Source organism: Bos indicus, chromosome 23, assembly GCF_029378745.1.
Source record: "Bos indicus isolate NIAB-ARS_2022 breed Sahiwal x Tharparkar chromosome 23, NIAB-ARS_B.indTharparkar_mat_pri_1.0, whole genome shotgun sequence".
NCBI classification, from domain to species: domain Eukaryota; kingdom Metazoa; phylum Chordata; class Mammalia; order Artiodactyla; family Bovidae; genus Bos; species Bos indicus.
Genome location: NC_091782.1, coordinates 28,882,706 through 29,004,601, shown reverse-complemented (window position 1 = coordinate 29,004,601; position 121,896 = coordinate 28,882,706). Strand labels below are relative to the sequence as shown.

At 37.8% G+C, this 121,896-nt stretch overlaps 1 protein-coding gene across 1 annotated transcript; it reads right to left on the bottom strand.

The window, feature by feature from the left end:
• Positions 1–618: 618 nt before the first annotated feature.
• On the bottom strand, positions 619–67,603 carry TSBP1 (testis expressed basic protein 1). Its single transcript, XM_070778151.1, has 32 exons — positions 67,395–67,603; positions 65,605–65,691; positions 64,204–64,236; positions 63,761–63,793; positions 62,655–62,687; positions 62,540–62,569; positions 62,426–62,446; positions 61,144–61,164; positions 60,592–60,612; positions 51,557–51,577; positions 48,921–48,959; positions 48,342–48,362; positions 46,377–46,397; positions 45,670–45,690; positions 45,088–45,108; positions 44,463–44,483; positions 42,874–42,894; positions 42,421–42,441; positions 40,462–40,482; positions 36,836–36,859; positions 36,177–36,200; positions 35,841–35,864; positions 35,357–35,377; positions 34,427–34,447; positions 31,297–31,317; positions 30,309–30,326; positions 28,746–28,766; positions 28,042–28,059; positions 20,752–20,772; positions 8,513–8,533; positions 7,706–7,720; positions 619–2,536 (listed from the first exon to the last, which is right to left on the bottom strand). The coding sequence occupies exons 1-32, from the start codon at positions 67,405–67,407 to the stop codon at positions 852–854; spliced, it is 2,454 nt and encodes an 817-aa protein (XP_070634252.1). The 5' UTR covers positions 67,408–67,603; the 3' UTR covers positions 619–851.
• Positions 67,604–121,896: the final 54,293 nt, after the last annotated feature.

Genomic DNA, 121,896 nt, shown 5'->3' with positions numbered 1-121,896 from the left:
TCTAGTTACCTAATGGATAAAGTATAAATTCCGGGTTTATTTTTTAAATCCCTTCAGAATCTTCTTCTAACCCTCCTTTTCAAAATTATACCACCAAATGCTTATGAGCCTGCTGCAACAATAAAATTTCCTACTTCCCCTGTAACATAACATGGCAGTCTTTAATCCCTTTGGTTTTCTTCTACTTGTTCTACTTCACTCAGCATCTCATCTCTCTTTTGAGATACATCATATACTACTTCTTTCTTCCTCATGAGGGTATCCCCTTCATCTTTCATCCAAAGAGGTTGCTAACTTGTATTATATTGTCCACATAAACTTCATTTTGATGCTTAGAGGTTACTTAAAAAAACTGTCACACATATACATACTATGTCATTGTATATGCTACAAGCTACTTGATTTGTAGGGACTCACATTTTTCTGTACACCCCTTATTGCTAGAACAGTGCCTTGCAAACAGATCCACCAGGAGGAATTGCTGGTTGATTGATTGGTCAGGCTATCACAAAGATAAAATATTTGTCAAAGGAAATTATTTTAATTTTTAAAAGAAATGTTTTATTTCAGAAAGTATCCAGTCTTTATTGACTGAGTAAATCTGAGTATCAACTTATAACAGAGGTGGAAGTTGAGGTTTGTGACTGAAGAGGTCTAAAACTGTTGAAACTTCCGAATAGCAGAAACTCTGCAGATGTATAGTTTAAAGGCAATCTACTATGATACAGTTAAGTAATGGCTAGGATATGACTTGTATTTGGAGGACAGAAGTCATAATAATCAGTTGTCTTATGGGCCTTTTATTTACCACTGCTCTTCCTTTTTGTTGTACTTCACAAGCAAGGAAAGCTTTACTTGGTTTTGCGCCTTTGTGAAGTTTCCACTTTCTTATCCTTGATTGTCAAGTTATTCTTTCCTTGAACTTTGTCCTTTTCTCCATGAACATTCTTGTTTTTGGCATCATTTTCTTCTTTATCTTTCCCTGTATCTCTCTTTTCATTGTCTTGCTTTTCTTTGTCTTCTGAACTCTCCTTTTCTTGGGCCGTTTGTCCATTTGATATTCTGGTCTCACTCTTCTCTACTTGGGACCCCTGCCCTATTGGTATTCTGGTTTCACTCTTCTTTACTTGGGACCCCTGCCCTATTGGTATTCTGGTCTCATTCTTCTTTACTTGGGACCCTTGTCCTATTGGTATTCTGGTCTCACTCTTCTTTACTTGGGACCCCTGCCCTATTGGTATTCTGGTCTCATTCTTCTTTACTTGGGACCCTTGTCCTATTGGTATTCTGGTCTCACTCTTCTTTACTTGGGACCCCTGCCCTATTGGTATTCTGGTCTCATTCTTCTTTACTTGGGACCCCTGTCCTATTGGTATTCTGGTCTCACTCTTCTTTACTTGGGACCCCTGTCCTATTGGTATTCTGGTCTCACTCTTCTTTACTTGGGACCCCTGTCCTTTTAGTATTCTGGTCTCATTCTTCTTTACTTGGGACCCCTGTCCTTTTAGTATTCTGGTCTCACTCTTCTTTACTTGGGACCCTTGTCCTATTGGTATTCTGGTCTCACTCTTCTTTACTTTGGGCCCCTGTCCTTTTGGTATCTTGGCTTCACTTTCTTTTGTTTGGGCGTCCTGTCCTTGTGGTATTTCAGCTTTACTTTTCTCTACTTGAGCTTCCTGTCCTTGTGGTACTTCGGCCTCACTCTTTTCTACTTGGGCGTCCTGTCCTTTTGGTATTTTGGATTCACTTTTCTCTACTTGGACTTCCTGTCCTTGTGATGCTTTGGTCTCACTCTTTTCCACTTCGACATCCTGTCCTTTTTGTATTTTGGCTTCACTTTTCTCTGCTTGGGCGTCCTGTCCTTGTGGTATTTCAACTTGACGTTCCTCTACTTGGGCTTCCTGTCCTTGTGGTACTTGGGGCTCACTCTTTTCTACTTGAACATCCTGTCCTTTTGGTATTTTGGCTTCACTTTTCTCTGCTTGGGTGTCCTGTCCTTGTGGTATTTGAACTTTATGTTCCTCTACTTGGGCTTCCTGTCCTTGTGGAACTTGGGCCTCACTCTTTTCTACTTGGGCTTCCTGTCCTTTTGGTATTTTGGCTTCACTTTTCTTTACTTGGGCTTCCTGTCCTTGTGCTGTTGCGGCCTCATTCTTCTCTACTTTGGCTTCCTGTCCTTGCTGTATTTCAGCCTCACTCTTCTCTACCTGGGCTGCTGCTTCTCTTGGCATTTTCATGTCTCTCACTTTTTCTTGGGATTCCTGTCTTTTCATTATCTCAGCATTACTGTCTTTTACCTTGACTTCCATTTCTATCTTACCTTTCTGCAACTCAGCATCTTGGAAATTGCTTAATTCTCTTTTGTGCTCTGCTATCACGACTTCATCAGAATCTGTAAATGAGATTTTTTTCTGTAGTTCTTCCTTGTTTTCTTCTCGGCTACTCTGAAACTTTGTAGTGCTTCCACTTTTTAGAATCTGGGCTTTGGAATCTGATTTTTTTATAAGTTCTCCATCCATGTAACCTGGAAATATAACTGAGCACACAACAAAAGTGCATGATTCAGATATCAAGTATTTTTGTTTTATTCCTACATAAAACTGACAAATGGAGATAACTTGTGGAGATAACTTGAGATTTTCCTCAAGATATAAAATGGTGAAACTCTACACATAAAATTATATAAATATTGATAACTTTCCAGACTTCTTTCAATAAATCAAAAGATTAATGGAAGAAAAGGTAAAATGTTTTCAAAATGAACTGGCATTTGTTCAATATATTGTGTCTAATAAATAATATTTGATAGCTAATGGAGGGTGTATTCCAAAAAGAAATAGAAGTTAATTTTAGAAAAATTATAGAAAGCAATGATTGTTTCTTAAAATAGAAAGAAGAAATTCAAAATATGCTTTTCCTATTGAATAAAGCATATCTCATTAATATGCAAAAGTAATGCTAGTGCTGGCTGATAATTATTTAGTGCTTACCATATACCAGGCAGTAGTGTTCTGAGCACTTTGTATGTATTAACTCATTTAATCCTCACAAAAACCATATAGGGTAGATACTATTACTATCCCTATTTTACAGATTAATAAACTAAGGTACAGAATTTTTAAATGAATGTGAATATGGTCATGAAGTTAGTAGGTGGTGGAGCTGGGATTTGAACCTGAGTAGGAGAAGGCGATGGCACCCCACTCCAGTACTCTTGCCTGGAAAATCCCATGGACGGAGGAGCCTGATAGGCTGCAATCCATGGGGTTGCGAAGAGTCAGACACTACTGAGTGACTTCCCTTTCACTTTCCACTTTCATGCGTTGGAGAAGGAAATAGCAACCCACTCCAGTGTTCTTGCCTGGAGAATCCCAGGGACGGGGCAGCCTGGTGGGCTGCTGTCTATGGGGCTGCACAGAGTTGGACAGGACTGAAGTGACTTAGCAGCAGCAGTCAGACTTCAAAGGTCAGTTTTAACCGATACCCTAGACACCTGCTAACGCATTATGCAAAAATTTCAAGTCCTTTTTTTCATGTACAGGTAAATCAACTCTGTTGTGTCTCAATTTCTGTGTGTTCTATAAACTTGAATTTGTTAGTTTTTGCCTTTTTTTTTTTTTTTTGATGGTTTTATTCCCTGGATTAAGAAAAAACAGTATCTGTAGTACCAAGGAAAATTGTGTAGGTTCTTGCCATGAAGCAGAGGCATGCCTTGCTTTGAGCAAATCCAATATTTAATATTTAATGGCATAGAAAGAATACTGAATTTAAGACTTAAAAACATCCCTGTTACCTGGGTTTATTTGGGTAAATCAGTTAATCCCCAAAGACTTACTTTTTTTCATATTTAGTCTTTTCTGCCCACTTTGTTCAGCTGTTTAAGGATTCTAAACAGTGTTTAAGGAGCATGGCCTTTAGAGACAGACTGGTTTAAATCCGACTCCATACTTGACTAGCTGGGTGATCTTGGGGAAACTTTCTAATCTGTAAAATGAGAACAGGTACTTCACAGAAGTATAAGTAGCTACTTCACAGAAGTATAAGGAGTATTAAATATCAATACTATCTAAGTTAAGCAGTCAGTTCAGTGCATCAAACACAGTATGCAGTGAATAAATGTTAACTATTATTACTGCCACATGAGACAGACACGTTGTCTGTCTCTGTCTCTGATCTATCAAAACTCTCTGTGATCTATCAAGACATTCTTAGTTCCAACCAAATAATTTAGAGAAATGGTTAATTGCATTACAGAAAGATTTACTGCTTAAAATTTAACCTCAGTTTTTAATATAGGAAGCTCTTTGGTACATTTAGGGTTTGATGTTTGAAAAATTAATATATACAAAACTGAATTCTACTAGTTATAAATAAGTGAGATACTTGAATTAGGTAAGAAGGTAACTCTGAATCAAACTGGATATTGTAATTCAGTGTTTTCTGTTTGGTATTTTAAGACTTTGACACCAAGATAAATATAACATCAAGAACCCTGCAGTAATGTTTTTTGAGCCCTTTTGTATATTTTCTTCCCTAGTACTGCTCAGCAAGATATTAATATGGATATTTTATTCTAGAAAAACCCATTTCCAACTTTCTAATGAAAATCAGTGGTAATATATCTTAAGCATTTCTGTATTGAGAAAATCCAGAATATTTTGATTTTGACAGCACTACCAGAGGACACTTTGTTTGGGGGTGTGGTGTGGTAAAGAGCATGATTTTCTACTGAACCTTCTAATCTAAAATACCTCTTAGTTACTTCTAACAGTATCTTCATACCCTTGGTTATTTTAATATCTTTGCTATATATTTTCTACTTTAAAGTTAATTAACAGAAATAGATTTTCTAGGATTTATTTTTTAGAAAACTAGTTATCCCACAAAGTGAAATTTACCCCTATTTCAACTTTGAATTGCAGAAGTAAGCCACAGATAATTCTTTGATCAAATTCTAAGTTCGTCTCTCCCTTCTCCTAGATTTCTAGATGATACATAAATCTTTTCTTTCCTTTGAACCACATAATCTCCGTATTGTAAAAATTTGTAAGCCCTGGTTGAAAGTCCATTTATTGCAGGCAATAGCCTATATGACAAAATTATAGTATAATCAAAAGACTTAATTAAAATTTTAGTGATCATTGTATTCAAGCTGATTAAAAACTTTAAATTGGGTTAATTTTTGCGAAAGCTAAGTGATATCATGAAACAACTGTCACATTAATAATTCTAATTCTGTGATAGTTAAATAAGGTAGAAAATAGATCATGGGCTTTGTTGGATGTTAATCTTATTAGGTTTTTAATTTAGTGATCATTAGAGCACAATCAGATGTAGACTCTAAAAGATCTTTAAGTATTGGAGACATGAATCATAGTTCTCAGGCTTTGGGTTAAGTTTTGAAAGATCATATACTTATTAGTTGAAAATGGAGGTGAGAAAATAAACTCAGCTTGAGAGGATGATGAAGTTTTATGGGCTGATCTGTCTTAAATCTTTTTTTGAACTATGAATTAAATCTTAACTTCTTTGCACTGAAAATATCAACTGGGAAGAATATGTTTGAAATATTGTCAATAAGAACATATCTTTCACCAGGAAATAATTTAAAAGATTAAGCTGGCAATTAAGAAATATTCATTAAAAATGAATCCCCCTGCAATCCCTTCCCATAGCCCACTTTTCTTTTTGTTAGGAAAACATACACAGTATCATCACCTTCCCCATGTGGGGAGGGCATTTGAGAGCCACAGACACCTCAGGACTAGTCTGAATGTATGTTTCTTGTTCTGTGAATCAAAGGAAATTAATTGTCCCTTTCAATTTTACCTCCTTCCCCCACCCACAAACCCACCCTCCTTCTAAGTGTGAACTGAGAAAGAACAGTAAGCCTTAAATATGATTAAATATAAAGACATATTTTATGTTTACCAGTGGTTAGAAAGGTTTGAGACTTGAAATGTATCTCATGACATTTAAATATTGTTTCTTATGGTGACATTTTCCATAGTTTTAAGTTATTCTTCTGTTTTGTTTTATAAGATTTCATTGAAGAATTGAGCTCTTAGTTAAATAATGCTGATATAGACAAATCTGAATTTAAAAAAGTTAAAAGCTTAATCGATTTAAATGAGTTGTCTTCTATTTTTAAAAGGATTCTTTACACAATTATATAGCTTTTCTAGTAGGTATATGTTTGTGTTTAAAAATATCTGATTTGTAGATAAGGTTTCAGGTCTAATTACAAAAAAGACATTGGTGGTTCAGTATAGGAGGCAATGTGTTGATGTGGAAAAGGTGTGTACTTTGGAGACAATAAATCCTGGTTTTAGGTCCTGACATTGCTGTTTACAAATTCTTTTAACTTGGGCATGTCTGAACCATTTTCCTGATCTGTAAAGTGGGGGATAATAATAGCTGCCAGGCAGGGCTATAGTAGAAATAAGACATACTGTTTTTGAAAATGCCTAGCACACGCATGCATGCATGCTAAGTCGGTTCAGTCATGTCTGACTCTGTGCGACCCTGTATGGACTATATGGACTGCAGCCAGTCAGGCTCCCCTGTCCATGGATTCTCCAGGCAAGAATACTGGAGTGGGTTTCCATTTCCTTCTCTAGTGCCTAGCACAGTGCACAATATATAAGAGGTGATCAATACCTACTATATCTCTCAAAGTTAAAGTTATTTAGAAGGCAACAGGAAGTACATAAAATTTTGTTTTTAAGTAGTTTTCTTTTTATCAATGTGATTCAGTTGAACTTCACTTATAACTAAAATAGAGTTCTAAATTACCAGCAAAGAGCTAACAGAATTCATAAATCAGTCTTTCATTGTATTTTCCTGGGAGTCAGTAAGGAGATTCCTTTTCAGAGCCTAGAAGATGGCCAGATACTATAGTATCCTTTTAAAAATCTTAAATTTTTTTTCTATTTTCTTAGTCCATTATTTTTTTATTTGAAATAAGAGCTAGAGGGCAGATAAAATAGTCTGTCTTGGCTTTAGGAACATAGTATAAAAAATGCTAAAGTATTGTTTCAAAAATTGGTGTCATATATCTATGACATATGTTGGAGAAGACTCTTGAGAGTTCCTTGGACTGCAAGGAGATCAAACCAGTCAGTCCTAAAGGAAATCAATCCTGAATATTCATTGGAAGGACTGATGCTTAAGCTGAAGCTTCAATACTTTGGCCACCTGATGAGAAGAGCTGACTCATTAGAAAAGACCCTAATGCTGGGAAAGATTGAGGGCATCAGGAGAAGGGGATGACAGAGGATGAGATAGTTGGATAGTATCACTGACTCAATGGACATGAGTTTGAGCAAGCTCCAGGCATTGGTGATGGACTGGGAAGCCTGGCATGCTGCAGTCCATGGGGTTGCAAATAGTCAGACACGACTGAGCAGCTGAACTGTACTGATATATGACATAAAGCAAAATTTGTCTCCAGTGTGTTTTCCAGTGGTATTGATGAATAGCAATACCTACAACTTAGTAATCTATCACACCCTTTTGTGTAAACTTGATCTCTACAGCAACCTCTCCAAAAATAGTTGCTGAAAGTGTTGGAAAATTTTGGAGAATAGGGACATTTAAAATGACCTTGGAAGCACAAGACTATTTGGGGAGTAAAAACAATCAGGTCAGACAATAACTATAAATAATGTAAAACATCAAAGTTGTGAATAGATAATGAACTTACCCATAGGAGATAGTGCTAAAAATGAAACACAAAGGAAGTCAGTGGGAATTTTATAACTCAAGAAGAACCCAATTCTCAATGATACCCTTTGTTGGTTGTTGTTCAGTCCTAAGTCATGTCCGATTTTTTGTGACCCCATGGATGTTAGCATGCCAGGCTTCCCTGTCCTTCACTATCTTTGTTGGTGAATCCAGAAATAGGACTTCCAGGGAGTATAAAGCCCTCTGTTTCATATTCAGGAATCCTGGTGGCCAAAACTCCATATGCTACTCCATAAAGAAGTAACATTAGAGAGCCATTTAGTGGATTTGAATCTGTGGGTAAGTAATATTCTACCAAAATTCAAACAATTTCCCACCTTTCATTATTCTCTTACAAGTCAGATTTTTACCCACTTTACTTCAGTTTGAAAAATATGTATCATTAGTCAGTTATCAAAATCACCATCTTTTTCTGACATCTCTCATTATGTCAATCCTAGGTTTTGTTTTGTTTTTTTTTTTAGTAAAAATTATCTATTGCCAGATTTCAGCATGAAGAAAACAGACTCTTTTGTGACAGACTAGCTGGGAATATACATTGCCAATAATGTTTGGTAGTAAATAGTCAGAACCAACTATAAGACCATTGTATTTGGTGACAAAGAAAAAACAGAGAAAAGGAAATAAAAGTAAGAGAAAATCACTTATTTAAGAAATACTGATTACTCTAAGGTAGAAGAACATGGAATACAAAAATATCTGGTAACAAAAACCCAAAGTATCTAGACACAGAAATGGGTAAGGAAAGGAAATGATCCAAACTTACTGACTTTTCCAGAACTGTCCACTGAAAGAGACAAAGATAAACACAGCAGTAGGTATTGGGTTTCCCTTCTTCAACCCTCAATCCTCTGCACTGGTTGCAGTCTGTGTCATGAACAATTAAGTTCTTTGAATTTAATTTAAACTTAATTCAAATTAAGTTTATTTGAATATGGAGAACCTTCTTTTCCCTTCCCCTTCTCTTGGTCTGTTGTGATTAGCTTTATTTAAAGATGTTTTAATGAATATATATAATTGACATACAACATTATACAAATTTGAAATATACATGTTAATTTGATATGTTTTATATATTGTAATATGACAGTCTTTGCAGGATCATTAGCAACTCTATCACATGACATAATGATCCTTTCTTTTTAGTGGTTGGAATTCTTATGTTGTAGTCTCTTAGAAAGTTTGACAGTTATAGTTTTGTTGTCTATATTCACTATACTGTGTATCAGATCTCCAGATCTTATTTACTACTTGTTGCAAGTTTGTATCCTTAAGCATCTCTCTATACCCGCACCCCCAATTCCCTGGTAACCACCATTTTACTTCTGTTTTTTACTAGTTTGACTTTTTTAGATTCCACATATAGAGTACATGTAGTACTTTACTTCCTCTGTCTCTCACTTATCCACTTAGCATAATATACTCATGGTCCATCCATATTGTTGCAAATAGTGATATGTGATTTCTCATGACTGTGAATATTTCATTGTGTACATACAGTCATCCCTCAGTATCTGTGGGAGATATTTTATTCTCTGCACCCCCTGCCCAAATCCATGGAGCTCAAGTTTCTTATTATAAAATGGTGTCATATTTGCATATAACCTATGAACATCCTCCTGTATACTTAAATCATCTCTAGATTTATTATAGTACCTAACACAGTGTAAATGCTGTGTAAGTAGTTGTTTGCATGTGGCTAATTCAAGTTTTGCTTTTTGGAAGTTTCTGGCATTTTTATTCCCAAATGTTTTCTATACATGGTTGGTTGAATACATAGATGCTGCACCCATGAATACAGAGGAATGATTGCATGGGACATCTTCTTTATTCATTCATCCATTGATGGGCACTTGGGTTATTTCCATATCTTGGCTATTGTGATTATGATGCAATAAACATTGGAATACATATATCTCATTGATATCCTGTCTCATTTCCTTTGGGTATATAGCAGAAGAGGCATTGCTGGATAATTTGGTAGATCCATTTTTAATTTTTTGAGGAATCTCTTTATTGTTTTCCATAGTGATTGAACTAATTTACATTCCCATCAACAGTACACAAGGTTTCCCTTCTCTCTGCATCCTTATTACACTTGTTACCTCACACTCTTGGGTATAGCCATTCTACCTGGTATGAGGTGATATGCCATTTGCTGAAGAGACTATCTTTTTCCCATTTGATGTGCTTGGCTTCCTTGTTGAATATTAGTTGATTGTGTATGTGAAGGTTTAATTGTGAGCTATTTGGTTACATAAATTTATTTTTATGCCAGTACTATACTGTTTTAATTACTATAGTTTTGTAATATAGTTTGAGATCAGGAAATGTGAAATATCTAGTTTTGTTTTTTTCCCATCAGGATTTGAGTTCTTTGTGGTTCCATACAAATTTTAAGACTTTTTTTCCCTTCTATTTCTGTATTGAATATGAAGAATACCATTTTAATGGGGATTGTTTTGAAACCTATAGATGGCTTTGGGTATTGTGAACATTTTTAACAGTATTAATTCATCTGATCCACGAACACTGGGGATGGCTTTCCATTGTTTCTTCTTTGATTTCTTTTAGCAAAGTGTTAATAGTTTCTGTTGTACAGTGATTTCCCTTCCTTGGTTAAATTTGTTCCTAGATATTTTATTGGTTTTCATGTTACTGTGAATGGGAAAGTTGTCTTTATTACTTTTTTAGTTGTTTCATTATTAGTGTGTAGAAGTGCAAATGATTCCCAAATATTGATTTTGTATCGGAAAAGTGAAAGTGAAAGTGAAGTCGCTCAGTCATGTTTGACTCTTTGCGACCCCATGCACTGTAGCCTACTAGGCTGCTCTGTCCATGGGATTTTCCAGGCAAGAATAATGGAATGGGTTGCCATTTCCTTCTCCAGAGGATCTTCCCGACCCAGGGATTGAACCTGGATCTCCCACATTGTAGGCAGATGCTTTACTGTCTGAACCACCAGGGGAGCCTTTGTGTCGGAAGCCTTACTGAAACTGTTGACTAGTTCCAAAAGTTTTTTGGTTGCATCTTTGATATTTTCTATATATAAAATCATACCAGCTATAAATAGTGACAGTTTTACTTCTTTCCTGATTTGGATTTCTTCTATTTCTTTTTGTCTTATCCTGTGATCTGTACTAAAAAGCCTCTTGATAAAAGTGAAAGAGGAGAGTGAAAAAGTTGGCTTAAAGCTCAACATTCAGAAAACTAAGATCATGGCATCTGGTCCCATCACTTCATGGGAAATAGATGGGGAAACAGGGGAAACAGTGTCAGACTTTATTTTGGGGGGCTGCAAAATCACTGCAGATGGTGATTTCAGCCATGAAATTAAGATGCTTACTCCTTGGAAGGAAAGTTATGACTAACCTAGATAGCATATTAAAAAGCAGAGATATTACTTTGCCAACAAAGGTCCATCTAGTCAAGGCTATGGTTTTTCCAGTGGTCATGTATGGATGTAAGAGTTGGACTGTGAAGAAAGCTGAGTGCCGAAGAATTGATGCTTTTGAACTGTGGTGCTGGAGAAGACTCTTGAGAGTCCCTTGGACTGAAAGGAGATCCAACCAGTCCATTCTAAAGGAGACCAGTCTTGGGTGTTCATTGGAAAGACTGATGCTGAGGCTGAAACTCCAATACTTTGGCCACCTCATGTGAAGAGTTGACTCACTGGAAAAGACCCTGATGCTAAGAGGGATTGAGGACAGAAGGAGAAGGGGACAACAGAGGATGAGATGGCTGGATGGCATCACCGACTCGATGCACATGAGTTTGGGTGAACTCCATGAGTTGGTGATGGACAGGAAGGCCTGGCGTGCTGGGATTCATGGAGTTGCAAAGAGTCAGACAGGACTGAGCGACTGAACTGAACTGTACTGATGATCTGTCCCTGAGAGAGTTCCAACTGCACTTGAGAAGAATGTGTATTTTGTTGCTGTTGGATGGAATGTTCTATATATGTCTGTTAAGTTCATTTGGTCTAGCTTATAGTTCAATTCCAGCACTTCTCCATTGATTTTCTCTCTGGATGATCTATCTATTGCTGATAGTGGGATCTTGAAGTCTCCTGCTGTTATTGTATTGTTATCTCTTTCTCCCTTCAATATTATAACTGACAATATATTTAGGTGCGCCAATGTTGGGTGGATATATATTTACAATGGTTATATTTTCTTGATGTAGTGACCCTTTCCTTATTATGTAATGACTTTATTTGTCTCTTATTACTGTTTTTGGCTTAAAGTTTATTTTGTCTCAGGTAAGTATGTCCAAGCCAGGCTTCAACAGTACGTGAACTGTGAACTTCTAGATGTTCAAGCTGGATTTAGAAAAGGCAGAGGAACCAGAGATCAAATTGCCAACATCTGTTGGATCATCGAAAAAGCACGAGAGTTCCAGAAAAACATCTACTTTCTCGTTATCGAGTACACCAAAGCCTTTGACTGTGTGGATCACAGTAAACTGTGTAAAATTCTTAAAGAAATGGGAATACCAGACCACCTGACCTGCCTACTGAGAAATCTGTATGCAGGTCAAGAAGCAACAGTTAGAACTGGACGTGGAATACAGACTGGTTCCAAATAGGGAAAGGAGTATGTCAAGACTGTATATTGTCATCCTGCTTATTTAGCTTATATGCAGAGTACATCATGAGAAATGCTGAACTGGATGAAGCACAACCTGGAATAAAGATTGCTGGGAGAAATATCAAAAACCTCAGATATGCAGATGCCACCACCCTTATGACAGAAAGCGAAGAAGAACTAAGGAGCCTCTTGATGAAAGTGAGAGAGGAGAGTGAAAAAGTTGGCATAAAACTCAACATTCAGAAAACTAAGATGATGGCATCTGGTCCCATCACTTCATGGGAAATAGGTGGGGAAACAGTGGGAACAGTGGCAGACTTTATTTCTTTGGGCTCCAAAATCACTGCAGATGGTGATTGCAGCCATGAAATTAAAAGACGCTTACTCCTTGGAAGGAAAGTTATGACCAACCTAGATAGCATGTTAAAAAGCAGAGATATTACTTTGCCAACAAAGTCTGTCTAGTCAAGGCTATGGTTTTTCCAGTAGTCATGTATAGATGTGAGAAATGGACTATAAAGAAAGCTGCTGCTGTGGCTAAGTCACTTCAGACTCTGTGGGACCCCATAGATGGCAGCCCACCAGGCTGCCCCATCCCTGAGATTCTCCAGGCAAGAACACTGGAGTGGGCTGTCATTTCCTTCTCCAATGCATGAAGTGAAAAGTGAAAGTGAAGTTGCTCAGTCGTGTCCAACTCTTATCGACCCCAAGGACTGCAGCCTACCAGGCTCCTCCGTCCACGGGATTTTCCAGGCAAGAATACTGGAGTGGGTTGCCATTTCCGTCTCCAAAGAAAGCTGAGTACTGAAGAATTAATGCTTTTGAACTGTGGTGTTGGAGAAGACCACAGTTGAGAGTCCTTTGTACTGCAAGGAGATCCAACCAGTCCATCCTAAAGGAAATCAGTTCTGAGTATTCATTGGAAGGCCTGATGTTGAAGCTGAACCTCCAATACTGGAGAGATTGAAGGTGGGAGAAGAAGGGGATGACAGAGGATGAGATAGTTGGATGGCATCACTGACTCAATGGACATGAGTTTGAGTAAACTCTGGGAGTTGGTTATGAACAGGGAAGCCTGGTGGGCTGCAGTCCATGGGGTCACAAAGAGTTGGACTTGACTGAGCTACTGAACTGGACTGAACTGACTGAACTGAAGTATATCTACCTCTGCTTTGTTTTTATTTCCACTTACATGAAGTATATTATTCTGTCCCTTCACTTCACACATGCCTCTGTGTATTTAGAGCTGAAATAATTCTCCTATGGGCAGAATATGGTTGGATCTTGTTTTTGAATCTGTTTAATGTTTACGTCGGAGAAGGCAATGGCAACCCACTCCAGTAATTTTGCCTGGAAAATCCCATGGATGGAGGAGCCTGGTGGGCTGCAGTCCATGGGGTCCCTGAGTCGGGCACGACTGAGCAACTTCACTTTCACTTTTCAATTTCATGGATTGGAGAAGGAAATGGCAACCTACTCCAGTATTCTTGCCTGGAGAATCCCAGGGACGGGGGAGCCTGGTGGGCTGCCATCTGTGGGGTCGCACAGGGTTGGACGCGATTGACGCGATTTAGTAGTAGCAGCAGCAGTGGCATTTATGTACCTTTTGATTGGTGAATTTAGTTGATTATTATATGATCTGTAAGTTTGTCCTACTGCTTTATTGTTTGTCTTCTTATTTGAGGGATATTTTCATTGTTTTTTTTTCCCTACTGTTTCTGCCTTATCTTTGTAAGTTGGTGGTTTTCCATGGTGATGTACTCAGTTTCCTCTTTAAATTTTTTTTGTGAATCTACTCTAAATTTTTGCTTTGTAGGTTGAATGAGGATTACATAAAACATCTCATAGATACAGGAGTCCATTTTTATGCCAACAGCAACTTATTTTCATTTGTTTAAAAGGTTCTGTCCTTTGACTCTTCCATGTATATATACTTTTTTTTTGCAAATCTTTTTAATGTCTGGCTAAAGAGAATATGGCTGAATTCTCATATCTGCTTCTGCATTCAATTGTTTAATAGGCTGTTTCAACTGAATTATATGAAGAAGATCTGACCTTGCATATCAAATATTAACTTTGAATCCCTTTTAATATTTTTCATGTCACAGCTTATATTTTTTATGCTATGAATTTGTCAACGAATGTCTATGGGGTCACACAGAATGGGACACAACTGGTGACTTAGCAGTAGCAGTATCAGTATAGCTATAGTTATTTTTAATGCTCTTTTCCTTTAACTTTTATACTATAGCTAAGTAGTTAACACATGATTCAAATACAGAGTTATACTTTTCTAATTCTGTTAAATTTTCACCTTTACAGGAGAATTGTGTACTGTCACATATTTTTATGTAGCTGATAAGTATTTTTTCATTTTAGCCTGAAGAATTAGATTAGATTTTCTTGCAAGACAGGTCTTGTCATGGCGAACTCCTTCAGCTTTTGGTTTTTTGAGAAAGCCTTTATTTATTCATTTCTGAAAGATAAGTTTGCTGGATAAAGTATTATTGGTTGATAACTTTTATCTTTCAGCACTCTGAATATGTTATTTCACTCTCTTGTGGCCTGTAAAGTTTTTGCTAAGAAATCCCCTGATAGTTCACTGCGGGTAATTTGTAGGTTACTTTTTTTTCTTGTCTGCTTTTAAGATTCTTTGTCAGTGATTTTTGGCAGCGTCATTATAATGTGTCTTGGAGAGGCCTTTTAGCATTGAGATAATAAGGTATTCTACTAGCTTCATGGATGCCTATGTCTAAGTCCTTCACCAGGTTTGGAAAGTTCTCAGCTATTTTTTTAAAATAAACTCCCTGCTTACTTTTCCCTCTCTTCTCCTTATGTTACACCAATTATTCTTCTGTTTGCTTTTTCAGATTGAATCTGATAGCTCTTATAGGGTCTCTTCACTTAAAAAAATCTAAGTTCTCTATCTTCTTGTAACTGAATTATTTCTGTATCCATGTCCTCTAAGTCATCTGCTCCATCTTCCATTTGGTCTGCCTTGTTACCTGTGCTTTCTATTGCATTTCTCATGATGTTTTTTGGTATACCTAACTTTACAAAGTGAAAAGAGAGCATGGAATTGACACAATATCTGGGAAAAAATATGTTTACACTGAGGAAAGTGAGTAGCTATATTCTAGAGAAGGGGTTAGCAAAGTACAGCCAATGGAATAAATCTATCCAGCCTGCCACATATATGCATACATCCTGCGAGATAAAGATGGAGCTTACATTTAAAAAATGGTTGAAAAAATAATAATATTTTGTAAGGTGTGAAAATTATATGACATTCAAATTTCAATGTCTACAAATAATGTTTTATTGGGACACATCCATGCTGTTTCTTTTACATATTATTTCTTTTGTGCTACAACAGCAGAGTTGAGTAGTTGTGACAGAGACCTTATGGCTTACAAAACTTAAAATATTTATTATCTGTCCTCTACAGAGAAGTTTACCGACCTGTGCCCTAGAGGAAACTAAAATACTAGAAATAGATTAGCAATTTTACTAGTAAGTACTTGAGCTATTCCTGAAAATCAGAACAAGAAGGTATGTTAATTTTTGGATCAGAAACACAATTGTTCCCTAATTCTTTCTTCTATGGTACCATCATGGAGAAGGCAATGGCACCCCACTCCAGTACTCTTGCCTGGAAAATCCCATGGATGCAGGAGCCTGGTAGGCTGCAGTCCATGGGGTCGCTAAGAGTCGGGCACGACTGAGCGACTTCACTTTCACTTTTCACTTTCATGCATTGGAGAAGGAAATGGCAACCCACTCCAGTGTTCTTGCCTGGAGAATCCCAGGGACAGGGAGCCGGGTGGGCTGCTGTGTATGAGATCGCACAGAGTTGGATACGACTGAAGCGACTTAGCAGCAGTAGCAGCAGCATGGTATCATCAAGATCTCTAGTAGGATAGAGTGCTATAGTAGGACAGCAGATTCCTCAATGTGTTGTAAGAATCTCATACTTTCTGCTACCTTAATGACTCACTGTGACTCAAGTTACTGTCATCCCCCTAACTGATCTTACTGCTTTCACCCCTGTCTGCCAGTCAACTTTCCAATATAGTAGCTACAGGTATCCTTTTAAAGTTTCAGTCAGATTGGATCACTCTAGTTAAGATCTACTAATGATTCCTCATCTTGTTTAAGCCAAACTCATTACAGTGCCTTTCCAAGGAAGGCCTTAGAACATCTATCCCCTCATAGCTCTCTGATAGCTTCTCTTTATCTCTTTATGCTCCAGCTGCATGTGATTTCTTGTTTTTCTTCAAAGAGTTCAGAAATGTTTCTATCACAGAGTGGTTTGCTCATTGTCCTCTCTGCCTGAGATACTGCCCTTTAGATATCTGCCTGGCTAATTCTCTCACCTCTTTCATGCTCTATTTCGTAGTTCTATCAGTTGCTGAGAATGAGGTTTTGAATTTCCCAGCTGTAATTGTGAGTTTTATTGTTTCTCTTCTCATTCCTATTAGTTTTCTTTTCTGTATTTTTTAAAGCTCTGTTTGGTACATACATATTTGGGATTTCTATGTCTTCTTGGTGTTTTGATTTTTTTCTTATCTTAATGTCATGTCCTTCATTGTTTCTGGTAAGTTTTGCTTTGAGGTCTACTTTTTGTGATATTAATTTACCCACTCCTGCTTTAAAAATTGATACTTTCATAGTATAGATTTTATATTCTTTTACTTTTCTTATAATTTCATAGTTGGATCATTAAAAATATACTACGCTAATTTTTAGTAAGCATTTTTAAGAGCAGTTTTAAGTTCACAGCAATTTTAAGAAGAAAATATGATTTCCCATATTCCTTCTACTGCTACAGATGCACAGCCTTCTGCATTATCAATATCCCCCACCAGAGTGGTACATTTGTTAAACTGACAAACATAGATTGACATATCATACTCATCCAAAGTCTGTAGTTTACATTATGATTCACTTTTTTTAAAATCTTTGTCTGATTTATTTCACTTAGCATAATAGCCTCTAGATTCATCCATGTCACAAATGGCAATATTTCATTTTTATGGCTGAGTAGGATTTCAGCCATGAAATTAAAAGACGCTTATTCCTTGGAAGGAAAGTTATGACCGACCTAGATAGCATATTGAAAAGCAGAGACATTACTTTGCCCACAAAGGTCCGCCTAGTCAAGACTATGGTTTTTCCAGTAGTCATGTGGATGTGAGAGTTGGACTATAAAGAAAGCTGAGCACTGAAGAATTGCTGCTTTTGAACTGTGGTGTTGGAGAAGACTCTTGAGAGTCCCTTGGACTGCAAAGAGATCCAGCCAGTCCATCCTAAAGGAGATCAGTCCTGGGTGTTCATTGGAAGGACTGATGTTGAAGCTGAACCTCCAGTACTTTGGCCACCTCATGTGAAGAACTGACTCATTTGAAAATACCCTGATGCTGGGAAAGACTGAGGGCAGGAGGGGAAGGGGACGACAGAGGATGAGATGGTTGGATGGCATCACCCACTCAATGGACATGAATTTGAGTAAACTCTGGGAGTTGGTGATGGACAGGGAGGCCTGGTATGCTGCAGTCCATTGGGCTGCAAAGAGCTGGACACGATTGAGCAACTGAACTGAACTGTACTGAATATTCCATTATATATATATATGTATATATATCTTAAAAATAATTTATTTTAATTGGAGGCTAATTATATTACAATATTGTAGTGGTTTTTACCATACATTGACATGAATCAGCCATGGGTGTACATATGTCCCCCATTCTGAGCCCCCCTCCCACGTCCCTCCCCATACCATCCCTCAGGGTTGTCCCAATGCACCAGCTTTGAGTGTCCTGTTTCATGCGTATGATTCACTTTTGGTGTGATATATTCTATGGGTTTGGGGAAATGTTCAGTGACATATATAGCATTATATTATCGTACATAGTATTTCATTGCACTCAAAATTATCGTGCTCCACCTATTCATGTTTCCTTACATCTTTCCCTACTCCACACCTCACCCCTGGCAATGACTGTCTCTATAATTTTGTCTTTCAAGAATGTCATATAGTTGGGATCATACAGTATATGATCAAACAGTATACTTCCCTTGTGGCTCAGATGGTAAAAGCATCTGCCTACAATGTGGGAGACCCGGGTTCGATCCCTGGGGTTGGGAGGATCCCCTGGAGAAGGAAATGGCAACCCACTCCAGTATTCTTGCCTGGAAAATCCCATGGACAGAGGAGCCTGGCAGGTTATACAGGTCATGGAGTTGCAAAGAGTTGGACACGACTGAGTGACTTCACTTCACTATACAGTATATAGCTTTTTCAGATTGGCTTCTTTTATTTAGTAATATGCATTTAAGTTTCCTCTCTGTCTTTTCATGATTTTTAGCTCATTTCTTTTTAGTGTTGAATGATATACCATTGCCTGGATGTACCACAGTTTGAAGAACATCTTGTTTGCTTCCAAGTTTTGATGATTACAGTTGAAGCTGCTGTGAAAATCTGTGTGCAGGTTTTAGTGTAGACATACATTTTGAATCCCCTGAGTATATACCAAGGAGCATGACTGACAAATTGTATGTTAAGAGTATGTTTAGACTTACAAGAAACAGCCAAATTGTCTTCCAAAATGGCTATACCATTTTGCATTTCCTTCAGCAAAGTCGCTTCATATCCCTGTCAGCATTTGGTATTGTCACTATTCTGATTTTTGACCATTCTAAATAGGTATGCAGTGGTATCTAATTTTTAATTCGTATTCCTTGATGACATATGATGTTGAACATCTTTTTAAATGTTTATTTTCCATCCATATATCTTCTTTGGTGAGGTATCTGTTAAGGTCTTTAGCTCATTTTTTAACTGGTTTTCTTATTATTGAATTTTAAGAGTTCTTTGTATGTTTTAGATTACAGTGTCTTTGCAAACATGTTTTGTCAGTCCATGGCATATTTTCTAATTCTCTTGATAGTGCCTTTGCAGAGGAGAAAACTTTAAAGAAGTCAGCTTATCAATTATTTCTCTTATAAATTCTGCTCTTAGTTTTGTATCTAGAAAGTTATTACCATTCCCAACATCATCTAGATTTACTCCTATGCTATCTCCAAGGAGTGTTAAAATTTTGGGTTTTATATTTAGGGATGTGATCCATTTTGAGTTAAGTAAAATCTGGGTCAAGGTTCAGTTTTTCCAAGTGTATGTGCAGGTATTGCAACACCATTTGTTGAAGTTTATCTTTGCTCCAGCATACTGCCTTTGGTCCCTTGTCAAAGATTAGTTGACTCTATATATGCAAGTAGGGCTATTTCTGGGCTGTCTATTCTGTTCTACTGATCTATTTGTTTTTTTTTTTTTTGTCACCAATACCACACTGTCTGGATTACTGTAGCTTTATATATAAGTCTTTAAGTTGGATAATGTCGATCCTCCAATTTTGTTCTTCTCTTTCAATATATTGTATTGGCTATTCTGTCTTTTGGTACTTCATATACACTTTTGAATCAGTTTTTCAGCATTTACAAAATATCTTCCTAGTATTTTGATTGAAACTGCATTGAATCTATAGATTACTTTGAGAAGAACCGACATCTTGGTTATATTGAATTGTTCTGGTTATGAACATGGACTATCTTTCCGTTTACTTAGTTATTTGATTTCATTCATCAGAGTTTTGTCATTTTTGTTTTTCAGTTGATCCATTCAGACCAACTCTTTTTGGAAAATGGAGACGTATTCATTTTTTAAAAGTTTGCCTGAGTATTACATAAGTTCCTATTCTGTTCTTTAAGGAGGGAGCATCAGAAAAGGCTTGTAGAACAGTGCTCCTAATGTTTAGTCTCTGAGCAGCAGTGGTGGTTCAGGTTTAGAGATGAAGGAGGGGACAAAGATCAACTTTTCTTTCTATATTCAACTTATTTTTCATTTGTTTTTCTTTGTTTACTTTGTGCATCTGTCCTTCCTTATACTCTCAGCTTACTCATATTTTCTAATTTTATTTTTCCACCTTTCATCTTTTGGAATTTTGTTTTGTGACCCTATATTTCAGATTAAAATATAAATTTGTTATTATGTTATATCCATGGTCTTTCTGGTGATCTGATTTCAGAGTGTTTTGCCAGCATTGTTTCCCTTTGTTTCTATTCTGTAACTTAATTCTCTAACCAAAGGAACATTTTTTTTTTCTTTATCCTTGACATATGGTTTCCTATTTCTGTAGGCCTTTAATTTACAGCCTTCCTCCCTAAAAACTCCCAAACCCAACAACCCCCCAAACTATTTATAACCTAAAATAATACTAAAAAGTGTGGAAGAAAAGTGGTGGAAAATAGTCCCTCAGGGTTCAGACTGGTCAGATGTTAAAAGTATCAGGGCAAATAAAGGAACACAGGTATTACAGATGACCAGAAGAAACTGAGAAAGACGATTAGAACTTACCAGCTGCCACTGGACCAATTACTAAAACAGAAAAATAAAAAAATTATTATTTAAAAAATTATGTACTTGGTTCCCATTGAAAACCCCACTAGGAACATCAGAAAAGGGACTTTGGGGAAACAGTATGTCTTATATCAATATTCTATTCTGTATTAATTCAATCTTAACTACACTTGAATAACCTAAATATCAAGATCATTTTTTTTGTTGTTGTTATTGTCCAGTTGCCAAGTCATGTCTGACTCTGCGACCCCATGTCAAACTCATGTCCATTGAGTTGGTGATGCCATCCAACCATCTCATCGTCTGTTGTCCCATTCTCCTCCTGAACTCAGTCTTGCCCAGCATCAGGGTCTTTTCCAACAAGTAGGCTTTTCACATCAGTGGCCAAAGTATTGGAGTTTTAACTTTAGTATCAGTCCTTCCAGTAAATATTCCAGGTTGATTTCCTTTAGGAAGGCCTGTTTAATGGGTTATATGAGTGAAATTCACTTTTCTGATGAAAAATTTTTGTTTCTAAGATTCTTAACTAGGGCAAGAGTCACAACATTTTAGGAGAATGATCATCAGTTCAAGATTACTATTTTAAGTTTCTCTTCTTTTTTTCTGTCTTTCAATATTCTCTCTCCATTTTAAACCTCTAACCACCATGTCAGCTCTCATATTCCTTTTGCAGTAGAGAACATTTATTTATAATTGTCAATTTAAAAATTTTTGTCATAATTTTTCAATTTTTTTCTTTCTGATAACCTCTGGGTTTTAACCAGAAAATTTAAATATGGTTTAATAAGTAGCATGTGTAAAACATGTAACCATTTAAGATTAGAGTTTTTACTTGCACATTTTCCAAGGGTATCAGTTCAGTTCAGTTAAGTCATTTCAGTCGCTCAGTTGTGTCTGACTCTTTGTGACCCCATGAATCGCACGCCAGGCCTCCCTGTCCATCACCAACTCCTGGAGTTCACCCAAACTCATGTCCATCGAGTCGGTGATGCCATCCTGCCATCTCATCCTCTGTCATCCCCTTCTCCTCCTGCCCCCAACCCCTTCCAGCATCAGAGTCTTTTCCAATGAGTCAACTCTTCGCATGAGGTGGCCAAAGTATTGGAGTTTCAGCTTTAGCATCAGTCCTTCCAAAGAACACCCAGGACTGATCTCCTTTAGAATGGACTGGTTGGATCTCCTTGCAGTCCAAGGACTCTCAAGAGTCTTCTCCAACACCACAGTTCAAAAGCATCAATTCTTCGGCACTCAGCTTTCTTCACAGTCCAACTCTCACATCCATACATGACCACTGGAAAAACCATAGCTTTGACTAGGCGGGCCTCTAGGTTGGTCATAACTTTGCTTCTAAGGAATAAGCATCTTTTAATTTCCTGGCTGCAATCACCATCTGCAGTGATTTTGGAGCCCCCCAAAATAAAGTCTGACACTGTTTCCCCATCTATTTCCCATGAAGTGAGGGGACCAGATGCCATGATCTTCATTTTCTGAATGTTGAGCTTTAAGCCAACTTTTTCACTCTCCTCTTTTACTTTCATCAAGAGGCTTTTTAGTTCCTCTTCACTTTCTGCCATAAGGGTGGTGTCATCTGCATATCTGAGGTTATTGAGATTTCTCTCAGCAATCTTGATTCCAGCTTGTGCTTCTTCTAGACCAGTGTTTCTCATGATGTACTCTGCATATAAGTTAAATAAGCAGGGTGACAATATACAGCCTTGACATACTCTTTTTCCTATTAGGAAGCAGTCTGTTGTTCCATGCCCAGTTCTAACTGTTGCTTCCTGACCTGCATACAGGTTTTTCAAGAGGCAGGTCAGGTGGTCTGGTATTCCCATCTCTTTCAGAATTTTCCACAGTTTATTGTGATCCACACAGTCAAAGGCTTTGGCATAGTCAATAAAGCAGAAATAGATGTTTTTCTGGAACTCTCTTGCTTTTTCCATGATCCATCGGATGTTGGCAATTTGATCTCTGGTTCCTCTGCCTTTTCTAAAACCAGCTTGAACATCTGGAAGTTCACGGTTCACGTATTGCTGAAGCCTGGCTTGGAGAATTTTGAGTATTACTTTACTAGCATGTGAGATGAGTGGAATTGTGCGGTATAGAACAGGAAAAATTATAATGACAAATGAAAAGTCTCAGGAGCTTCAATTCCTGATCTTCTATAGGCCTAAGTCTTTCATATGTTTAGAGTGGGCAAATGGAGTTGAGTTAAGCTACTCTCTTTTCTTCTCGATTTTTATGAAAATTGAAACATTTATTTAAATTTTGCTCCTATTTTTTTTCTACTTCAGAGTCTAATCTCATAATGTGTCTGTTCTGTTCTTCATTTTCCATTATTTAATTCTTCTAAGTCTGTCACTTAATTTATTTATTCCTTGTCTTATCTTGAAAATATTTGAGCAAAAACCATTGCTGCTGCTGCTGTTGCTAAGTCGCTTCAGTCGTGTCCGACTCTGTGCCACCCCAGAGATGACTGCCCACCAGGCTCTGCCATCCCTGGGATTCTCCAGGCAAGAACACTGGAGTGGGTTGCCATTTCCTTCTCCGATGCATGAAAGTGAAAAGTGAAAGTGAAGTCGTTCAGTCGTGTCTGACTCCTAGCAACCCCATGGACTGTAGCCCACCAGGCCCCTCCGTCCATGGGATTTTCCAGGCAAGAGTACTGGAATGGGGTGCCATTTTAGGACATTTCTTCTATTAAAAATAAGGCCACATTATGTCTGTTCTGTTTATTCTTTGCATGAATATATTTCTCAATATCAACCATTTTGGGAAATACAGAAAAATTTAAAAGCAAAGGAGATGGGGAAATATACTACTTAGATTTTGCATTAATAAAAGTGATTACAGCCAGTCAAAGCATGGGACTGGAACCCTGTAGGGGCCAAAGGACACTAGGATTGCTAACCAAACAATTGTTGATGGGTTTGGAAAAGAACTCTACTAACCTAACACAAAACTCAAGCTTCCAAAAATTCAATTACTAATCAATTTCTCTGTAGTGGAAGAGGAAAGAAATTCCTGAGACCACTTTCTCTTTTAAGAAGGAAGCTGCAATGAAACATCATAAATCAACCCCTCTCCTATTTTTGTCCAATAATTGAGGCTGAAGGACAAATGTGGAGGCATTAATATACCCACAACTTCATATAAATAGGAAAGCTGGGGGATGACATGCAGAAATTGTTATGGTAGAAGTTATTAATATCTAGATATTATTAATAGTTCAATTATAAAGTATTAAAATTTCATAATTACGGATAAGCATTATTTATGAATTATAAGCTAATAGTGACTGTAAAGACTTATTATACTAAGTTAAAGATTTATTCTTTGCTCATAGGTCATTTAGAATAGAGTTGAAATATAGTCATTAGATAGAATGACTGGCCTTGTATGTGGAGGGGGTATGAAAAGCTGCTGAAAAATAGGCAGCTGGTGAATTTATACCTAAAATCTCATCCAAGTCAAGGTCATGCTTCCACCTAGTGTATTGAACAGAGTTTGTATTAATGCTATTACTCTTGAAAGTAGTAAAAATGGCCAAACATTTTATCATTTGATAAGAATAGCCAGTTTCCTCACTACACTTAGAGGGCACTTAACTAACGTCAACCAAGAGGAAGCTCTGTGTGACTGCCAAATAAACAGCTAAACTCCTGGAGGTACTTCAAAATCCTGTGTCAAAAACATAAAAATAGATCTCTCTCTGGGGTGTTACTTTGAAAGAATAATGTAATCTCTCTGACTAAAAGAGTTAGAGAGGCTATCACCCTCTAGTAACTGGAACATGAAATTTTAAAGTCTATTTTAGGAGGCATAGGTAAGAGGGTAAAGTATGTATCTATACATGTTTCTTAGGAAATAGAGAAAAAAGAATTTCACATTCATTGGTAATTTTTGAAAAATTATTTCTTTTAAAAGTTCTCCACTGCAAAGTATGTTAAAGTGGACCTCGAGGATAGTAGGAGAAAGGTATCAGATGTTACCACATTCGAATGTAGCTCATAATTTTCCTGCCTCTCTCTTTTGGTGAAGAGATTTGACTTCCTCTCTCGTCTCTTCATCGTCAGATTTTCCTCACAGCTTGACTTGCATTGATGAAATGTTTAAACTGTCACCAGCATTTGTTTTTCCCTATTTTATTTTTTTTCTGTCAGTAGGGGTTTATGTTTTCCACTAATTATAAATAAATTAGTTGTTCCAGAAATGTGGAATAATGAGAATGAGAACATCAAATTTTCAAAGAAATGACTAAAGACAATACCAAATAAAGATAATATAAATTAAATTTTAAGAGATTAAATAGTTTACCAACAGCCACATGCCTGGTAAGTGTTTTAACTGAGATTTGATTGGTCTGTCTGATTCCTTTCTTAGACACTGAAATATTACGTTTCCTTTTTTTTTTTTTTAAACCAGTTAGCATCATGCAAATTGTTTTGTTCCATATTTAGAATGATTCCTTAGAGGATGTATATGGAAATGGAACTGAGTTTAAAGGATACTCTATTCTTTATGTTTTTTTTAATAAAAAATATAAATTTATTTATTTTAATTGGAGGTTAATTACTTTACAATATTGTATTGGTTTTGCCATACATCAACATGAATCTGCCACAGGTATACACGTGTTCCCCATTCCGAACCCCCCTCCTTCCACCCTCCCCATACAATCCCTCTGGGTCGTCCCAGTGCACCAGCCTCAAGCATCCAGTATTGTGCATCGAAATTGGACTGGCGATTCGTTTCATATATGATATTATACATGTTTCAATGCCATTCTCCCAAATCATTCCCCCCACCCCCACAGAGTCCAAAAGACTGTTCTATACATCTGTGTCTCTTTTGCTGTCTCACATACAGGGTTATCGTTACCATCTTTCTAATTCCATATATATGCGTTAGTATACTGTATTAGTGTTTTTCTTTCTGTATAATAGGCTCCAGTTTCATCCACCTCATTAGAACTGATTCAAATGTATTCTTTTTAATGGCTGAGTAGTACTCCATTGTGTATATGTACCACTGCTTTCTTATCCATTCATCTGCTGATGGACATCTAGGTTGCTTCCATGTCCTGGCTATTATAAACAGTGCTGCGATAAACATTGGGGTATATGTATGTCTTTCAATTCTGGTTTCCTCAGTGTGTATGCCCAGCAGTGGGATTGCTGGGTCATAAGGCACTTCTATTTCCAGTTTTTTTAAGGAATCTCCACACTGTTTTCCATAGTGGCTGTACTAGTTTGCATTCCCACCAACAGTTCCCTTTTTCCCATACCCTCTCCAGCATTTATTGCTTGTAGACTTTTGGATCGCAGCCATTTCTGATTGGTGTGAAATGGTACCTCATTGTGGTTTTGATCTGCAATTATCTGATAATGAGTGATGTTGAGCATCTTTTCATGTGTTTGTTAGCCATTTGTATGTCTTCTTTGGAGAAATGTCTGTTTAGTTCTTTGGCCCATTTTTTGATTGGGTCACTTATTTTTCTGGAATTGAGCTGCAAGAGTTGCTTGTATATTTTTGAGATTAGTTGTTTGTCAGTTGCTGCGTTTGCTATTATTTTCTCCCATTCTGAAGGCTGTCTTTTCACCTTGCTTATAGTTTCCTTTGTTATGCAGAAGCTTTTAAGTTTAATTAGGTCTCAATTGTTTATTTTTGCTTTTATTTCCAATATTCTGGGAGGTGGGTCATAGAGGATCCTGCTGTGATGTATATCGGAGAGTGTTTTGCCTGTGTTCTCCTCTAGGAGTTTTATAGTTTCTGGTCTTATGTTTAGATCTTTAATCCATTTTGAGTTTATTTTTGTGTATGGTGTTAGAAAGTGTTCTAGTTTCATTCTTTTACAAGTGGTTGACCAGTTTTGCCAGCACTACTTGTTAAAGAGATTGTCTTTTCTCCATTGTATATTCTTGCCTCCTTTGTCAAAGATAAGGTGTCCATAGGTGCGTGGATTTACCTCTAGGCTTTCTATTTTGTTCCATTGATCTATATTTCTGTCTTTGTGTCAGTACCATACTGTCTTGATGACTGTGGCTTTGTAGTAGAGCCTGAAGTCAGGCGGGTTGATTCCTCCAGTTCCATTCTTCTTTCTCAAGATTGCTTTGGCTATTTGAGGTTTTTTGTATTTCCATACAAATTGTGAAATTATTTGTTCTAGCTCTGTGAAGAATACCGTTGGTAGCTTGATAGGGATTGCATTGAATCTATAGATTGCTTTGGGTATACTCATTTTCATTATATTGATTCTTCCAATCAATGAACACGGTATATTTCTCCATCTATTAGTGTCCTCTTTGATGTCTTTCATCAGTGTTTTATAGTTTTCTATATATAGGTCTTCAGTTTAGGTAGATATATTCCTAAGTATTTTATTCTTTTGTTGTAATGGTGAATGGAATTGTTTAATTTCTCTTAATCTCTCTTAATTTATCTATTTTCTCATTATTAGTGTATGGGAATGCAAGGGATTTCTGTGTGTTGATTTTATATCCTGCAACTTCACTATATTCATTGATTAGCTATAGTAATTTTCTGGTGGAGTAGGGTTTTCTATGTAGAAGATCATGTCATCTGCAAACAGTGAGAGTTTTACTTCTCTTTTCCAATTTGGATTCCTTTAATTTCTTTTTCTTCTCTGATTGCTGTGGCCAAAACTTCCAAAACTGTGTTGAATAGTAATGGTGAATTTGGGCACCCTTGTCTTATTCCTGACTTTAGGGGAAATGCTTTCAATTTTTCACCATTGAGGATAATGTTTGTTGTGGGTTTGTCATATATAGCTTTTATTATGTTGAGGTATGTTCCTTTTATTCCTGCTTTCTGGAGAGTTTTTATCATAAATGGATGTTGAATTTTGTCAAAGGCTTTCTCTGCATCTATTGAGATAATCATATGGCTTTTATATTCTTTATATCTTGCAATATACTGCCTCTGCACGTTTGCTTTCTAAAAGGGTTATATTAATTTAAATGGGATCAGTGATGTATCAGTGTATAATACTTACCAAAGCAATGCTGACATTGTTTATTCTATTTAAATTTGTTTCTTCTTTGGGTGAAAAATACTACCTCAAGGTCTTAATTTTCTATCTTTTATTTATTTATTTATTTTTACCAGTCATTGGGCATACTATGGTTTTGAAATTTATCAGTAACTTAAGGGTACTGGATAATGGGGAGGCAAAGTGGGTTGGAAAATGTAAATATGAAGTCCTTTACTTGAGGGCTAATTTTCAAAAAGACATTGGAATTAAGAAATAGATGAATAATAACTTACCAATAGGTACTGGAGTAACTGGTAGAACAACATGAAACAAATATATAATAGCAGAATTTTAGGATCAAGAATATAGTTACCTTCCTTGTTTTTCCAAGGCAACAGAGAGATGTTTGGAAGACACTAAACCTCCCCCAGAAAGAAATCAAAAATGGAATAAGAGGACTTAGCATTTCTTTGTGGTGAAATAGTAGTCCTAGTCTGATGTGACTGTCTTCAGTGTATTTCAATGTAGTAGAAAGGCAGACTGGGCTAATAACATAAATGCTTATGTCATTCTTTTTCTTTCTGCTCTAGTATACAGGATTTAAATCATGTGGAGAGCTTTCAAAAAATTTGAATGCTAATTGCAATTATTCTCTTTCTTCTTCCCACACCTAACATATCATACTGAGTTTCCCTCTATTTTTTATTGATATCTCCATATTTGTTATATCCCCCCTATATATCTTTCCTTTTTGTAGTATGGAAGGTTTTTGTTATTAAAAGCTCTTTGAATAGTTTTAGAAAACAAAATATTTTTAATACTTAGTCTCAATCAAATATTTATTCTTTTTATTGAAAAATTAATAACAGCAGGTTGCCAAGTAAAAGAGAGAGAGACTATTTATAAATAGAATAAATGCAATTGGTAATATTTGGGAAAAATATCTCAGTTTACGATCCCAATTTGTACCAAATTTATGAAATTAAAAAGGACTTACTGATTGGTACTGCTACATGTGCTAAAATCCAAACACAAATGATTAGTACGGGTTGACATTGATAACAGAATTGACACTGATAATAGAATTCTTACTAATACTGTTTCCAGACAAGAATTTCTGGGATGAAAAAGGAAGAGTAAGTTCCAAATCTTTTACATGAGTTACTTTAATCTTTCTTGTACAGTAACACAATCATTTTAAAAGGATAAGAAAGGGGGAAGTTATTTTCCTTTTATCTAATTTCTCATGGAAATTAAAATACCACAGAGCTGGAAAAGCCTCATATCCTTTATTTACTTTTTCCTGTGAGTTTCCCCACTTTTCTCTGTCATTCTTGTCTTACATTTAGTTGAAAACATATTATTTTCTTGAAAAGTCAGTAGAGTGAATCCGAAGATTTTCTTGGCATTCTTAATTATTTCTGCTTATCAGCTTCATCTTCTAGATATTATTTAATAATACAAGTGGGAAGAATTTGGCTTGTGTGTTTGCAAAAATTAATGAACATAAGCAATTCCAGCTGTCAGAAATGAAGATTGACTTCACTTTCCCTGTGTTTCTCCTTGGGCAATAATATATAATCTCTATCGTGTCCTTATCATAAGTCTCTTAAAATATATGAAGTCTAGTTTGTTTTTAGTAGGACATTTTAACTTGAAAAAAATAGATCATATTAATTTTCCCCACTTATCATTGTAATCTGTGCTTTGTGTAGAATGAAAAGTATTCTAGTAGGATTCTGAGGAGAGGGTGTGAAAAACAGAAATGTCAATTTTTTCCTTGAAATGGAAACAATCATTTTTAGGAAAAAGCCCACAGTGAATAAATAACAAATATCAAACAGAAAGGGAATTTCTTAGAATTGCAGTTGTCATTAATGTAGATACAGAGAATATGGCTCTCATTGATCTAATTGATATTGTTCGGTAAATAAAGATGGAAATATACTCTATAATACTACTGAAACATATATGTCAGATACAATAGTTCCATTTCTAGAAGTGAGAGAAATAAGCTACATTTTATTCCTATTTTCCCCAACTTCTCTGGATGAGAAACATGTCTAGAATGTTCAAATTTACATATGAACTCTAGGACAGGAGTGACTTTTTCTATTTTTGGTCCCTGCTATATTCCCAGTGCCTGGCACATGATAAGACCTCAATAATTATATTTTTTTTGAATGAGTAAGATCTCAATGAATTTAACTTTGCCAGTTCCGGTTTATTTCTGTCTTATGATTTTTAAATTTCCTACCAAAGAGAACTTATAAATTCTAATAAAAATACTAACAATTAATACTTTTTTCCACAGGTAACAATTTACATACACAAAAAATGTTCAAAAACATTATTTCCAACTCCAGGTCACCTTTAACCTGTTTGTTATTTGCCATTTTTGAGTTTTTTACTTTCAAAATATTCATCAGTGACTAGAGGAAGTTAATCAATATTAATAAAGAAATTGAAAAACTTGAATGTCAAAGTCTTACTTGTTCAGAAAAGGATATAATCAACACAGGAACCAACCCCAGAATTGATGGATAGAAATGAAACTTACTTGGTGGTTCTTGCCTTACTGTGAAAGAGAAATAAAATAATTGAATGAATGAGACATGAAGAACGAGTTACTTCTCAAACACTTTATGCAGGAAGTTTTAAAACACAGGACTTTGAAAGACCACCAAACTCTCTATTTAGAATCAGTTAAATTAGTGGGAGAATAAATGTCTTCCGATTATTCTGCTTAAGTACTTTTTAATTTGAGTGAGTTTTTGGAAAGAAAGGATCAGAGAGGAATCATTGGAAGATGCTATTTCTTCCTTTTGATTTTTCTCTGCCAATTCAAAGTTTCTGGTAAGATTTTTATGTCACACTTTATTGCCTCCTTATTATTATTCCTTTTTTTCTAATCCCGTCTTTGGAATGATCGTATTGATTTATCATGATCATTACTGTGATTCTTATTTGCTAATTACTGTTTTTTAGATTAATTTTAGAAAAGTTCTCTTTTTCTCAGTCACATAGATATCTTAGGGCTGGTGACTCCCCATTTGAATGGGATGAAAGCAGTACTTGCTTTTAGATTCAGGTAAATAAACCTGAATTTGAATCCCAACCTCTTCTGTTTATAATTGTGGTGTCATAGCAAGTTACCGAGTCTTACTACTTCCTTCTTCTTATAGGAATAACAATATTTATCTTATATAATGTATATGCATATATAAAGCTAAGTACAGTGCCTGGTACCTTGTAAGTATGTAACAACTAGTATTTGTTATTATAGTACCCCATAGTATACCAGTTAGTTTGAATTATAGCCTCCAAATGAATGTTGATAGTTCAGAATGAAGCAAGCTACTGAAAATATGAATAGGGAAACAAGGAGCTAGAAGGAGAGAAATGCTAGAAAAAAATAAACCATAGAGTCAGAAATATAAATCTTAAGCCTTGGTGAACATTCACACTAAAAACAAGGCACAAAAAGGCCTCTAGGTACCATGAAACACCAGTGATAACAATAGAATTGAGAGAAACATAGGACCTACCTTTAGATTTTTCAGGTCTTGCTTTAATTAAAAAAAGCAAAGGAACAAATTAGTGTGATTGTCTAATGAAACAGAAACACATTTTCACTGATGTTATGATGAGCATCATAGACTGAACAGTAGTGGAAAGAAAAAAAGAGATTCTACAAGGACCATTTCCCTTGGAAATGTTATGGAAGAAATGGTCCATAGCTAGTGGTGGAGCTCACTCTTTCTTTTCCCATCTAGGTCTCTGATTTTATTTAATTATCTGTTGTTTCAATTTCAGTAACTTTTTTCATTTCAAAGATTTCAACTTTGTTTTTTTATATCTGCTTATTCTTTTTCCAAACTGCATTAAAAAATATATGTAACTTCTTTTACCTTTTTTAAAACATGGATAGCAGTCTATCTTTTATTCCTCACGAGGGAAGTCACAATCTATCAGAGCTCCCGTCTTTGCTGCTCTTATGATGTTTTCTTAGCTCGGCTGCTGTTGCTGCTGCTGCTAAGTCGCTTCAGTCGTGTCCGACTCTGTGCGACCCCATAGACGGCAGCCCACCAGGCTCTGCCGTCCCTGGGATTCTCCAGGCGAGAACACTGGAGTGGGTTGCCATTTCCTTCTCCAATGCATAAAAGTGGAAAGTGAAGTCGCTCAGTCGTGTCCGACTCTTCGCGACCCCACGGACTGCAGCCCACCAGGCTCCTCAGCCCATGGGATTTTCCAGGCAAGAGTACTGGAGTGGGGTGCCATGCTATACGCCATATCAACTACTTTACCGTTCTAACTTTTCTCTCTCTCCCTAACCTCTTCAATTAGACTTTTGTTTCCCCTTTACCCTATTAAGATTACTAATAACCCTCATTTTACAAAATTCAATGACCAATTTTTTATTTCTTAAAAGTTTTAGGTGCAGTTGTTTATATACCCTTTTCATCTGGAAATACTCTCTTGAGTTCTATAACCCACTCTCCTGGTTTTGCTTCTTTTTCCCTGAACACTCCTTCTTTCTATATTTTGCTGGATTTTTTTCTTCTTCCTAACCTCTAAAACTGACATTCCTGAGCACAATTCTTAGTGTTCTTATCTTTACAGGCACCACTGGTGATCAAATTTAGTTCAGTGGTTTTAAAATGCTATCTCTACACTAAATTTGTCAAGTTCATTCTCCACCTGCTCTCTCCCTAAAGCAAAGGGAAGAGGATGTGAAATGGGACTGTCTCGATTACCCCCACATTGACTACTGAGATAAAAATCTAAGGAAAAAGAGGCTGTAACCTCTCATATTTCCCTCCTCCTACAACTTAGGTGAGACAAACCCATAGGAAGGATTGCACGACTCAGGATAGTGGGAAGGGACCCCTAGAGCTGTGCGATGCAGAGATGCTGCTCTAAGGCTTTAACAAATGGTTACCAAATTAGTTCTTCTGTCCCACATATCATCCTTCTTCCAAGCCTCCATAAGCACACAAGTTTAAGAGGAAGGAGATTTAAAGTAATCTTCAGTGTTGTGGGTAGTTGACTAAGAAACGATGTGGGATAGGAAGGTATAGTGATTTCCTTCTTGAAAGCAAATGAGAAGGACTTCAAGAGATTTGCTTATAAAGACTGGGGCGGGGATTGTCTGTGAGAAAACGTGCGTGGCAAACCATTTCCTAATTGAATGTCTGCTTGGTGGATTTGCTGATTTGTTTTGTGCATTTTGAGCATAAGGAAAAGAAAATTGAAGAGAGGGAGCAGTGTACAGTGAGGAGGATGCCTTGGAGCAGCAGGCATCTTCTTCCTTTTTCTAGCGACAAGGATACGAGCTTCTTGAAGGTCAGGTGGGCATTGTGGAAGATATCCAGGCTTGAGCTTTGGTACTGGTACTTCACTCAAGTTGGTTGCCTACTTGATGAGGGTATCTCATCAATGACAGGCTATGAGATATACTATCAGGGGGACAGAACTAAGGGGTTTTGAAATATTCCAGACTGGAGTCAGTACTTCCCCATCAAGCATAGTGCAGTGGAGCCCTTAGAAATGGGCAAGCTCTTGTAGATTCCTTCCAAGAACTAAAACATATATTCTACAAGTTGATGTTTTTGTTCAGTCACTAAGTCATGTCCAACTCTTTGTGACACCATGGACTGCAGCATGGCAATTCTTTGCATCAGATGATCACAATTTTACCATTTGTGGGAAAATTGGGTAGAGTTATGTAGCAGCTGTGTTCTTTAGACTGTATATGGCATTCTAATTCTCCATAATTCCTAGGGGATGTACTTTACCTCATTCAGTTATATTACTTTTTTGGGCTCTGTTGATATCTAAAATTTTAACCTTGACAGGCACTTTGGGTTTTAATATTAATGTGATTTTATTTCAATCTGAGAAACCCTAGGGGATATTGGGCTTGTGTAAAAATCACTTATAGATATGAGAACCAAATTCAAATTATGGAACACTAGAACAGTGAAAAATATGGCTTCATGAATTCTATATTAAATATCACCATGATTTGGTTTAGTTGCTAAGTTGTGTCTGACTCTTGAAACCCCATGAACTGTAGCCTGCCAGGCTCCTTTGTCCAAGAGATTTTCCAGGCAAGAATACTGGAGTGGATTGCCATTGCCTTCTCCAAAATATCACCATGGTCAGTGGTTTATCTGGTTTAAATATTAAGTCACTGTTGGTATTTGTAATCTGAGAAGTTTCTGCTGCTTCTGCTAAGTCGCTTCAGTCGTGTCCAACTCTGTGCTACCCCATAGACAGCAGCCCAACCAGGCTTCCCCGTCCCTGGGATTCTCAAGGCAAGAACACTGGAGTGGGTTGCCATTTCCTTCTCCAATGCATGAAAGTGAAGAGTGAAAGTGAAGTTGTTCAGTCGTGTCCGACTCTTAGCGACCTCATGGACTGTAGCCTACCAGGCTCCTCCATCCATGGGATTTTCCAGGATGTAATCCGAGAAGTTAAGAGCTGAAATAATAGGAACTTCTATAGTTATGTATCAAAAAGGTCATTTTGCATTCCTAATCTTGAGGCCTTTGGGTAATACGGAAGCAAATGAACATGAGAAACATGAGTCTCAACCTTTTGGCTAATTAAAATAGAAACATCTATGCTGAGAAAAAGTCTCACATAAGACAGATTGATAAGTAAAAAACTTACTTGAGGTTCTCTGTGAAATCACTAAAAAATAAAAATAAATCCATGAAATTTTTCTTAAATACAAAAAACATAATATTATTTAATATATTCTGTCTGTGTCTGTGAGGGGAGGACTTGGGTGGGAATAAGAAGAAAGCATCGCAAATAGCCGTAGAAAGCAGTTGCAATGCAAACTTAGATATAAGATTAAGCAGTGATGATTTAATGAAGTCAAAGCAGGGTTTTATCAAAAGTCTTCTTCATATACTGTATCTGAACAACTTTGGGTATAGTACCAGGTAAAGATAACTGAATATTTCTGTTTCCTTTGGATAGCAATGTATTCTTTGAGGGAACACTCAAAAGTCTGTCTCCATTTAAACATCATTTTGAACTCCCTTCTCTCTCTCAAAAAAATCTGCCTACCTCTGTTATTTCATAATATTCAGTTTTTTATTGTTGTTGTTGACAAATGCTACCTTACTCTTTCTTTTTGTTCTGGCTGTACCACATGGCATGCAGGATAGTTCCCCGACCAGGGATTTGAACCCCTGCTTCCTGCACTGGGAGCACAGAGTCTTAACCCCTAGATTACCAGGGAAGTCCCTAATCAGTATTTTCTTAAATTATGTATAATGTAGGGGAAAGTGTTAGTCACTCAGTCAGTCATGTTCGACTCTTTGTGACCCCATGGACTGTAGCCCTCGAGGCTCCTCTGTCCATGGGATTCTCCAGGTTAGCCTCAAACATGGTTCTCTTACATTGCAGGCGGACTCTTTACTGACTGAGCCAGCAGGGAAGCCTTTAATAATAATGCCCATAAAATAATGTAGGGAAAGCTGAGTAATAAAATAAGTGAGCAATGAAAAAATCAAATCACTATAACAGAAAAAAGTCCCTGAGACTTTGAAGACCAAACAGAACCAAAGTAGAGAAAGATGTTATACTTACTTATGGGTGCCAGGGGCAGACCTAAAAAACAAGTTAGATATCAGTGGATATTTGTTTGAAAAACCAACTTTCTTTTTAAGGAATTATATTTGCGTAGGGGAGAAGCTTATTTGTCCCATAGCTCTTTGTGTAAATTATGGGTCTATGACTATGTATTCTTGGGCCAGGATGTGGCCTCAGTTTCTTAGGCTTTACGGAGAGGTCAGTGAAGTTACTCTAAGAATTAAATAGTGTAAAGTATTAATAATTAAAGCACTTATATAGTTCTGACCACATAGGAGATGCAAAGTAAATACATGTTTGCAACTAAGTAAATATAAGTTGACTTCCCAGAGAAAGAAGTTGGATGAGCAGAAGGCAGAGGGAATTAGAGCTATGAGTCTTAGGTCGCTACACAGAGTTAGAAATGAGGAGGACAGGGTCTGGTCCCTAGGCCTTGTAGAGAACAATAATAGGAAATAGTGAAAAAATGGATGAAACTTACCCCTGAGCATTGAAGGTGGACAAGCTGAAAGACAGAAAAATATCATCACAACTCTTTTTCTCTCCCACTGTATTTCTGTCTGCGTTTTTAAAGAGAGTTCCTTCTTGATAGGTCATTATAACAATAGGAAAAAATGTTACCTTTGGTCTTTATTTGCTTTTAACATAAGGCAGCAGGATTTGGACTTTTCAAAAAGTCATTTATAACAGTGGAATTTTGACCATGAGAGGGTAAGTGGTTAGTTAAAGCAGCATGTACCCTATGCCCAGCAATTCCAGCACAACTGGGGAAAGGAGAAATAGGACCCTGCAGTGGAAGAAACATGGAGTGACTTACTGAGGGCTTGTGGAGCTGGTCCATCTAGAAAACACAACCGAGAAAATTTTTATCTTTCCCCCACTTTTTCCCCATTCAATATGTTTTCATTTTGTGAAGTCCCTTGTAACATATCATTTTTAACTGCTTGGAAACTTTTCTCTCTGCTCTTTATTTTTCACGTGAATCAGTGGAGTTCCCCCCCCCCCCCCCCACAAAGTTATTAAAAAGCTGAGAGACTTATTGAAAATATGAATGTGAGACATGAAGGAAAGTTACTTCTAATCTTTGAAATACCTATATGGTCAGGGAAATTTCCTCAAGTATCTTGGAATTCAAATATGGAAAAACAGACTAAGTAGGGCAGGAAGTCCAAATGAAAACTGTCTTAGAAGCTTCTTATCCCCTCCTTTCTCTCCCATCATTTTTTCATTGTCTGTAGGTAGTCTCTTCTTGGTCTTTATAACTAAGCAAAACTTTTTTCTCCCCTCTTCATTTTTACGTAAATTAGTAGTGTCAGACCTTTCCTGGTCAAAATAACCCAGAGGCATTTTGATAGCCAGGTTGCAAGAGAACAAGATGTACCTCAAGCCCTTTGTATTCCAGTATGGCCAGGTAAAGAATTTTGGACCCCATTAGAAATCAGTTAAACACTGGGGCAAACAATCAAACAGACTTACTGACTGCATGAGGAGTTGCTTCCGCTGAAAACAAGCAGAGAGATTTTTTTTATTACTCCTTTCTTGTCTACTCTTCTGTTCAATTTTTCTGTCAGAGACAGAAAAAGTTTTTCTGATCAGACATTTGAACTTTCCAGAAAAATTATAATCAGCTGATGGAATACTGGTTAATGGAGAAGCAAAAGGGAAAATAAAATAGGAGTTTCAAATTCCTATACCAGAACTCAAGTTCCAATAGACATTACTGGACCTTGATAAGTGCACAGCAGAGAAATAAACAACTTACTAATTGCTGATATAAATGACCTATAAAATAAGAAATATTTTATTTCCTGGAAAATAGAAATATTATCTGTATCTTTTTCTCTCACTCATTTTTCTCTTCTGCATGGAAAGTGCCTAACTAACAATCTTTAGAACCATGGAGAAAAATTTTTTTCCTGCTCTTTATTTTTATATGACTCAGTGAACATTCTGGAAATTTATTAATAACTTAGTGGAATTCTGAATAATGGAAAAATAAAAGATCAAGGAAGTGGGAGCTTTAAGTTATTGCAATCCCAATAAGGATGGATAAATTTTGGTTCAGGTAGATCTGTTAGATACTGCTGGAGACAACTGAGTTCCTTTGGAAAGTGAGATATTCAAACTTACAGGATGATCTCGAAGCCAAAAAGCAAAGAGAGAAATCAGTGTGGAAAGGCTGATAAAATAAGAACTAGTTTTCCTCTTACTATTCTGAGAGAGACTATCAAAAATATCTGTGGAGATAGAATCAAATCCTTGTAGGTGGTTGTAGCACTCTGTGGTGGGGAATACAATTGCCATCATATCTTGTAGGTTGAATTGTAGGATTCTGCCTTCTGCTTAGTCTGGGAGACTGCGGGAAAGGGAGATGACTTATCTCTTCCCTTTTTGCAGTGGCTGGTCAACTGCTTAAAATCTTACAGTGGGGTTGGTAATTTAAACTGTATTGCCTTTACTATTTTTCTCCCTTTTTCTGCAGCCTCCTCAAGGTCTCCTTCACTCATAAATATACTGCCTCCCTTGCTGACAAGTCACAGTAAACTTCAGATAGTTTCCTCTATTTTAAAATATAATATAATATATATATATATACACCTTATGTATGTATATATTTGTATATAATGTATGTGTGTATGTATGTGGGTATGTGTTAGAAATGCAAAAAAGCAAAATGGCTGTTTGAGGAGGCCTTACAAATAGCTGTGAAAAGAAGCAAAAAGCAAAGGAGAAAAGGAAAGATATTCCCATTTGAATGCAGAGTTCCAAAGAATAGCAAGGAGAGATAAGAAAGCCTTCCTCAGCGATCAATGCAAAGAAATAGAGGAAAACAACAGAATGGGAAAGACTAGAGATCTCTTCAAGAAAATTAGAGAAACCAGGGAACATTTCATGCAATGATGGGCTTGATAAAGGACAGAAATGGTATGGACCTAACAGAAGCAGAAGATATTAAGAAGAGGTGGCAAGAATACACAGAAGAACTGTACAAAAAAGATATTCACGACCTAGATGATTACGATGGTGTGATCACTGACCTAGAGCCAGACATCCTGGAATGTGAAGTCAAGTGGGTCTTAGAAAGCATCACTATGAACAAAGCTAGTGGAGGCGATGGAATTCCAGTTGAGCTACTTCAAATTGTGAAAGACGATGCTTTGAAAGTTCTGCACTCAGTATGCCAGCAAATATGGAAAACTCAGCACTGGCCACAGGACTGGAAAAGGTCAGTGTTCATTCCAATCCCAAAGAAAGGCAGTGCCAAAGAATGCTCAAACTACTGCACAATTGCACTCATCTCACATGCTAGTAAAGTAATGCTCAAAAGTCTCCAAGCCAGGCTTCAGCAATATGTGAACCGTGAACTTCCAGATGTTCAAACTGGCTTTAGAAAAGGCAGAGGAACCAGAGATCAAATTGCCAACATCCGCTGGATCATGGAAAAAGCAAGAGAGTTCCAGAAAAACATCTACTTCTGCTTTATTGACTATGCCAAAGCCTTTGACTGTTTGGCTCACAATAAACTGTGGAAAATTCTAAAAGAGATGGGAATACTAGACCACCTGACCTGCCTCTTGAAAAACCTGTATGCAGGTCAGGAAGCAACAGTTAGAACTGGACATGGAACAACCGACTGGTTCCAAATAGGAAAAGAAGTACGTTAAGGCTGTATATTGTCACTCTGGCTTATTTAACTTCTATGCAGAGTACATCATGAGAAACGCTGGGCTGGAAGAAGAACAAGCTGGAATCAAGATTGCCTGGAGAAATATCAATAACCTCAGATATGCAGATGACACCACCCTTATGGCAGAAGGTGAAGAGGAACTCAAAAGCCTCTTGATGAAAGTGAAAGTGGAGAGTGAAAAAGTTGGCTTAAAGCTCAACATTCAGAAAACGAAGATCATGGCATCCAGTCCAATCACTTCATGGGAAATAGATGGGGAAACAGTGTCAGACTTTATTTTTTTGAGCTCCAAAATCACTGCAGATGGTGATTTCAGGCATGAAATTAAAAGACGCTTACCCCTTAGAAGGAAAGTTATGACCAACCTAGATAGCATATTAAAAAGCAGAGACATTACTTTGCCAACAAAGGTCTGTTTAGTCAAGGCTATGGTAGTCATGTATGGATGTGAGAGTTGGACTATAAAGAAAGCTGAGCGCAGAAGAATTGGTGCTTTTGAACTGTGGTGTTGGAGAAGACTCTTGAGAGTCACTTGGACTGCAAGGAGATCCAACCTGTCCATACTAAAGGAGATCAGTCCTGGGTGTTCATTGCAGGGACTGATGTTGAATCTGAAACTCCAATACTTTGGCCACCTCATGCAAAGAGTTGACTCATTGGAAAAGACCCTTATGCTGGGAGGGGTTGAGGGCAGGAGGAGAAGTGGACGACAGAGAATGAGATGACCGGATGGCATCACCGACTTGATGGATGTGAGTTTGGGTAAACTCTGGGAGTTGGTGATGGACAGGGAAGCCTGGCGTGCTGTGATTCATGGGGTCACAAGGAGTCAGACATTGACTGAGTGACTGAGCTGAACTGAACTGATGTGTTAGTTGCTGTTGTGTCTGACTCTTTGTGATCCCATGGACTGTAGCCTGCCAGGCTTCTTTGTCCATGGAATTCTCCAGGTAAGAATACTGGAGTGGGTTATGATCCCCTGCTTTAGGGGATCTTCCCTACCCCGGGATCGAACCTGGGTCTTCTGCATTGCAGGTGTATTCTTTACCGTCTGAGCCACCAGAGAAGCCCGTAATGTATGTTCAGTTCAGTTGCTCAATCGTGTCTGACTCTTTGTGACCCCATGAACTGCAGCACACAAGGCCTCCCTGTCCATCACCAACTCCCGGAGTTCACTCAAACTCATGTCCATCGAGTTGGTGATGCCATCCAACCATATGTATATATTACATTATATATTTTAGGTTATTAAGTGGGATTGTAGTCCCCTCAATTCATTTATTCTTGGGGTGAATAATAGTGGAATCTAGTGCAGCTAGATAGTGGAATGAGCAAGGGATAAGGAAACATAAATTTCTATACCCAGACCCTGTAGGAAGCTGAAAGCAACTATAAGAACAGGCATGGAACTTACAGGTTGTTCCTGAAGTTTCAGCTGGTGGAAAAATGGAAGGAAAAAAAAAGGAGAAATTAGTTTGTAGAACCAAGAGAACTCAGTTCTCACATTATAGGCTTAAAAAGAGTAACTGCAGAGAGGATGCAGGGAGCTCTGAAACCTGCCTGTTAGCTGAGGGTCTGGGCTTAAGCACCCACCCCTGTGCTTTGTATCCTCACGTCTGTATCTCCTGCCTGCGGCAGAAAAGTGGTCATCCTTTCCATTCCTTTTGGGTCTTGTAAATAGAAGGAACACTTCTAGATGTTCATAAACTTTTAAACTTGTGCTTCTACACTTCTGTATAGTTTTGCCATTCTTATTTTCACTAGTCTTTTTCCTTCCTGACGTTTTAATTGATTTGAAAAGTTTTCTTCCAAATGCTTCTCTTTCCTAGTCCCATTTGAAGCACTTGCTTTTGTTAATTAAAAAATCAATCAATGTGTTTTGTGCATTCTCCAAATCACGTGTAATCTAGGGGAAAGCTTAGGAAGGAATGAATTTAGCAATATAATTCATTTAAACATTGCTATATATTTAAAAGTGTTTACACATTGGGAGAGGGAATTAAGGAGGGAGCAAAAGAAGGGAAAGGGAATTGATGTACCTATATAGATTCTCTGGCACACGTGACCATTAGGGGACTTGGACCAATGGAGCCCTTCCTTTAGCCACAGTGGGATCCTCTGAGGTGAACTGATTTATGATTTTTTTCCCCTTATAAGAATTATGAGAACTTTCAAGATTGTAAGTCTTGATGATAATAAAAAGTACTGAGAAAGGCAACCTTGATTTAGGGGAATAGTCAGTAAATGATGGCTGGTATTCATCCACAACAAGAAGCATTTAGGGCAGGTAACATCCATTTCAGCAGTCATAGTATGATTGTGTGGGAGACCACCTGTAGTCACCACATTTTGAGTTCCTTTTTCCAAGACATCCTGGAGGACTGTAAATTCCACAGCACCAGAGGTCAACCACAGCTTTCACTCTCTTACTCATGACTTTATCCCCAGGGCTCATTAGATTCTGATACATGGTAGAAGCTCAGCTAGTTGAAGTAATGTCTGAGTATACCCGACTTGCTTTCTGATATTTTTTTCCTATTTGGCTTAAACTTTGGGATGCTATTACTTAATTTCCATACTAAAATTTTTTTATCACATGGGATTGGTTTTGACACTCCAGATTTTGACACCAGCTTTGCTCTTTCTAGTTGCAGTACAAACTTAACCTTCCACTTTCTTCTACTTGTGGTTTGTAGGTATCTGATGAATCTGTCAGTTCCTGTAATTGCAGCCCAACTACTGTCATATCCTACTCCCTGAGCTCATGTGTGTGTGTGTGTGTGTGTGTGTGTGGTGTGGTGTGTGTGTGTGTGTGTGTGTGTGTGTATGTGTGTGTGTTGAGGGTTGTTTGGGGTGATTGGGCAGGATGGGACTTGAGAAAGAAAAAGGTCTTGGGGGAAAAGATGAGGGATCCTAGGGTAGACTAGATTCTGAGCAATATTCCTGGGAACTAGAAGGAACCTGGTAAGACCTCTATCTTTTTACATTTGATTGTCTTTTCCCTCTTTTACATTTATTTTCAAATATTGCCTGCCTTTTCTCATTGTCTTTACATTGTCTCCATTATCTTTGAGTAGGCCCTTAGTAAACTACAAAGCACTTCAGAACTGGAAAGTCATCCTTATTATTCTTCCTCTGTCACATTAGAAAATTTTATATTGTTTTAGAAGCCATTACTGATCATTATTGAGGGAATTTTCTTATTCCTTTTCCATAAAAAATAGCCCTGGAAAATTCTAGGCAGGTAGAAACTGGAAAGCATGAAAACATGTCTAAAACCACCATTCTTCTGGCAATAGATACATTTAAAACAGGAAACAAGCCCTTTAGACATTGTAGAACACCAGAGGAAAGAAATAGGTAAGGGACTTACCACTGGGTCCAGTATATTGTACTAAAACAGAAATAAACATAAATTATTGTACTTTTTAAACATGAAAAACACATGTATACCATTGATGTTTTCCAAAGGAGAGCAATGAAAATGGTTTCCCTGGAATAGCTAAATCCCGATTTTCAAGATTAAATATTTTTTACTGCATTGCTGCTGGACTATAGCCTTTCCATAAGAATCGCATCTTCCTCCAGGAGATCTGTAGCCCTGTTTTAGTTGGCAAGATAACCATTACATTGTTGCCTTTCCAAGAGTTTAAGGTAAAATCTTAATTATATTCTCTTCTCTCCATTTGCCTCATATTTTTTCTTCACATCATTTTTTATCCCTCTCTGAGCCATCTTTCTATTGTCTTCTTCGTAATTTCTTACATCATCCTTATTAATGTACATATGTATCTTATTAATACATACATACATATGGGCAACTTACCAATAGGTCCTGGAGTTTGCACTAAAAAGAAATTCAAATTGACAAATGAGTATGGGTGTTCAGATGAAGAATACATCTTTTAATGAATTTTATTTAGGGATGAGACTTGGAGAGGTAGAGTATGGGAGAGGAAGTGGTATCAGTAATGAGAACATCAGGGAGCTTGGTTAACTATAGAACAAAAGGGATATTCAAATGTACTGCAATATTTCAGCCTGAGGTAAGGGTTTCCTAGGATCCTTGTCAAACAAGGAGACAGTAAAGAAATGCGAAACTTTTTTCTTTTCTTTCCTATCAGTAACAGAACTGCTTTTTCAAGGGACCACCCTGTACTAAAGTATTTCTGACCAGCTAATATGTTCTAGGAGTAGGTATTAGGGTAGGAAGATAAGGGTCCTGTCTTCTCACAGCTTCCCGCTTACTGGGGACTGATAAAGGGTCAAAGACTGTCTTGATTAGTTTTAGTGTCTGTAGACAAAGGGTCAACAAAGTCTTCAGTTTTTAATGAGAATTTAGCTTTCAGTTGATTTTCTAGCTCTGATCCTTTCATGACCTGATAAAGATTGTAAATCTGCCATGTTACCTGGCAATATTGGTTTTACACAAGGATGATCCTTGAACAGTGAACTGCATCTGAACTGGGAGAACTCTAAATACCTATTAGAAAGCCATGGCTTTGGGCTTCCTTGAGTATAGTGCCCATGTGTTTAGGCACGTTCTTATGGGATCTCTTTAGACATCTGCGCAGATCATTGTCAAGATTACTCTAGCAGAAGAGGAATGGGTATAATATCTGCTTTACCCACCACCATTGAATCCAACAACATAATGCATTTGAGATTTAGAAAAGTCATAAAGCATTATAAGAATCATTCAAAGAATGTGACTAGATACAAATACAAGACTCATTCATTTTGTCAAATGAGCACAGAGGAACCTAAAATCATATTTCTTTAATTTTATAATTTAAAAATATTTTCAGTTTTCGCTAGGAATACTATAATCCAGTGTGTGAAGCTATGACTGCTCTTGTTTATAAGCATATAATTATAGATAATTGTATCTAGAAGCCTAACCATTATTTATAATGTTTCTCTGGAAAAATGCAACAGAGCAAGTTGCTAAAAGTTGGTGAAATAGAACCTACCTATCCTGGAGAGAACTTTTCAGAGTAGTTAGAAATGAAAAGAATCTTAAAATTTCTTTTCTTTTTTTAACAAAATGAAGATTATATAATGAAAGATTACATGCATAGAAAGCAAGAAGTTTAGGAGCTATGTTCTAAATTTTTATTACATATTGGTTTTAAAGAGCTAGATTATGTACTAAAGTGGGAACAGCTCACAGAAGACCATCCTTAGGGGACTTTTTTTTTTTTTTAAACTTTGTTTTTCAGCTTTGTAATTAATATCTTTTATTGCAGAATCTGGGTGAATCCAACCTTTAGGAATTCTGGGTGGGATAATGAGGCAGTGGAAACACTTGGTCCTGGAGTTTGTGGGCATGAATCATTGAAATAAAAATAGACTGATGTTTTAAGCATTATAAAGGGTTAAAAGGTGTTATAATTTGAGACTTAGGTGACTTACCGATGGTCTTTTGAGAGAGCTCTATAAAAGAATAAAAAAGAAGAAAAGAAGTGAAAAAAACTGAGGATGTGCTTTCAGGTTCTGGTTTGTGTTCCCTAGTAAGACTCTGTACCACCAAACTTGGGGAAAGCTGCAGCTGGGTAGTGGGGCTGTTGCCTTTCTTACTGGAGTGGTAAGAAAATTTATTACGTATAAGAGTTCCTCATCTAATGGATCCACTGAGAGGGTAAGTAGTAAACAGAGATTACCCTGGTGGTCCATTAAAATCTCTGTAGAGGATGGGAAAAATTCTTCTCCATTTAAACTTGGTTATCTTCCTTTTTTCCTTGTTTCATTTCACTTCATCTCATTCTGGTTTTAAAAGTCCTTTGTATGATGTTGACAAGTCTTTGGAAACCTTCTACAAGTGTTTGTCTTTTACTTTATAGCTTGTATTTAGCAGTGGAATGTACATTCACAGAATCATTAATGACTTGCAGAAATGCTTGGTAGAAGAAAATCGAAAGGTCAAGAAAATGTGGACGCTCAAACCCCTGAAGTCCTAACGTGGAATCCAAGGGAGGATTCTTAATATACCAAAGGCAATTAAAATGCTCTACAGTGAAGAATTAGACAGAAAACTTACTGATAGGTCCTGTAGCTCCAGCTGAGAAACAGAGAGAGAGGGGGAGAGATCAGTATGTTGCATAACTATGAAAGAGATACCCATTCTCCAATACTTACTCTAGAGAGAGTGTCATAATGAAAACCCCAGGGAGATCAAAGGTTGCATGTATGGCAGTCCTTGAATAGGCTTCCTGTTGCACAGCCTAGGAGACCTACAGGAATGGAGGCCTTCCCTTTTCAGTGATGATGGAAACTCTTTAGAGGATTTGGAAAGACTCATTCCCGCTAATTTGTAATGCCTCTTTTTTTTCTTAGAACTTTTTCTTTTTTTCCTCATTTCTTTAGGGACTTACTGTTATTTGAAAAATGAACCTTCCCTTGCTGACAGCATTAGGACTGCTTCTAAGAGGGTCCTTTTCTTTTCTACTTTCTTACATTAGCCCATAGAAGCTCTACATCATTCAGAGCTTTTTTGGAAACTGTGATAGGAATACTAGGGGAGTCAAGAAGCATGATATCAAGAAAAAGGGCAGATCAGTTCTAAAGACCTGTAGGTCAGATGTCAAAGGAACCAGAGTAGATAAACAAGTTCAGTACTTACGAATAGGTGCTGTGAATTGCACTGAAATGCAAAGAGGAAGGAAATTGGTGTGGTTTGATGTTAACTGAATTCTTATGCCACTAATATTATTTTTAAGAACCCAGGAAGACCCATAATCCACCCACTGGATCAAATCGTTCAGCATTCATCTTAAGTGATAAATCTATGGCAGAGAAGAACATATAGAACCTAGTCTGAAGGTCGTTCTCTCTTCTCCTTCACCCTCATCCCTCTCCCTCATCTGTTTTCCTCTTTTCTCTACCTTTCAGCTGTCTCAAAGGATTCTAACTGTTTGGGAATTGGTAGATGTCAGTTCCTTTATCTTTGTTTCATCACCATCTCTTCTTTTGTCTTTACCATGCTTATTCTTTTGCCTTCTTCTAGAACTACCTGTTTTTCTTGTAGTTCTTCCCTCAATTTAGGAAAAGCCCATAAATAACAGTTTTGATTATTTTGATGATAACTCAGAGAATTTTTTCCTGGTCATTATTTTAAATATAAATTATTTGGCTTTCCCTTGTCTTAAACTCAGTTACAATTCAGGGTATCTATTTCTGATAGCCTAGGCATCAGGAGATTCAAATGCAATCAAGTAGCATGACTGGGAAAGCCTAGAGATGTAGAAATGGAAACAGGGTGAAGAGAGGGTCCCCTATCCCACAGAAGACCAAAGAGTGTCAGAATTAGGAAACAGAAAAGAAACTCACTTATTGGGCCAATAGTTCCAGCTAAAATATGAGAAAAACAAGACAGAACTAATTAGAATGGTTCTAGGAAAATGCAATTTTCATTGAAATTATTTCTGGGAAAACATCAAAAGTATAGGCACCAGGACTAAAATTTCCACTTCACTGGAAAAGTAAATGAAGTTTATTCTTAATTCTCCATCTTGGAGAATCCCAGGACTACTGGCTCTGGCAGCTGGAGCTGCAAGGGCGCAGTGGTCAGTGTTCCTTCCCCAGTGGGTGCCCTATTTGTAGCTCTGTAGATTACAAGCCATTGTCCTTCCTCCAGCTGGGCTAATTTGAACTTGTTTAGCTAGAAACCATAGCCTCATCTTCTGAAGGAGGAAGTGGAAATTTCTGTCTCTTTTAAGTGACTTTGGTTCCCTTATTCAACAGATTAACTTAGTCTTCAATATCTTAGTGTCTAAGAAGGTATAGAAACTTCTAGATAGACTCAAGACATTCATAGGTATAGTTGGGGGCTAAAGAGATTGAGGCATGAGATACCCATGCTTAGCAATAACAGCCTTCTCTTTCTTTACACACATACACACGTACCCCTCTATACTTCCTAGGTGCACTTTTGTGGCACCTCTCCAGTATTTATGCTTGAAGTTTGCATGTTGATTATCTTAATCATGTTTCATGTGCATAAAAGCTCCAGGAGGAGTAGACACAGGATGTGATTTGCCATGAGCCCTAACTCCTCAAATTGTTCTTCTTCCTCCTCCCTTCAGGGTTGGCACTGCCCAAGTGCTCAAGTTCTGAACATCTTCAGGAGTGATGAATAGAGATGTGTTAGGAAATTAATCAAACCTCTTTGAGTTTCATGCTTTAAGGCTACTCTTTGTGTGGAGAATCTTTAGAGATAGAGGAACTAGTTAAACTTAGGTCAAGTACACTCAACTTTTTATTTCCTTTCCAAATGCAAAAGCATTGAAACTCTGTAAAGCAATGCTGCTAAGTTGCTTCAGTCGTGTCCGACTCTGTGCGACCCCATAGACGGCAGCCCAGGAGGCTCCCCCATCCCTGGGATTCTCCAGGCAAGAACACTGGAGTGGGTTGCCATTTCCTCCTCCGATGCATGAAAGTGAAAAGTGAAAGTGAAGTCGCTCAGTCGTGTCCGACTCTTAGCCACCCCATGGACTGCGGCCCACCAGGCTCCTCTGTCCATGGGATTTTCCAGGCAAGAGTGCTGGAGTGGGGTGCCATTGCCTTCTCCGTAAAGCAATAGTTCTAAATTTTACTGTGCACACAAATCACTTGGGGATCTTGTTAAAAAGCAGATTCTGATTTAATAGTTCTGAGAATGGGTGTTAGGCTGAGATTCTGCATTTCTCATAAACTCCAAGGTGATGCCAACACAGGTCCTTGGACTCACTTTATACAACAAGGCCGTAAAGGACTCATAAAGTTTCAGAGCATTTGTACATTGCTCTCTCCTTTTACCTTTTTTTTTTCATTTCTAAATCAACTGCCTCTCTCTTATCTCTCAGTCTTTATTCTCCCCCAGTGCTTCTACCAGAAATGTTTGGTTATATCATTTAAAATGCTATGTGGACCCTTCTTCCAGATTTACTCTTTGATAATAGCAGGGCATATAAATTCCACACAACTGTCAACAATATCCTGGGTATCCTGGGTCAGCCAGTTGAAACTCACTATCCTCATCCTCTGAGTGCTACTGGGATTTTTAGAAAGGAAACTGCCTACTTTTCTAACAATTCCCTCTGCCACCGAATCTCAAAATTTTTATATAATTAAAACTGACAGTACTTCCTCACAGAGGAACCTAACTTGTTAAGATAATATTAGAGAATAAAGAGAAAAGAATTAAAAAGTTGTGCCGGAGGGGTTAAAAATGTCCAGGGATAGCAGTGTCTTACATATTCTAACAGTATAGTGATGCAAAACACAGGAGGATTAAAATATAGAAAAAGAACTTACTTATGGGTCCTACAGTGCCAGCTAAAATGTAAACATAAAAAAGTTTGACTGAAGAATGTACATTTCATGGAGTTTCAGAATAAGCATTTACTACATATCAGATTTACATGGAGGGCAGTGAGAAGGTGAATCTGTATCCACCCCCCCACCCTTTTCCTTAGGAATCCAATAAGATCATATTCTCCCCAATTATTTTTTGTATTCTCAATTGTTATAGTTGTCTTGCTGTCAGATCCTTCTAAAAGTTTGTTTCTGCTAAATGACCCCATCGAACTGGGGATTTTATTTTACTTTTTGGTTAATTATTTTATTTTTTATTAGTGGAATTTCCACTTTGCAAAATAAGAAAATCATTAGTTACTTAGGGGGATCCTGAAATCAACATCAAGTTCCTCATACCAGTAAAGGAGAGCAATAAAATAATGAGTAATTGTTCTCTTTCTTCCATCTTTACATGCCTCCTCAACTCCCTCCCCTGAAGTCCCCTAATAGTAGGCACTCCCCTCGCCCCCCAGCCCAGTCCCACAGTGGTAGGCACTTTGTAAAAGATGGAAACAACTGAGTTGAGGGGAAACTTACGTAAAAGTTCTGGAGTTGCTTTTAAGTTATTTGTATCACCTATGATGAAAATTGACAAGAACTTAGAGAAATAAATGTTTGCTGTTTAACCAAAAGAGAAAGAAAATTGACAAATATAATCCCACTTAGATTTAGACTTTCAGAGGGCATGAGGTACAAATACCCTTGAGGTTAAAGATCCAATATTAGAGAGTCCTAGCTTTGCTACTTTCTAGCTCTTTGACTGGGTAAGTCACTAAACCTTTGAAGCATTAATTTTCTAGTCTTTAAAATGGAAATCATATCTCCTGTCTTACTTACATTGCAATGTTGCAGTGAAAAAGCAAGCATAATAATGGATAGGAAAGCTGAAAAGTTCTAATAGAAATGTTATGGAAAGAAATATTCAGTGACTGTAAGGAATGAAATTCTTCTGCAAATTAGTAAGTTTTCACTGCATTTAAGGTATTCTGCTTTATTTTACTTTTCTTCTACTTTCTTGTTTCTCTCTTTTATTTCTTACTGTCATTTAGAAAGTTCTGAATGTTGGTGACAGGACATAATTATGAGCATTTCAGTATGTTTTTCTGATTTATTAATCTGTGTGATTTGACTCTTAAAAAAACTATCCTTTTGTTTTCCTTAGTTACCTTGCAGTCTCTTAACTGTTGTTTCTGGCTTGAAAAACCCATCTTATTTTCAGATGCCAAAAATCTCTTTACTGAACCAACTCTTTTTAATGAAATGAGTTAATTTGCTCGTGGAATTCCCAAGGTTTTGCATATATATAAAATTATGACTTGGACTTAGAACCTAATTTGGTCTTTAACTTTCCTGTTTTAGAGATTTTCAGTGATATTCTTGCTCCCTATTACTTTCCTCACCTTGTCTTTTTTTTTAACCTATTCAGCTCTTTGTTTTTTATGTATTTTTATTTCTCATTGTTTATCACTGTTTGAGTGCTGAAGTCTTATTTAAACAATTATATTTAGTAGGAAATATTGTGAGTTGCAAAGTTTACAATTTTTTTTTTTAATTGAAGTATAAAGTGAAGTTGCTCAGTCATGTACGAGTCTTTGTGATCCCATTGACTGTATCATGCCAGGCTCCTCCATCCATGGAATTTTCCAGGCAAGAGTACTGGAGTGGATTGCCATTTCCTTCTCCAGGGGATCTTCCTGACCCAGGGATCGAACCCAGGTCTCCCACATTGCAGGCAGATGCTTTACTGTCTGAGCCACCAAGGAAGCCCAACTATACTTATTGAAGTATAGTTGATTTAAAATACATTAGTTTCAGGTGTATGGCATAGTGACTGAGTATTTTACATATTATGCTCCGTTAAAAGTTATTACAAGATAATGGCTATAATCCTCAGTGCTATGTAGTAAATCTTTGTTTTCATTTGCATACTTATGACTCTGTTTTTGTTTATTTATTTTTTATGTTAGGTGGGAAATAATAGCTTTTTCCATAAATGATGAGATCTACTTCAGCATTTGGGAAGAGATGTCAGTTTTTCTAAATGGTATAAATTGAAGTAACATGTCACACCCACTACCAAATTAAGGTAGTTTAAAAATACATATATTGTTAAGAATATGAGTTGTATGCTAATTCTAAGTAGCAACTCCCTGGAGATTAGGAGAATTTTAGGTTGCATGTGGGCTGAGCAGGAATGAGCAGGAAAGAGAACCATGATCCATTATTGAAGTCTGCCACCGGCAAAAGTGTGAACAGAGGTGGTATGCATATCATATATTTTCTATTCCTGACCTAAAGTACTATAGAATAAGGAGGACAGGAAAATTTTAAGCTGAGAGTTTTGTGGTCTTGTCTAGGTGAAGACAATAAGTAGGACAGTGAAAGATAACCACTTACTGACTTTCGGAGTGGAGAAGTAGCTAAAAAAGGATGACGTGAGTATCTTGCCCAAGTACTACTATGTGCTTTTTTTTTTTTTTATTAAGAATATGGTTTGAGAATAGTTACTCTTCTTAATGAAAATGTCAGGATTAGTTCTCTTAGAAAGTGCTAAATTTTCCATATTAGACAGAAATCACAATACTGGTTATCTTTGTGGGTATCACAAACTTAGTTGCTGTTAGGAGCCAGCAGTTCTCATGAATTATGAATGTTAGTTATGGGGCTAGTGGGGATGTTGGCCACTTGAAAAATGCACACCCTATCTAAAAACACAAAATACAAAACTTAAAATAATGCTATGCTGTTCAAACAAAATACATCTACAGGCGGCATTTTATATGACATAGATAAGATAATTAAAGAGAAGGTGGAGAATTGTGAGCCTCAAGCCTGGTCACAAAGCAGGGAACAGATAAGACAGGGAGATTACCTCTGCCTAGTATAGGAGCCCTACAAACCAGATTAAAAAAATTTTTTTTTTCTGTTAAAAATTTTTTTTTACTGTGCTACATGGCATGTAAGATCTTAATTCCCTGACCAGGGATCAAACCTGTGTCCCCTGCAGTGAAAGTGCAGAGTCTTAACCACTGGACCAGGGAAGTCCCCAGAACATTTTAAAATCACAGATTCACTAAATTTTCTAGGCTGCAATTCAGTTCACATGATTTTATCTCATCTCATTTTATATACAGTTCTTACAGACCAGATTTTGAAACAAAAAGAAAACTTACTCACAGATTCTTGAGGTAAAACTAAAGAACAATAGAAAAATTCAAATCAGTCTAGAATTAATTATTTAAATAATCCACCTATTTCCCAAGTCTTTCCAGAAACTGTACATTAGACCCTCAATTCTCCAGTAGGTACAAGTTACCACACCTCTTGAATCTTTAAGTCTTCTTTCCTCTTGGATATTATGCAGGAGTGGAAATTTTTTGGAGAGAATTCAAACTTACTATATTCCCAATATAATGATTCTATTCAGCACCTTTTATTTCCCCTATTTTCTATTCCTTACCCGTTTCTCTTTTCAGTTTGGAGAGTATCCTCTCCAAAATGTGATAGCTTCAAGAACCAAAGAAAGGCTATGTTACTTTTGTAAAAAAGAAAACTAAGACTGAGAGAGGCAAAGGTCTGTGCCTGAATATCCAAAAAATTATAGGCAGTTTTAGCCTCCAGTGTCTCTGACTCTAAGTTCGTGCACTTTCCTCTGTACCCACTCAATTTTCTCCTCTTTCTATTCTTCCTGGAACATTCTTTTAAAAAGTAATTTCTTTCCTACTTCTAAACTCATTTTTTTTTTCTATTCTTTTCCATTGATCTTTGGAGTGTTCTTATAAAATAAGTTATAGAGAAAGCTTGTGATAATTATTCATGATAATAATTATGACAGTAATAGTAACATACAAACTTTGGTAGAATGAATCCTCACTATATTCAGTGCAGAAAAGATAAGCATTTGTCTTACTTGCTTTGTTAAATTTTAAATTGCTATATGAAATTTGATAATTTTCATTATCTTTCAGGACCTTATTTAATGAATCTTTAAAATAATAGGGTTTAACAACACTTTTTGGCTCAACTTTTAATGATTTACTTAGTCTGAATTCACAGACTGAAGTCCTATATTCCCGGGCCTTTCATCGTTAACCGATAAAATCTACGATAATAGAGAAGCAAAAGGGCTGACATTCTTCATGGTGGAGAAACAACTGGGAACATGGTCAATTCCTGAGCTCCATTAAATGGACACACAGATAAATCCTTGAGGTCAACTCCTTAAAAACGTCAGAGTTAATTCCTTTTTGAAGAGAAGCATGAGAAAAAGACTCTCACTCTCCCCTCCTGAGGGAGCACCCAATTCTCTGTTCCACCTGTGATGAGATTTGGTCATAGATTTTTAAAGATCCTGTGCTTTGGTGCTGTGCCTGAAGCCCAGAAAAATGTTTAGGACAAGTGATGAGCATGGAGGCCATTTACTCTTTCTTTTCAGTCTTTGTAAAGGTTGAAACTCTTCAGGGAGCTTGGAAGACCTTAGTCTTAGCTAAACTTTCTTTAGTTGCCCTATGTTCTCCTTTGTTTTTACTCAGTTGCTCTCATTTCTCTTTCCTGAATTGAGAAATAGAAAGAAGACTTAAATAAGATTCCTGGAATAGACACTGAGGAATAATAAAAACCTACAAAAGTCTGAATTAATTGATTTAAAAAGTACATAATTCTCATGAAACTCTTTAAAATGGGACCCTAATTAGTTCTGTTTAGGTACTGTGGGCGATCAGGTGCTAGAATGCTTGAATTTACATCCTCATTCTTTTACTTGTTAGCTGTGTGACCCTGCACAAACTTCTTAACTCTTTTTTTGCACCTAAGTTTGTTCACTTAAAATAGAGCATTTGTAATAATGTCTGCTTCATAGGGTTATTAAGAAGATGTAAAGTACTTGGTAAATGTAAATGGTAGATGTAAAGAAGATGTAAACTGCTTATTTAACTTATGCAGAGTATATCATGTGAAATGCCAGGCTGGATGAAGCACAAGCTGGAATCAAGATTGCCGGGAGAAATCTCAATAACCTCAGATATACAGATGACACCACCCTTATGGCAGAAAGTGAAGAAGGACTGAAGAGCCTCTTGATGAATGTGAAAGAGGAGAGTGAAAGAGTTGGCTTAAAACTCAACATGCAGAAAACTAAGATCATGGCATCTGATCCCATCACTTAATGGCAAATAGACGGGGAAACAGTGGAAACAGAGACAGACTTTATTTTTTGGGGGGGCCCCAAAATCACTGCAGTTTGTGACTGCAGCCATGAAATTAAAAGACGTTTGCTCCTTGGAAGAAAAGCTATGACTAACCTAGACAACATATTAAAAAGCAGAGACATTACTTGTCAACAAAGGCCAGTCTAGTCAAAGCTCTGGTTTTTCCAGTAGTCATGTATGGATGTGAGAGTTGGACTGTAAAGAAAGTTCAGCACTGAAGAATTGATGCTTTTGAACTGTGGTGTTGGAGAAGACTCTTGAGAGTCCCTTGGACTGCAAGAAGATCCAACCAGTCAATCCTAAAGGAAATCAGTCCTGAATATTCATTAGAAGGGCTGATGCTGAAGGTGAAACTCCAATACTTTGGCCACCTGATGTGAAGAACTGACTCATTGGGAAAGACCCTGATGCTGGGAAAGATTTAAGACAGGAGGAAAAGGGGACAACAGAGGATGAGATGGTTGGATGGCATCACTGACTCAATGGACATGAGTTTGAGTAAGCGCCAGGATTTGGTGATGGACAGGGAAGCCTGGTGTGCTGCAATCCATGGGGTCACAAAGAGTTGGACATGACTGAGTGACTAAACTGAAAGGAACTTACCAATATTGGATTGAGACAGTGCTAAAAGAAAACAGGAAAAGAAGATCAGTGTGTCTCAGGGAGAACTTAGATTCTATAGCTACTATATTAGGAAGAGGTTATGGAAAGAGGTCACATTCCCTTTTCTATTATCAGTTGCAGTGCCATCTGGTGGGAAGATGGATATCCATCTACGGATTGTTTTTTGGGTATGAACTTCAGATTTTATTTATTCTATCAGTAATAGTCTTAAGATAGGACAGGAGTGCAAGATCTATGCAATCCATCATTTAATTTCTTTTATTAAAAGAATAACAGTGTTGCAGGGATTAATAGTTTCTCAGACCGTGGAAACTTTCCTGCCTCCCTGTCTTCTTTCATTTCTGATCCTGCTGCTTTTGTCCTTTCCCCTCTTCCCTCTTGTCTCTCCTCTTCTTCCTTTTCCCTCTCCTTAATTTTCTTTGTCTTATTTTGTCCTTTGAAAGATCCTTTGTTGCACCAAATTATTACTATATAATTGCTTCAACAAAGGGTTTCCATTTCAAAATCAATTGTGTCCTATGGGAATGCTGAATAACAAGAAAAAACAGGATGTACCTGAACGTTAGAAGATAAAATGTCAAGGCTCACTGTCAAGATGGATATTTTACCCACTTCTCTAATCACTTGGAAAAGTTGGGCACAATATTTCTTAAAAATTTAAAATGTAGAGCTGAGCTTGAAAACTAGGAAAAAAAGTCTCCTGGAATAATATATCAAGAGGTAATCCATACTTTGGATAGTGAGTGGGAAGTTTCATCACTCGTATATCTTAACAGGAAGCCGGGATGTCAACAGCCGATCAGAAACAAAAATGAAGGCCATGTGTCTTATGCATTTTAAGAGCCTGGGACTAGTCTTCTTGTATATCTAAGACTCACAAAATCTCAATCTGTGAAAAGGGCACCATTAATTCTCACCTGTTGGTTAGGTGGTGTATGCCAGGAAGCGACCTGTTTGCACCAGGCCATGGTTGGAAACAGAGTCATCAGCAATGGTAGAACTTCAGTGTAAGCTGAGTTCAGGTATAGAGCCCGCATTTGAATTCCTCATGTAGGGAAGAAACTATGTGTGTAGAAACTTATAAAAACTGGCCTATTAAGTCTGTGCAGTAATAGGATTATTATACAACAAAGATTTATGAGAAACTCAAACAGATGAGCTCACAGACAGAAGTCAGAATATATCTGAGGAAACCTACTGTTGTGATAGACAGTAGCCACAACAAATGGGGTAACACATGAAGGAAGAGCAATTCAAAAGAGATTTTCAAATAGTGAAGTGAAGTGAAGTGTAAGTCGCTCAGTCATGTCCAGCTCTTTGTGACCCCATGGACTGTGTCCATGGAATTCTCCAAGCCAGAATACTGGAGTGGGTAGCCTTTCCCTTCTCCACAGGATCTTCCCAACCCAGGGATTTAACCTAGGTCTCCCACATTGCAGGTGGATTCTTTACCAGCTAAGCCACAAGGGAAGTTAATAAAGGATAGAATCCATAAAGCAAGAATAACGTTAATTCAGAAGAAGTATATTTGATAGAGAATAAAATTGAATGAAAAAATGTAGAAAATGTAGTCATTAAATTACAAAAATCATTAGGTGAGTAAACAAAGAGAAGAGACTCAGAGAAAGAATTGGGCTTTACAATCTTGAGAAAGAAGAATGGAACTGGAGGAATCAACCTACCTGACTTCAAGCTATACTACATAGCAACAGTCATCAAGATAGTATGGTACTGGCACAAAGACAGAAAAATAGATCAATGGAGCAAAATAGAAAGTCCAGAGATAAATCCATGCACCTGTGGACACTTTATCTTTGACAATGGAGGCAAGAATATACAGTGGAGAAAAGACAATCTCTTTAACGAGTGGTGCTGGCAAAACTTGTCAACCACTTGTAAAAGAATGAAACTAGAACACTTTCTAACACCATACACAAAAATAAACTCAAAATGGATTAAAGATCTAAACATAAGACCAGAAACTATACAACTCCTAGAGGAGAACATAGGCAAAACCCTCTCTGACATAAATCACAGCAGGATCCTCTATGACCCACCTCCCAGAGTAATGGAAATAAAAGCAAAAACAAACAAATGGGACCTAATTAAACTTAAAAGCTTTTGCACAAAGAAGGAAACTATAAGCAAGATGAAAAGACAGCTTTCAGAATGGGAGAAAATAATAGCAAACGCAGCAACTGACAAAGAATTGATCTCAAAAATACACAAGCAGCTCCTGCAGCTCAAGTCCAAAAAAATAAGCGACCCAATTAAAAAATGGGCCAAAGAACTAAACAGACATTTCTCCAAAGAAGACATACAAATGGCTAACAAATACATGACAAGATGCTCAACATCACTCATTATCAGAGAAATGCAAATCAAAACCACAATGAGGTACCATCTCATGCCAGTCAGAATGGCTGCTATCCAAAAGTCTATGAACAATAAATGCTGGAGAGGGTGCAGAGAAAAAGGAACCCTCTTACACTGTTGATGGGAATGCAAACTAGTACAGCCACTATGGAGAACAGTGTGGAGATTACTTAAAAAACTGGAAATAGAACTGCTATATGACCTAGCAATCCCACTGCTGGGCATACACACTGAGGAAACGAGAATTGAAAGAGACACTTATACCCCAATGTTTATCGCAGCACTGTTTATAATAGCCAGGACGTGGAAGCAATCTCGATGTCCATCGACAGATGAATGGATAAGAAAGCCGTGGTAGATATACACAATGGAATATTACTCAGCTATTAAAAAGGATTCCTTTGAATCCATTTTAATGAGGTGGATGAAACTGGAGCCTATTATACAGAGTGAAGTAAGTCAGAAAGAAAAACACCAATACAGCATATTAATGCATATATATGGGATTTAGAAAGAAGGTAACGATGATCCTATATGCAAGACAGCAAAAGAGACACAGATGTAAAGAACAGACTGTTGGACTCTGTGGGAGAAGGCGAGGGTGGGATGATTTGAGAGAATAGCATTGAAACATGTATATGCTGCTGCTACTGCTATGTCACTTCAGTTGTGTCCGACTCTGTGTGACCCTATAGACAGCAGCCCACCAGGCTCCCCATTCCTTGGGATTCTTCAGGCAAGAACACTGGAGTGGGTTGCCATTTCCTTCTCCAATGCATGAAAGTGAAAAGTGAAAGTAAAGTCACTCAGTCGTGTCTGACCCTCAGCGACCCCATGGACCGCAGCCTTCCAGGCTCCTCCATCCATGGGATTTTCCAGGCAGGAGTACTGGAGTGGGGTGCCATTGCCTTCTCCTGAAACATGTATATAACATATATGAAATAGATTATCAGTCCAGGTTTGATGCATGAAGCAGGGTGCTCAGGGCTGGTGCACTGGGATGACCCTGAGAGATGGGATGGGGAGGGAGTTGGGAGCGAGGGTCAGGATGGGGAACACATGTACACCCATGGCCAATTCATGTGAATGTATGGCAAAACCACCACAATATTGTAAAGTAATTAGCCTCCAATTAAAATAAAAAAAATAAAAGAATTGGGCTTCCTCAGTGGCTCAGTGGTAAAGAATCCACCTGCAATGCAGGAGGTGTAGGTACAATCCCTGGGTCAGGAGGATCCCCTGGAGAAGGAAATGGCAACCTACTTCAATATTCTTGCCTGGGAAATCTACATGAATAGAGGAGCCTGGCGGGCTACAGTCCATGGGGTAGCAAAAGAGTTGGACACAACTTGGTGACTAAACAACATAGAGAAAGAATTAGTGAATGATATAATCTGAGGAAAACATCCAGGGTCAAGCATCGAGAAATAAGGAAATGATATAGAACCCCTCCACTCCCCTGTCCTCCATGGTCACATCCTAATCCCCGGAATCTGTGAATATGTTAGATTACATGGAATCAGGGTTGCAAATGGAGTTAATGTTGCTAATCAGTTAATCTTAAAAAAGAGAGATTATTCTGTATGATCTGTGTGGGCCCAGTGTAATATTAAGAAGTGTTAAAAGCAGAAGCAGGAAGTTGAAGGGAGTCAAAGAAAGAGATGTAATAATGAACAAAGTTCAGAGTGATATGATGTGAAAGTTTAGCTTATTTTAACTAGCTTTGAAGGTGGAGAAAGGGGACCATAAGCCAAGGAATGTGGGCAGCCTCTAGAGGTTGAAAAAACAAGGAAACAGATTGACTCCTAGAATTTCCAGAAAGAATGCTGCTGCTGCTGCTGCTGCTAAGTGTCCGACTCTGTGCGACCCCATAGACGGCAGCCCACCAGGCTCCCCCGTCCCTGGGATTCTCCAGGCAAGAACACTGGAGTGGGTGGCCATTTCCTTCTCCAGTGCATGAGAGTGAAAAGTGAAAGTGAAGTCGCTCAGTCATGTCCAACTCTTCGCGACCCCATGGACTGCAGCCTACCAGGCTCCTCCGTCCATGGGATTTTCCAGGCAAGAGTACTGGAGTGGGTTGCCATTGCCTTCTCTGTCCAGAAAGAATACAGCCTTGCTAACACCTTGATTTTTAGTTAAGTAAGACATGTCATATTTCTAATCTATAGAACTATAAAATAATAAATTTGTGTTGTTTTAAGCCATTAAATTTGTGGCATTTTGTTATAATAGCAATAGAAAATTAATACAACATGGTTAGACTATTGCCCCCAGATTCCCTTGCCATTAGGTGTAGCCATATGATTGAATTCTAGCCAATTATTTGGAAGTGATATGTGAGACAACATCCAGGCTTATCCATAAAAGTCTCCCACTCATGATCTAAAAGCTTTCCCCCCTCTTCTCACTTAAGGTAGGCAAGATAAACTTAGAAGCCATAAGGTAAAGATGGTGGAGATATAAGATGAACTTGAATGCTTAAGTCATTGCTGACAGAAGAGCTAAGCATGAACCAGGCATATTTGATACTACAGAATAATGGGATTTTATGAATAGAATCACTGAAATTCTAAGATTTACCTATTATAGGAGCTGGAGTTAACTAATGCAAATGAGAAATATGAAAGAGATGTTACCAGACCTGATGCTGTGAGGAGAATCTTTACACATATTTGACAGTTATTTTAGAAGAAGAGACTATACTTTGTTAGATAGATGCAGCTCCTACATTGCAGGTGAATGGTTTGCTGCTGAGCCACTGGGGAAGCCAATATAAACATAAATAAATATATATTTAATTAATATATGTATAAATTAAAATGCAAACTGTAAGGATAAAATCTTAAAACCATATTTACTTAGATACAGTCATCAAAATAGTAGCATATTCTTATCAGCAATAGTAAATTCCAGAAGACAATGGAATAAATCTTCAAAGTGTGAGAAAAAATAATTGCTAATTGTTTACTCAGCTTAACTCTTGTTTAAGGCTGAGGGTGAAGTAAAACTATTTTCAGTCATACAAAGGCTTAGAAAAATTTTTACATACGCAGGGACTTAAAGAACCACTAAAGGATTATCTTTGGGCCAAAGTAAAAGAAGAAAGGCACAGGATGAAGCAAACAATGCTAAACCCCCAAAATGCCCAAACATTTATATACATCTATGACTGTAAAAAAGTAATTTAACTTATCAAAGTGGCAGTAGTGTAAAAGTATGACAAAATCTAGGTTTGAATTGATGCAGGGAAATGGGAAACTTTTATACATTTTGCTATGTTTCACACATAGCACATATTGCTATGTGTAACTACCATGGAACTCACACAATAGTAAACTTAAAATGTCCCTAACTTACATGAATGTTCATACACAGTGTGATTCATTCATCTCACTTCAGGGTAGGTACCTTGAATAAACTATTTTCCACTTACTGAAGGACATTTTATAATATTATTTGTGGCAGAAGAAATTGGAAACATTAAGAATGTATCAGTAGGGGAAAAAATAAAAATAATGTGTATTTGTAAGTTAGAATATCATTCAATGATTAAAATGCATAATTTGGATTTCTATATATCTAAAAATTACCATGTTTTTTGGGAAAAAAGCAGGTTGTAATGATGGTTTTAGAATGATGCCATTTTGGTAAAATTTTAAAAAACGTATACAAAACAATACTATATGTTGTTAAGTGTTACAGAGACATTATATAAATATGTGAAAATAAACAAAAGATTTATAATACACTTATAAGTCTTTGGGAAGAGGAGAGAGTAGAATAGATCTACAAATGGGGACATAATATTTCTACCTGACAGTTAAGAATTATGACAAAAATAATACCAGTTATCAAATTTAGGGTGTGGGTTTACAAGTGTTGATTATTTTTGTCTTTTAATTTTAAAACTTCTTTAAGAGAAAGAAAAAATCAAATACAGGAACATCAGGACTTGCAAACCAGATGACAGTAGAATTGAAAGAAAGCCACAAAGAACTTACCGAGGGAGCTGGTTGATGGCGCTAAAACACAAACAACACAGGGACACAGGAGGCAAATCATCAGAATTTGGATCCCTAACCTTTGCCTATTAGCTTCAGTCATTGCAGCCTTTCAGGAGATGAAGCCCTGGCTGAGGGAGATCCACTGACTTGGTGGTGGGCACTGGAAGTCATGTCCAGCAGATCTCTCATCCCTTCAATCTCTGTAAAGGGTTTTGTGTTTTAGTAGATGGATGCTATTCCTATGAAACTTGTGGCTTGCATTTTTTTCTATTCTCCTTTCTGTCTCTTTTTCTCTTCTCCCTGTTTATCTCTATCACTTCCTTTTTCTCACATTCAACACTTTCTCTAATTTTTTTTTTTTTCTTTCCTTTCAGTCAGTTTGGAAATGTGTTACTGACAGATCATCCTAAACCAGCACTGGGTGGCCTTGTCTAATGCTTAGTAGTCATATAAACCGATAGGATTTCTCTTTCCCCAAACCTTTGACAACCTAGGGAAATGTTACTTAATGGGAAACACACTTTTGTTGAGAAATAAGAGGATACTCACTGTAATTTCTGTTGTATCCCTCTAAAAACACACAAAAAAGAAAAGTCATTTTGAATTGTTTCTATAGTTTTGATATTATTATGGAGGATTACTTAATCAACACCCTTAGTAGCCAAGTAAGCAAGAAACTAAGGCAAAATCTCTTTATGCCTTAGTTTATGAGCCAAATAACAAGCCCAAAGGGGAAAAAAAAAAGGGCAGGAAAGGTTAATTAAGGTAAATAAGTGTAGTGAGAAGAAATAATGAACTATATACATGGAAACACTAAAACAGTACATATTAGCTATAAAATAAGTTGAGGCCAAATAAGAGAAAAAGTGGAAAAGATTTACTCAGCTGATTGAAAATTCAAGTTCAATGATGATATAGCAAATTATAATGAATCCATATGCATATGCTTATTGTGATTGGATGTATATCCTTTAATCTAAAACTTGTTTTTTAGTGATTTCATAGAAATAGACTTTCTACCAAAGCTCCAGAGACATACAAAGCTTGACGTGTTATCACTATTACACAAAAACTTGTCATATTATCACTGTTATTTTCATGAAAATGTAAAAATAAATAATACTGGCACTCTGTAAGTGACTTAAATTATGTTGTTTAATGATATCATTTGTTATTTTACTAAAGTAGTTAAAGATCCACCCAGAACTGTGAAGACAGCATGTATTTTTTTCCCAGCTCTTTTTCTGAAAATGAGTGCTTTGCTCATTTGTATGAGCATTTATATGAGCTCATTTGTTGGAGGAGATACTTGGCTGTCTTTGTAATGTGAATTAAGACTAAAACACACAAAATCCCTGCTTTCCATTAATGCTACTTGTTTCTTATGGTTCTATGGATATTTTAAAGACAGAAAATGCTACATTTGCTATGGAAGTTAATAATATTAAAAATAAATTCAGTGCATTCCATGCACAGATCATACCCTAATGTGATAAATTTTCAGGGGTTTATTCCTTTGTTTCTTAGCATTTATATTAAGAAAGGCTCACTGAATATTTAGCATATCTGAGCTCTAAGATACTGAATTTCTCCTGAGTTACTCAGATTACTTTTGTTAAACCAATTAGGAAGTAAATAGGCGAGGAATTGAATAGCACTTGGGAAAAAGTGTCTCACAGTGTGAAGGTGAACATTTCTGAATGTCACAATCTTCTACATGTTACTTTGGTTTCTTATCTTTTACATGGGTAGGTTTTATAGCCCTTCATGTATAAGAGGAAAAAAGTATAGATTTTCCTTTAATTTTACCATAATCTCTAAATAGACTTACCTCGATTATCATATGAAATGTCTAAAGGATTGAGGGAAAAAAATAAAGATTCTTAATTTCTCATAAACAATTTCTGTATTAATTTCTTAGCAAGCTGGGATCTAATTTATTTACCACTTTCTGTTGAGTATAAATTCCGGAATCCTAAAAAAGAAGAGGAAAATATAATGAGATTCTACCTTGACAACTATGTCTACAATATTTTCTTATTAGGTGAAAATCTATTTACCTCTTCCTCTTTTAGATCTTGGAGAAGAAAAATCTTTTGGGGGGAAAAACAGATTAAGTTAACTAACGACCCATCAAGAAATGTTTCATCATTAGTTTCAGTCTAGCTCCTAAGAGATTTTTCTAGTTTCCCAGATATTCTCATTTTCTTTGGATTCTGTTTCAGAAAAGAAAGAGGAAATTGTCAGGGCCCTTTGCTCCTCAATCTTGTTGGTCGAGACAGATGAATCATAGAGATAAGAAGAGGGGAAATGGGCCAAGAGTCCAAATGTGGGACAAGCGAAGTGACCAAGTTACCTTCTCTTTTCTTTCCTCTTGGGGATGTGAATCTATGTGCTTGTAGTGTGTATGTGTTGTGTGTCCTTACAAAGAAGTAGAGTGTGTCTTAGAATCTCCTTAGAATCATTGAATTTCTGAGTGTTTTATTTCAAATAAGCTTTATCATTTCATTTTATCACTCATGTCAGATCACATCTTCTGATTTGAGGGACAGAATGTAACTCTCTTTATAATAATAAATACTCAGTATAAAATAAGCCCTTTTTTGGTCTTAAATCAATTTTGGATAGTATGATGTAAGAGTGTGAATATTGAGTTCAGGGCCACAAATTGGCTTCACTATTCAACTCCTTCCTTTGCTAGGTGAATTTGGATAAGTATCTTAACCCTTTGTGTATCAATTTTATCTTCTAATATGAAGATAAAAATATAAGTTGTGCTCATCTCTTATACTTTATACCTTATAAAGTATCCTCATGTATGCTGCTTCATGACAGCTCATGAATTATGTATTTTATTCTCATTTTACACATCCAGGTAATTGTTTCATTTCAAAAGTTAATTAACCTTTCCAAGATCTTGGGATTAACAGGAATTGGAAAGAATTCTTTTAGTGGTCTTAAGAAGGGAACATATTTGTCTTTTCTCAGAAAAAAATACACAATCTTTCACGTATTTGTATATGCAGAAGGAGATGATTTGGCAGTTGGAAATTATAACAACAAAAGACGTGCTATGTAATAAATCATGCTCAAAGGGAGATGAGTCCATTTTATCCCCTCAGGAACACTTTCCTAGTTTTTCTCTAGTATTTCTTAGTTTATTTACCTCTGTCATCCTCATAGTCCAGCAGACCAGCACCTGGAAGAAAAAGGAGAGAGTGCTCCATGATTTTGCTTCTTGAAAATTAGTGGGGCTTTAAGACTCTGAGACCTAATGTAGACATGAACTCCTGATAACAGGTAATTATGGGGAGTTAATTTACTTTGCAGGAACTAAGGACTGTGCATAAGTAGCAGGAGTATGCTAAGTGACCATGCCAGTCACCATTTTCCTAATATTATCTGGGCTGAATAATAATCAAAAGGGGTCTCAAAGTTGCTTTTTCCTTTTGGTGAAATTCTCCCAGTAACTTAGTTCAGTTCATGGAATGATGCACTATGAAAGGTGCACTATGCACTATGCAATGGTAAACAAGACAGATTTGGTCCCTGATTTATGGAAATTTCATAAATGCTTACTTTCTTTTTCTCATGGGTATAAGTACTTACTTTGCTCAGAACTGTATCTTGAGATATCAATTTCTGTGGATGAATTAAGCAAAAATATTTCTATTAGCCACTTGTGAGAGGTGTTCTTTATCCTGTTTCAACTCTCCTCACTCTAAACCATGTTTCTTTGCTCCCCAAATGGTCTGGACATTATGCATTACTGGTTTCTACCTTTTTCCCCTTGCCTCTAGTCAGCCTTGTTTTGTTTATTCTTCCATATGACTTACTATTCTCTGAGAGCCTATAGGCACTGAATATGAGAAATAAGGAGGGGATGTGAAATCCAATGGACGGAGCAGCCTGGTAGGCTGCAGTCCATGGGGTCGTGGAGTCGGACACGACTGAGCGACTTCATTTTCACTTTTAACTTTCATGCATTGGAGAAGGAAATGGCAACCCACTCCTGTGTTCTTGCCTGGAGAATCTCAGGGATGGGGGAGCCTGGTGGGCTGCTGTCTATGGGGTCGCACAGAGTCGGACATGACTGAAGCAACTCAGCAGCAGCAGCAGCAGCAGTTGACTAGAAGGAAGTGGGAAAGATGCTAAGAAAATTCCTGAAGATGTCTCATGGCACAGGAATAGGTCAATGTAGATCTAAGCCATATCTCTGTTTCACTGGCAACTATTACTCTATATTTGTTTCTTCTTATCAGCTCCCTAATCACTAAAAATATTGAATTCTTTCCATATAATATTAACCAGTGATATCTACTAGTGTAGTGCCTTCTCTCTTCTGTTTTCTTTTTTTATTTTATTTTATTTTTAAACTTTACATAATTTTTGTATTAGTTTTGCCAAATATAAAAATGAATCCGCCACAGGTATACATGTGTTCCCCATCCTGAACCCTCCTCCCTCCTCCCTCCCCATACCATCCCTCTGGATCATCCCAGTGCTCTAGCCCCAAGCATCCAGTATCGTGCATCAAACCTGGACTGGCATCTCGTTTCATACATGATATTTTACATGTTTCAATGCCATTCTCCCAAATCTTCCCACCCTCTCCCTCTCCCACAGAGTCCATAAGACTGTTCTATACATCAGTGTCTCTTTTGCTGTCTTGTACACAAGGTTATTGTTACCATCTTTCTAAATTCCATATATATGCGTTAGTATACTAAGGCAATTTCCCTTGGAGCTCAGATAACTTTCTTTGAGACTATTCATATTATTTCTCTTGTTAAACTCAATGTGATCTTTTTTTTTTTTCTTTCTTTCTGTAATGTGAGATGCAGGGGGAATCACTAATAGGTCAGAGATTACATGTATTGAAATGGATTTCCAGAATACTGGCAAAGTCTCTAGCTACCTGGTAAATGGGAAAAAACTCAGACTGAATCTTGACATTCCTACCTCTGTGGCTTTCATAGAGAATCTCCATTTTCATTCATTGTTACTCACCATTTTGCTTGCGCCGTGTCCATCTTGTTAACAAAATAGCGAGAATGGCAAATCCCAGTAGAGTCAGGATAACAGCCAAAACTATTTCTGAAATGAAAACTCACCTGTAGTCTGTTTATTTAGACATGGTCATTATCAGAGACAATTTCTGGGCACCTCTTATGTACAGATAGACATATCCCCTTCACCCCCTTTTGTGCTACCTCAACTCTGTTCTTCCTTTTTCATCATCTTATTGTCCCCACATATTTTCCCTCCCATTTCTTGGCTTTTCTGTTGGTCCTTTTGGTCAGATACTAAGACCCTCAGATGCTTGTACTCTTGGTTTAGAGTGGGAAATCTGACAGATTTCCTCCTCATTGAACTCCTTACTCTGTGGGCAAGAGATGGTTAGCGCAGCCAGTGGCATGTAAAGAAATCCATTGGGATGTTAGAAAGAAATATTAGTTTTAATCTTATGTAACTTATAACTTAAAATTTTATAGACTTTCTGTTTTAAAGTCTGTAAAAAATGTTATAGACTTTCTGTTTTCTTTATGTATTAGTTGAGTAGTATGTTCATAAAATTTGCATTATACATATATAAGAAATGAATGCTCAAAATTTTTTCATAGGTGATCAAAAAATTTGACTGTAGGCCATTCAGTTCATACTAATGCAAGTCACAGCAGAGGACAGAAACTTCTTATTGAAAAAGACCCCTCAAACATCACTTACCAAGTCCTTCATTATAAGATAGATATTTATGAGGGTTGCTACTGTGGTCAGTAGGAGAGAGCACAGTGAGACTTTCTAACCTTAGTGTGTGTTTATGTGTCACTAAAGAGAGAATATTAACAAGATTATATTGTTGTGGTTATGAAGAGCATAGACTGTGGAGGCTTTGGGAGAAGGAAAAAAAGGGAGGAAAGATGGAAAGAGAGAGAGAAAACAAAGGTAAGAATGAGGAAGGATGGGAGAAAGAATGTGAGGAAGGAATGAATTAAAGAACCAACCATAAATCTGCCTATGACTGTGAAAAATGCTGAAGAAAACTAGACTTCGAAGGGCTAAGAAAATTACACCAAGATTAAGGATACTGCAAAAAAGCAATATGTGAATTTCCCTCAAGATGTAACAATATACCTCCAATTAGGGCAAATTAGGAAAATGTTTGCTGAGTCTTCTAGGTATTAGGTCAGAAGAGAAAATACTCTTACCAAATAACCTTCAGAGATTTGCTCTTAATATACCACTAAAATGAAGAGCAAATAGTTTGGCCTGTATCATGAAAGTAACAATTTCATATCTGATATGAAATAATCCTTAGGAAAGGAAGGAATAAACATGTAGGCTATTGGATCAAGCCTCTTGAATCGTGCCTGGAATGTTCTTATGTTAGACCGCTAAGAAAATGCTCCTCTCTCTTCCTGAAGGAAATAAGAGGAAGAATTGAGGAAGATTATAAAGTGAGCAATATTACAGGCAGTGAGATAAAAGACTGAGGAATTTTCCTGTTTCTCCAGAAAATAGCTATTTTCTTTGACCAATTCCAACTCTAGAAACTGAAGGAGAAATCAGCACTCACTGTACAGGTTGAATGTGGGTTTGTTTTCCTCAGGCTTCCAGAGGAATCAATGAAAGTGAAAGGAAGGATATTGAATACAATTATGTAAAGTTTAAAAATAAAATAAAATTAAAAAAAAAAGAAAGCAGGCAAGGAAGGGAAAGCAGTTGTATTAAAGTTCCCAAAGAGAAGACTCCTGAGCCAGTAGGGTCAAGGAGGCCTCAAAGAAGGGGTCAGTCCATACCCAAGACTGCCATGTTCCAGGTATTGTCTTCAGTGGGTTCTGTGTCATCTGGATTTCTTTGTCAGAGGGAGATCAAGATAAAATAAACACCCCAAGCTCACTGTTTCTGAGCAGTATGAACTTGGATGTGGGGGAGGCCCTTGTAAACAAGGATGCAGAGAGTCACAGAGGAATTGTGTGGCTCAGGTTGATCAGACCTAAGCAGACTACAGGAGTATGGCCTGTGAAAGTTCTGGAATATGTGTCATAACAAAGAACTAGAACTTAGAGGCAGGAGGAAAGGAAGAGGGTAACCAAGAGGCTGTAAAGATATCAGAATACTTTGGAGGATCTTAAACAGGATACTGGAAGGGAACTTACTCTGTCTGGGCTCTGGGATAATTTCTAATTTTCCAGGGATTTTGAGACCAGAGATTGTGTTTCATCCATCTTTGTAACTCTTGAGGCAGTTAGGGACTTAATAAATGTTTGATGATTAAAAGCGAAAAACATTTCTAGGTTCCTTGAAACAAATGAAAGGTGAATCATGAAGCTGAGTCAATGGAGTTAAATGTAGTAAGGGAAAGCTAAGAGGTTGTGGTGCAAGGAAGAATGAGCCAGTGAATGGGATTTCACAAGCCATTGTGGAGGACAAAGAGAGCAGTAAAACCCCCTTTTATTAAGTGTTTAGGAACCATAAGGCTCTGTGGTGGTTTAGTTGCTAAGTCATACCTGACTTGCGACCCCATGGACTGTAGCCTGCCAGGCTCATTTCTCCATGAGATTTCACAGGCAAGAATATTGTAGTGGGTAGCCATTTCCTTCCTCAATATAGCTCTGTAGTAGATACTTTCCAAGGACCAACACATGTGATCCCCAATAACCTTCACAATGAAATCCTTTAAGACTGAGACATCTGAAACTGCCCAACCAGCAAACAGTAGAGTTTCTGACTCGAGAGTCCATATTCTGTTTACAAAGCCACAGTTCATTTCAGTTTTGGAGGCCTACTGTCCATGGTGATATATTTTAGACTAAGCAGTGAGGTGCAGGAGGAAGAGAGTAATGCTCTCCAGTTATAGGATTCTCCACCTACCTACTTTGTTTTCTAAGATTGACTTTGATAGTTGAAATCCTTATTTAGCCTATTTTTATGACCTAGATTGATGAGGAAGGAGTCATTTAAAAATTTTACATATATAAATTTAAATTACTAGTATTTAAATAATCACTCCATATTTTGACTCATCTATTAACATAGATTCAGTTCAGTCGCTCAGTCGTGTCCCACTCTTTGTGACCCCATGAATTGCAGCATGCCAGGCCTCCCTGTCCATCACCATCTCCCGGAGTTCACTCAAACTCACGTCCATCGAGTCGGTGATGCCATCCAGCCATCTCATCCTCTGTCTTCCCCTTCTCCTCCTGCCCCCAATCCCTCCCAGCATCAGTCTTTTCCAATGAGTCAACTCTTTGCATGAGGTGGCCAAAGTACTGGAGTTTCAGCTTTAGCATCATTCCTTCCAAAAAAATCCCAGGGCTGATCTCCTTCAGAATGGACTGATTCGATCTCCTTGCAGTCCAAGGGACTTTCAAGAGTCTTCTCCAACACCACAGTTCAAAAGCATCAATTCTTCGGCGCTCAGCCTTCTTCACAGTCCAACTCTCACATCCATACATGACCACTGGAAAAACCATAGCCTTGACTAGACGGACATTTGTTGGCAAAGTAATGTCTCTGCTTTTGAATATGCTATCTAGGTTGGTCATAGCTTTTCTTCCAAGGAGTAAGCGTCTTTTAATTTCATGGCTGCGGTCACCATCTGCAGTGATTTTGGAGCCCCCAAAAATAAACTCTGACACTGTTTCCACTATTTCCCCATCTATTTGCCATGAAGTGATGGGACCAGATGCCGTGATCTTTGTTTTCTGAATGTTGAGCTTTAAGCCAACTTTTTCACTCTCCACTTTCATCAAGAGGCTTTTTAGTTCCTCTTCACTTTCTGCCATAAGGGTGGTGTCATCTGCATATCTGAGGTGATTGATATTTCTCCTGGCAATCTTGATTCCAACTTGTGCTTCTTCGAGCCCAGCGTTTCTCATGATGTACTCTGCATATAAGTTAAATAAGCAGAGTGACAATATACAGCCTTGACATGCTCCTTTTCCTATTTAAAACCAGTCTGTTGTTCCATGTCCTGTTCTAACTGTTGCTTCCTGACCTGCATATAGGTTTCTCAAGAAGCAGGTCAGGTGGTCTGACATTGATTAATTCTAGTTATATCACAAAGTTATCAGAACCACTGTAAATCCAATAGTCAACTACAAATATTAACCATATAATTTTGACTATGTTAATAGCATACCATAATAGAATTATATAGAATTTGATTGCATAACATTTTGCAAAATAGCTTAATATCTCAGCAGCCTGGTTTCTGAATTGCAGCTATCTTACCATAGCCTAAATGTGAAAATGAAGAAAAATTCTAATGGAGAAACATTATAGTTCCTTGATATTACCATTATACTACTCCTGCCATCATAAATCTGAACCCAAACTCAACTAAACCAAACAAACCTAAACACCCTTTGTGATGGTTAATGTTATATATCAACTTGGCCAGGCTATGTGCCCAGTTATTTGGTCAAGGAGTAGTCTAGATGTTGCTATGAAGGTATATTTTAGATGTGATACACATTTACAATCACAAGACTTTAAGTAAAGCAGGTTATTCTTCATGATATGGCTGGGACTCATCCAATTAGCTGAAGGCCTTAAAAGCAAAGGCTGAGATTTCCTAAAGAAAAAAGAATTATGCCTCAAGAATGCATCATAGAAACTTTGCCTGTGTTTCCAACTTGCTTGGCCTTCCCTGTGGATTTCAAACTCAAGACTGCAATATCAACTCTCTTATGCTCTTACAGCCTACTCACCAGCCCTAAGATTTCAGACTTGCAAGCCGTCACAATTGTGAGCCAATGCCTTACAATAAATCTCTTTTTCTAGATATATTAATACTTTATTTGTTCTGTTTCTCTGGAGAATACTAATATACCCCTGTGCTAAATGTCTTATTATTGTCAATATGATGTAGTGTACATGTTAAAAAAATTACATATGGGCCCTTTGTATACTTCCAGTGGGTGTGGGGAACATTTGATCTATTTTAGAAAACTGACCACACACAAAAGGAATTCTAAAACACTAACAAGGAGAAAGAAATAATGTAGAAAGAGCTCAGATATGCAACTTTCAATGGATTTGATTTGTTAGAGTTTGCAGTTTAAGAAATGTACAGTAATGAATAACAAGTGTCACCTTTGATCTGTACACTTTGTTTGCTTAACATTGATAATCAAAGATTACATCTTAAAGGCATACTTGTCCTTTACTTTAGGCATTGGATGAGATGAGAAAATTTAATGTTACTATTGCCAGCCCTTCCCAGAGGGTGCAGTGGCAAAGAACTTGCCTGCCAATGCAGGAGACATGTCCCAACCCAGAGACTGAACAGTAATTCGAGATGGAATATGCACTCAAGTTCATTGTAACATTGTTCACAATAAACTAAGCTATGGAGACAATCTAAGTTGTTATTCATTGATAGATGGATAATGAAGATGTGGTAGACATATATACAGTAGACTATTACTCAACCGTGTAAAAGAATGAAAATTTTCCATTTTCAACAACTGGATTGACCTGGAGGGTGTTCAGTCAGTTCAGTCACTCAGTTGTGTACATCTCTTTGCAGTCCCATGGATTGCAGCAGGCCAGGCTTCCCTATCCAAAACAAACTCCTGGCGCTTTCTCAAACTCATGTCCATTGAGTTGGTGATGCCATACAACCATCTCATCCTCTGTTGTCCCCTTTTCCTCCTGCCTTCAGTCTTTCCCAGCATCAGGGTATTTTCCAGTGAGTCAGTTCTTCACATCAGGTGGCCAAAGAATTGGAGCTTCAGCTTCAGCATCAATCCTTCCAATGAATAATCAGTACTGATTTCCTTTAGGATTGATTGGTTTGATCTTCTTGCAGTCCAAGGGACTCTCGAGTCTTCTCCAACACCACAGTTCAAAAACATCAATTCTTTGGCTCTCAGCTTTCTTTATGATCCAACTCTCACATCCATACATGACTACTGGAAAAGCCATGCTGCTGCTTCTGCTGCTAAGTCGCTTCAGTCATGTCCAACTCTGTGTGACCCCATAGATGGCAGCCCACCAGGCTCCCCTGTCCCTGGGATTCTCCAGGAAAGAACACTGGAGTGGGTTGCCATTTCCTTCTCTAATGCATGAAAGTGAAAAGTGAAAGCGAAGTCGTTCAGTCATGTCTGACTCTTCGCAACCCCATGGACTGCAGCCCACCAGGCTCCTCCGTCCATGAGGTTTTCCAGGCAAGAGTACCGGAGTGGGGTGCCATTACCTTCTCTGGGAAAAGCCATAGCTTTGACCAAATGGATCTTTGTTGGCAAAGTAATCTCTGCTTTTCAATATGTTGTCTAGGTTGGTCATAGCTTTTCTTCCAAGGAGCAAACGTCTTTTAATTTTATGGCTGTACTCACCATCTACAGTGATTTTGGAGCCCAAGAAAATAAAGTATGTTACTATTTCCATTGTTTCCCCATCTATTTGCCATGAAGTGATGGGACTGGATGCCATGATCTAGTTTTTTGAATGTTGAGTTTTAAGCCAGGATTTTCACTAGCCTCATTATACTAGAGGGTATTATGCTAAGTTAAATGTCATGCAGAGAAAGAAAAGTGCCATATCATTTCATTTATATGTGAAATTTAGATACAAAACAAATGAACAAACATATGAAAATAGAAACAGAAACATAGATACAGAGGAAAAACAAGTGGTTGCTGGAGGGAAAGAGGATGTGGGGATGAGTGAAATTAAGAGGTACAAGCTTCTAGTTACAAAATGAGTCAAAAGGGTGAAGTGTACAGTGTGGGAAATTAAAAAAAAGAAAGAGAAACCTAAATGTGTTAAAACAAAGGGATTGTTTGATAAATTATTGTATATATTACACAACACAGAAAAGCATGTTTTTATAGAATTTTTAATGACATGGGAAGAGCACATGATATAATTAGTTACACGGGAAAAAAAAGCTCAAATAAATTAAAATACAAATGAGTCTGAAAGTCAAAACATGCATTAAATTAATAATAATGATCTTTCATTGTGGTATTATGAAGAATTTTTTGTATTTTCTAATATTTTCTGTGTTTGCACAGTGATTTTTTATTATTATTTTTAATATAAATTTATTTATTTTATTTGGAGGCTAATTACTTTACAATATTGTGGTGGTTTTGCCATACATTGACATGAATCTGCCATGGGTGTACATGGGTTCCCCATCCTGAATCCCCCTCCCACCTCCCTCCCCATCCCATCCCTCTGGGTCATCCCAGTGCATCCTGTATCATACATTGAACCTGGACTGGCAATTCATTTCACATATGATAATATACATGTTTCAATGCCATTCTCCCAAATCATCCCACCTTTACCCTCTCCCACAGAGTCCAAAAGACTGTTTTATACATCTGTGTGTCTTTTGCTGTCTCACATACAGGGTTATCGTTACCATCTTTCTAAACTCCACATATATGCATTATTATACTGTATTGGTGTTTTTCTTTCTGACTTACTTCACTCTGTATAATAGGCTCCAGTTTCATTCACCTCATTAAAACTGATTCAAATGTATTCTTTTTAATGGCTGAGTAATACTCCATTGTGTATATGTACCACTGCTTTCTTATCCATTCATCTGCTGATGGACATCTAGGTTGCTTCCATGTCCTGGCTATTATAAACAGTGCTGTGATGAACATTGGGGTACATGTGTCTCTTTCAATTCTGGTTTCCTCACTGTGTATGCCAGCAGTGGGATTGTTGGGTCATATGGCAGTTCTATTTCCAGTTTTTAAAGGAATCTCCACACTGTTCTCCATAGTGGCTGAACTAGTTTGCATTCCCACCAACAGTGTAAGAGGGTTCCCTTTTCTCCACATCCTCTCCAGCATTTATTGCTTGTAGACTTTTGGATAGCAGCCATTCTGACTGGCATGAAATGGTACCTCCTTGTGGTTTTGATTTGCATTTCTCTGATAATGAGTGATGTTGAACATCTTTTCATGTGTTTGTTAGCCATTTGTAGCCTTCTTTGGAGAAATGTCTGTTTAGTTCTTTGGCCTATTTTTTGATTGGGTCACTTATTTTTCTGGAATTGAGCTGTAGGAGTTGATTGTGTATTTTTGAGATTAATTCTTTGTCAGTTGCTTCATTTGCTATTATTTTCTCCCATTCTGAAGGCTGTCTTTTCACCTTGCTTATAGTTTCCTTTGTTGTGCAGAAGCTTTTAAGTTTAATTAGGTCCCATTTGTTTATTTTTGCTTTTATTTCCAATATTCTGGGAGGTGGGTCATAGAGGATCCTGCTGTGATTTTTGTCAGGGAGGGTTTTGCCTATGTTCTCCTCTAGGAGTTTTATAATTTCTGGTCTTATGTTTAGATCTTTAATCCATTTTGAGTTTATTTTTGGGTATGGTGTTAGAAAGTGTTCTAGTTTCATTCTTTTACAAGTAGTTGACCAGTTTTGCCAGCACCACTTGTTAAAGAGACTGTCTTTTCTCCATTGTATATTCTTGCCTCCTTTGTCAAAGATAAGGTGTCCATAGGTGCATGGATTTATCTCTGGGCTTTCTATTTTGTTCCATTGATCTATATTTCTGTCTTTGTGCCAGTACCATACTGTCTTGATGACTGTTTCTTTGTAGTAGAGCCTGAAGTCAGGCAGGTTGATTCCTCCAGTTCCATTCTTCTTTCTGAAGATTGCTTTGGCTATTTGAGTTTTTTTTTTGTATTTCCATACAAATTGTGAAATTATTTGTTCTAGCTCTGTGAAAAATACCGTTGGTAGCTTGATAGGGATTGCATTGAATCTATAGGTTGTTTTGGGTAGTATATTATTTTCACTACATTGATTCTTCTGATCCATGATCACGGTATATTTCTCCATCATTTAGTGTCCTCTTTGATTTCTTTCACCAGTATTTTATAGTTTTCTATATATAGGTCTTTTGTTTTTTATGTAGATATATTCCTAAGTATTTTATTCTTTTGTTGCAGTGGTGAATGGAATTGTTTCCTTAATTTCTTTGTCTATTTTCTCATTGCTAGCGTATAGGAATGCAAGGGATTTCTGTGTGTTGATTTTATATCCTGGAACTTTCGTATATTCATAGGTTAGCTCTAGTAACTTTCTGGTGGAGTCTTTAGGGTTTTATATGTAGAGGATCATGCCATATGCAAATAGTGAGAGTTTTATTTCTTCTTTTCCAATTTGGATTCCTTTTATTTCTTTTTCTGCTCTGATTGCTGTGGCCAAATCTTCCAAAACTCTGTTGAATAGTAGTGGTGAGAATGGGCACCCTTGTCTTGTTCCTGACTTTAGGGAAATGCTTTCAATTTTTCACCATTGAGGATAATGTTTGCTGTGGGTTTGTCATATATAGCTTTTATTGTGTTGAGGTATGTTCCTTCTATTCCTGCTTTCTGGAGGGTTTTTACCATAAACGGATGTTCAATTTTGTGAAAGGCTTTCTCTGTGTCTATTGAGATAATCATATGGCTTGTATTTTTCAATTTGTTAATGTGGTGTATTACATTGATTGATTTGTGTATGTTGAAGAATCCTTGCATCCCTGGGATAAAGCCCACTTGGTCATGATGTATGATCTTTTTAATGTGTTGTTGGAATCTGATTGCTAGAAATTTGTTAAGGATTTCTGCATCTATGTTTATCAATGATATTGGCCTGTAGTTTTCTTTTTTTGGGGCATGCTTGTCAGGTTTTGGTATTAGGGTGATGGTGGCCTCATGGAATGAGTTTGGAAGTTTACCTTCCTCTGCAATTTTCTGGAAGAGTTTGAGTAGGATAGGTGTTAGCTCTTCTCTAAATTTTTGGTAGAATTCAGCTGTGAAGCCATCTGCTGCTAAGTCACTTCAGTCATGTCCGACTGTGCGTGACCCCATAGATGGCAGCCCACCAGGCTCCCACGTCCCCGAGACTCTCCAGGCAAGAACATTGGAGTGGGTTTCCATTTTCTTCTCCAATGCATGAACGTGAAAAGTGAAAGTGAAGTCACTGAGTCGTGTCCGACTCTTAGCAACCCCATGGACTGCAGCCTACCAGGTCCTCTGTCCATGGGATTTTCCAGGCAAGAGTACTGGAATGGGGTGCCATTGCCTTCTCCAGTGAAGCCGTCTGGACCTGGGCTGGAAGATTTCTGATTACAGTTTCAATTTCCGTGCTTGTGATGGGGCTGTTAAGATTTTTTATTTCTTCGTGGTTCAATTTTGGAAAGTTGTACTTTTCTAAGAATTTGTCCATTTCTTCCAAGTTGTCGATTTTATTGGCATATAATTGCTGATAGTAGTCTCTTATGATCCTTTGTATTTCTGTGTTGTCTGTTGTGATCTCTCCATTTTCATTTCTAATTTTATTGATTTGATTTTTCTCCCTTTGTTTCTTGATGAGTCTGGCAAATGGTCAACTTAATTTATCCTCTCAAAGAACCAGGTTTTGGTTTTGTTGATTTTTGCTTTGAGTAGTATACTCATTTTCACTATATTGATTCTTCTGATCCATGAATATGGTATATTTCTCCATCTATTAGTGTCCTCTTTGATTTCTTTCACCACTGTTTTATAGTTTTCTATATATAGGTCTTTTGTTTTTTATGTAGATATATTCCTAAGTATTTTATACTTTTCATTGCAATGGTGAATGTAATTGTTTCCTTAATTTCTCTTTCTCATTATTTTCTCATTATTATTGTATAGTAATGCAAGGGATTTCTGTGAGTTAATTTTATATCCTGCAAATTTATTATATTCATTGATTAGCTCTAGTAATTTTCTGGTGGAGTCTTTAGGATTTTCTATGTAGAGGATCATGTCATCTGCAAACAGTGAGAGTTTCACCTATTCTTTTCCAATTTGGATTCCTTTTATTTCTTTTCCTGCTCTGATTGCTGTAGCCAAAACTTCCAAAACTATGTTGAATAGTAGTGGTGAAAGTGGGCACCCTTGTCTTGTTCCTGACTTTAGGGGAAATGCTTTCAATTTTTCACCATTGAGGATAATGTTTGCTGTGGGTTTGTCATATATAGCTTTTATTATGTTGAGGTATGTTCCTTCTATTTCTGCTTTCTGGAAAGTTTTTTTTTATCATAAATGGATGTTGAATTTTGTCAAAGGCTTTCTCTGCATCTATTGAGATAATCATAAGGCTTTTATTTTTCAATTTGTTAATGTGGTGTGTTACACTGATTGATTTGCAGGTATTGAAGAATCCTTGCTTCCCTGGGATAAAGCCCACTTGGTCATGATGTATGATCTTTTAAATGTGTTTTTGGATCCTGATTGCTAGAATTTTGTCAAGGATTTTTGCATCTATGTTCATCAATGATATTGGCCTATAGTTTTCTTTTTGGGGGCATCTTTGTCAGGTTTTGATATTAGGGTGATGGTGGCCTCATAGAATGAGTTTGGAAGTTTACCTTCCTCTGCAATTTTCTGGAAGAGTTTGAGCAGGGTAGGTGTCAGCTATTCTCTAAATTTTTGGTAGAATTCATCTGTGAAGCTGTCTGGACCTGGGCTTTTGTTTGCTGAAAGATTTCCGATTACAGTTTCAATTTCCGTGCTTGTGATGGGTCTGTTAAGATTTTCTATTTCTTCCTGGTTCAGCTTTGGGAAGTTGTACTTTTCTAAGAATTTGTCCGTTTCTTCCAAGTTGTCCATTTTATTGGCATATAATTGCTAATAGTAGTCTCATACAATCCTTTGTATTTCCGTGTTGTCTGTTGTGATCTCTCCATTTTTGTTTCTAATTTTATTGATTTGATTTTTCTCCCTTTGTTTCTTGATGAGTCTGGCTAATGGTTTGTCAATTTTATTTATTGTTTCAAAGAACCAGCTTTTGGCTTTGTTGATTTTTGTTATGGTCTCTTTCGTTTCTTTTGCATTTATTTCTGCTCTAATTTTTAAGATTTCTTTCCTTCTACTAACCCTGGGGTTCTTCATTTCTTCCTTTTCTAGTTGCTTTAGATGTAGAGTTAGGTTATTTATTTGACTTTTTTCTTGTTTCTTGAGGTATGCCTGTATTGCTATGAGCCTTCCCCTTAGGACTGCTTTTACAGTGTCCCACAGGTTTTGGGTTGTTGTGTTTTCATTTTCATTCATTTCTATGCAAATTTGATTTCTTTTTGATTTCATCTGTGATTTGTTGGTTATTCAGCAGCGTGTTGTTCAGCCTCCATATGTTGGAATTTTTAATAGTTTTTCTCCTGTAATTGAGACCTAATCTTACTGCATTGTGGTCAGAAAAGATGCTTGGAATGATTTCAATTTTTCTGAATTTACCAAGGGTAGATTTATGGCCCAGGATGTGATCTATCCTGGAGAATCTTCCGTGTGCACTTGAGAAAAAGGTGAAATTCATTGTTTTGGGCTGAAATGTCCTATAGATATCAATTAGGTCTAACTGGTCTATTGTGTCATTTAAAGTTTGTGTTTCCTTGTTAATTTCTGTCTAGTTGATCTATCCATAGGTGTGAGTGGGGTATTAAAGTCTCCCACTGTTATCGTGTTATTGTTAATTTTCCCTTTCATACTTGTTAGCATTTGTCTTACATATTGAGGTGCTCCTATGTTGGGTGCATATATATTTATAATTGTTATATCTTCTTCTTGGATTGATCCTTTGATCATTATGTAGTGTCCTTCTTTTTCTCTTTTCACAGCCTTTGTTTTAAGGTCTATTTTATCTGATATGAGTATTGCTGCTCCTGCTTTCTTTTGGTGTCTATTTGCGTGGAATATCTTTTTCCAGTCCTTCAGTCTCAGTCTGTATGTGTCCCTTGTTTTGAGGTGGGTCTCTTGTAGATAGCATATATAGGGGTCCTGTTTTTGTATCCATTTAGCCAGTCTTTGTCTTTTGGTTTGGCCATTCAATCCATTTACATTTAAGGTAATTATTGATAAGTATGACCCCATTGCCATTTACTTTGTTGTTCTGGGTTTGAGTTTATACACCCTTTTTGTGTTTCCTGTCTAGAGAAGATCCTTTAGCATTTTTGAAGAGCTGGTTTGGTGGTGCTGAATTCTCTCGGCTTTTGCTTGTCTGTAAAGCTTTTGATTTCTCCTTCATATTTGCATAAGCTCCTTGCTGGGTACAATAATCTGGGCTGTAGGTTATTTTCTTTCATCACTTTCAGTATGTCCTCCATTCCCTCCTGGCCTGAAGAGTTTCTATTGAAAGATCAGCTGTTATCCTTATGGGAATCCCCTTGTGTGTTATTTGTTGTTTTTCCCTTGCTGCTTTTAATATTTGTTCCTTGTATTTGATCTTTGTTAATTTGATTAGCATGTGTCTTGGGGTGTTTCACCTTGGGTTTATTCGATTTGGGATTCTCTGGGTTTATTGGACTTGGGTGATTATTTCCTTCCCCATTTTAGGGAAGTTTTCAACTATTATCTCCTCAAGTATTTTGTCATGGTCTTTCTTTTTGTCTTCTTCTTCTGGAACTCCTATGATTTGAAAGTTGGGGCGTTTAACATTGTTCCAGAGGTCTCTGAGCTTGTCCTCATTTCTTTTTATTCGTTTTTCTTTTTTCCTCTCTGATTCATTTATTTCTACCATTCTATCTTCTACCTCACAAATCCTATCTTCTGCCTCTGTTATTCTACTGTTGGTTCCCTCCAGAGTGTTTTTGATATCATTTACTGCATTACTCATTATTGATTGACTCTTTTTTATTTCTTCTAGATCCTTGTTAAACCTTTCTTGCATCTTCTCAATCCTTGTCTCCAGGCTATTTATCTGTGATTCCACTTTGTTTTCAAGATTTTGGATCATTTTCACTATCATTATTTGGAATTCTTTATCAGGTAGAATCCTTATTTCTTCCTCTTTTTTTTGGTTTGGTGGGCATTTATCCTGTTCCTTTACCTGATGGGTATTCCTCTGTCTCTTCACCTTGTTTATATTGCTGTGTTTGGGGTGTCCTTTCTGTATTTTGGCAGTTTGTGGAGTTCTCTTTATTGTGGAGTTTCCTCACTGTGAGTGGGGTTGTATGGGTGGCTTGTCAAGGTTTCCTGGTTAAGGAAGCTTGTGTTGATGTTCTGGTGGGTGGAGCTGGATTTCTTCTCTCTGGAGTGCAATGAAGTGTCCAGTAATTAGTTATGAGATGTCAATGGGTTTGGAGTGATTTGGGCAACCTGTATATTGAAGCTCAAGGCTATGTTGCTGTGTTGCTAGAGAATTTGCATGTTATGTCTTGCTCTGGAACTTGTTGGTCCTTGGGTGGTCCTTGGTGTCAGTGTAGGTATGGAGGTGTTTGATGACCTCCTGTCAATTAATGTTCCCTGGAGTCAGGAGTTCTCTGGTGTTCTCAGGATTTGAACTTAAGCCTCCTGCTTCTGGTTTTCAGTCTTATTTTTACAGTAGCTTCAAGTCTTCTCCATCTATATAGCACCATTGATAAAACATCTAGGTTAAAGATGAAAAGTTTCTCCACAGTGAGGGACACCCAGAGAGGTTCACAGAGTTACATGGAGAAGAGAAGAGGGAGGAAGGAGATAGGGGTGACCAGGATGAGATGTGGTGGAATCAAAAGAGGACAGAACAAGCTAGCCAGTAATCACTTCCTTATGTGCACTCCACAGTCTGAACCACTCAGAGACGTTCACGGAGTTATACAGAGAAGAGAAGATGGAGGAAGGAGACAGAGGTGACCAGGAGGAGAAAAGGGAGAATCAAAAGGAGAGACAGATCCAGCCAGTAATCAGTTCCCTAAGTGTTCTCCACCGTCCAGAACACACAGAGATTCACAGATTTTGGTAGAGAAGAGAAGGAGTAGGGAGGAGAGAGAGGCGACCTGGTGGAGAAAAAGGAGAGTCCAAAGAGGGAGAGAGCAGTCAAGCCAGTAATCTCGCTCCCAAGTAAAAATGTGTACTGAAGATTGGGTTCTTAAAGGTACAAAATTGATAACAAATACCAAAAAGCAAAGATTTAAAAATCTAGAGTAGAGGTTGGATTCTCAAAAATACAATATTAAAGTCACAAAAATTATAAAATATATATATATGAAATTTGCTTTAAAAATTAGGGTCTTTTTAGTTTGCAAATAATAGGTTATAAAAATGAAAATTAAAGAAGTAATAGAGGACTTAAAAATAAAAAAAATTTAAAAAATTTTAAAGAATGATAATATTAAAAATATTATCTGGGACTTTCTCTGGTGTTGTTGTAGACAGTGTGGGGTGAGTTCATTTTCAGATAGTTCCTTGATCCAGCTTATACTTCTCAAGATCTATAGGCCCCTTTCTGTGTAGTCAGTGCTAAGTACAAGGTTTTAATCTTTTGCACCTGTCACTTCCAAGGCGGTTCCCTCTTAGCTTCTTCTGTCTGCTGGTCTCTTCAGTGTCTAATTTCTGCCCTGGCACAAGGGGGCGGTGGTGGACACTTTTAAGGATCACTTGTTCAGTCGTGCTGTGGGGAGGGAGGAACACTGCAAACAAATAACACTGGCGTGTGCTCACAGTGTCTCGGCTACACTGGGTTTGCACCTGCTCATGGGGGCTTTCCCTGTCTACACTGCTTAGGCTCTAGGTTGCTCTTCTGGGAACTGTCTGAGGCTGGCCCTGGGTTGTGTGCACTTCCCAGATCTAAGCCACTCAGGTTCAGGTACTTGGGTAGTCCTCAGAGGTGCAGACTTGGTTGGGCCTGTGTTTTGTGCCCTTCCCAGGTCCGAGCAGTTCAGGTGACCAGGTGTTTGGCGAGCACGGCGAGCACTGTGACTTATCGCCTCCCCATCCCTGCCACTCTGTTTTCTGGGTGTACAATCAGCACACCTTCTCAGGTGTGGCATGTGTCTCTTCTGGGGAGCTAATCTCTGGCTGCAACCCTCCTGGCAGATGTTGACCATCCAGAATCCCAAGGTCTTGATTAGCAATGAAACCTGCTTGTAGTTTGGTAGATGATGCCTCTCTGAGGCCACAATTGCCCCCTTCCAGCTCTGGCTGCCCTCACCTGCCAGTCTCCAGCAGGGGATGGGCTGGTCCGCAGCTGGCTAGTTCTGCTCAGTCCTTTGTTCTGTGAGCGGGCCTGGTGGTGCCTTAGATTAGGGCTTTTTGCGGGGTAGCTATCCCACAGTCTGGTTTGCTATCTCAAGTTAGTTCCCTCAGATTTTCCTCCGGGCATTCATGCCCAGTCCTTACCCTAAGCAATGTAGCCCGCGCCTCCCTGACCAGACCCTGCTTGCTAGTGGTGGATGTGGGTGGCTGCGCTGCTTCTCCGTTGGGAGTTACCATTGGGCACGTAATCTGTGGGTTTTAATTATTTATTTATTTTTCCTCCCAGTTATGTTGCCCTCTGAGGTTCCAAGGCTCACCACAGACTCGCCATTGAGAGTGTTTCCTGGTGTTTGGAAACTTCTCTCTTTTTTAAAGACTCCCTTTCTGGGACTGATCTCCGTCCCTACCTCTTTTGTCTCTTTTTTAATCTTTTATATATTTTTCCTACCTCCTTTCAAAGACAACGGACTGCTTTTCTGGGTGCCTGATGTCCTCTGCCAGCATTCAGTTGTTTTGTGGAATTTACTCAGTGTTCAAATGTTCTTTTGATGACTTTGTGGGGGAGAAAGTGGTCTCCCCGTTTTATTCCTCTGCCATCTTAGGACCGCTTCCTCTATACAGTGATTTTGCTTTACCTTTTAAATAATAAATGTAGTACGTAGATAAATGCATAAGTAAAGATAGATACATAAAATTTCTCACAGGGAAACATTTATAGTCTTCTCTGCTTGATTTTATGTTTTGTGTCTGCCTAGATAGGCCAAAGTTGCCTAGAGTGTTGCAGGGAAAGTCTTTGCATAAGAAGGTTGCTCTGGGATGAGTGGCCTTTGGAGACTCTATTCACAGTGGTTCACTAGGCTACATCAGTTGACTTTATCATTTTGGTAGATTATACTGGTACATAATATGTATGATGCACATGAGCCGACAGACTTCTTTAATGCTCCTGTTAATTGATAAAGTAAATATTTACTCCATACTTACTGCATGCAATGTTCTATAGGTCAAGTAATACCTATTTAAAATGACATGAAATAACATATTTTAAAATCTAATACAAACCTTGAAAAATGTAACCCTCTGTCAGTAAACTCTTCCACAAATTCCTCAGAAATACTGTTTTGGCTCATCTTCCTATCCTGGTGCTCCTGGTAACAGTTATGGCAAAGGACAGCTCTGCCAGTCAATCTTTAAACATTTTTCCCTCTTGTAAAAGCAATTCATGCTCAACACTGCATGATGAAAATAAAGAAACAAAAAAAAAAAAAATAAAAAATTAATTACTCCTTTTTCTGGAGAGAAAAATCATTTAACATTTCAGTGTCTTTTCTCCTAGTCTTTTGGCTATTTCATAGTTGTAATAAATGACAGCTAAAATGTAATGTACAGTTTTTTTGAGCTGACATTTTTAAATTAAAAAAGATGCATACTTTTTATTAAAATAAAAATTATAGACAATCATAAAGCTGAAAAGAAAAAAATTTCCTTCTGGTAATTCTGGAACTGGGTCTTAGCCATGTTAAAAGTTCAGAGTTTATTGTTAAATCTAATATATATGCAGGAAAGTGCACAAATCTTAAGTGCACAGCTTAATGTATTTTTATGTGAAGGTATATCAGTTATACTTCACCTAGATCAAGATATAGGACACTTTTAGCCCTCTAGAAAGTTCTTTTTTTGTTCCCTTTCCATATAACCCCTACTAAAAGTACCTATGGTTTGATTTCTATGCAAGGGTTGGTTTTCTCTGTTCTTAGACTTTATATAAATGGAATTATAGATTATATACTCTTTGCTGTCTGGCTTCTTTAACTTAAAATTATGAGGTGAGATTCATCCATGTTGTTGTGCTTGCAGCTGTAGTTTATTCTTTTTCATTGCTGCAAAATATTCCATTTAAGAAATATACTACAACTTATTTATCTATTCTTCTGTGCATGAACATTTGAGTTATATATATAATGTTTGGTTCTTATAAACAAAGTTTCTATGAGCACTCGTACATGTTGTTTGATAAGTATTTGCACCAGTTTCTGTTGGGTATTTATCTGGAAGTGAAATTGCTGGGTCATAGCTAGGCTATGTTTAGCTTAAGTAGATACTTACCAAATAGTTTTCAAAAATGGCTACAATAGTTTACACTCCCACAGGTAGTGTATAGGAGTTCCAGCTGCATGTATTCTTTGAATATGCCTGTTGTTGGATTATGAGGTAGTGCTTAGAGGGTATGACATTAAAGATGATTGACTTGGACCATAAAGAAAGCTGAGTGCCAAAGAATTGATGATTTTGAAATGTGGTGTTGGAGAAGACTCTTGAGAGTCCCTTGAACTGCAAGGAAATCAAACCAGTCAATCCTAAAGGAAATTAGTCCTCAATATTCATTGGAAGGATTGATGCTGAAGCTGAAGCTCCAATTCTTTGGCCACCTGATGTGAAGAACTGACTCATTGGAAAAGACCCCGATGCTGGGAAAGATTGAGGGCAGGAGGAGGAGATGACAGAGGACGAGATTGTTGGATGGCATCACCGACTCAATGGACAGAGTTTGAGCAGACTCTGGGATTTGTTGATGGACAGAGAGGCCTGGCGTGCTGCAGTTCATGGGGTCACAAAAAGTTGTACACTACTGAGCAACTGAACTGACTTCATTCATTGTGAATTTACTTAACTATTTTATCCGACAGTCTGGTCTTATTATCACATCTATTGAGAAGAAACAAATTACCCCAAAATTCAGCAGCTCAAGACAACAAACATTTATTATCTCACTTATTTTCTGAGGGTTAAAAACATTTTTCTGAAGGTAAGAGTAGCTTAGCTGGGTGATTCTTATTTAAGTTCTTTTATGCAATTGCAGTCAAGCTGTTGACTGGGGTTGTAGTCATTTGAAGGCTTGATCAGGGCTGAAAGATGTGTTTCCAAGATATCTTACTCATGGCTGTTGGCAGAAAGCTTTGATTCCTTGCTATGTGGGCTTCCTTTGGAGAGCTGCTCATGACATGATAGCTGGTTTTCTTCTGTGGGTGATCCAAGAGAGAGACCAAGAGAGCAATAAGACAAAGGCCTCACTGTCTTTTAAAATTAAATCTTGGTGGGGAGGGGAGGTCCAAAGATGGTGGAGGAATAGAACGGGGAGACCACTTTCTCCCCAACAAATTCATCGAAAGATCATTTGAACACTGAGTAAAAACCACAAAACAACTTCTGAATGCTGGTGGAGGACACCAGGCACCGAGAAAGGCAGCCCATTGTCTTCAAAAGGAGGAAGGACAAAATATAAAAAATAAAAAGAGGTAGGGACGGAGACCCACCCGGGGAGGGAGTTGTAAAAGAGAAGTTTCCAAACACCAGGAAACCCTCTCACTGGCGGGTCTGTGGGGAGTTTTGGAATCTCAGAGGGCAGCATAACTGGAAGGAAAAAATAAATAAACCCCAGAGATTATGCGCCTAACTGCAACTCCCAGTGGAGAAGTAGCCCAGATGCTGGCGTCTGCCACCAGCAAGTAGGGGCTGAACAGGGAGGCGTAGACTGCATTGCTTAGGGCAAGGACCAGGCCTGAATGCCCTGAGGGCAATCTGAGGAAGCTAATGTGAGAAAGCAACCCAAACTGTGGGATAGCCAGAGAGAAAGAGAGAAAGAGAGAGAGAGAGAGAGAAAAAAAAAAAAAGAAGAAGAAAGAGAGAGAGAGAGAACTTTCCCACGAAAAGCTCTAACCTAAGGCACTGCCTGGCCCGCTCACAGAACAGAGGAACAAGGGAATACCAGAGGAAAGCTAGCCGGCAGCGGACCGGCCCATCCTCTAATAGAGGCAGAGAGGCAGGCAGGCGACAGCCAGAGCTGGAAGGCAAGGGGCAAACTCGGCCCCAGAGATGGCATCCCCTACTAAACTGCAAGGAAGCTCCTAGTTGCTAACCAAGTCTTCCTGGGATCCTGGACGGTTGACATCCACCAGGAGGGTCACAGCCAGAGATCAGCTCCCCAGAGGAGACACATGACACACCTGAGACGGTGCTCCCACTGCGTACCTGGGAAACCGAGCGGCTGGGACCGGGGAGGTAATAAGACGCACTGCCCGACCTGAGGAGAGTGAGCTCACCAAGCACCTGGTCGCCTGAGCTGCTCGGACCTGGGAAGGGCACAAAACACAGGCCCAACTGAGTCTGTGCCTTTGTGGGGTACTCAGGAGCCTTAACCCAAGTGGCTTAGACCTAGGAAGTGCACGCAACCCAGGGCCCAGATTAGACAGTTCTCCTGCAGAGCAACCTGGAGCCTGAGCAGTGTTGACGGGGAAAGCACACATGCAGGGAGCAGGGGAAAACCCAGTGTGGCCCAGACACTGTGAACACTCCCCACACACGCCAGTGATATTTATTTGCAGTGTTCCTCCCTCCCCACAGCACAATTGAACAAGTGAGCCTAAATAAATGACCACCTTCACCCCCTTGTGTCAGGGTGGAAGTTAGATACTGAAGAGACTTGCAAACAGAAGAAGCCAAAATAAACAAAGAAGAGGGAACTGCTTTGAAAGTGACAGGTGCAACAGATTAAAACCCCGTAGTTAGCATTGACTACATTGGAGGGGACCTATAGACCTTGAGAAGTATAAGATGGAACAAGGAACTATCTGAAACTGAACTGACCCCACACTGCCCTCAACAGCTCCAGAGAAATTCCTAGATATATTTTACTATTATCATTTTTTAATTTTTAAAAATTAAAAAAATTTAAGTTCTTTATTACTCCTTTATTTTCATTTTTAAAACGTGCTGCTGCTGCTACTAAGTCGCTTCAGTCGTGTCCGACTCTGTGCGACCCCATAGACGGCAGCCCATCAGGCTCCCCCATTCCTGGGATTCTCCAGGCAAGAACACTGGAGTGGGTTGCCATTTCCTTCTCCAATGCATGAAAGTGAAAAGTGAAAGTGAAGTCGCTCAGTCGTGTGTGACTCTTCACGACCCCATGGACTGCAGCCTTCCAGGCTCCTCCATCCATGGGATTTTTCAGGCAAGAGTACATAGTGGGGTGCCATCGCCTTCCCCGTTAAAACCTACTATTACCTTGTTAAAAAAAAAAAAGATCCTACTTTTAAAGAAAATTTCATATATATATATATATTTATAATTTTTGCGATTTTGTATTATTTTTATTGTATTTTTGGGAGTCTAATCTCTACTCTAGATTTTTAATATTTGCTTTTTGGTATTTGTTATCAATTTTGTACCTTTAAGAATCCAATCTTCAATACTCATTTTTACTTAAGAGTGTGATTACTGGCTTGATTACTCTCTCCTCTTTTGACTCTCCTTTTTCTCCCCCAGGTCACCCCTATCTCCTCACTCCCCCTTCTCTTCTCTACTTAATTAACCCTGTGAATCTGTGGGTATTCCAGGCTGTGGAGAACACTTAGGGAACTGATCACTAGCTAGATTGGTCTCTCTCCTTTTGATTCCCCCTCCACTTCTCCTGATCACCTCTATCTCCTTCCTCCCTCTTCTCTTCTCTGTAGAACTCTGTGAACCTCTTTGAGTGTTCCAGACTGTGGAGAGCAAATAGAGAATTGATTCCTGGCTAGATTGCGTTATTCCCTTTTGATTTCCCCTCTTCTCCTCCTGGTCACCTCTATATCCCTCCTCCCTCTTCTCTTCTCCATGTAACTCTGTGAACCTCTCTGGGTGTCCCTCACTGTGGAGAATCTTTTCACCACTAACCTAGATGTTTTATCATTGGTGCTCTATGGATGGAAAAGTCTTGAGGCTACTGTAAGAATAAGACTGAAAGCCAGAGGCAGGAGGCTTAAATCCAAAACTTGAGAACACCAGAAAACTCCTGACTCCAGGGAACATTAATTGACAAGAGCTCATCCAGGAGCCTCTATATCTACACTGAAACCAAGATCCACCCAAAAGCCAACAAGTTTCAGAAAAGACATACCAAGCTAATTCTCCAACAAAAATAGGAACATAACCCTGAGCACCAAAGTACAGGTGGCCAAAAGTCACACCAAACACACAGACACTTCAAAACTCACTACTTGACACTTCCTTGCACTTCAGAGAGAAGAGATCCAGCTCTACCCACCAGAGCACTGATGTAAGCTTCCCTAACCAGGAAACCTTGACAAGCCACTCATCCAACCCCACACACAGGGAGGAACCTCCACAATAAAGAGGGACCACAAACTTCCAGCATACAGAAAGACCACCCCAAACACAGCAACCTAAACAAGTAGAAAAGGCAGAGAAATATTCAGCAGGTAAAGGGACATGATAAAAGCACACTAAACCAAACAAAAGAGGAGGCGATAGGGAGTCTACCTGAAAAAGAATTCAGAATAATGATAGTAAAAATGACCCCAAATCTTGAAAATAAAATGGAGTTACAGATAAATAGACCAGAGACAAGGATTGACAACATGCAAGAAAAGTTTAACAAGGACCTAGAAGAAATTAAAAAGAGTCAATCAACAATGAATAATGCAATAACTGAGATCAAAAGCACTCTGGAGGAAACCAACAGTAGAATAACTGAGGCAGAAGATAGGATAAGTGAGGTGGAAGATAGAATGGTGGAAATAAATGAAGCGGAGAGGAAAAAACAAAAAATAATTAAAAGAAATGAGGACAAGCTCAGAGACCTCTGGGACAATGTCAAACGCTCCAACATTCAAATCATAGGGGCCCCAGAAGACAAAAAGGCCATGAGAAAATAGTTGAGGAGATAATAGTTGAAAACTTCTCTAAAATGGGGAAGGAAAATAGCCACTCAAGTCCAAGAAACCCAGAGAGTCCCAAACAGGATAAATCCAAGGCGAAACACCCCAAGACACATATTAATCAAATTGACAAAGATCAAACACAAAGAACAAATATTAAAAGCAACAAGGGAAAAACAACAAATAACTCACAAGGGGATTCCCATAAGGATAACAGCTGATCATTCAATAGAAACTCTTCAAGCCAGAAGGGAATGGCAGGACATACTTAAAGTGATAAAAGAGTAAAACCTACAACCCAGATTACTATACCCAGCAAGAATCTCATTCAAATATGAAGGAGAAATCAAAAGCTTTATAGACAAGCAAAAGCTGAGAGAATTCAGCACCACCAAACCAGCTCTACAACAAATGCTAATGGATCTTCTCTAGACAGGAAACGTAGAAAGGGTGTATAAACTCTAACCCAAAACAATAAAGTAAATGGCAATGGGATCATACTTATCAATAATTACCTTAAATGTAAATGGGTTGAATGCGCCAACCGAAAGACAAAGACTGGCTGAATGGATACAAAAACAAGACCCCAATATGCTGTCTACAAGATACCCACCTTAAACCTAGGGACACACACGACTGAAAGTGAAGGGCTGGAAAAACATATTTCATGCAAATGGAGACCAAAAGAAAGCTGGAGTAGCAATACTCATATCAGATAAAATAGAGCTTGAAGTAAAGGCTGTGAAAAGAGACAAAGAAAGACACTACATAATGATCAAAGGATCAATCCAAGAAGAAGATATAACAATTATAAATATATATGCATCCAACATAGGAGCACTGTGATATGTAAGGCAAATGCTAACAAGTATGAAAGGGGAAATTAACAGTCACACAATAATAGTGGGAGAGTTTAATACCCCACTCACACCTATGGATGGATCAACTAACTAGAAAATTAGCGAGGAAATACAATCTTTAAATGATACAATGGACCAGTTAGACCTAATTGATATCTATAGGACATTTCACCCCAAAACAATGAATTTCACCTTTTTCTGAGGTGCACAAGGAACCTTCTCCAGGATATACCACATCCTGGGCCATAAATCTAGCCTTGCTAATTAAAAAAAAAAATTGAAATCATTCCAAGCATCTTTTCTGATTCATAATGCAGTAAGATTAGATATCAACTACAGGAAAAAAATTATTAAAAATTCCAACATATGGAGGATAAACAACATACTTCTAAATAACTAACAAATCATAGAAGAAATCAAAAAAGAAACCAAAATATGCATAGAAATGAATGAAAATGAAAACATAACAACCCCAAACCTATGGGACACTGTAAAAGCAGTGCTAAGGGGAAGGCTCATAGCAATACAGGCATACCTCAAGAAACAAGAAAAAAGTCAAATAAATAACCTAACTCTACAAGCAGAGACATTACTTTGCCAACAAAGGTCCATCTAGTCATGGCTATAGTTTTACCAGTGGTCGTGTATGGATGTAAGAGTTGGACTGTGAAGAAAATTGAGTGCCGAAGAACTGATGCTTTTGAACTGTGGTGTTGAAGAAGACTCTTGAGAGTCCCTTGGACTGCAAGGAGATCCAAACAGTCCATTCTAAAGGAAATCAGTCCTGGGTGTTCATTGGAAGGACTGATGCTAAAGCTGAAGCTCCAATACTAAAAAACACACTTCTGAATAACCAGCAAGTCACAGAAGAAATAAAAAGGAAATCAAAATATGCATAGAAATGAATGAAAATTAAAGCACAATAACCCCAAACCTATGAGACTCAGTAAGAGCAGTACTAAGGGGAAGGTTAATAGCATTGCAAGCCCACCTCAAGAAACAGGAGAAAAATCAAATAAATAGCCTAACTCTACACTTAAAGCAACTAGAAAACGAAGAAATGAAGTACCCCATGGTTAGTAGAAGGAAAGAAATCCTAAGAATTGGGGCAGAAATAAATGCAAAAGAAACAAAAGAGACCATAACAAAGCTAAAAGCTGGTTTTTTGAGAAGATAAATAAAATAGACAAACCATTAGCCAGACTCATCAAGAAACAAAGGGAGAAGAATCATATCAACAAAATTAGAAATGAAAATGGAGAAGTTATAACAGACAACAGAGAATTACAAAGGATCGTAAAAGACTACTATCAGCAACTATATGCCAATAAAATTGACAACTTGGAAGAAATGGACAAATTCTTAGAAAAGTATAACTTTCCAAAAGTGAACCGGGAAGAAATAGAAAATCTTAACACATCCATCAGAAGCACGGAAATCGAAACTGTAATCAGAAATCTTCCAACAAACAAAAGCCCAGGACCAGACGGCTTCACAGCTGAATTCTACCACAAATTTCGAGAAGAGCTAACACCTATCCTACTCAAACTCTTCCAGAAAATTGCAGAGGAAGGTAAACTGCCAAACTGATTCTATGAGGCCACCATCACTCTGACACCAAAATCAGACAAAGATGCCACAAAAAAGAAAACTACAGGCCAATATCATTGATGAACATAGATGCAAAAATCCTTAAAAAAATTCTAGCAAACAGAATCCAACAACATATTAAAAAGATCATACATCAGACCAAGTGGGCTTTAGCCAGGGATGCAAGGATTCTTCAACATTCGCAAATCAATCTATGTGATACACCACAATAACAAATTGAAAGATAAAAACTATATGATTATCTCAATAGGCATAGAGAAAGCCTTTGACAAAATTCAATATCCATTTATGATAAAAACCCTCCAGAAAGCAGGAATAGAAGGAACATACCTCAACATAATAAAAGCCAAATATGATAAAGCCACAGCAAATATTATCCTCAATGGTGAAAAATTGAAAACATTTCCCCTAAAGTCAGGAACAAGACAAGGGTACACACTCTCACAATTACTATTCAACATAGTTTTGGAAGTTTTAGCCACAGTAATCAATCAGAGAAGAAAAAGAAATAAAAGGAATCCAGATTGGAAAAGAAGTAAAACTCTCACTGTTTGTAGATGAAATGATCCTCTCCATAGAAAACCCTAAAAACCCTACCAGAAAATTACTAGAGCTAATCAATGAATATAGTAAAGTGGCCAGATATAAAATTAACACACAGAAATCCCTTGCATTCCTATATATTAACAATGAGAAAACAGAAAGAGAAATTAAGGAAACAATTCCATTCACCATTACAATGAAAAGAATAAAATACTTAGGAATATATCTACCTAAAGAAACAAAAGACCTATATATAGAAAACTATAAAACACTGATCAAAGAAATCAAAGATGACACAAATAGATGGAGAAATATACCATGTTCATGGATCAGAAGAATCAATATAGTGAAAATGAGTATACTACTGAAAGCAATCTATAGATTCAGTGCAATCCCTGTCAAGCTGCTACTGCTAAGTCACTTCAGTCATGTCCGACTCTGTGTGACCCCATAGACGGCAGCCCACCAGGCTCCCCAGTCCCTGGGATTCTCTAGGCAAGAACACTGGAGTGGGTTGCCATTTCCTTCTCCAATGCATGAAAGTGAAAAGTGAAAGGGAAGTCGCTCAGTTGTGTCTGACTCTTCGCGACCCTATGGACTGCAGCCTACCAGGCTCCACCCACAGGATTTTCCAGGCAAGAGTACTGGAGTAGGGTGCCATCGCCTTCTCCACCCTATCAAGCTACCAATGGTATTTTTCACAGAGCTAGAACAAATAATTTCACAATTTGTATGGAAATACAAAAAAACGTTGAATAGCCAAAGAAATCTTGAGAAAGAAGAATGGAACTGGAGGACTCAACCTGCCTGAGTCAGGCTCTACTACAAAGCCACAATTATCAAGACAATATGGTACTGGCACAAAGACAGAAACATAGATCAATGGAACAAAATAGAAAGCCCAGAGATAAATCCATGCCCCTATGGACACCTTACTTTGACAAAGGAGCCAAGAATATACAATGGAGAAAAGACAGTCTCTTTAACAAGTGGTGCTGGGAAAACTGGTCAACCACTTGTAAAAGAATGAAACTAGAACACTTTCTAACACCATACACAAAAATAAACTCAAAATGGATTAAAGATCTAAATGTAAGACTAGAAACTATAAAACTCCTAGAGGAAAACATAGGTAAAGCACTATCCAATGTAAATCACAGCAGGATCCTCTATGACCCACCTCCCAGAGTAATGGAAATAAAAGCAAAAATAAACAAATGGGACCTTTGCTACTATTTTCTCCCATTCTGAAGGCTGTCTTTTCACCTTGCTCATAGTTTCCTTCGTTGTGCAAAAGCTTTTAATTTTAATTAGATCCCATTTGTTTATTTTTGCTTTTAAAGATTTTGCACAATGAAGGAAACTATGAGCAAGGTGAAAAGACAGCCTTCAGAATGGGAGAAAATAGTAGCAAATGAAGTAACTGACAAAGAATTAATCTCAAAAATATACAAGCAACTCCTACAGCTCAATTCCAGAAAAATAAACGAGCCAATCAAAAAATGAGCCAAAGAACTAAACAGACATCTCTCCAAAGAAGACATACAGATGGCTAACAAACACATGAAAAGATGCTCAACATCACTCAATATCAGAGAAATGCAAATCAAAACCAAAATGAGGTTACCATTTCATGCCAGCCAGAATGGCTGCTATCCAAAAGTCTACAAACAATAAATGCTGAGAGAGTGTGGAGAAAAAGGAACCCTCTTACAGTGTTGGTGGGAATGCAAACTAGTACAGCCACTATGGAGAACAGTGTGGAGATTCCTTAAAAATCTGGAAACAGAACTGCCATATGACCCAGCAATCCCACTTCTGGCATACACACTGAGGAAACCAGTATTGAGAGAGACATGTGTACCCCAATGTTCATTGCAGCACTATTTACAATAGCCAGGACATGGAAACAACCTAGAAGTCCATCAGCAGACGAATGGATAAGAAAGCTGTGGTACATATACACTATGGAATATTCAGTTCAGTTCAGTTCAGTCTCTCAGTTGTGTCCAACTGTTTGCAACCCCATGAATCGCAGCACGCCAGGCCTCCTTGTCCATCACCAACTCCCGGAGTTCACTCAGACTCACGCCCATCGAGTCAGTGATGCCATACAGCCATCTCATCCTGTGTAGTCCCCTTATCCTCCTGCCCTCAATCCCTCCCAGTATCAGAGTCTTTTCCAATGAGTCAACTCTTCCCATGAGGTGGCCAAAGAATTGGAGTTTCAGCTTTAGCGCCATTCCTTCCACAGAAATCCCAGGGCTGATCTCCTTTAGAATGGGCTGGTTGGATCTCCTTGCAGTCCAAGGGACTCTCAAGAGTCTTCTCCAACACCACAGTTCAAAAGCATCAATTCTTCGGCATCAATTCATCATCAACATTCTATGGAATATTACTCAGCCATTAAAAAATGCCTTTGAATCAGTTCTAATGAGGTGGATAAAACTGGAGCCTATTATACAGAGTGAAGTAAGTCAGAAAGAAAAACACCAATACAGTATATTAACGCATATATATGGGATTTAGAAAGATGGTAATGATGACCCTGTATGCGAGACTGCAAAAGTGGCACAGATGTAAAGAACAGACATTTGGACTCTTTGGGAAAAGGTGAGGGACGGATAATTTGAGAGAACAGCATTGAAACATGTATATTATCATATGTGAAATAAATTGCCAGTGCACGTTAGATGCATGAGACAGGGTGCTCAGGGCAGGTGCCCTGGGATGACTGTGAGGGATGGGATGGGGAGGAAGGTGGGAGGGGGGTTCAGGATGGGGAACACATGTACACCCATGGCTGATTTGCCAACAAAGGTCCGTCTAGCCAAGGCTATGGTTTTTCCAGTGGTCATGTATGGATGTGAGAGTTGGACTGTGAAGAAAGCTGAATGTGGAAGAATCGATGCTTTTGAACTGTTCTTCTCCAACCGGTGTTGGAGAAGACTCTTGAGAGTCCCTTGGACTGCAAGGAGATCCAACCAGTCCATTCTGAAGGAGATCAGCCCTGGTATTTCTTTGGAAGGAATGATGCTAAAGCTGAAACTCCAGTACTTTGGCCACCTCATGCGAAGAGTTGACTCATTGGAAAAGACTCTGATGCTGGGAGGGATTGGGGGCAAGAGGAGAAGGGGACGACAGAGGATGAGATGGCTGGATGACATTACTGACTGGATGGACGTGAGTCTGAGTGAACTCCAGGAGTTGGTGATGGACAGGGAGGCCTGGCGTGCTGCGATTCATGGGGTTACAGAGTCGGACACAACTGAGCGACTGAACTGAGCTGAACTGATGGCAGAAACCACTACAATATTGTAAAGTAATTAGCCTGCAATTAAAATAAATAAATTACAAAGAAAAAAAAAAGTCAAATCTTGGAAGTGATAAACCAATCTTGGTATGATGTGGGAGGGGATTGCTCGAAGGTATGAATAACAGGAGTTGGGGTTTATTAAGTCCATTTCTTTTTTTAATATTTATTTATTTTATTTATTTGGATGTCCTAGGTCTTAGTTGTGTCCTACAGGATCTTTGATGTTTGTTGAAAAATGCAGGATCTTTTAATTGTGGCATATAAACTGTTAGTTGGGGGCATGTGGGATCTAGTTACCTGGCTGAGGATTTAACCTGGTCTCTCTGCACTGGGAGCATGGAGCCTTAGCCACTGGACATCCAGGGAAGTCCCTATTTGGTCCATTTTAGATGTCTACTGAAATTATTGGTGGCTCAGATGGTAAAGAATCTGCCTGCAATGCAGAAGACCTGAGTTTGATTCCTAGATTGGGAAGGTCCCCTGGAGGTTGCAATGGCAACCTACTCCTTATTCTTGCCTGGAGAATCCCATGGACAAAGGAGCCTGGCAGCCTACATTCATAGGGTCACAAAGAGTCAGACATGACTGAGTGACTAACACTATTCATTTAAATTATCAATGAACTTCCCTGTTGGTTCAGACATTAAGTGTTTGCCTACAATGCTGGAGACCTGGGTTCAAGCCCTGGGTCGGGAAGATCTCCTGAAAAGGAAATGGCAACCCACTCCAGTATTCTTGCCTGGAAAATCCCATAGATGGAGGAGCCTGGTAGGCTACAGTTCATGGGGTCAAAAAGAGTCAGACACGACTGAGTGACGTGACTTCACATGTATATTATTTTCCCATGCTTATGTGATTCAAGTTTAAACTTGAAGTCTTTACAGAATTCAGTTCAGTCGCCAGTCGTGTCTGACTCTTTGCGACCCCATGAATCGCAGCATGCCAGGCCTCCCTGTCCATCACCAACTCCTGAAGTTCACCCAAACTCATGTGCATCGGGTTGGTGATGCCTTCCAGCCATCTCATCCTCTGTCGTCTCTTTCTCCTCCTGCCCCCAATCCCTCCCAGCATCACGGTCTTTTCCAGTGAGTCAACTCTTCGCATGAGGTGGCCAAAGTATTGGAGTTTCAGCTTTAGCACCAGTCCTTCCAATGAACACCCAGGACTGATCTCCTTTAGGATGGACTGGTTGGAACTCCTTGCAGTCCAGGGGACTCTCAAGAGTCTTCTCCAACACCACAGTTCAAAAGCATCAATTCTTCGGTACTCAGCTTCTTCACAGTCCAACTCTCACATCCATACACGACCACTGGAAAAACCATAGCCTTGACTAGATGGACCTTTGTTGGCAAAGTAATGTCTCTGCTTTTCAATATGCTATCTAGATTGGTCATAATTTCCTTCCAAAGGGTAAGCATCTTTTAATTACCTGGCTGCAATCACCATCTGCAGTGATTTTGGAGCACCCCAAAATAAAGTCTGACACTGTTTCCACTGTTTCCCCTATTTCCCATGAAGTGATGGGACCAGATGCCATGATCTTCGTTTTCTGAATGTTGAGCTTTAAGCCAACTTTTTCCCTCTCCTCTTTCACTTTCATCAAGACGCTTGTTAGTTCCTCTTTACTTTCTGCCATAAGGGTGATGTCATCTGCATATCTGAGGTTATTGATATTTCTCTGGGCAATCTTGATTCCAGCTTGTGCTTCTTCCAGCCCAGTGTTTCTCACGATGTACTCTGCATAGAAGTTAAATAAGCAGGGTGACAATATACAGCCTTGACGTACTCCTTTTCCTATTTGGAACCAGTCTGTTGTTCCATGTCCAGTTCTAACTGTTGCTTCCTGACCTGCATATAGGTTTCTCAAGAGGCAGGTCAGGTGGTCTGGTATTCCCATCTCTTTCAGAATTTTCCACAGTTTATTGTGATCCACACAGTCAAAGGCTTTGGCATAGTCAATAAAGCAGAATAGATGTTTTTCTGGAACTCTCTTGCTTTTTCGATGATCCAGCAGATGTTGGCAATTTGATCTCTGGTTCCTCTGTCTTTTCTAGAGCCAGCTTGAACGTCTGGAAGTTCACGCTTCACGTACTGCTGAAGCCTGTCTTGGAGAATTTTGAGCATTACTTGACTGGTGTGTGAGATGCGTGCAATTGTGCTGTAGTTTGAGCATTCTTTGGCATTGCCTTTCTTTGGGATTGGAATGAAAACTGACCTTCTCCATTCCTGTGGTCAGTGCTGAGTTTTCCAAATTTGCTGGCATATTAAGTATAGAACTTTCACAGCATCATGTTTCAGGATTTGAAATAGCTCAACTGGAATTTCATAACCTCCACTAGCTTTGTTCATAGTGATGCTTTCTACGGCCCACTTGACTTCACATTCCAGGATGTCTGGCTCTAGGTGAGTGATCACACCATCGTGATTATCTGGGTTGTGAAGATATTTTTGTACAGTTCTTCTGTGTATTCTTGCCAATTCTTCTTAATATCATCTGCTTCTGTTAGGTCCATACCATTTCTGTCCTTTATTGAGCCCATCTTTGCATGAAATGTTCCCTTTGTATCTCTAATTTTCTTGAAGAGATCCTTAGTCTTTCCCATTCTGTTTTCCTCTATTTCTTTGCATTGATCGCTGAGGAAGGCTTTCTTCTCTCTCCTTGCTATTCTTTCGAACTTTGCATTCAGATGTTTATATCTTTCCTTTCTCCTTTGCTTTTTGCTTCTCTTCTTTTCACAGCTATTTGTAAGGCCTCCTCAGACAACCATTTTGTGTTTTTGCATTTCTTTTTCTTGGGGATGGTCTTGATCCCTGTCTCCTGTACAATGTCACAAACCTCCGCCTGTAGTTCCTCAGGCATTCTGTCTATCAGATCTAGTCCCTTAAATCTATTTCTCACTTATACTGTATAATTATAAGGGGTTTGATTTAGGTCATACCTGAATGGTCTAGTGGTTTTCCCTACTTTCTTCAATTTAAGTCTGAATTTGGCAGTAAGGAGTTCATAATCTGAGCCATAGTCAGCTCCTGGTCTTGTTTTTGCTGACTGTATAGAGCTTCTCCATCTTTGGCTGCAAAGAATATAAGCAATCTGATTTAGGTGTTGACAATCTGATTATGTCCATGTGTAGAGTCTTCTCTTGTGTTTTTGGAAGAAGGTGTTTGCTATGACCAGTGCATTCTCTTGGCAAAACTCTATTAGCCTTTGCCCTGCTTCATTCCGTACTCCAAGGCCAAATTTGCCTGTTACTCCAGGTGTTTCTTGACTTCCTACTTTTGCATTCCAGTCCCCTATAATGAAAAGGACATCTTTTTTGGGTGTTAGTTCTAAAAGATCTTGTAGGTCTTCATAGAACCGTTCAACTTCAGCTTCTTTAGTGTTACTGGTTGGGGCATAGGCTTGGATTACCGTGATATTGAAAGGTTTGTCTTGGAAATGAACAGAGATCATTCTGTCGTTTTTGAGATTGCATCCAAGTACTGCATTTCGGACTTTTTGTTGACCATGATGGCTACTCCATTTCTCCTAAGGGATTCCTGCCCACAGTAGCACTAGTCATAGCAAAACCCTTTTTCAACAACACAAGAGATGACTTTACACATGGACATTGCCAAATGATCAATACCAAAATCAAATTGATTGCATTCTTTGTAGCTGAAGATGGAGAAGCTGTATATAGTCAGCAAAAACAAGACCTGAAGCTAACTGTGGCTCATATCATCAGCTTCTTATAACAAAATTCTGGCTTAAGCTAAAGAGAGTGAGAAAAGCCACTAGGTCAGCCAGGTATGACTTAAATAAAATCTTCTATGAATATGCAGTGGAGATGATGAATAGATTCAAGGGATTAGATCTAGTAAACAGTGTGCCTGAAGAACTATGGATGGAGGTCCATAATATTGTACAAGAGGCAGTGAACAAGACCATCCTGAAGAAAAGGATAATCAAGCAGGCAAAGTTGTTATCTGCGGAGGCTTTACAAATAGCTGGAGAAAGAAGAGACGTGAAAAGCAAGGGAGAAAGGGAAAGGTACATCCAACTACATGCAGAATTCCAAAGAATAGCAAGGAGAGACAAGAAAGACTTCTTCAATGAACAGTGCATAAAAATAGAGGAAAACAACAGAATGGGAAAGACTAGAGATATCTTCAGGAAAATTGGAAATATCAAGAGAACATTTCGCCCTAAGATGGGCACATTAAAGGACAGAAACAATGTCTATCTAGTAGACGCTAAAGAGATGGAAAGAATACATGGAAGAACTATAGAAAAAAGATCTTAATTAACTGGATAACTATTATGGTGTGGTCAGTCACTCAGAGCCAGACATTCTGGAGTGTGAAGTCAAGTTGGTCTTAGGAAGCACTGTTGTTAATAGAGCTAGTTGATGAGATGTAATTCCAATAGAGCTGTTAAAAACCCTAAAGGATGATGTTATCAAAGTGCTACACTCAATATGTCAGCAAATCTGAAAGACCCAGCATGGCCACAGGACTGGAAAAGGTCAATCCTTATCCCAATTCCCAAGAAGGCTCATACTAAAGAACATTCAAAACATCAGACAGTTGCACTCATCACCCATGCTAGTAAGGTCATGCTTAAAATCTTGCATCCTAGGCTTCAGCATTACATGAACCAAGAACTTCAGATGGCCACGCTGGGTTTAGAAAAGGAAGAACCAGAGATCAAATTTCCAACATTCTCTAGATCATAGAAGAAGCAAAGGAACTCCAGAAAAACATCTACCTTTGCTTCATTGACTATGGTAAAGCCTCTGTTCAGTTCAGTCCCTCAGTTGTATCCGACCCTTTGCGACCCCATGAATCGCAGCATGCCAGGCCTCCTTGTCCATCACCATCTCCCGGAGTTCACTCAAACTCATGTCCATCGAGTCGGTGATGCCATTCAGCCATCTCATCCTCTGTTGTCCCCTTCTCCTCCTGCCCCCAATCCCTCCAAGCATCAGAGTCTTTTCCAATGAGTCAACTCTTGGCATGAGGTGGCCAAAGAATTGGAGTTTCAGCTTTAGCATCATTCCTTCCAAAGAACACCCAGGGCTGATCTCCTTTAGAATGGACTGGTTGGATCTCCTTGCAGTCCAAGGAACTCTCAAGAGTCTTCTCCAACACCACAGTTCAAAAGCATCAATTCTTCGGTGCTCAGCTTTCTTCATAACAGAACTGGACATGGAACAACAGACTGGTTCCTAACAGGAAAAGGAGTACGTCAAGGCTGTATATTGTCACTCTGCTTATTTAACTTCTATGTGGAATACATCATGAGAAACGCTGGGCTGTAAGAAGCACAAGCTGGAATCAAGATTGCCGGGAGAAATATCAATAACCTCAGATATGCAGATGACACCACCCTTATGGCAGAAAGTGAAGAGGAACTCAAAAGCCTCTTGATGAAAGTGAAAATGGAGAGTGAAAAATTTGGCTTAAAGCTCAACATCAGAAAACGAAGGTCATGGCATCTGATCCCATCACTTCATGGGAAATAGATGGGGAAACAGTGGAAATAGTGTCAGACTTTATCTTTTGGGCTCCAAAATCACTGCAGATGGTGAATGCAGCCATGAAATTAAAAGACGCTTACTTCTTGGAAGAAAAGTTATGACCAACCTAGATAGTATATTGAAAAGCAGAGACATTACTTTGCCAACAAAGGTCCGTTTAGTCAAGGCTATAGTTTTTCCAGTGGTCATGTATGGATGCGAGAGTTGGACTGTGAAGAAAGTCTCTGTGGATCACAACAAACTGTGAAAAGCTCTTAAAGAGATGGGAATACCAGACTGTCTTACCTGTCTCCTGAGAAACCTGTATGCAGGTCAAGCAGCAACAGTTAAACCCTGTATGGAACAACTGATTGGTTAACGACTGAGAAAGGAGTATGACAGGGCTGTCTGCTGTCACCCTCTTTATTTAAGCTATATGCTGAGCACCTCATGAGGAATGCCAGGTTGGATGAGTTACAAGCTGGAATCAAAATAGAGAGAGACATCAACAACCTCAGATATGCAGATGAAACCACTCTAATGTCAGAAAGTGAAAAAGAACTAAAGAGCCTCTTGATGAGAGTGAAGGAGGAGAGTGAAAGAGTCGGCTTAAAACGAAATACTAAAAAAACTAAGATCATGGCATCTGGTCCCATTACTTCAAGGCAAATAGAAGGGGAAAAGGTGGAAGTAGTGAGAGATTTCCTCTTCTTGGGCTCTAAAATCACTGTGGATGGTGACTGCAGCCTTGAAATCAGGAGTTGATTGCTTCTTGGCAGGAAAGCTATGACAAACCTAAACAGTGTGTTGAAATGCAGAGACATAACTGTTGACAAATGTCTGTATAGTTAAGGCTATGGTCTTCCTAGTGGTCACATATGATTGTTAGAGCTGGACTGTAAAGAAGGCAGAACCCCAAAGAATTGATGCCTTTGAACTGTGGGGCTGGAGAAGAGTCCTGAGGGTCCTTTGGATAGGAAGGAGGTCAAACCAGTCAATCTTAAGGGAAAATCAACCCTGAATACTCATTGGGAGGACTGATGCTAAAGCTGAAGCTCCAGTACTTTGGTCACATTGATGTGAACAGCCTGACTCATTGGAAAAGTCCCTGGTGCTGGGAAAGATTGAGGGCAGGAGGAAAAGAAGGCATCAGAGAATGAGATGGATGGATGGCATCACTGATGCAATGGACATGAACTTGGGCAAGCTTTGGGAGATGGTGAGGTTCAGGGAGGCCTGGCATGCTGCAGTCCGTGGGGTCACAAAGAGCCAGACACGACTGGGTGACTAAACAACAATAAGACTTAGAAGTTTAAAGAAAGGGAAATTTTAATAAAATTTTTTTGTCAGTCTTAATTAGAATTTTTATTGTATTTATTGTCAAAATATTTTTCATTTATATTATTCCCTAGGAGATATTGCTGAGTAGGTGTTTGTATTTTTATTTTATTTATTTACTCCTTAATTGAGGGATAACTGCTTTACAATGTTGTGTTGGTTTTCTGCCATACAATGCAAATCATTCATGACTATATCTATCCCTGCCCTTTTTAATGAAATTGATTGCAAAATAAGGAATTGCAAATAGCTAGAGATGCAAAGGAGCATTACCAGATAATACTAGTGTGTAAGAGTTGATAGGTGATTACACATGTATAAGGAAAACAATCTACTCATTTGCATGAATTGTTATCGCACGATAAATTACCAACATAAGAAGTGGATAATTAGATCAATTCATATTTGGAATTTTGCCAGGTTGATGTGACAGGACAAAGACAATAAGAGTTTTATTTATTAATAAGAACATACTTGAAATTATTAGCCCTGGTACATAAATAGGAAAGGGTATGAAGTTAGGAGTGACTGATGAATTAGAAGAAATAAAGGGGCTTAATGAGACTGACACACTGGAGGAGTAGGAGTAGTTAAGTGATCAAGTACAGAACTTTACACCTCCAGTTTCACCTGCATATTCAATTGTGGGTGTCATCTGCTGCCAAACTTAAAAAGGAGAGTGCATCAGTAAGGGGAAGAATCACAAGTGACAAATATCCAACATATAAGTTGATTAAAGATATACGTTTATGTCTCACAGAAAAGAATTCTAGAACTGGGTAATAGAGTAGCCCCATGAAATTGTCAAAAACCCAGTTCATTTTAATTTCTCCACCATCCATGTCATATTACATGTCATATAGTTTTCGAGTTCTGCCGGCGTCCAGCCCCGGTGGATCCAGGGAATTCGAAGCGGGGATGGCGTCGGCGAGGATCAGGAAACAACTGCTTAATTAAACTTTAATTAAGGATATAAAGAGTAATAGAATAAGGATAGCTCAGTGAGGAAATTCAGTGGAGAAAAGAGGCTGAAATAAGGATAGCTCAGTGAGGAAATTCAGTGGAGAAAAGAGGCTGAATAAAGTAGTTTTTATACCTTAAGTTATGCATAGAGGATAATGGGGGAAGGGGTAGAGTCTTGCAGTAAGCCAGGCTTTCTTCCTGCAAACTTATCATATGCAGAAGCTTAGGTGATTTGCATCATCTTCTGGCCCAGAGGCCTGTTAACATTTTAAGACCTTTTCTTCAGAAAACTTATTTTTCTCTAAAGGTGATTAGTCAAGCGCCACCCTCCAAAAGCAATAGATAAAGTTGCATTCCTACAGAGCAAAGGTGTGGTGGGCTATAACAAGAAAAAGAATTAACTCTAGGGTCCCAGGTTACAAACATTAAAGCTACTATTTACACCAATTATATTAATCAATACACTGCCAGGGACACAGCAGGTAAGGGATATGGAGACTTAGCAGCAAACATTGGCCCAACAAGTGAAAAACCCTTCACCAATACAATTTCTAATCAATCTTTTAACTGCTCAAAGGAATCTGTATTTAGACAGTTTAGAACATCTCATGCCTCTCACAGTTGGGAGGCTCTGAGCAATCACATGTGGCTGGAAAAACCTATTCAGGCAGGCTAGAGGATTTCCAAAGGAGTTTGTAGGTTGAAACACTGTCACACCCAGGAATTGTTAACTGGAACTGTAAGCTAACTCTTTTTTCAGAGAGAGGTAGTGGGGGACAGGCCCCCGTAAAGTCAGAGGTGTAGGTGAAAGCACAAGGCAGAAAGTAGGCAGACTCTGGTTTTGGGGGTAGATGCTCGAGAATTTCCAGGGGGACTCCTGAGCCTTGATCCCGCCTTTGCGTATGCCAAGCCTCCTTCCTCATGACCTTTGGCATGGGCGGAGCTCGCTCCCCGCAGAGTTCTAGCCATCATGATATATTACAGTCAGCAGAAAGTAAAGAAGAATAGAAAGGCACAATTTACCTTTAAGGACACATCCTTATAATTCAGCTGATATACAGCATCATCATTTATTCACTTTCAGTAGAGAGATAAGGAAATCTAATATTTATATTAGCTGTCATAGGAAAGTATAATAATAAGGATAAATAAAGAAGATTTAAGAAGGATAAATAAATAAAGAAGGATAAAATAAAGAGGAAGGGAGAATTGATATGAGGCAATCATCAGTCTGTGTCCAGAGCTTCATCTTGAGAATGAACAAGTAAGGAATAAGAAAAATATCTATTTGTATCTCATTGGGGGAGAATTGTGATTTTCATTGGGGATCAAAGTAATCATTTCTCATGGAGTGGGGTAGACATATGAATTACAACATCGCACATTCTTCACCTACACAGATGGTTAGGGAGCCTGACTCAGAGGACCAAAGTCTGAAAAGTGGTTTTAGGACACCATAGAATGTGTTCTGGGGAAAGGTGAAGATGTGGGATTCATCTGTCATATTATAGAAAGATACATCTCCAGCCTCATAATCCAGAAATACCCTCACAATAACGGGTTTTTCTCTTAGAATAAGACGGGTTTCTGGGGAGGTGAGGGCCCAATACTCCCCCTCATAGAACCTAATGGCCCAGAAACCATTCTTTGGGGACATTGTGACCCTACCCTTCCTTGTTACATTATCCCTACAAACTCCCAGGTCCCAGGAACAGGCGTCCCCAACCTCTATGTCCCAGGAGTATCTCCCTGAGATGATGCACAATTGACCCAGCACACAGGGAATGGAGCTGAATCTCTCTGAGGAGCTGGGAATTTCTTGACATCTTTCTTGCCAGGAAACTTGTCTCCCTTCTTCAGACAGGAGGAGGGCAGGATGAGCAGTGGCTGCATCCAGGGTCATATTTACTGCAAAGACAAGCAGACCATCATGTTTCTGGGAAGGGTATCAGTAGACCTGGGACAGAGGGTTCTCATTCTGTAAGGACTCCTTTCACCCTGGGTAGATCAGCTCGCTTCCACCCAACATTCCTCCAGACTGTCCCACAAAGAAAAAGGTCCCTTGTGGATCATCACATACTCACCAGCTTTGAATTCTTCTTTCCTCCAATCTACAAGGAACAAGTGAACATGAGAACCTACCATCTGAAAAACAAAGCTGCCTGTCTGTCAAAAATACTATGAATATAAACTCCCTAGGATTAATTCAAGAATAATAGCAATAAAAGAAAATACCCTTTTATAAGTTAAACTGTTTTTTAAAACATTCTTCTAAATTATGTCTGACTTGAGACTTGACCCATCCCTATACCCTCTAGGTTGACATTCCTGCAGGATAAATATCTAGACTTTATTTACAGTGTTTGAGAGAAAATAGGGAATGTGGTGTTTCTGACAAAATAGCTTGTTGATCACATTAGTTTCCTCAGATTTTAGCCAGTGAAAACCACTTTATATAGAATGCAAGACAATTAAAAAGTCTGCTAAAATTTAGCATTTCACACACATTATTATCTCTTATCATATGAGTAATCTATGGAATTCATGTTATGTATGCTTTGGAGTTTCTTTGATTTTCAGTATATGTTTTACACACAGTAGATGTTCATTTAAAATATTTTTGATCATAGAATTTTCTTCAGCAGGGTCTATGTAACTCACCAGGGTATAATGGTACATTCCTCCAGGCTGCAAAAGAACAAAATAGGAAACCCTTTACCTTTTTTTTCCTTACCAGATTTCTCTTACTATTGTTTTCTTTTTCTGTTTTCTTTATTCCCTTTCTTGTTTTGAATCCCTTGAGCTTTCTCTTTCTATCCTGTATTATCTTCATATTCTGTTTTTTTCAAACATGAAAATAAAAGTGGTCAGGTGTAGGAAAGGTAGAAATAAAGCAGCAACAAAAGATCAGAAGGATATTGGAGGAGGGTGAGGAAGATTAAGTAAAGATGAGAAGGAAGAAAGGAAGAAAGGAGAAAAAATATGCTGAATCACTCATCATTTACCCTTCAAAGACAATTCACTGAAATTACAGAATTTAGAAGGTAGTGTTAGAAATTCTTCTTTGCTGACTACAGACATTTTTATTTTGTTTTCCCATCCTATCCTACTGCACTAGAGACAAGACTCAAGATAGACACAAGAATGGAGTTTTCTGAGAGCTAAGCATTACTCACCATGTTTGTATTGAGCTTTCCTCTTATCTGAGAGACAATATAGAAACACACATATATGAGACAGGATTTCTTAACATCATAAGGAAGAGGCAATTAAAGCCACACATCTGCCAATGTTTGTGTTTGCATACTGATCAGGTATTGCTCATTCAAAAATAATGACAGAAATCTCTAAAGTTCATTCCATATGAAACATTTACTAGAGTATGAAGAATACAGTTTGACATGTAGAATGATGAGGATATAAATAATTCTTATAATAGGTTACTAAAATTGAATTGGAATATCTTATAAAATCATTTTAGAATTTAGGAATATATTATCAATGAAGTTTCTCTGAGTCTAAATGCAATACAAAAGATGCTAAAGGATGAACAATTTGTTGAATAATTGAATTAATCAAAGCAAATATGAAAGAAGAATAATAGCTATGATAGGAAACAAAAATAACAAGGCAAAATCAAGAAAAACATTTATATACCTTGGTGTCTTGAGAATATGGTCAAGAGAAGTTCACTAGCAAGTCTTAAGATTACATTTGTTATCAATAGACAAAGTCCTTCTGGATGAACTCTCACTCACCAGGTTTGGAGCCTGAGTTCAGCCTTCTAAGAACTGGGACAATATCACGTACAAAACAATGGGCCTTGCATCTCAGAGGACAACTTGGAGAACCCAAGTTAAGGAAAACTTTCTATTAAATGGGGAAAACCACATTTTAAAGAAAATTTATTATTAATGGAGAAAACCATATTCTTCTAGCCTAATCCCTTTCATGTCAATAAGCTTATGATGAAATTATGATCATTATCTGAAGATTATATCAGAGGAAGGAAGGGAAACAAAGAAAGTGTGTTTCTAGAAATTACATCACCAAAAGGCTGTAAAAATAACAGTTACCAATTTCATTCTGAAGTTCCCCTGAAAAGTAAAATGGAAGAAACTCAAATAAGTGTCAAGGGAAAACAACACAGAAATGAAAATAAGCTGGTTCACAGAAAATTTCCAGTTCACAGAAAATTTCCAGTTCACAGAAAATGGTAGGATGAATGTAATCAGAAAACAAAACAAAACAAAACAATACAAAAATGGGAAAATGGCAAGGAATTCCACTTCTATCTTAGAAAAGTGAGAAAAAGAAATGAATTCCATAATTGACTAAATAAGAAGAATGGCTAAGGTGTTGACAGAAACTAACTAGGATTTGATCTGGTACATATTTTTTTTATGCATGGTTTTAAGGATATAAGTAGTTAAAAATTTTGATCAAAAATATACTTAATAAAATAATCTTAGAATGAATGTTATCTTCATTGTAGTGTAGTGATATTGATTTTCTAATTTTACAAATCTTTCTAAATATATCAGATTAAGCAGGATATCATTAAGTGCAAACATCATTTGTATATTTAGGGTAAATATGTAAGTCCTGAAAAAGTCTTTCAGGAAGATGTCACAAACATTGATAAAGTGAATGGCTGTAATAAGTTGGGGTACAATATTTTTGTAAGGCAGATGGTTTCCAAATCTTTACACTTAACACAACTGCAATATATTTAATTTAGTTGTCAACTGAAGGACTTTCAAAATCAGTTGTGAAAGCCTATAGTGTCTGGTTTTATCATCTACTGAAGAAAGCCAAAGAATTGAGTGTCATGGCTCTAACTAAATTCTTTCCATTCCTATTAACTTACATCATTGAATGTTTTCTAGAAAACATATATAGAATAGAAACCATCTACCTATCAACTTCATGCCTTTCATCTCACCAACTTCTTAATGAAACTTGCAAGTCCTTGCAAGGCAGAAGAAGCCAGTCTTTATAGGGAATGCACAGTATGAAGTGATAAGAGAAGGAATGGAAAACTAGAGAAGGTGTGGAAACAGAAATGGACAGATTTAAAATGGGAGAATTCCCACACCAAAATATTAGGGTGGAACTAATAGACACGCAGGAGAAAGTCATGCCAATAACAAGGAATACAGATGAGAAGTCAGGCAATGTTAAATGTTGCATCAATCATTTTAAAGGGGATCAAGACTAATGAAACATCAGAAAATTTACCTAGTTTATTCCGAAGTACTTCTAAAAAAAAAAAAAAAAAAAAAAGGAAAATAAGTGTAAATGACATGGGGAAAAACTACAAAGACAATGCAAATTTATTGGAAAATTCATATTTAATATTAACCATATCCAGTTTCAGATGAACACACACACACAGAAATTGACTCAGAGGTCAGTATTGTTCAGAGATATGCTACAGTAAATGAAGAAAGGAGAAATGGAGTTAATGTAGTTAGTTGACAAATGTTTTAGGATTATTACTTCTGGTGGTTAATTTGTAAAATGACTCTTGATCCCTTTGGCAATATTTAGGCTCCTATTGTCTTGTTCATTAGCTTTAGTATGGTCATTGGATGTTTTTAGATGTATTAGTCAATTCTTATCATTGTAGTAGCTACAGTGTATAAAGTTGCCGCAAACAGTGTTTAAAGGAATAACGAAGCACTGTTGGCATAGATCATATACTGTCAGGTTTCTGAGTGCTCTTTTTACAACCGTTATTGCCACCAATTAATTTTCTACCTTGTTGTATGTGAGTTTCTGTTTAATTCATGCATGAATGAAACTTAACCCAATCACATGGGTGCTGAATCCAGGAGAAAGGAGTAGGTTTTCTGAGAGAGATTCTGTTTCTCAGCAACCATGCTTTTTACTGTTTCTACTCCTCTATGAGAGAAAATATCTAAACACACAATATAAGACAGGTTTTCTGAACATTATAAAGCTGCAACCAAAGCTCTACCTCTCCTAATGATTGTTTCTGCGACATTTTCAAGTCATGTTCTTTTTGTAATTAAAGAGGTACATCTCTATAACCCATTCTACTGAAAATATCACTACAATTTGAAGAACACTATCATGTGATATGTAGAGATATAGAATTATAAATAATTTTGTGCTAGAATATTAAAAAGAACTGTGTAATTATCTCAGGACATAACTTTAGACTTTAGTGATTTATTATCAATGACATTTGAGTGAAAAAAAAAATAGGATCCAAAAGGAAGAGTGATTTGGCAAATTAACAATCAAATGAGTAAAAATAAAAATGAAAGAGGATTCATAACTATGGTTGGAAATTGAAAATAACTGGGCCAGGAAGGACTAGTGTTGGAAGGACTAATGTTGTAGCAGAAACTCCAATACTTTGGGGACCTGATATGAAGAACTGACTCATTGGAAAAGACCCTGATGCTGGGAAAGATTGAAGGTGGGAGGAGAAGGGGATGACAGAGGATGAGATGGTTGGATGGCATCACTGACTCAATGGACATGAGTTTGAGTAAACTCTGGGAGTTGGTGATGGACAAGGAGGCCTGGCGTGCTGAGGTCCATGGGGTTGCAGAGTTGGACATGACTGAACGACTAAACTGAACTGAACTGATGATTAGTGATTTGGAACATTTTTGTTTGTTTTACAAATCTATTGGACATTTGTATTTTTTTTGGAGAAATGTTTATTCAAATTTTTTGTCCATTTTTAATTGACTTATTTGGTTTTTGCTGTTTTCAGCAAAATGGTTTTTTTGGGTTTTGCCATTTTGAGTTATTTGGTTTTTGCTATTGAATTCCTTATATAGTTTGGATATTAATCCTTTCAGATACATGGTTTGTGAATATTTTCTTCCATTCTCTTGGTTGCTCTTTACTTTGTTAGTCCTTTCCCTTGCTGTGCAGAAGCTTTTGGTGAAATCCCATTGGCCTGTTTTCAAAAATTTTTTATTACCTGTGTTGTTGGAGTCATATAAAAAATATACCCAGACTAATGTCAAAGAGACTTTTCTCTAGGTTTGCTTCTAATAGTTTTAAGTCTGAAATTCAAGTCTTTAATCCATTTTGAGTTGATTTTTGTATAAGTTTGAAAGAAAATTTCCATTTATTCTTCTATTTTATGTTATTGATGTCATAATTTACCTGTTTTTGTATTGAGTATCTATTAACAAATTATTATTTTTTAATTCATTTTTAATTGGAGGCTAATTGCATCACAGTATTGTGTTGGTTTCTGCTGTACAACAAAGTGAATCAGCTATAAGTATACACATATCCTCTCCCTACTGAGCCTCCCTCCTAGCTCCTATCCTACCCCTCTAGTTCATCACAGAGCACCGAGCCAAGCTCCCTGTGTTATAGCAGTTTCCTACTAGCTATCTGTTGGTTTCTTTATTTGTTTTAAACAGTTTTATCTTTTAACTTTTTTAAAACTAGAGTGAAAAGTGATTTATGTACGATTTATGTAAAAGTGATTTATGTACCATTGCAGTACTACAGTATTCTGAATTTGACTGCATAACTTCACCAGTGAGTTTCATATTTTCAAATGTTATGTTACTAATTAATATCCTTTCATTTCTACATGAAAAACTTCATTTAACATTTCTTGTAAAGCAGGTTTAGTGGTTATGAGTCAGCTTTTTGATCTGCAAATTTTTTCTTTCTTTTTCATTGTTGGAGTTTAGTTTTGCCAGATATAATATACTTGTTGGGCAGTTGTTTTTCTTTCAATAGTTTGAGTATATTATCCAAGTCTCTTCTGACCTAAAAAGTTTCTTCTGAGAAATCCATTGATAGCTTTAAGAGGGTATTTTTGTATATGGGTTTCTCTCTTCTCTTGATCCTTTCAAAATTCTCTATTTTCTTTGTATTTTACTATGAAATATTTAAGAAAAATTAATGCCAAACTTTCTCAAATTCTTTCAAAAAAGAAGGGGAGAGGAAACTTTCAAGCTCATTTTTTGAGGCCAGCATCACCCTAATGCCAAAACCACAGAAGAAATCTAATACAAAATCTCAAGAAAAGAAATTTATAAGCCAATATACCAGGCACAAAAAGACAAATACTGCATGATTCCACCTAAATCTAGTATCTACAACAGTCAAATTCATAGAATAAAAATGTGAAGTGAGGATTGTCAAGGGCCAGGCTGATGGTCAAATAGGAAATTATTAATGAATGGGCATGACATTTCAGTTAAGCAAGAGAAATAAATTCTAGAGATTTTCTGTACAACATTGTATCTATAGTAAACAACATTGCATTGTACACATAAACTTTTATTATATCTCACATAAGTGTTCTTAACACAATACAATGAAATTATTGAATTATAGTTTGTTCAAGTTTCCCATGGCCATTTTCTTTCTACAGGGAAACCTTAACTCAAAAATTTTCATCAACTTAATGATCAGTATTGCTGCTCTGAACTCGTGTCTTCAAAAAAATAGAGATGAAAAGTGAGAGTTCATTCCCCCATAACTTGTCAATTAGTACTTTTTTACATTTCCTCAGTTTTTACCTTTTACTGATGTTACTCACTGGGAACAAAAGATTATTTATTACCTAATATTCCTTCTAATAGAGGGTAATTAATTCTAAACATCTGCAATAAGAGGCAAAATAAACTTTACTTAATTTGTATAGTGCTGTAAAAAGCAAATTCTCTGAGCACATTTTAGACAAAATGCATATTTCCTCCACTTAAATATTCCAGAAATTCAGAAGTGTATAACTAATGGAATTCATTATTAAATATGGTTCATGTATGTTTATTTTTTAACAGGGAACAACTTGTAGCATGAATAATTTAAATGCAATAGTGTTTAAGTGCAAATGGAAACAACTTTGTTGACTTCATTTGGAGTGAGAAAAAGTAAGGCACAATGATGTAAATTTAAGTCATACAGCATATAAGGAACATGTTTGTTTCAAGGACAGTAAAACAAGGAACAAGGCAACATGGACAAAAGATCCAAAGACTATGTGCACAGTGTAAAATGGCTAATGGAACTTACCATTTTCTACTACTACTGCATCTGAAAAACAGAGAGAAATATTAATTTATTTAGTTGATTATTCAATCGGAATAATCATAGGTTGTTGTCAGTGTCATATTTTCTGAAAAATATATAGATGGGATTTTACTCAAACCCAGAGTCAGGGAGCTAATTGAAAATGGCCTTCTCTGATGGCTTTTATAGATATTTTCTTGGGAATGATAATGGGAAAACGAATAAACTTTAGAGAGGAAATATGCACTCCTCTCTCAGGATAGTTGAAAGAATATAATGTGCCCAGATAGGGACATATCAACTTAGAATTAAACAGATTGTAAAGGAGAAAATTTTGGAGCTTTTATCCAGAAAATGACCCTGATGATCGTGGCAGTGGATCCTTTAATCTGTTTCTCAACAACCTGATCATGAAGATACAGAATACTTCTGAAGCACAAAGTGAAGATAATAAGCAAAAGGAAAGAGAATGAAGGAAGGGAAGAGAAATGAAGAAGGGGAAAGAATGAAACAGAACTTGGAGTAGACCTGAAAGCAGAAACGTAGTATGACATGTGGGAAACTAAGTAGGAGTAAGAGAAAGTAAAAGGCAAAAGAAACAAAATGAGGGAGTGAAAACAAGGGAAAAAATCTCTAATAGGCAAAGTAGCAGAGTCCTTGAAGAACAAACATTACCAGGTGTCTGCAAAAATTGATCTGAAAAATAAAATGGAAAGTACCATATTAATGATGTGGGAAACAAACAGATTAAAATCTTAAAATCTGCTTGCACAAGGGTAAAGGTAGCAAGTTGAGGGTGAAGAAGAAGAAATTAACAACCACTGATTTTTCTGTTTTCAGTAACATTAATGTCCACTGTGTTACAATAACATAGCCTTATATTCCACCACGGATGGATTAGTAAGTACTATGACTTTCTAAATCCCCAAATAGCCTCAACTGTCTTATACTTCTTTCTTATTCTTTCTTACTCTATCATTTCTGCTTAACTTTTCCTTTGACATTATTTGTTCCCTTTCCTCAGTACTTTGAATTTTTTGCCATTTTCCATATAAAAACATAAACTTGGTAATTTGTGTCTTCTCATTTTTTTGTTAATACTTGCCAGTCTGATTGATCAATTGCATTATTTTTTCAAAGAACAAACTTTGTTTTATTAATTTTCTCTATTGTTTTTTTGCTTTTAATATCATTGATTTCTCATATTATATTTATTATTTATCTTTTCAGAATTGCTTTGGGTTTATTTTGTTCATTTCAAAACTTTCTTAATCTGTAGTATTAGATAATTTATTGATATGTTCTTCATATTATAAGAATATAATTTACTAAGATGGGGGAGGAATAGGATGGGGAGACCACTTTTCCCCCAACAAATTCATCAAAAGAACATTTGAACACTGAGTAAATCCCACAAAACAACTTCTGGATGCTGGCAGAAGACATCAGGCACCCAGAAAAACAGCCCATTGTCTTTGAAAGGAGGTAGGAAAAAATATAAAAGATAAAAAGAGAGACAAAAGAGTAGGACGGAGCTCTTTCTCGGGAAGTGAGTCTTAAAAGAGAACTTTCCAAACACCAGGAAACACTCTCACTGCCGAGTCTGTGGCAAGCCTTGGAACCAGAGAGGGCAACATAACCGAGAGGAAAAATAAATAAATAATTAAACCCCACAGTTTACATGCCCAGTGGTAACTTCCACAGTGGAGAAGCAGCGCAGACTTTTGCATCCGCCACTAGCAAGCGGGGGCTGGCAGGGAGGCGTGGGCTGCATTGCTTAGAGTAAGGACCGGGCCTGAATGCCCCGAGGGCAATCTGAGGGAACTAACTTGGGATAGCAAACCAGACTGTGGGATAGCTACCATGTGAAAAGCCCTAACTTAAGACACTGCCAGGCCCGCTCACAGAACAAAGGACTTAGCAGAGCTAGCCAGCTACAGACCGGCCCATCCTCTTCCATTGACAGGCAGGCGAGGGCAGCCAGAGTTGGAAAGGGGCAATCATGGCTCCAGAGAGGCATTATCTACCAAACTGCAAGCAGGCTTCATTGCTAACCAAGAGTTCTTGGGATTCTGGATGGTCAACATCCGCCTAAGAAAGTGCACCAGTTGTACACCCAGAAAACCGAGCCACAGGGACAGGGGAGGCGATAAGTCGCAGTGGCCATGTTCACCAAACACCTGGTCACCTGAGCTGCTCAGACCTGGGAAGAGCACAAAACGCAGGTTCAGCAGAGTCTGTGCCTCTGAGAACTACCCGAGTGCCTGAATCTGAGTGGCTTAGACCTGTGAGGTGCATACAACACAGGGCCGGCCTCAGACAGATCCTGGCAGAGCAAACTAGAGCCTAAGCAGTGTAGACAGGGAAAGAACACTCGCCATGAGCAGGGGCAAACCCAGTGTGGCAAAGACACTGCGAGCACACACCAGTATTATTTGTTTGCAGTGTCCCTCCCCAAGCACAACTAAACAAGTGAGCCTAAAAAAGTGTCCACCACCGCCCCCTTGTGTCAAGACAGAAATTAGACACTGAAGAGACCAGCAAACAGAAGAAGCTAAAACAGAGGGAACGTCCTTGGAAGTGACAGGTGCAATAGATTAAAATTCTGTAGTTAGTACCGACTACATAAGAAGGGGCCTATAGATCTTGAGAAATATAAGTCGGATCAAGGAACTATCCGAAAATGAACTGACCCCACACTGTCCACAACAACACCAGAGAAAGTCTTAGATATATTTTTACTATCATTCTGTAACTTAAAATTTTTTTTTTTAATTTTTAAGTCCCCTGTTACTTCTTTAATTTTCATTTTTGTAACCTACTATTACTTTTTCAAAAAAGTAATAATTTATTTTTTTAAAGCAAACTTCATATATATATATATTTTATAATTTTTGTGATTTTTTCCCCTTTAATATTGTATTTTTGAAAATCCAACCTTTACTCTAGATTTTTAATCTTTGCTTTTTGGTATTTGTTATCAATTTTGTACCTTTAAGAACCCAATCTTCAGTACCCATTTTTACTTGGGAGCGAGATTACTGGCTTGACTGCTCTCTCCCTCTTTGGACTCTCCTTTTTCTCCACCAGGTCGCCTCTCTCTCCTCCCTCCCCCTTCTCTTCTCTACCAAAATCTGTGAATCTCTGTGTGTTCTGGAGGGTGGAGAACACTTAGGGAACTGATTACTGGCTGGATCTGTCTCTCCTTTTGATTCTCCCTTTTCTCCTCCTGGTCACCTCTGTCTCCTTCCTCCATCTTCTCTTCTCTGTATAACTCCGTGAACATCTCTGAGTGGTTCAGACTGTGGAGCGCACATAAGGAAGTGATTACTGGCTAGCTTGCTCCCTCCTCTTTTGATTCCACCACATGTCATCCTGGTCACCTCTATCTCCTTCCTCCCTCTTCTCTTCTCCATGTTACTCTGTGAATCTCTCTGGGTGTCCCTCACTGTGGAGAAACTTTTCATCTTTAACCTAGATGTTTTATCAATGGTTCTGTATAGATGGAGAAGACTTGAAGCTACTGTAAAAACAAGACTGAAAACCAGAAGCAGGAGGCTTAAGTCCAAATCTTGAGAACACCAGAGAACTTCTGATTCCAGGGAACATTAATTGACAGGAACTCATCTAACACCTCTATACCTACACTGACACCAAGGACCACTCAAGGACCAACAAGTTCCAGAGCAAGACATACCATGCAAATTCTCTAGCAACACAGCAACATAGCCTTGAGCTTCAATATACAGGTTGCCCAAAGTCACTCCAAACCCAATGACATCTCATAACTCATTACTGGACATGTCATTGCACTCCAGAGAGAAGAAATCCAGCTCCACCAGCAGAACACTGACACAAGCTTCCCAAACCAGGGAACCTTGACAAGCCACCCATACAACCCCACCCACAGCGAGGAAACTTCACATTAAAGAGAACTCCACAAACTGCCAGAATACAGAAAGGCCACCCCAAACACAGCAATATAAACAAGGTGAAGAGACAGAGGAATGCCCATCAGGTAAAGGAACAGGATAAATGCCCACCAAACCAAAAAAAAAAAAAAAAAAATAGGAAGAGATAGGGATTCTACCTGATAAAGAATTCCAAATAATGATAGTGAAAATGATCCAAAATCTTGAAAACAAAGTGGAATCACAGATAAATAGCCTGGAGACAAGGACTGAGAAGATGCAAGAAAGGTTTAACAAGGACCTAGAAGAAATAAAAAAGAGTCAATCAATAATGAATAATGCAGTAAATGATATCAAAAACACTCTGGAGGGGACCAACAGTAGAATAATGGAGGCAGAAGATAGGATTAGTGGGGTAGAAGATAGAATGGTAGAAATAAATAAATCAGAGAGGAAAAAAGAAAAATGAATTAAAAGAAATGAGGACAATCTCAGAGACCTCTGGAACAATGTTAAACGCCCCAACTTCCTAATCATAGGAGTTCCAGAAGAAGAAGACAAAAAGAAAGACCATGAGAAAATACTTGAGGAGATAATAGTTGAAAACTTCCCTAAAATGGGGAAGGAAATAATCACCCAAGTCCAATAAACCCAGAGAATCCCAAATCGAATAAACCCAAGGTGAAACACGCCAAGACACATGCTAATCAAATTAACAAAGATCAAATACAAGGAACAAATATTAAAGCAGCAAGGGAAAAACAACAAATAACACACAAGGGGATTCCCATAAGGATAACAGCTGATCTTTCAATAGAAACTCTTCAGGCCAGGAGGGAATGGCAGGACATACTGAAAGTGATGAAAGAAAATAACCTACAGCCCAGATTACAGTACCCAGCAAGGATCTCATTCAAATATGAAGGAGAGATCAAAAGCTTTACAGACAAGCAAAAGCTGAGAGAATTCAGCACCACCAAACCAGCTCTTCAAAAATGCTAAAGGATCTTCTCTAAACAGGAAACAAAAAAGGGTGTATAAACTCAAACCCAAAACAACAAAGTAAATGGCAATGGGGTCATACTTATCAATAATTACCTTAAATGTAAATGGGTTGAATGGCCAAACCAAAATACAAAGACTGGCTAAATGGATACAAAAACAGGACCCCTATATATGCTATCTACAAGAGACCCACCTCAAAACAAGGGAAACATACAGACTGAGACTGAAGGACTGGAAAAAGATATTCCATGCAAATAGACATCAACAGAAAGCAGGGGTAGCAATATTCATATCGGATAAAATAGACTTTAAAACAAAGGCTATGAAAAGAGACAAAGAAGGACAATACATAATGATCAAAGGATCAATCCAAGAAGAAGATATAACAATTATAAATATATAAGCACCCAACATAGGAGCACCTCAATATGTAAGACAAATGCTAACAAGTATGAAAGGGGAAATTAACAATAACACGATAACAGTGGGAGACTTCAATACCCCACTCACACCTATGGATAGATCAACTAGACAGAAATTAACAAGGAAACACAAACTTTAAATGATACAATAGACCAGTTAGACCTAATTGATATCTATTGGACATTTCAGCTCCAAACAATGAATTTCACCTTTTTCTCAAGTGCACATGGAAAATTCTCCAGGATAGATCACATCCTGGGCCATAAATCTACCCTAGGTAAATTCAAAAAATTTAAATTTTGAATTCTTGAAATCATTCCAAGAATCTTTTCTGACAACAATGCAGTAAGATTAGATCTCAATTACAGGAGAAAAACTATTAAAAATGCCAACATATGGAGGCTGAACAACACTCTGCTGAATAACCAACAAATCACAGAAGAAATCAAAACAGAAATCAAAATATGCATAGGAATGATTGAAAATGAAAACACATTTTGAAAACACAACAACTCAAAACCTGTGGGACACTGTAAAAGCAGTGCTAAGGGATATACATAGCAACACAGGCATATCTCAAGAAACAAGAAAAAAATCAAATAAATAACCTAACTCTACATCTAAAGCAACTAGAAAAGGAAGAAATGAAGAACCCCAGGGTTAGTAGAAGGAAAGAAATCTTAAAAATTAGGGCAGAAATAAATGCAAAAGAAAAAAAAGAGACCATAGCAAAAATCAACAAAGCCGAAAGCTGGTTCTTTGAAACAATAAATAAAATTGACAAACCATTAGCCAGACTCATCAAGAAACAAAGGGAGAAAAAATCAAATCCATAAAATTAGAAACAAAAATGGAGAGATCACAACAGACAACACAGAAATACAAAGGATCATAAGAGACTACTATTAGCAATTATATGCCAGTAAAATGGACAACGTGGAAGAAATGGACAAATTCTTAGAAAAGTACAACTTTCCAAAGCTGAACCAGGAAGAAATAGAAAATCTTAACAGACCCATCACAAGCACGGAAATTGAAACTGTAATCGGAAATCTTTCAGCAAACAAAAGCCCAGGTCCAGACAGCTTCACAGCTGAATTCTACCAAAAATTTAGAGAATAGCTGACACCTATCCTACTCAAACTCTTCCAGAAAATTTCAGAGGAAGGTAAACTTCCAAACTCATTCTATGAGGCCACCATCACCCTAATACCAAAACCTGACAAAGATGCCACGAAAAAAGAAAACTACAGGCCAATATCACTGATGAACATAGATGCAAAAATCCTTGACAAAATTCTAGCAATAAGAATCCAACAACACATTAAAAAGATCATACACCATGACCAAGTGGGCTTTATCCCACGGATGCAAGGATTCTTCAATATCTGCAAATCAATCAGTGTAATACACCACATTAACAAATTGAAAAATAAAAGCCATATGATTATCTCAATAGATGCAGATAAAGCCTTTGACAAAATTCAACAGCTATTTATGATAAAAACTCTCCAGAAAGCAGAAATAGAAGGAACATACCTCAACATAATAAAAGCTATATATGACAAACCCACAGCAAACATTATCCTCAATGGTGAAAAATCGAAAGCATTTCCCCTAAAGTCAGGAACAAGACAAGGGTGCCCACTTTCAGCACTACTATTCAACATAGTTTTGGAAGTTTGGCCATAGCAATCAGAGCAGGAAAAGAAATAAAAGGAATCCAAATTGGAAAAGAAGAAGTAAAACTCTCACTGTTTGTGGATGACATGATCCTCTACGTAAAAAAGCCTAAAGACTCCACCAGAAAATTACTAGAACTAATCAATGAATATAATAAATTTGCAGGATATAAAATTAACTCACAGAAATCCCTTGCATTACTATACAATAATAATGAGAAAATAACGAGAAAGAGAAATTAAAGAAACAATTACATTCACCATTGCAATGAAAAGTATAAAATACTTAGGAATCTATCTACATAAAAAACAAAAGACCTATATATAGAAAACTATAAAACAGTGGTGAAAGAAATCAAAGAGGACACTAATAGATGGAGAAATATACCATGTTCATGGATCGGAAGAATCAGTATAGTGAAAATGAGTATACTACTCAAAGCAATCTATAGATTCAATGCAATCCCTATCAAGCTACCAATGGTATTTTCCACAGAACTAGAAAAAATAATTTCACAATTTTTATGGAAATACAAAATACCTCGAATAACCAAAGCAATCTTGAGAAAGAAGAATGGAACTGGAGGATTTGACCTGCCTGACTTCAGGCTCTACTACAAAGCCACAGTCATCAAGACACTATGGTACTGACACAGAGACAGAAATATACATCAATGGAACAAAACATAAAGCCCAGAGATAAATCCATGCACCTATGGACAAGTGAAAGTGGAGAGTGAAAAAGTTGGCTTAAAGCTCAACATTCAGAAAACTAAGATCATGGCATCCAGTCCCACCACTTCATGGGAAATAGATGGGGAAACAGTGGAAACAGTGTCAGACTTTATTTTTCTGGGCTCCAAAATCATTGCAGATGGTGACCGCAGCCATGAAATTTAAAGACGCTTACTCCTTGGAAGGAAAGTTATGACCAACCTAGATAGCATATTGAAAAGCAGAGACATTACTTTGCCAACAAAGGTTAGTCTAGTCAAGGCTATGGTTTTTCCAGTGGTCATGTATGCATGTGAGAGTTGGACTGTGAAGAAGGCTGAGTGCCGAAGAATTGATGCTTTTGAACTGTGGTGTTGGAGAAGACTCTTGGAAGTCCCTTGGACTGCAAGGAGATCCAACCAGTCCATTCTGAAGGAGATCAGCCCTGGGATTTCTTTGGAAGGAATGATGCTAAAGCTGAAACTCCAGTACTTTGGCCACCTCATGCGAAGAGTTGACTCATTGGAAAAGACTCTGATGCTGGGAGGGATTGGGGGCAGGAGGAGAAGGGGATGACAGAGGATGAGATGGCTGGATGGCATCACTGACTCGATGGACGTGAGTCTGAGTGAACTCCGGGAGTTAGTGATGGACACGGAGGCCTGGCGTGCTGTGATTCATGGGGTCACAAAGAGTCGGACAAGATCAAACACAAAGAACAAATATTAAAAGCAGCAAGGGAAAAACAACAAATAACACACAAGGGAATTCCCATAAAGATAACAGCTGATCTTTCAGTAGAAACTCTTCAGGCCAGGAGGGAATGGCAGGACATACTTAAAGTGATGAAAGAAAATAACCTACAGCCCAGATTACTATACCCAGCAAAGATCTCATTCAAATATGAAGGAGAAATCAAAAGCTTTACAGACAAGCAAAAGCTGAGAGAATTCAGCACCACCAAACCAGCTCTTCAAATATGCTAAAGGATCTTCTCTAAACAGGAAACACAAAAAGGGTGTATAAACTCAAACCTAAAACAACAAAGTAAATGACAATGGGATCATGTTATCAATAATTACCTTAAATGTAAATGGGTTGAATGGCCAAACCATAAGACAAAGCTTGGATGAATGGATATAAAAACAAGACCCCTATATATGCAGTCTGCAAAAGACCCATCTCAAAACAAGGGACACATACAGGCTGAAGTGAAGGGCTGGAAAAACATATTTCACGCAAATTGAGACCAAAAGAAAGCAGGAGTAGCAATACTCATATCAGATAAAATAGACTTTGAAATAAAGGCTGTGAAAAGAGACAAAGAAGGAGACTACAAAATGATCAAAGGATCAATAGAAGAAGAAGATATAACAATTATAAATATATATGCACCCAACATAGGAGCACTGCAATATGTAAGGCAAATGCTGCCAAGTATGATAGGGGAAATTAACAGTCACACAATAACAGTGGGAGAGTTTAATACCCCACTCAAACCTATGGATAGATCAACTAAACAGAAAATTAGCAAGGAAACACAAACTTTAAATGATACGATAGACCAGTTAGACCTAATTGATATCTATAGGGCATTCCACCCCAAAACAATGAATTTCACCTTTTTCTCAAGTGCACACGGAACCTTCTCCAGGATAGATCACATCCTGGGCCATAAATCTGGCCTTGGTAAATTAAAAAAACATTGAAATCATTCCAAGCATCTTTTCTGAACACAATGCAGTAAGATTAGATATCAACTACAGGAAAAAAAACTATTAAAAATTCCAACATATGGAGGATAAACAACACGCTTCTAAATGACCAACAAATCACAGAAGAAATCAAAAAAGAAATCGAAGTATTCATAGAAATAAATGAAAATGAAAACACAACAACCCCAAACCTATGAGACTCAGTAAAAGCAGTGATAAGGGGAAGGTTCAAAGCAATACAAGCTTAACTCAAGAAACAAGAAAAAGGTCAAATAAATAACCTAACTCTACAGCTAAAGCTTGGATTAAAGCTCAACATTCAGGAAACTAAGATCATGGCATCTGGTCCCATCACTTCATAGGAAGTAGATGGGGAACCAGTGGAAATAGTGGCAGACTTTATTTTTTTCAGCTCCAAAATCACTGCAGATGGTGATTGCAGCCATGAAATTTAAAGACGCTTACTCCTTGGGAGGAAAGTTATGACCAACCTAGATAGCATGTTGAAAAGCAGAGACATTACTTTGCCAACAAAGGTCCATCTAGTCAAGGCTATGGTTTTTCCAGTGGTCATGTATGGATGTGAGAGTTGGACTGTGAAGAAAGCTGAGTGCTGAAGAATTGATGCTTTTGAATTGTGGTGCTGGAGAAGACTCTTGAGAGTCCCTTGGACTGCAAGGAGATCCAACCAGTCCATTCTAAAGGAGATCAGCCCTGGGATTTCTTTGGAAGGAATGATGCTAAAGCTGAAACTCCAATACTTTGGCCACCTTATGCGAAGAGAGTTGACTCATTGGAAAAGACTCTGATGCTGGGAGGGATTAGGGGCAGGAGGAGAAGGGGACGACAGAGGATGAGATGGCTGGATGGCATCACTGACTCAATGGACATGAGTTTGAGTAAACTCCGGGACTTGGTGATGGACAGGGAGGCCTGGCGTGCTGCGATTCATGGGGTCGCAAAGAGTCAGGCACGACTGAGCAACTGAACTGAAGTGAACACCCAGAACAACTAGAAAAGGAAGAAATGAAGAACCCC

Coding starts and splice junctions, on each gene's coding strand:
- TSBP1 (XM_070778151.1), bottom strand. Junction 64,237..65,604: donor GACACGGCGCAAGCAAAATG/GTGAGTAACAAT, acceptor ATTCATCCACAG/AAATTGATATCTCAAGATAC. Junction 35,378..35,840: donor TCCACCTTCAATGCTCAGGG/GTAAGTTTCATC, acceptor CTTGTTTTTTAG/GTCTGCCCCTGGCACCCATA.